At 38.2% G+C, this 122,241-nt stretch overlaps 4 protein-coding genes, 1 non-coding gene and 1 pseudogene across 6 annotated transcripts; 3 read left to right on the forward strand and 3 right to left on the reverse strand.

The window, feature by feature from the left end:
* Nucleotides 1–8,027: 8,027 nt before the first annotated feature.
* LOC145535675 (protein SYS1 homolog pseudogene) lies at nucleotides 8,028–8,893 on the reverse strand (annotated as a pseudogene).
* A 474-nt stretch (nucleotides 8,894–9,367) lies between these two features.
* LOC145535230 (fibronectin type III domain containing protein 3C1-like) lies at nucleotides 9,368–62,678 on the forward strand. Its single transcript, XM_081563548.1, has 27 exons — nucleotides 9,368–9,611; nucleotides 10,108–10,224; nucleotides 12,991–13,110; nucleotides 13,411–13,486; nucleotides 15,707–15,783; nucleotides 22,913–23,210; nucleotides 23,788–24,615; nucleotides 25,131–25,183; nucleotides 25,520–25,662; nucleotides 27,398–27,457; nucleotides 27,978–28,116; nucleotides 28,650–28,703; nucleotides 28,811–28,932; nucleotides 29,017–29,191; nucleotides 29,934–30,020; nucleotides 30,250–30,388; nucleotides 30,982–31,050; nucleotides 31,455–31,573; nucleotides 31,698–31,803; nucleotides 33,781–33,887; nucleotides 34,088–34,201; nucleotides 35,200–35,349; nucleotides 54,008–54,282; nucleotides 54,629–54,841; nucleotides 55,289–55,455; nucleotides 61,302–61,423; nucleotides 61,888–62,678. Exons 2-27 carry the CDS (start codon nucleotides 10,144–10,146, stop codon nucleotides 62,224–62,226), a joined length of 4,233 nt encoding a protein of 1,410 aa, XP_081419674.1. The 5' UTR covers nucleotides 9,368–9,611; nucleotides 10,108–10,143; the 3' UTR covers nucleotides 62,227–62,678.
* Nucleotides 62,679–69,907: 7,229 nt separating this feature from the next.
* TAF9B (TATA-box binding protein associated factor 9b) lies at nucleotides 69,908–80,534 on the forward strand. The gene is made up of 7 exons (XM_081563552.1): nucleotides 69,908–69,966; nucleotides 70,799–70,880; nucleotides 71,505–71,641; nucleotides 71,717–71,851; nucleotides 73,461–73,536; nucleotides 75,637–75,747; nucleotides 77,079–80,534. The coding sequence occupies exons 1-7, from the start codon at nucleotides 69,916–69,918 to the stop codon at nucleotides 77,240–77,242; spliced, it is 756 nt and encodes a 251-aa protein (XP_081419678.1). The 5' UTR covers nucleotides 69,908–69,915; the 3' UTR covers nucleotides 77,243–80,534.
* A 3,078-nt stretch (nucleotides 80,535–83,612) lies between these two features.
* PGK1 (phosphoglycerate kinase 1) lies at nucleotides 83,613–105,606 on the reverse strand. Its single transcript, XM_081563550.1, has 11 exons — nucleotides 105,478–105,606; nucleotides 99,122–99,172; nucleotides 96,405–96,560; nucleotides 96,150–96,294; nucleotides 92,935–93,038; nucleotides 92,173–92,292; nucleotides 86,628–86,742; nucleotides 86,200–86,379; nucleotides 84,854–85,031; nucleotides 84,483–84,581; nucleotides 83,613–84,098 (listed from the first exon to the last, which is right to left on the reverse strand). The coding sequence occupies exons 1-11, from the start codon at nucleotides 105,540–105,542 to the stop codon at nucleotides 84,058–84,060; spliced, it is 1,254 nt and encodes a 417-aa protein (XP_081419676.1). The 5' UTR covers nucleotides 105,543–105,606; the 3' UTR covers nucleotides 83,613–84,057.
* Nucleotides 105,607–110,303: 4,697 nt separating this feature from the next.
* On the forward strand, nucleotides 110,304–110,874 carry LOC145535234 (large ribosomal subunit protein P1-like). 2 transcript variants are annotated; one of them, XM_081563554.1, is made up of 3 exons: nucleotides 110,304–110,375; nucleotides 110,457–110,607; nucleotides 110,782–110,874. In XM_081563554.1, exons 1-3 carry the CDS (start codon nucleotides 110,304–110,306, stop codon nucleotides 110,826–110,828), a joined length of 270 nt encoding a protein of 89 aa, XP_081419680.1. In that variant the 3' UTR covers nucleotides 110,829–110,874. The 2 variants fall into 2 exon arrangements, with proteins under 2 accessions (XP_081419680.1, XP_081419679.1); XM_081563553.1 differs by having other exon boundaries at nucleotides 110,304–110,607.
* Nucleotides 110,875–120,848: 9,974 nt separating this feature from the next.
* On the reverse strand, nucleotides 120,849–120,920 carry TRNAC-GCA (transfer RNA cysteine (anticodon GCA)). Its single transcript has one exon. It is a non-coding gene; the product is annotated as a tRNA-Cys (tRNA).
* Nucleotides 120,921–122,241: the final 1,321 nt, after the last annotated feature.

A 122,241-nucleotide genomic window follows, 5' to 3' on the forward strand; every position in this document is an offset into this window, starting at 1 on the left:
AAAGATTTGAAAGAACTCAGCTGCAATTCCATCACCTCAACTAGCTTTGTCCATAGTATTGCTTCCTAAGGCCCACTTGACTTCACACTCCAAGGCGTCTGGCTCTAAGTGAGGGACCACAATATTGTGTTTTTTTGGTCATTAAGATCTTTTTTGTACAGTTCTGTGTATTCTTGCCACCTCTTTTCAATATCTTCTGCTTCTGTTAGGTCCATACAATTTCTGTCCTTTATTGTGTCCGTCTTTGCATGAAATGGTCCCTTGGTACCTCTAATCTTCTTGAAGAACTCTCTAGTCTTTCCCATTCTATTGTGTTCCTCTATTTCTTTGCATTGTTCACTTAAGAAGGCTTTCTTATCTCTGCTATTCTTTGGAACTCTGCATTCGGAGGAGTATATCTTTCCTTTTCTCCTTTGCCTTTTTCTTCGCTTCTTTTCTCAGTAGGCCTTTTTGTAAGGCCTCCTCAGACAACCATTTTGCCGTTTTGTATTTTTTTTTTTCCCCTTGGGGATGGTTTTACTAACCACCTGCTGTACAATGTTATGAACCTCCATCATAGTTCTCAAGCACTCTGTCTTCCAGATCTAATCCTTTTAATCTATTTATCACTTCCACTGTATAATCATAAGGGATTTGATTTAAGTCATATCTGAATGGCCTAGTGGTTTTCTCTATTTTCTTCAATTTAAGTCTGAATTTTGCAGTAAGGAGCTCATGAACTGAGCCAGTCAGCTTCTCAGCTGCAAAGAATATAATCATTCTGACTTCCATATTGCCCATCCGGTGATGTCCATGTGTAGAATCATTTCTTGTGTTATTAGAAGAGAGTGTTGGTATCACCAGTGTGTTCTCTTGGCAAAACTCTGTTAGTCTTTGCCCTGCTTCATTTTGTACTCTAAGGCCAAACTTGCCTGTTTCTCCAGGTATTTCTTGATTTCCTACTTTGCATTCCAGCCCCCTATGATGAAAAGGACATCTTTTTTGGTGTTAGTTCTAGAAGGTCTTGTGGGTCTTCACTGAACCATTCAACTTCAGCTTCTTTGGTGTTAGTGGTTGGGGCATAGACTTGGATTACTGTGATGTTGAATGGTTTGCCTAGGAAACAAACTGAGATCATTCTGTCATTTTTGAGATTGCACCCAAGTATTGCATTTGGGACTATTTCGTTAACTATGAGAACTACCCCATTTCTTCCAAAGTATTCTTGCCCACAGTAGTAGATACAATGGTCATCTGAATTAAATACACCCATTCCTGTCCATTTTAGTTCACTGATTCCTAAAATGTCGATGTTCACTCCCATCTCCTGTTCGACCACTTCAAATTTACCTTGATTCATGGACCTAACATCCAGGTTCCTACTCAGTATTGAGTATTTGGGAGTCTCCAGCAGAGGCATGGGTTGACAGTGGCCTGCCATGATGTCAGGGGCACTGGCAGCAGCAGGCCTGTGAGGTGCAGTGGGTAAGCATAAATCCTCTTGTAGGAGGTCACCTTTAGCCCTACCATAAAGTCTATAAAAACTGCAGACTCCAGGACTGGGCCACCTCAGGCCAAACTGCAGGGAAGGAGCACAGCTCCACCCATCAGTAGAAAATTGGATTAAAGATTTATTGATGGCCCTGCCCAGCAGAGCAAGATCCAGTTTTCCCCACAGTCAGCCCCTCCCATCAAGAAGCTTGCACAAGCCTCTTATCCTCATCCATCAGAGGGCAGATAGAATGAAAACCACAATCACAGAAAAGTAACCAAAATGACCACATGGATCACAGCCTTGTGTAACTCAATGAAACCATGAGCCATGCTGTGCAGGGCCACCCAAGATGGTCAGGTCATGATGGAGAGTTCTGACAAAATGTGGTCCACTGAAGAAAAGAATGGCAAACCACTTCAGCATTCTTGCCTTGAGAACCCCATGAACAGTATGAAAAGGCAAAAAGATATAACACTGAAAGATGAACCCCCCAAGTCAGTAGATATCCAATATGCTATTGGAGAAGAGCAGAGAAATCACTCCAGAAGGAATTAAGAAGCTGAGCCAAAGTTGAAATGACACCTGGTTGTGGATATGTCTGGTGGTAAAAGTAAAGTCTGATGCTGCAAAAGATTATAGTAGGGAACTTTATCTGAAGAATGATACTTTTAAGGAAAAATGTAGGAAGCACAAGCAGTTATGGGCCAACTCCATGCATTAAACTCTGAACCTAAATTTAATTCTGGAAGTAAGCATTGCTTCCTCATCAGGTTATATCTGAAGTGCTTTCCCACTTCTAAAAAAAGGTTGAAAATAGTGTCTAAAGTTAACATATTTCTTTCATAGCATAACATAGTAGAAAATCTACTTGAATGGGGTTCTGAGGAGTTACACTTTAATTGTAGCATATATACAGTTTAATATTAAAGTAATCCATTTTGAAATCATTTAAATTATTTTTTCAAAATAAAATAAATTCTAATATTAACATCTGACCAATAATTTGAATTAAATAAGTTATAAAAATTTGCCAAGCAGACTACATCCTTGTAGTTCTTGCCCTATTGATAACTTGCTTTTAATGTTACTTTTGTATAGTTAGATGGTTTAGCTTGGGATTTATGCAGTGAGGCACAAACCCTTTATTGCAACATGCATCAGCATTTTTTAACTGTAGCATTCTCTATGCATTTATGGAACTGTGAGGGTACTTAACTTTAGACTCAGCTTGAAATTAAAACTAAGAAGCATGGATATATCTATTGTAACATTTTCCGCCCCAGCTTATAAAGTTTTCCTGCTTCTGAGGAAACTAATGTTTGCTTGTTTGTTTGTTTGTTTTTCTGTGATCTGTAATTCCTTGTTTCAACCAGAATTAATGATTTGTATGCAGAGTTTATTAAGACGAATTTTTGAGGATTTGTGTTTCACTTGTAGTAATGTCATTCAACATTTTATACTTTTCCTCACATAGTGTTTTCTTTCATTAGACTGATTTGCTTTAAAGCACTATATTTATAGCCCAACTACAGAGTAAAGTAGGAGAATAATAATGGTAAATTTGTGAGGTGTACAGAACAGTAAAATGGAGACTTCTATAAGATTTTATCAAGAGATTTCAAGAGCCTGAACATCAAAATTATTAAAGCTGCCTTGGAAAAGGTACTTCACTTGAAAGAGTAGTTTATCGACCAGCTAATGAGATGGAAAATGGGTTTTGTTGGGGAGATGTATTTAATGAAGCAACCCTAGAAATGCTTTACACTGGATAAAATCCCTGGCAACCTAGCCTTTGTCAAATTGTCCTTCATTATATAATTATTTATCATAATTTAATTTAATGGATTAAAGCAACATTTGAAGCAGATGTGAAATTAATGAGATTCTACTGATAACAATATAACAATTATATATTGCTTCTAGCTTTTCTTGTACTATAAAAGTTACTAAGTTCTATAGTTTCTGCATTTTGACTATTTGATAATTGTTTGTTGTTTTAGTTGCTAAGTCGTGTCTGACACTTTTGCTACCCCATGGACTGTAGCCTACCAGGCTCCTCTGTCCGCAAGATTTCCCAGGCAAGATTACTGGAGTGTCGTATGGTAGCTTTATTCCTAGCTTTTTAAAGTAATCTCCATACTGTTCTCCATAGTGGCTGTACTAGTTTGCATTCCCACCAACAGTGTAAGAGGGTTCCCTTTTCTCCACACTCTCTGCGGCATTTATTGTTTGTAGACTTTTTGATGATAGCCATTCTGACCAGTGTGAGATGATACCTCATTGTGGTTTTGACTTTCATTTCTCTAGTAATGAGTGATGTTGAGCATCTTTTCATGTGTTTATTAGCCATCTGCATGTCTTCTTTGAAGAAATATCTGTTTAGGTCTTTTGCCCACTTTTTGATTGGGTTGTTTCTTCTGGTATTGAGCTTCATGAGCTGCTTGTATATTTGGGGGATTAATTCTTTGTCAGTTGCTTCATTTGCTATTATTTTCTCCCATTCTGAGGGCTGTCTTTTCACTTTGTTTATAGTTTCTTTCATTGTGCAAAATCTTTTAAGTTAAATTAGATCCCACTTTTATTTCCATTACTCTAGGAGGTAAGTCATAGAGGATCTTGCTGTGATATATATTAGAGAGTGTTCTATGTTTTTCTCTAAGAGTTTTATAGTTTCTGGTATTACATTTAGGTCTTTAATCAATTTAGAGTTTATTTTTGTGTATGATGTTAGAAAGTGTTCTGATTTCATTCTTTTATATGTAGTTGATCAGTTTCCCCAGCACTATTTGCTGAAGAGAATGTCTTTTCTCCATTGTATATTTTTGCGTTGTTTGTCAAAGGTGTCCATAGGCACATGAGTTTATCTATTTTGTTCCATTGATCTATATTTCTGTCTTTGTGCCAGGATCATAATGTCTTGATGACTGTAGCCGTGTAGTATAATCTGAAGTCGAGAAAGTTGATTCCTCTAGTTCCATTCTTCTTTCTCAGGATTGATTGCTTTGGCTGCTTAGGGTCTTTTATGTTTCCATACAAATTGTGAGATTATTTGTTCTAGTTCTGTGAAAAATACTATTGGTAGTTTGATAGAGATTGCACTAAATCTATAGATTGCTTTGGGAACTATGTTCTTTTTCATTATATTGATTCTTCCAATCCAAGAACATGGTGGATTTCTCCATCTATTCGTGTCCTCTTTGATTTCTTTCATCAGTGTTTTATAGTTTTCTGTGTACAGGTCTTCTGTCTCTTTAGGTAAATTTATTCATAAAAACTACTATATGACCCAGCAATCCCATTACTGGATATACCCCAAGGAAACCAGGAATGAAGAAGACACATGTACCCCAATGTTCATTGCAGCACTATTTACCATAGCTAGACTTCCCTGGTGGCTCAGATGGTAAAGCATCTGCCTACAATGTGGGAGACCCGGGTTCAATCCCTGGGTTGGGAAGATCTCCTGGAGAAGGAAATGGCAACCCACTCCAGTATTCTTGCCTGGAAAACCCCATGGACAGAGGAACCTGGTAGGCTACAGTCCATGGGGTCACAAAGAGTCAGACATGACTGAGCGACTTCACTCATTCACTCACTCAGGACATGGAAGCAACCCAGATGTCCATAGGCAGACAAATGAGTAAGAAAGTTGTGGTACATATACACAGTGGAATATTCAGTTCAGTTCAGTTCAGTCTCTCAGTAGTGTCCGACTTTTTGTGACCCCATGAATCACAGCACACCAGGCCTCCCTGTCCTTCACCAACTCCAAGAATCTACCCAAACCCATGTCCATCAAGTCGGTGATGCCATCCAGCCATCTCATCCTCTGTCGTCCCCTTCTCTTCCTGCCCCCAATCCTTCCCAGCATTAGGGTCTTTTCCAATGAGTCAACACTTCGCATGAGGTGGCCAAAATATTGGAGTTTCAGCTTCAACACCAGTCCTTCCAATGAACACCCAGGACTGATCTCCTTTAGGATGGACTCGTTGGATGTTCTTGCATTCCAAGGGACTCTCAAGAGTCTTCTCCAACACCACAGTTCAAAAGCATCAATTCTTCGGTGCTCAGCTTTCTTCACTGTCCAACTCTCACATCCATGATTCCTGGAAAAACCATAGCCTTGACTAGACAGACATTTGTTGGCAAAGTAATGTCTCTGCTTTTAAATATGCTATCTAGGTTGGTCATAACTTTCCTTCCAAGGAGTAAGCATCTTTTAATTTCATGGCTGCAATCACCATCTGCAGTGATTTTGGAGCCCCAAAAAATAAAGTCTGACACTGTTTCCACTGTTTCCCCATCTATTTCCCATAAACGTGAATGCATTTGAGTCAGTTCTAATCAGGTGGATGAACCTAGAGCTTATTATACAGAGTGAAGTACGTCAGAAAGAGAAAGACAAATATTGAAAGATGGTATGGATGATCCTACATACAGGGCAGCAGAGACACAGATGTAACAAACAGACTTTTGGATTCAGTGGAAAAAAAAGAGGGTGGGATGATTTGAGAGACTAGCATTGAAACATGTACATTACTATATGCAAAACAGATGACCAGTGGGAGTTCAATTCATCAAGCAGGGCACCCAAAGCTGGTGCTCTGGGACAACCTAGAGGGATAGAGTGGGGAAGGAGGTGGGATGAGGGTTCAGGATGTGGGGGACACATGTATACCTACGGCCGATTCATATTGATGTATCGCAAAAAGCATCACAATATTGTAATTATCCTCCAATTAAAATAAACAAATAATTTTAAAAAATACTGGAGTGGGTTTTCTTCTCCAGGGGCTCTTCCCTACCCAAGTATAAAGAATAAATGTTTCTTCATGAAAAACTGTTGTGACGCCATTCTTGTTCTTAAATTTTGGTTGTTCTTATGTAAATAATTAGTCATAATATTGCTAGAAATTGAAGATCTAAGCATGAATTTAGCATTTAACTTTAAAATGAATAGATAATGACCAAAACGTGAGGGGAAAGAACAATAAATTCTCCAAATGCTAAAAGTAAATGGATTCTTAATATACTAGAGATCATTTAACCTGTAAAACTGAAATACTTGAAACAATCTACCTAAATGGGGCATTCAATCATTCATAACATTGATTGTTAACCAATAAGGATATTTAAAACATATATACTTTAGGGAATCTAATTCCAATTAATTTTAGTTTCAAAGCAATTAAAACTCCCTTCTCAATTTTTACTGAAAGATAGTTATCTGTCTACTTAGAATATGTTGATGTATGGATGTCACCCAAGATTGACTCAATGATTAAATTAATCTTAGGTCTAAGTTGGTGCACAGCTATAGCAAAGATAAAGAGGTGAATAACAAACTCTATTAATTTGACATACCATGTGCACCAATAATTGGAAGTTCTGATGGAAATGAACAGTAAGGAATGGGAGGAGATATATATATATATATATATATATATATATATATACACACACACACACATACACACACACACACACACACATAGTTTGTTGCCAATCTCTTTTTTTTTTTTCCGTGGGAAATACTGTATTTATGCACACAGGAAGGGCAGCTGCAAGCCCCCTCACAGAGGACACTCCACCTCAAAGAAAAACCTTGGTAGCAAATTTCTATCTCCTTCAGTACAATCAAGTGCACCTCAAGCTGGAAGGCTGGGCTCCCTGGGTCTGGGGCGCTCACGGTACCCTCCCACTGTGGGATTTCAAATAAGGCAGGAAAACGGAACTACTGCCAGAACTGAGGTCCTGTGGGAGCTGGAGTGCCTGGTCATTCCTAGAGAACAGGCCGTGACTCCAGGTCAAACACAAGATGGGCAGCGATGCTGGGATTCTTCTCTGGGTCCTCCGGCCCACTATGTGGAAAGCTGGCAGCAGGGTGGGGACCCAGTAGAGAGAACCGGAAGACAGTTACTGGGTTCAGGGGTGTGTGCACACATGTGTGCAGCAGGACACAGGTTGTGCATTTTTGGAGGTGGTTTTTTTGTTTTTTTTTTTTCTGCTTGATGCCTCCACCTGCCATTCTCTGCCTGACAGCAGCCTGCTACTTACTGGGCACCTACATCTCTTTCTGTGGCTCTGGATCCAGAAACTAAGGGTTGTTCCAACTGAACAGCCGCAGTCAGGGCAACGTGGCAAAGGTATGTAACGGCTGTCCCAGGAGGTAAGACAGATGGCTAGAAGAGTGGTTCGCTCTGATCAGATACCTTTGATTTTTTTTTTTTTTCTTTTTAAAATAACAGGCTGGTGACAGGTATGGTGGCTCAAGAGTGACATGGTTCCAATTCTGCTATGACCCCGAAAGAGGTGGCCGCGCCGATCTCCCAGACACCAAGGCTTCCACTGACAGAGGTAGTTCTTGCAGCTCTGATCCTGCCCGCTTACCCACCTTCTTGATGGGGGCCTCACTCTCTCCCCCACACCAACCGAGACTTCACATTTCCCAGGTTCCTCTCAGGCCTGGGCTGGACCTCAGCTGGTGGTCCGAGCAGCCCAAGGGGTTGGAGGGGTGGTCAAGTGCCCAGCAGGGTGTCCAAAGGACCAGACTCTACACACTGGACTTCGGGGCTGAGTTGAGGGCGATCTCCTTGTGCTCCGACCGCATGCATAGGTACTCCCCGATGACAGCCATGAGCACAATGCACACGGCCTGGACCAGCCACCAGGTCAGCACCGAGGGGAAACAGGAGCTGTAGAGCCAGCAGCCCAGGAGGTGAAAGAAATGGACAGTGACCATGAAATCCAGACACTGCTTCCCTTCCCGGATGAAGTACAGCAAGCCTAGGGCACAGGTAAGGGCATTGAGGACGAAGGACATCGTGGAGAGCCAGCTTGGAGGGGTGGAAAAGCCCAGAATCTCGGGGTCTAACACATGGTCCAGCGAGGGGCTGCTGTGCACCAGCCCGTCCACCAGCGCCAGCCACAGGCCCAGCAGCCATAATAGACGGTCTACATGAGGACCATCTGTGACAGTATCAGCAACGGGTCCCACACGTAGCTGCGGAACTGGCCCGAGCACCTCCCGGGCCGGGTTAGAGCCGCTGCCGCGCTGTGGGCCCCAGGCCGACCCTGCACCGGTTATGGTCTTGAGGATCCGAAGTGTCCGAGCACTGCCCAGCTGCACCAACTGGCTACCGAAACGGTGCTGACAGTCAGGACCATGGAGGAGACGCCCTACTGGCCTAGAGAGGCCCAGTCTCTATTTTTTAAATGTCATTGTAGGTTGTTTTAAATCTTGATCAATCCCATCATTAAAATGGCCTAGAAAACAATTACTAGCCATGAATGAAACAAATTTTTGGCTATACATGTTGATGTATGGCAGAAACCAACACAGTATTGTAAAAACAATTACCCTTCAATTAAAAATTTAAAAATTGTTTTAAAAAGTCAAACCGATCCAGATTTTGACATGTTACATTAATACAGTGATATCATAGCTAAAATGGAAAAAAAAAAAAACCAATAAATTAGTCAAAGGTGCTTTTCACAGTTGAGTAGTGTTTGGCTCAGACGGTAAAGCGTCTGCCTACAATGCGGAAGACCCGGGTTTGATCCCTGGGTTGGGAAGATCTCCCGGAGAAGGAAATGGCAACCCACTCCAGTACTCTTGCCTGGAAAATCCCATGGGCAAAGGAGCCTGGTAGGCTACAGCCCATAGGGTCGCAAAGAGTCAAAAACGACTGGGCGACTTCTTCCTTTCTTTCTTTCTCTTATAATCCTAAACTAAGAGAATATATGTATTTTCCTGCTAGATGCATTCCATACTTCTTTAAATCTTTCATTTTTGAAAAGCTGTATTCACAAGTAAAAAGTCTCCAAAAACTGCATTAAAAAAAAAAAAAAGCTTGGTAAGGAAATGATGTAAGCAGTGACTAGAATTATGACATAGTGAAAATTCTTTTGCATCAGTAGTTACCAATGAGATGTAGAACCACAGCAATACACTTCATTTGGAGAACTTGCCTAGCTCCAAGAGGTTTCTTCTTGAGTATCCTCTTTCTCCATCTTCAAAAAAATCATATTTTTCTTTCTGATTATTATCCAGGTGTATATGGACCCAAGGATCTGGACTGTTACACCATATGTTATCACTTAGTTCCATCTACACTGCAGTATTTGAACCTGGAAAGTATTTTAAGTTTAAAGGTTTGGATTTAAAGCTTTGAGTTATGTTTAAGATATTTGATTTTAGTATCTGAAACAGTTAAGATAAGTATCTGTGGTCCTATCATTTTAAAAGGGATCTAGTTAATCTTTAAAGCCTTCTAAGCAATATGAAGTCTTATTTGGCAGTTATCATAGATTGGAAATTAAGTGAACTTGATCTGAGTGAATTAAATGACTAATAACTTGTTTAAACCATTCTTCACACTGAAAAATGCATCTAACTTTATTTAATGAGTGAAGAGTGAACAAGTCAAAACTTGACTCCAAACTTTCTATCTTTTCATTTATGAAGACAAATGATTATTTTGAAATGTTGCCATAAAACAATTTCAGTTAAGTAAACATTTCCTGAGAGAAAAATTATTTGATGCATTTCCCTAGGAATATTTCATCAGGTTTTGTCATTTAAAATCACTGTGATTTAATTTGATTAATCTAAGTTTTCACTCCCTTTTTAGAAACATCACTTTTTGTGAAAGCCAAACTTTTTAGACATGACTGAACATGGGTTTGCATCTACTCTTACTGAAATGCCTCTTATAACTACACTGATCGACAGAGATCCTATACATTGGGTAAGGGTAGTTTTGCTTTTGTTTTTTTTCATTAAAACTGGTCAAATTTTTATTGAATTTAGTATTAGCTTTTATTATGTGCCACTTTTAATGATTGGTCACTTACTTTGTAAGTTTTTAGCCTTTTTATCAACATCTACTTATCTTCTTAAAATTGTTCCAGTGATATTTAACTCTACATTAGGTCCCATATAACCTCCCTTTGGGTGGATTTAGATTCTTTTGCAGCCTCCCTTGGCAGGCTCAGAAGTCCTGGCAATGTGTCTTAAAGCTATACTACCTGAGTTTACTCTGTTGAATGATTTTAAATATGAATCTAAAGTAGATTCAAGTTCCTTCATACTCATTCATAGCTGTCAGTTCAACTTTCTAATATTTAAAAATATCATTTTGAGCAACAATAACTTCTACCCACAGACTTGGTCTCCAGAAAGAAAGAGGGTGTGATTCAGATTTAGCATTTACCCATTTAAGAAAATCTATTCAAGAAAAGTCTTATCTACATATGTAATGTAACTTCAGACTTAAATTTAAGAAAGTAGGGAAAACCACTACACCATTCAGTTATGACCTAAATCAGATCCCTTACGATTATACAGTGGAAGTGAGAAATAGATTTAAGGGACTAGATCTGATAGACAGAGTACCTGATGAACTATGGACAGAGGTTCGTGACATTGTACAGGAGACAGGGATCAAGACCATCCCCAAGAAGAAGAAATGCAAAAAAGCAAAATGGTTGTCTGAGGAGGCCTTCCAAAGAGCTGTGAAAAGAAAAGAAGTGAAAAGCAAAGGAGAAAAGGAAAGATATTCCCATTTGAATGCAGAGTTCCAAAGAATAGCAAGGAGAGATAAGAAAGCCTTCCTCGGTGATCAGTGCAAAGAAATAGAGGAAAACAACAGAATGGGAAAGACTAGAGATCTCTTCAAGAAAATTAGAGATACCAAGGGAAACATTTCATGCAAAGATAGGCTCAATAAAGAACAGAAATGGTATGGACTTATCAGAAGCAGAAGATATTAAGAACAGGTGGCAAGAATACACAGAAGAACTGTATAAAAAAGATCTTCACGACCCCGATAATCACGATGGTGTGATCACTCACCTAGAGCGAGACATCCTGGAATGTGAAGTCAAGTGGGCCTTAGGAAGCATCACTACGAACAAAGCTAGTAGAGGTGATGGAATTCCAGTTGACTTATTTCAAATCCTAAAAGATGATTCTGTGAAAGTGCTGCACTCAATATGCCAGCAAATTTGGAAAACTCATCAATGGCCACAGGACTGGAAAAGGTCAGTTTTCATTCGAATCCCAGAGAAACACAATGCCAAAGAATGCTCAAACTACCACACAATTGCACTCATCTCACATGCTAGCAAAGTAATGCTTAAAATTCTCCAAGCCAGGCTTCAGCAATGTGTGAACCGAGAACTTCCAGAAGTTCAAGCTGGTTTTAGAAGACCAGAGATCAAATTGCCAACATACACTGGATCATCAGAAAAGCAAGAGAGTTCCATAAAAACATCTATTTCTGCTTTATTGACTATGCCAACACCTTTGACTGTGTGGATCACAATAAACAGTGGAAAATTCTGAAAGAGATGCGATTACCAGACCACCTGACCTGCCTATTGAGAAATCTGTATGCAGGTCAGGAAGCAACAGTTAAAACTGGACATTGAACAGACTGGTTCCAAATAGGAAAAGGAGTATGTCAAGGCTGCATATTGTCACCCTGCTTATTTAACTTATATGCAGAGTACATCATGCAAAATGCCAGGCTGCATGAAGCACAAGCTGGAATCAAGATTGCTGGGAGAAATATCAATAACCTCAGGTATGCAGATGACACCACCTTTATGGCAGAAAGTGAAAAAGAACTAAAGAGCCTCTTGATGAAAGTGAAAGAGGAGAGTGAAAAAGTTGGCTTTAAGCTCAACATTCAGAAAACTAAGACCATGGCATCTGGTCCCATCAATTCATGGCAAATAGATGGGGAAACAGTGGAAACAGTGATTGACTTTATTTTTTCAGGCTCCAAAATCACTGCAGATGGTGACTGCAGCAATGAAATTAAAAGACGCTTACTCCTTGGAAGGAAGGTTATGACCAACCTAGACAGCATATTAAAAAGCAGAGACATTACTTTGTCAACAAAGGTCCATCTAGTCAAGGCTATGGTTTTTCCAGTGGTCATGTATGGATGTGAGAGTTGGACTAGAAAGAAAGATGAGCACTGAAGAATTGATGTTTTTGAACTGTGGTGTTGGGGAAGACTCTTGAGAGTCCCTTGGACTGCAAGGAATTCCAACCAGTCCATCCTAGAGGAGATCAGTCCTGGGTGTTCATTGGAAGGACTGATGTTGAAGCTGAAACTCCAATAGTTTGGTCACCTGATGCGAAGTAAGGACTCATTGGAAAAGACCCTGATGCTGGGAAAGATTGAAGGTGGGAGGAGAAAGAGACAACAGAGGATGAGCTGGTGGGATGGCATCACCGATTCAATGGATATGAGTTTGAGTAAACTCCGGGAGTTGGTGATGGACAGGGAGGCCTGGCGTGCTGCAATCCATGGGGTCGCAGAGTCGGACACGACTGAGTGACTGAACTGAACTGAACTGAATGTGAAAAGGTCTCTGTTTTTCTTCAGAGCTTAAAAAAAATGAGCAAATATTGTACTTATAGCTTATCATTTTGACATCACCATGTCAAAAGCAGCCAGTATAAAAATGACCTTATTAAAATTAAAATTACTTTTTACTAGATGGAGAGTTATCTGGATATCACTGTTGGAACACAGTGTACTACTAATCATTCAGAAGTGATGACTCATCCCAATAGATATACCAGATGGCCTTCTTGTCCTCAATACTGGGTACAACAAGTATGTCTGAATTTTACCTTCAGATAAGTTTAGTTTTCTGTTTTTCTTTTTTTGCAGATTTTTTTTTGGAGGGGTGGAATTTGGTTCCTCCCTCTCAATACACCTATTTCCTATGATCCTATTATACTAAGTTTTACTTGGGTGAGGGAGGACCTGCTCTTACTTAGTGCCTAGTTGTACTCAACTCCTTGGGCATTTTGAGACCCCAATTAGTGATTTTGAATATTTTTTCAAAAAGACAATGATGATTTTTTCATAGATTAATAGAAAATATGCCATTAAAGAATGGTTTGTTTCTAGATTATATTGGTGCACGTTAACCCTGGGGAGATCCTCACCATCAAGTCCAATGATGGGAGCATTCAAAATATTCAAGGTCAGTAAAAGTATGTATGCTGTTTGATATCAAATAGAGGTGAATTTAAATATTAGTGTGAGATGATTTTACTAGTAATCTAATCCCCTAATATCCTCTCCTGTTTGAGCTATATTGAGTGCTCTTAAGTTTATATACTACTCATGGGAGCATTATATCAACAGAACAACCAGGACTCATCTTGCTAGTGTTACTACAGATCTTCATGTAAAGTACTTATAAAAATTAACAATTAATTGAAGAATTCCATTTGAAAAAGTCCAGATTTTTGAACTATTCACAACCACTGATAGCTTTAGACTATACTCTGATAGGAGACTGGTGAGTGCTTCAGACAACTCATTCATTCATACATTCAACAAGTATTTCATTAACGCCTAGCCTATTCTAGCACTATGCTAAGTCGCTTCAGTCGTGTCCAACTCTTTGTGACCTTATGAATTGTAGCCCACCAAGCTCCTCTGTCCATGAGATTCTCCCGGCAAGAGTACTAGAGTGGGTTGCCATACCCTCTTCCAGGGGATCTTCCCTATCCAGGGATCTAACCTGCTTCTGCAACTCCTGTATTGCAGGCAGTGCTGAGCCACCTAGGAAGCCCATTCCAGCACTACAGTAAACATTTAAGATAGAACAATGTATAAGAAGGGGGAAATTATTTATATATAACTATTAAAAGTTTGATATCTATCTATATACATGTGTATATAGCAAATGTGAAGCATACAGAATTATTTCAGTAGTAGTACAAAATTAATAAATATTTACTTCATTTAAAATTTATTACTGGGGCTTCCCTGGTGGCTCAGTGGTAATGAGTCCACCTGCCAATGCAGGAGACAGGTTCGATCCCTGGTCCCAGAGGATCCTACATGCCACAGGGCAACTAAGCCCATGCACCACAACTACTGAGCCTGTGCTCTAGAGCTCGAGTGCTGCAACTACTGAAGTCTGCACGCCCTAGACCTTGTGCTCAAGAGAAGCGACCACAATGAGAAGCCCACACACCACAACTAGAGAGTAGTCCTTGCTTGCTGCAACTAGAGAAAAGCCCCTACAGTAACAAAGACCCAGCACAGCTAAAATAAATAAATAAATAATAAAAACTTTTAAAAAGATTTACTATTAATTATTTCAAGTGCGGTGATTGTTTCTGTTTTTATGCCAATTATTTTGCATCTGAAGGTGATTTTGAGCTATGTCTCAAAATGCTTTGAAACATCATTTAGCATTGGGTTCCATATGGCTGCTATATAGAGTTTACCATAAACTCATATTTATTATTTTCCCCCTTATTAACAGCAAATTACCATTCTAGGCTTTGAAAGCCACATATACTTTTACAACTAAGCACTAATTATAATAATTTCAGATAAACAAAAGAATTATGACATATAAATGTCTCTATTCTGTATTGTATTTTTATTTCCTATGCAATGTGTGTTTAAGATAGTAAGAATATCTAGTATAAAAATAAGGCATCACATGAGTAGCATTGGGTCATTTATGTTATGTTGTTATTCCCAAATTATTTCTCTTTGCTATTATTAGTTAAAAGCCTTCATGTGAAAATTGATTTAAGTTTTTTATAGAATATCACTATAAAATATATTTTATGATACAGAGTAAAACTTCTCTATATCATATTATTCTGCATGTATTATTCAACATACAACTATGATAGGTGAGTAAAATGGGTAAGTAAAAGACGATTATGTGTATTTGCTAAGTCACTTCAGTCATGTCCAACTCTTTGCAACCCTATGGACTGTAGCCCATCAGGCTCTACTGTCCATGGGTTTCTCCAGGCAAGAATACTGAAGTGGATTGCCATGCCCTCCTCCATGGGATCTTCCCGACCCAGGGATCAAACCCACGTCTCCTGTGTCTCTTACATTGGCAGGCAGATTCTTTACCACTGCCACCACCTGGAAAGCCCAAAAACAATTATACTGGAAGTAAATACACTAGCTGTGTATTTTGCCAAAACTTTTATGATATAAATTTCACCCAATCCCTGTTACGTGCCTTGGTTATTTTTCATCGTTTGGGATGAATTTGTATTGACTTATCTACATTCCTACCTAGTCTCCTATGTAAGCAAACAAAATACACTTTCAAAATGGGTGACTTGTTCAGCCTTGGAACTAGTTTTCACTGTGCAAAGTTAAATAGACTTTCGAAAACTTATTTAAAATTTTATTAATAATAATTCTCTTCTAGGACCTGCTGATGTACCTTTGATGTCACCAAGTGGTACTTTGCCACCAATATATCTTCCTCCTGGTTACATGTCTGAGGTATACTACTGTGGCTTTATTCGGTATTTAGCACTAAGCCATTATTTAACAGTTTTTTTTACATTACTGTATGATAAGAGAACTTCTAGAACACCATTCATTCATTCACTTTATTGTTATCATGAATGCTAAAAAGCAATTGCAGTGATGTTTAACAAAACCTCGCTAGTTAAGTTCAGTTCAGCCACTCACTCGTGTCCGACTCTTTGCGACCCCAAGAACTGCAGCACGCCAGACCTCCCTGTCCACACAAACTCCCAGAGTTTACCCAAACTCACGTCCATTGAGTCGGGGATGCCATCCAACCATCTCATGCTCTGTCGTCCCCTTCTCCTCCAGCCCTCAATCTTTCCCAGCATCAGGGTCTTTTCAAATGAGTCAGCACTTCACATCAGGTGGCCAAAGTATTAGAGTTTCAGCTTCAACATCAGTCCTTCCAATAAACACCCAGGACTAATGTCCTTTAGGATGGATCGGTTGGACCTCCTTGCAGTCCAAGGGACTCTCAAGAGTCTTCTCCAACACCACAGTTCAAAACCATTAATTCTTCGGCACTCAGCTTTTTTTCTAGTGCAACCTCACATCCATATATGACCACTGGAAAAACCACAGCCTTGACTAGACGGACCTTTGTTGGTAAAGAAATGTCTCTGCTTTTTAATATGCTGTCTAGGTTGGTCATAGCTTTCCTTCCAAGGAGTAAGCGTCTTTTAATTTCATGGCTTCACTCACCATCTGCAGTGATGTTGGAGCCCCCCAAAATAAAGTCAGCCACTGTTTCCACTTTTTCCCCATCTATTTGCCATGAAGTGATGGGACCAGATGCCATGATCTTAGTTTTCTGAATGAGCTTTAAGCCAACTTTTTCACTCTCCTCTTTCACTTTCATCAAGAGGCTCTTTAGTTCTTCTTCACATTCTGCCATAAAGGTGGTATCATCTGCATACCTGCGGTTATTGATATTTCTGCCAGAAATCTTGATTCCAGCTTGTGCTTCTTCCATCCCAGCGTTTCTCATGATGTACTCTGCATATAAGTTAAATAAGCATCCTGACAATATGCAGCCTTGACGTACTCTTTTTCCTATTTGGAACCAGTCTGTTGTTCCATGTCCAGTTCTAACTGTTCCTTCCTGACTTGCATACAGGTTTCTCAAGAGGCAGGTCAGATGGTCTGGTAATCACATCTCTTTCAGAATTTTCCACTGTTTAGCCAAAGAATGCTCAAACTACCACACAATTGCACTCATATCACATGCTAGTAAAGTAATGCTCAAAATTCTCCAAGCCAGGCTTCAGCAATATGTGAACCGTGAATTTCCAGATGTTCAAGCTGGCTTTAGAAAAGGCAGAGGAACGAGAGATCAAATTGCCAATATCCGCTGGATCATCGAAAAAGCAAGAGAGTTCCAGAAAAAACATCTATTTCTGCTTTATTGACTATGCCAAAGCCTTTGACTGTGTGGATCACAATGAACTGTGGAAAATTCTGAAAGAGATGGGAATACCAGACCATCTGACCTGTCTCTTGAGAAACCTGTATGCAGGTCAGGAAGCAACAGTTAGAACTGGACATGGAACAACAGACTGGTTCCAAATAGGAAAAAGAGTATGTCGAGGCTGTATATTGTCACCCTGCTTATTTAATTTATATGCAGAGTACATCATGAGAAATGCTGGGCTGGAAGAAACACAAATTGGAATCAAGATTGCTGGGAGAAATATCAATAACCTCAGATATGCAGATGACACCACCCTTATGGCAGAAAGTGAAGAAGAACTAAAGAGCCTCTTGATGAAAGTGAAAGAGGAGAGTAAAAAAGTTGGCTTACAGCTCAACGTTCAGAAAACTAAGATCATGGCATCTGGTCCCATCACTTTATGGGAAATAGATGGGGAAACAGTGAAAACAGTGTCAGACTTTATTTTGGGGGGCTCCAAAATCACTGCTGATGGTGATTGCAGCCATGAAATTAAAAGACGCTTACTCCTTGGAAGGAAGTTTATGGCCAACCTAGATAGTATATTTAAAAGCAGAGACATTACTTTGCCAACAAAAGTCTGTCTAGTCAAGGCTATGGTTTTTCCAGTGGTCATGTATGGATGTGAGAGTCGGATGGTGAAGAAAGCTGAGTGCCAAAGGATTGATGCTTTTGAACTGTGCTGTTGGAGAAGACTCTTGGGAGTCCCTTGGACTGCAAGGAGATCCAATCAATCCATCCTAAAGGAGATCAATCCTAGGTGTTCATTGGGAGGACTGATGTTGAAGCTGAAACTCCAATACTTTGGCCACCACATGCGAAGAATTGACTCATTGGAAATGACCCTAATGCTGGGCAGGATTGGGGGCAGGAGGAGAAGGGGACGACAGAGGATGAGATGGTTGGATGGCATCACTGACTCGATGGACATGGGTTTGGGTAGACTCCGGGAGTTGGTGATGGACAGAGAGGCCTGGCGTGCTGCAATTCATGGGGTCACAAAGAGTCGGACACGACTGAGCGACTGAACTGAACTGAACTGTGATCTACACAGTCAAAGGCTTTGGCATAGTCAATAAAGCAGAAATAGATGTTTTTATGGAACTCTCTTGCTTTTTCGATGATCCAGAGGATGTTAGCAATTTGATCTCTGGTTCCTCTGCATTTTCTAAAACCAGCTTGAACATCTGGAAGTTCTCGGTTCCCGTATTGCTGAAGCCTGGCTTGGAGAATTTTAAGCATTACTTTGCTAGCATGTGAGATGAGTGCAATTGTGAAGTAGTTTGAGCATTCTTTGGCATTCTCTTTCTTTGGGATTGGGATGAAAACTGACCTTTTCCAGTCCTGTGGCCATTGATGAGTTTTCCAAATTTGCTGGCATATTGAGTGCAGCACTTTCACAGCATCATCTTTTAGGATTTGAAATAAGTCAACTGGAATTCCATCACCTCTACTAGCTTTGTTCGTAGTGATGCTTCCTAAGGCCCACTTGACTTCACATTCCAGGATGTCTCGCTCTAGGTGAGTGATCACACCATCGTGATTATCGGGGTCGTGAAGATCTTTTTTATACAGTTCTTCTGTGTATTCTTGCCACCTGTTCTTAATATCTTCTGCTTCTGATAAGTCCATACCATTTCTGTTCTTTATTGAGCCTGTCTTTGCATGAAATGTTCCCTTTATATCTCTAATTTTCTTGAAGAGATCTCTAGTCTTTCCCATTCTGTTGTTTTCCTCTATTTCTTTGCACTGATCACCGAGGAAGGCTTTCTTATCTCTCCTTGCTATTCTTTGGAACTCTGCATTCAAATGGGAATATCTTTCCTTTTCTCCTTTGCTTTTCACTTCTTTTCTTTTCACAGCTCTTTGGAAGGCCTCCTCAGACAACCATTTTGCTTTTTTGCATTTCTTCTTCTTGGGGATGGTCTTGATCCCTGTCTCCTGTACAATGTCACGAACCTCTGTCCATAGTTCATCAGGCACTCTGTCTATCAGATCTAGTCCCTTAAATCTGTTTCTCACCTCCAGTGTACAATCGTAAGGGATTTGATTTAGGTCATAGCTGAATGGTCTAGTGGTTTTCCCACTTTCTTCAATTTAAGTCTGAAATTGGCAATAAGGAGTTCATCATCTGAGCCACAGTCCGCTCCCACTCTTGTTTTTGCTGACTGTATAGAGTGTCTCCATCTTTGGCTGCAAAGGATATAATCAATCTGATTTTGGTGTTGACCATCTGGTGATGTCCATGTGTAGAGTCTTCTCTTGTGTTGTTGGAAGAGGGTGTTTGCTATGACCAGTGTGTTCTCTTGGCCAAACTCTATTAGCCTTTGCCCTGCTTCATTCTGTACTCCAAAGCCAAATTTGCCTGTTTTCCAGGTGTTTCTTGACTTCCTACTTTTGCATTCCAATGCCCTATAATGATAAGGGCATATTTTTTGGGTGTTAGTTCTAAAAATTCTTGTAGGTCTTCATAGAACCGTTCAACTTCAGCTTCTTCAGTGTTACTGGTCGGGGCATAGACTTGGATTACTGTGATAATGAATGGTTTGCCTTGGAAATGAACAGAGATCATTCTGTCGTTTTTGAGATTGCATCCAAGTACTGCATTTCGGACTCTTTTGTTGACTATGATGGCTATTCCATTTCTTCTTAGGGATTCCTACCCACAGTAGTAGATACAATGGTCATCTGAGTTAAATTCACCCATTCCAGTCCATCTTAGTTTGCTGATTCATAGAATGTCGATGTTCACTCTTGCCATCTCCTGTTTGACCACTTCCAATTTGCCTTGATTCATGGACCTAACATTCCAGGTTCCTATGCAATATTGCTCTTTACAGCATCAGACCTTGCTTCTATCACCAGTCACATCCACAACTGGGTGTGGTTTTTGCTTTGGCTCCATCCCCTCATTCTTTCTGGAATTATTTCTCCACTGATCTCCAGTTGCATATTGGGCACCTATCAACTTGGGGAGTTCCTCTTTCAGTGTCCTATCTTTTTGCCTTTTCATACGTTCATGGGGTTCTCAAGGCGAGAATACTGAAGTTGTTTTCCATTCCCTTCTCCAGTGGACCACATTCTGTCAGACCTCTCCACCATGACCCGTCCATCTGGGTGGCCCAACACAACATGGCTTAGTTTCACTGAGTTAGACAAGGCTGTGTTCTGTGTGATCAGATTGGCTAGTTGTCTGTGATTGTGGTTTCAGTCTGTCTGCCCTCTGATGCCCTCTCTCAGAGCCTACCATCCTACTTGGGTTTCTCTTACCTTGGACCTGGGGTATCTTTTCACAGCTGCTCCAGCAAAGCACAGCTGCTGCTCCTTACCTTTTACGTGCGGTATCTCCTCATGGCCGCCACTCCTCACCTTGGATATGGGGTAGCTCCTCTCAGCCACCGCTCCTGACTACTCCCTAGGCTGTCTTGTAAATAATGCCTTATTCATCTAATGAATTTGTATCTCTTCATATTCATTAATACTTCATTTTTTTTGTTTGTTTATTTCTATATATTTTAACCAGTCTTACTTATCTAATACAATTGCTGCTGTAAAGGCTTCTTACAGTGTGTGGGCATTACACCCTAAAATTAGTATTTTCAGTTCAGTAGTATTTCATTGTCAGTTGTCAGACTACAATAGGCACTTTTTTAAAACTTCATTTATTTATTTTATTTGAAGGCTAATTACTTTACAGTATTGTGGTGGTTTTTGCCATACATCGACATGAATCAACCATGGGTGTACATGTGTCCCACCATCCTGATCCACCATCCCACCTCCCTCTCCACGCCATTCCTCTGTGTTGTCCAAGAGCACCAGCTTTGTGTGCTCTGCTTCATGCATCGAGTTTGCACTGGTCATCTATTTTACATATGGTAATATACGTTTCAATTCCATTCTCTCATATCGTCCCACCCTCGCCTTTTCCCACAGAGTCCAAAAGTCTGTTCTTTACATCTATGTTTCTTTTGCTGTCTTGCATATAGGGTCATCATTGCTGTCTGTCTAAATTCCACATATATGCATTAATATATTATATTGGTGTTTTTCTTTCTGACTTATTTCACTCTGCATAATAGGCTCCAGTTTCATCCACCTTATTAGAACTGACTCAAATGCATTCTTTTTTATAGCTGAGTAATAGTCCACTGTGTATATGTACCACAACTTCCTTATCCATTTGTCTGCCAATGAACATCTAAGTTGCTTCCATGCCCTAGCTATTGTAAACAGTACTGCAATGAATATTGGGGTACATGTGTCTCTTTCAGTTCTGGATTCCTTGGTGTGTATGCCCAGCAGTGGGATTGCTGGGTCGTATGGCAGTTCTATTTCCAGTTTTTTTAAGAAATCTCCACACTGTTCTCCATAGTGACTGTACTAGTTTTCATTCTCACCAATAGTGTAAGAAGGTTCCCTTTTCTCTACACCCTCTCCAGCATTTATTGTTTGTAGACTTTTTGATGGAAGCCTACAATGGGCACTTTTTAAAATTTCCTCAAATGTTTATCAGGTACCTAAAATGGGCAGAGAGCTTTGGCTCCTATAGAGATTAATAAGATATTACATGGCCTCAGAAATTTTATAATTGAGAATGTCTTTTTCTATTGCTTCGCTATGGAGATCAAGAACATAGTAAAGTCAATGTGTGTGTGTGTGCTTAGTCACTCAGTCGTGTCTGACTCTTTGCGACCCCATGGACTGTAGCTTTGCAGGCTCCTCTGTCCATGGGGATTTTCCAGGCAAGAATATTGGAGTGGGTTGCCATGCCCTCCTCCAGGGGTTCCTCCGAACCCAGGGATCAAACCCAGGTTTCCCACATTGCAGGTGGATTCTTTACCAGCTGAGCTACCAGGGAAGCCCAAAAGTCAATATAATATGGTTTAATTCTAAATGGAATTATCTATTTAGGCAATGTCTAACAAAAATATAAACGCAAGTATCCTTTCATCCAGCAGTTCTACATTTAGGAATTTATCCAAAGATGTATTTTTATAAATGTGGAATAATAAATGTACAAGAATTATTTGTCATAATATTGTTTGTAATCACAAAAGGCTGGAAACAACCCACAAGCCTGTCAATGGAGGACTGTTGAAGTATATCCATTTAATGAGATAATGGAGCACTAGGCAAATAAGCATCAATGCAAAAAAAGGGGGGGAGCCCTATGTATGATATAGAAAGATCTTCAAGATATATTTCTATGTGTAAAAAACAAACTAAAGAATGTGCAAATAATGCTACCTGTATGTAATTTAAAAGGAGGAAAAGCAAGAATCTGTATTCTTATTTGCTTGCAAGGCATAAAGAAATTCTGAAAGTTTTCAGAAGAAACCAAAAACAGTAATAATCTACTGGAGGGAAATAAGGAAATGAGGCTTAGGAAGTAAACTTTTCATGTATTTTTTATACATTATTGTTTTGAACCATGACAATATATTATCTATTGTCAAAAGTTACATTTTTTAAAAATGTATGGAAAAGGAAGAAATATCTTGCCTCCTGCTTGACATAGTTTTACTTCTTTATTGGTGTTTGATCCTTTATGGTTTTAGAGCACAGAATACAAATCTAAAACATAGTAGGAAAATGCTGATTTTTATGGATTCTAATATGTTTATATGATTCTGTTTTCCATCTTAGGTGGTGGAAGAATATGGGATTCGAAAAATTATCATTATGCCTCAGACAATCGACTACTACACGACCATGTCTGCTCCTATACAACAAGTATCACACTTCATAGCACCAACTTTTATGCATCCACAAACCCCTCAACTGATACATCCCACATCTCAAGGGGAATTTCTACCACCTTACATTCAAGAGCTTGTGCCACAGCAGCTGCCACCACCACCACTGCTGCCACCACCACCACCGTTGCCACCACCACCACCGTTGTCACCACCACCAGCACCATTTGTATATCATGAGCAGCATGGTAGTATATAATATTCTTCAACAGGAGATTTTTTAGTTTGTTAAAATTAACAGCTGTGGGCAACTATTAAAATTTTAAAAGTAGAGGACTAATATTTCAATAAATGGTTGCATTTCATGCATATATATTATGATGGATAATAAGAGGCATTGGTTTATGTCTTATGCAAAATGCCCATAAACAGAATTTTCTATAAATTTTTTGTACTTTGACATAGCATGTGATTTATGATATTTATTTTACTGACTGGATCTATAGAATCATATTGAAAAGTCATAAAGGAATGTTTTCATTATTAATGGCATACAGTGGTATTATAAAAGACACATTATAATCATCTTAAAACCTTAAAATTTGGAAGTAGAGTTACTCCCTAGGAAAACACTATCTGCATTTGCTCATGTTTTTCTTTCTGTATATTTCAGTATATAATAAATACACACATTAACCTAACATCTGTATTAAAGCAAAGTAGACTTTTTTTAAGTAAAGCACAGTTTATGAGCGCTTTTGGTGGTTTGAAAAAGATTTAAAAGATTTTGAGATATGTAACTATTGTAATTATTATTCCTTTTAGAAACCTATTCCTATGGAAGAGCAAATTATAACCAACTTGATGAATGGGCTGGTAAAATGGAAGAACATATGAAGAAAGAAATTCAAGAAAGCCAGATTGATGGACACAAAAATAGCTGTATGATTACCAACACCTCATTGTTTTTGAACCAAGCTAATGATTTTTCCAGTGTTCCTGGTATTCTGAGCACTTACAGTGTAGACTATGCTCCAAGCACCTGCACTGTTGACAGTACTTCAAGTACCTACACTGTGGACAATATTTCCAGCACTTACACTGTAGACAATGTTCCATGCACCTACACTACCAAAGACACTTTGAGTACCTGCACTGTGAACAATGCTCTGAACATTTACACTGCTGACAATACTCCTAGTACGCACACTGTTGACCACCTTCCAAGCACTTATATTACTGACAATACTCCCTGGAATTCTTCCATTGGCCATGCTTCTAATACTTCCACCACAGACACTGATCTGCACCCTTCCACCAGTGAAAATAGTGTTCAGAGCCCTTCCAGCACTAATTATGCCTCCAAGACTTCCACCTCTGACAGTACTTCCACACCATCACCTATTGACAACACTCCAAGCTCTTCCATTCCTTACAGTGCTCCCAACCCTCCCATCTCTGAAAGTGCTCCAAGTACTTCTGCCACCGATGTTGCTCTCAATACAGCCAATGTGACCAGCACTTCCAATGCTGCTAGTTCTCACGTTGAAACTAGTCATGGAAACAAATGCATCAACCCAGGAAGTGAAGACATCAAGCAGAAACCAGGTGGAAAACAAAGCACGAGTCCATCATCAAATACTGCAGAAAAAGGTAAGGTGAGGATTTTGGTTTTGTCGCCAATGAACAGACATCCTAATGTTAGGAGTATCAGTGCATTTTAAATATCTAGGTGCCATTTTCTGCTTCCATTTCCTGTTGCCTTTTTTGTACCCTTACTTCCCAATTCTTAATAAAACCACAATTAGGCTTCCTTTTTAAATTATGGAGAAATGACATCTTCATGCAAAACATGTCAGATATCTTATATACACATCACATAATTTTTTCTAGTTATCTGCCAGTAAAACATTGAAAATTACTCTACCATCCTAAAAAGTTCACATACTTTTATTTAAATTGAGGACCTTAGTTCATCTTTTGTTAGAGTTTATTTAATGGCATACATTTTAGACTGCTTTCTTATTTTAAAACTTTTAATGTAAGTTGCTAATAGGTGTTAGTAGATCTCTTGGTGATGATATATTTGTAGTTGGGTAATGGGCATTTACCTTTATCTTGTTTTTGCCAATGTAATATTTTGTTTTGGGCTGCTTTTCTACTTTTAGAATGCAGAACAGAACATGGAAAGTCTTGCTGTTTCAGCATTGAGAAACCTGTAGTAAGTAACTAAAGAGAATATTTAAGTATTTCTTTTCATTTGATTTGTCACTGTAAAACATGAAAATTCACTGATATTCTTCACTAGCACAATTTTAATTTGACGCCTTTACCTGGATAAAATTTCATAATCTTCTTTAGCTGTCAAATACATAAAGATCCAGTGTGGCATTGTTAAAGATAATATTAATGGCTCATTGTTTAGTCACAGTATTTAAGCACCTAACATGAAAAGATGATATACTTAGCATCAAACAAGGCCTAGGGAAAGATTACACCATAAATTACATATTATAATTTTTAAGTATCCTACTTGAATTCTTGTTATTTGTTTTAGGTTTCTGATATTCAGACAAGCTCTGCTGTTATTTCATGGAAGACACATGGTTCTGCGAAATGCAATCATACTAAATCTCCTGTAACATTTGAATTAGCAATATCTAACAGTGGTAAAAATGGAAAATATATAAATGTATATATGTAAGTCTCTTTTTAATCATCTCTCATTTCTCATAATTCAAATATACACTCTAAACCTTAGCTTATACCTAGGCTAAGTACTAAAGATTTTTCTGCAGTTTTTTTTTTCAAGCTTTGGGTGTAATTTTCTACAGAAATAGTTTTATAAGTGGTGGAAGGTTGCTGGTTGATTCACAAAATTCATTGAATCATAGGTATTTTGGAGCTTAAGGGAACCTTAGATATCAACTGCTCCATTCTCTTCAGTTTACAGATAGATGTCTTATATGACAAGTTTAGACTTGGGGAAGAAAAGATTTCCTCTAATTCTCCCTTCTCTTTTGTCACTTAAGCAAACAGGATGGCAGGCCTTTGTGTACACAAGGGAGGTATTTGCCTTGCAATGGAAATAAAAGACCCAGCCTTTCCCGGGAATTTCATTACAGGAGTTCATTATAATGTGGAACTGTGATAGCAGAAGGAGAAGGAAATGGCAACCCACTCCAGTCTTCTTGCCTGGGAAATCCCATGGACAGAGGAGCCTGGTGGGCTACAGTCCATGGGGTCGCAAAGAGTCAGATATGACTGAGCGACTGAGCACTCAGCACGTGATAGCAGGAGAATGAGTTTAGGAATGTGCTTAGAAGATAGAACCAGGACTAGAGAGAATACAGTGGAGGACACAGTAAGAGCATAACCAAACACTTCCAACATCTTCTCAACTGGATAGGGACATACAATCTGAAAGAGAACAAGCTGAGAGAGGCACAATGGAAAGGAAATCCTACACAGGAAAGAGAAGTTCTTTTGCCTACCAAACATCTAGGCAAGAAATAAGTCAGAGATCTCAAGCTGTCTTACAGCACTTTAAAAATCATAAACATCTTAAATTTTATTTGCTAGAATTTGTCACCTTTATTCAGAGACTCAAAGTGAAAATTTAAATGTAGTTGATTATGTAAAGTTTTATTTCTTTTATAATTAACAACTACAAATTTTAATTTAAAAATTATAATACACAATCTTCTATATTGAGTAAAGTGATGAAAATATGTAAAATGTGATGAAAAGCTATATATAAAATTAAGTTTTGCATGAATTTACATAATAGTCTTTTTCTGGTATTATGTATTCCACAAAAGTCATTGTTTTTTATAAAAATATACTTTTGTCTATTCCTCTTATCACCCTACAACCTTGAGAGACCTTCACTTAGAAGCATAGGTCTTTGCTTAGAAGTAACAATCTTTTAGCTCTTTTTAGAGGCTATTTCAGGGTTTAGAAGCTCAGGAAGCTCCTTGAAATGGTAGAGTATACCAAAGTACTTATGAGTATTTGCTCAGGAAGATGTAGGTATAGGAGCACAGCCACTCTAGCCACTGTAGCAGATAGGTGGCCACCCCCAAAAGACTGCTCTGTGTGAGCAAATAAATTGCATGATGCATGGTGTCTTTGAGGCTTTTCATATGAACACAATTTAAAATAAGCTAGTTAAAAACAAATCTGTATTATTACAGTGTGAAGAAGCTGTAGCAATAAAATAAAATTCCACTTCCTAGAGGTATATTAACTTGGCGTGCAAGTGAAGAATTTTTAATTATTAATATCACATATTTTGCATTCTTATATAATCTGTTAAATTTATCTAAACTTCAAGGAGAATTGTGCTTCTTTATCAGTTGAATATATAAGATTAAGATTGTTACTTACCTTTTAAATGTGTGTGAGATGTTATAATCAAAGGTTATCTCCACAGCGGTGATGAAGTTACATTTACTCTACTTGATCTACAGCCATCCATGGCCTATTTTGTAAGGTAAGTACTCCATCCTACACAACCTCCCTCCATCATATAACCAGCCTCACTTCTGAGTCTGTATCAATTTACTACCTATGATTCCTATAGTCAGCCTTGCTACTTGCTAACAGAGTGGTCTTTCATTCAAGTTTCAAAACAACCCCCTACAAATCCAGCATTAGTTCACTTTCTTTCTTTCTTTCTTTATTTGCAATTTATTTTTATTTATTTATTTATTTTTTTAGCTTTACAATATTGTATTTGTTTTGCCATACATTGACATGAATCCACCATGGGTGTTCATGTTTTCCCCTTCCAGATCCCCTCTTCCACCTCCCACCCCTCCGGGTCATCCCGGTGCACCAGCCCCGGTAAGAGGGTGGTTTGGGAGCCACTATTTGCAAGGATACAGCTTCGTTCAATTGGAAAAAATTTTATAATTAGCTCCTAAGAAATGTATCTGGAAACTCAAGTACGCAATTTAGTACATATGTTAGGATAAATATTTGAACGCTTACAATTGTCATTACATTTTTAGAATTACAACTGTAAGAGGCTCAGCACACAGAACTGTGTCTGAAGTGGTTAGCTTCACAACTCCAGGTTGCAAACCAAACCCTCCACTTGCACCCAAACTGATTAACCGATCGAAGAGCAGCCTGAATTTACGTTGGAAAGTAAGGATTTTACTGTCAAAAGTACCTCAAAATGTTTTTTAATTTAAAAACATTCTTTCTACTTTGTCTTGAATATTAAATATGAAATTTTGCATGCTTCATCTGACCTATTTCCCTAGCACTTTTCCATCTCCATAATCATCTTTCTCTTTCTGTCTATATAGAGCATCAATTAAATGATAAATGTCAATCAGAATTTCAATAACTAATGAAAGTTAAAATGTCAATTTCTATAACCTAAATACATTTGTAACTGTGATTAACAATAAGTTTACCTCTCAATTTACTTTAAGTACTAACTTTCTTCCTTGCATAAAATTTAGGAAGCAAAACAAAACATAAAATTTGGCATGTCCTATAGACTGTAAAAAGTACATTTTAACATTAATATCTGAATTACTTCAAAAATAAAATGCAAGCAGATTAATTTTACAGTGATTTCCTTCACTTTAGTCGTATATACGTGTGTGTAGGTGGGTGGGTATACTGTGTAAAAATAGCTCATCATAATTTTATCTTTCTGATATTTTTAGAGTTCCAATGGTAATGGTTCCAAAATAAACAGCTTCTTTTTGGAATGGGATGAGGTAAGCAATTTTATTTTTTTAAAGCACTTATTTGTGAATTATTAATATTAATGAATTTTTATTTGAAACATTTTATAATGTTCTAATATTTTATGTATATTATTAAGGGCAAAGGTGAAGACTTCAAAACTTGCTATATGGGTACCATGAAACAGCACAAGATCCTTAAACTGAATGCTTCTACAAAATATTCATTCAGATTAGCTGCCAAAAATAAGTTCGGCTTGAGGTACATTGAACTACTACAATATTTAAAAGTCTATACTTCAATAAGAACTTGAAACTAATTTTTCCATCTTCATTTATTTTTCAGTGATTTCAGTGAAATAGCAGTCTTCCATACATCAGGAACTATGCCTCCAACACCTTCACCCCCTAAACTGAAAGAAGCAGGAATCTGTAATTTGTCGCTAGAATGGTGTGCCCCAACTAACACAAATCCAAATGACAGTCTTACTTATGTACTAGAAATGGAGGAAGCAGGATTTGTAAGTTTTTCTTTCATATCGTTTAGTCTTCAACTTCACTCTTAGGTATATTTTATATGCATTTTACTCTGAAAAAAATAAGATTTTATTAACTTAATTAACTTACTTTGATCAAAGTACATGACTCCTGAGTCTCAGTGTTCTGGATGGGACCAGTGCAGAACCAACGTTAAGCAAGCCTAGAGGGAGATCTTAAGGTACCCAAGTCCCTACAAATAAGTTAGAAGCAGCAACAGCCATAACAACAGAACAGAGGCTCAGAGAAGTGTGTTAGTTCTTCAGCTTTGTGCCTATCCTGGACAAACTTGCATGCTCCCACAGATCTCCTACATACTTCACCAGGGCAAGCCATTTCCTCATCTCCCTGAATCTCTGATGTGGGTGGAGGGCAAATTGTTTCATTCCATTCCAAACTTTCAAGTCTATACTGAATAGACTAGTCAACTTAAAAAGCAACTGTAACTTTTATGTTATGTATATTTTACCACATTTTAAATAAAACAACTAATATTTAGATTTTTTGTGTAAGTAATATATTAAGTGCCTTCATATACATTATCTCATTACATCCTGAAAAAAGGAGCCCTTTAAAGTAGAAATTATCTCTATTTTTTTTATACAGAGAAACTGAATTTCAGAGTCTAAGGGGCTTTCTCAAGACCACCCAGATAGAAAATAAGTTGAAGTTGGAACTTGAACCCAGGCCTGTCTCATTCCTAAATTCATTGTCTTTCATTTTCAGGGATTGGGTTTTAAACCTCAATACAATGGAGAAGGTCTTTCATGCACTGTAAGAAATCTTCAGAGAAGTACTACATACAAGTTCAGGGTATGTGGCTATAATTCATAACTTGTATCATATTTTAATATAAAAGTATACACTTCACTAAAGATAAAAATGAGTGCCTTTTGGGGTTGAAATGAGACCTTTTTGTATTTAGTTCTCAGAAATTTTCAGTCAAATAACTTGCTTTACAGTGTTATTTGCAAACTGCACATTTTCAAATCACACGTTTATTCCCAACGGTTAACCAAAGTATTCTCTTTTACTCAAGCAGATCTTTGCCTGCAATACAGAAGGAAGAAGCAACCCCAGTAGAGAAGTAAAATATGCCACCTGTCCAGATAAGCCTGGATCCCCTAAAAAACCATATATAAAGGGAAAGATCCATGCACACAGAGTAAAAATTGGATGGGGTAAGTAATGTTTTTCTATTTAAAAACTTACTCTAAATATTAACTACTGAGAAAAAAATCTTCCTCTAATTGCCCTCAGCTTTACAAGGTATTCTCTTAATCATTTGTACATTAAATATTTTACCATATAAATGTTCCATTATAAACTATGTTCTTTTTTCTAGTTCTCTATTGCTATCTCATTAATTCACATATGAACAAATTACTGAACTTTATATGAGCCTTTAAAATTATGGTTATTACAAGTAAGATTATATCTAATATAGAGGCTGTAATTAGGACACATCGATGATAAATATCAACTTGACAAGATATTATACAAATTATTTTGCCTCTAAACAGGAAAAATCCACTTTAAGATACATACAATTGGCATTTCAGTCTCTTCCAAAGAACTGTTACTTAAGTAACAGTCTAATAATGTAATTTGATTATGTTCTTATGATCTTTATTAATATCTGAATATTAATATCCTGTTAAGTTTCATGTTTGCATTTTTCTTCCATGAAAAATCTTAATTTATGAGATAACATTGCAATGAAAGACTTTTAAGTTTACTCAAGAATAATTTTAATTTTATTTCTCTTTTTCAGAACCACCCGAAGATAATGGTGGGACAAACATTTCAAGTTACAGTTTAGAAGTTAGGGAGAATTTGGATGGTAAGGCATCATGATTTTTTAAGGTTTCATTCTGAAATAATTTTAGACTTGCCTAGAAGCTGCAAAAAATAGTATAGAGAATTCCCATGTGCAAACTTCACTTAGCTTCTCCTAATATTAATATCTTAGTGCAATATCATAGAGCAATTATCAAAGCCAGAAAATTGCCAATGGTATAATACTATTAACTAAACCCCAGAACTTACTTGGATTTCTCCAGTTTTTGATAACGAATCATATTTACTAACTGATCTAGTATGATTTTATGGTTAATTCTGTGGGAATATAATTAATTACCGTAAATAGGTGATTGGACGGTAGTTAACTTCCAAAATGGTATATACATGAGATAAGATTTATAAGTTACCTATAAAAATTGGACAAATTTGCTTCTATCCCTTTAGTGAATTTCTGGAACATAATCTACAATGGAACCACAAGGGAATTTCTATACAATCACCTGCAACCTGGTACTACATATAAATTAAGAGTCTTTTGCACTTCACCTATAGGCCATAGCCAGGTGAGAAAAGAGAGAAAGAAAAGTTTTTAAATTGAGGATTGAAATGAACTGTATAATATTACTAAATGTTTTACAAAACTAAACTTGAATTCAGTAGCCATAAGATACTTTGTATTTTTCTTAGCCTTCAGATATATTGATTGTTCAGACACCTAATCTTTCTCCTGCATCTTGCCGTCCTCCACCCTTGAATGGTAAAGTGCAGTCCAAAGAAACCAACATCCAATGCAGTAAGGCTTCTTCTGTGATTTGAATTACTGACCTAAATTCCCTGTTTTGTAACTTCTGATTTTTATATTGATATATTCAGTTGGCCAAAAAGTTTCTTTGGTTTTAAGTAAAAATTAAAGACACATTTTTCATTTTTACCAAGAACTTGATTGAACATGTTCACCATTTTGTTCCACTGCTTTCTGCCATTTTTCAGGCAACCTCATAATTCCATCTTCCCAAAACTTTCTTTTTGAGCAAAAGACTGTTCCAGGTGCCTTTTACAATATTCCAGGGAATTGAAATTTTTTCCATTAGGAGAATTTTATAAACACTGAAATAAATGGAAATCTGAAGGTGAAATGTCTGGTAAATATAGCAGATGAATTAGGACTTCCCAGATAAGCTGTTAACTGTTTTTGCCTGGTCATCAAAGAAACGTGCAGTCTTGTGTTATACTGATGGAAGATTATATGTTTTCTGTTGATTAATTCTGATCTTTTCATCAAGTGTTGCTTTCAGTTGGTGTAATTGGGAGCAGTACTTATTGGAATTAATCGTTTGGCTTTCCAGAAGGAGCTCATAATACAGGACTCCCTTCCAGTCCCACCATGTACACAACATCACCTTCTTTCGATGAAGACTGGCCTTTGGTGTGGTTAGTGGTGGTTCATTTCACTTACCTCATGATCTCTTCTATTCCACATTATTGTACAGTATCCACTTTTCATCACCCATCACAATCTGTTTTTAAAATGGAATGTTTTCATTATGTTTAAATACAGAATCACATGAGGAATTATGATCAAAAAGGTTTTTTTCCGCTTAACTTTTGTGGACCCCAAACATCAAAGCAATTAACATAACCAAGCTGGTGTGAATGATTTTCAACACTTGATTTGGATATTTGGAGTATGTCAGCTATCTCCTACATGGTATAACATTGATTGTTCACAATTAATGTTTCAATTTGATCCCTATCAACTTCACCTGGTCTACCAACTGTTGAGCATCATCCAGGAAGAAATCTCAAGCAAGAAACTTCACAAACCACTTTTGATATGTTCAATCAGCCACAGCATCTTCTCCATATACTGCACAAATCTTTTTTTGGTGTTTTTACCTTTTTTGAAATAATAAATCATAATATGCTGAAATGTTGCTTTTTATTCTATCTTCAAAATTAAAATAGCTACAAAAACTCACCAATTTCATTAAGTCTTTTTAAACGCATGCTGATATGATAGCTGTTACAATACAAGCTTACAAAATTGTTTTCAATGATGTTAAAGGCAACTAGAGCCATCTTACAGAAAATAAATGAACATTTTGGCCAACCCAATATTAAATCTATTAAAACAGAATAAATGGTTTTCTTCTAGTGCAAAATCAAATAATGTCTAGAAAGTTGTTTCTTGGTAATTAAAATTAGAAAAAATTAAATCTCTGGGAATTAAAAAGTTAACTAACACAAATTGGTATAATTTGAGCTTTTTGTTACTTTAGCATAAAGTAACTGTTATATGTTTAACATATCTTCTTAAATTATATTGTGTTTTTAAGTACCATCCTTAAAATTGGCAATTGTTAAGTTAATTTTGTATATTTTTCAGATAGTAGGAAGTTGCTGAATAACACAGGGAGCCCAGTCTGGCACTCTGTGATGACCCAGAGAGATGGGACGAGGGGAAAGTAGGGAGGGGAGAGAGCGGGAAGGTATATATATATATATATATATATATATATATATATATATATATATATATGTATGTATGTATATACATATACACATACATATATACATATATGTACATGTATAATTATGCTGAAGCCTGGCATGCTGCAGTCCATGGGGTTGGGAGGAGTTGGATATGACTTGGCAACTGAAAAACATAATTATGACTGATCTGCATTGTTATATGGCAGAAATCAACACAAAATTGTAATTTTTCATCAATTTAAAAAGAAAAATAAAAAAAAATTGTATATTTTTACAGACAATTCTCCTACAAAAGAAAACTCTGAAGCACTTACAAATGTCAAAAAGGCAAACAGTAACCAAGATGATGCACAAGGGCACTCTAGCTCAGAAGTGAGATGCACAGTGAGTAAATTCATTCCTAGAAAATTTAGTTTCTGGTTAAAAGCAACAAATAAAGCTGGGGAAACTAAATTGTTCAGCTGACCATTTGTAGTTCATTTCACTTTGGATGAATACATGCTTCTACTTCTTATCAAGGTGGGGAGTGAACATGCCTGCACAGTCATTTGTATGTCTGCTTATTTGTTTGTGTTTATTTGTAGTCTGGATCTCATTCAGTGACATGTGAAACTGCTCCAGTCCCAAGCCCTCCTACTCAATGTGGTATACCTGTGCTAACCTGCAAGAGTCCAACCTGTGTTGTTGTTAGTTGGGAAGTACGTTATCAGTTTATTGATTTTGGTGATATAAAAGCACAGTAATTGGTTTAGAAATTGCTTTTAAAGTCTAGAACTCCCTAAGGAGTCAAGAGTCTAGATTAGGGTTCCATAAATCTTGGACCATGGTTTTAGGACACACCTAAGACCTGTTCCTAGTGCTATTAGAAAGGCTAAGGCTATAGTAATCCTGCTTTCCAAATCTTATATTTTTGAAGGGTAAAAAATTTAGAAAACAAAAGAGACAATCAATATGCAACCAATTGAATTTTTAAAACTAAAGTAAGAGACGATAAAATTAAATCAATTTATAGTTTTTTTAAAGTTTCATTGGGAAACCTCTGGTAGTTTGTTTGCATATAACCACAGTATGACACACAAGAAATGTGACTGTGAAGTAATGAATATTTTTTTTAATTTACATCCATTTGAATATCTTCCCCTTGAAACTAATCAAACTCAAAAAGAATTGGCCTAGTTATTACGCCCCCTAGGTATCTTTGATTTTTTTCTTCCCTTTTCCCCAAATTCTACCAGAGAATTTTTAGCATTAACAAAAAACCTTTAGTCTGATAATAATAAATGATTACCTATAATGAAAGAGAATGTAAAAATATATAGAGAGAGATATGAATCACTTTACTGTATACCTGAAGTGAACACATTATAAATCAACTATATTCCAATAAAAAATTTTAAAAATAATAATAAGTGATCTGTTCACACCACTGTATAACAGCCAGAGAGTACTGGGGTTTGTGTTTGATCCCACTAGTATGTTGGATTATCCAATCCTTTCTCTTAATTTTATTTGAGCCATTTAATATTAATTATAGTGTTCAACATTATGTTTATTTCTGTACTTGATTATATTTCATTCCATTTAATAGATTATAGGCTTTGACACTGAAAGGATCATATTGTTACTTTCCATAGTATCGAGTATAGTGACTCCTTATAGAAAGAACTAAATTTTTTGTTTTTGTTGCATTTTTCAGATTCCTGTATGCAATGCTGCTGAAATCACTAATTACAGACTAGAGTGGGGACAAACTGAAGATTCGATGCACTTGATTTACACTGGCCCTTGTCTGAGCTATGAAGTTAAAGGTCTCATTCCTGCCACTATGTATTTTTGCAGAGTTCAGGTAATCCTAACAGTTCTTCCAATGTAAGCAAAGTATTAAGCTTTGTTATTCACATTCCTAATATACCATTTCTACTGTAAAGACCAGAAGGGAGTCACAGACTTCCAAATCTTAAATATTCATCATATCCAGCAACAACATTCTGGGTTCCTTTACCTTGCTTTTAAAGCCTCACATAATCTGGCACCTACTTTCTCCTTTTAAATTTATTTATTTTTTAATTGAAGGATAATTGCTTCACAGAATTTTGTTTTCTTTCAAACATCAACATGATGGCACCTACTTTCTATTCCAACTTGATCTGACATTATTTTCTCCTCAGTTCTATATTTCCCAAATTTCCCTGAACTAACACTCACTTGAAATGCTTTTATAAAACACTGAATTCTGAACCTCCACTCAGACCTACTGAATCAAATTTTCTAATCCAGAGATCTACTAATCTGTATATTATAAAAGCACCAAAAGTGATAATTATTGTTAATTAGGAAAAACTGCATAAACCATACCAAACAAACAAGCCTACTGCCACCCCAGTATGTTTTGTACATTTGTTCACACTGGTTGTCTGCCTATCTTGTTCCATAAAGCCAAGCTTCTGCATGAATGCTTCCCTGAATAGCTTAGGTGGAAGTGATCCCTTCATTTTCTACTAGAATTAGAAAATTTATACCTTTAAGGTTTGGGGAAACAGCCTACATTTAGAATTACCTGATATGTTGTCCATATAGTGTTAAGCCATCAAATCCTAGGAACCCTAATACTGGCACCTGAGCTGCAAGTTCCAGATTGCCTTTCATAACTGGAAGTTGGGGGGGTTAAGTATTTTTTTAGAAAAGAATCCTTTGTAATATTTTTGGATACCTCTATTTTTGTATTAGAAAAATGCTCTCACAATATATATTTATTAGACAGCCACCACAATAGTTCAAAGAATAGGGGAGTTTATGAACATTAAGGTTGCTGTAGTGGGTCAGACATTAATGGTGAGACATTAATTAATTTAAAATATATTAGAAAGGTAAAAATCAATGGACTAGATTCTAGCCAAGACAGAGTACCCCCATAATTCCCAGGCCTTCCCTCTTACAACCAAAAAATCCTGAGCATAATACAAGCAAACATAGGAAAACTCTGAATGGTAGAAAGAAAGAAAAATGTGGAAGGAAAAAAATCCTGGGGAACTCACAACTTGAATAACACAATGGTGAGCCCCTGGACTTCCTTATCATCTCCCGTATAGCCCAAAAAGGGTGTGACCCAAATTTTCCAAAATTTTCCAACTCAAAATTTCCAAAAGGGACAGACAGAACAAAAACTCCAAGAAAAGCCTGTTCCACCCCAGCCCCAGCAAAATGACTGGCAATAGGGTAGCCTAACAAAAGAAAATATTGTTGGCAATATCCACTTGACTCCACCCAAACATCAACAGAAAAATTACACATATCCCTGTCCTTCCCCACCCCTGAAATTTCAACAGGCCAAGTAGGAAGCTGATTATCCAATTTACCCCAGAAGCAAGCAACATGCTCTACTTTCCCTAGCCAGAGGTATCAGTTTTGGCAGGGCCAAGCAGGTAATTAATCTTCCATCCTCTGCCTGGAAGAAGCAAGCAGGACTCTGCTTCCATTCTCTTGCTAACTGGTGTCAGTATGGCCAAGCAGAGAACTTACAGTCTTCCATACCTCTCTCATGGAAGCAGGCACCAGCTCTCTAATCTCTCTGTAAGGGTAGGGTTGGCAAGCTCAGCCTCCACCCCTACCCAACAGCATCATACTAAACAAAGTGGTATGATTCAAGCTAGTTAGCTCTCTACTTTCCTCCTGCTCCTGTGTCAGTGAGACCGAGAATGAAGCTCAACTTACATGTCCACCTACCAGCACTGAGACTGAAAGACAATATGGGAAGCAGAGTTAGTCAGCATTCAGGCCCACCCCCCTTCACCTGCTGTCAGTAGGGTCCAGTGGAGAGCTCAGTCTCCATATCTTCTCAGCCATTAGAGAGGGATCTAGGTGTTGAGAAAGCTATGTTACTTGGTGCCTCAGTCTCCCCATTCTCTTCCCTTGGTGTCACTAAGACCCAGCTGGGAGCTGAGTTTACACTTCCATCCTGAATAAATAGAGCTGTTAGTCTTGCACTTCCTTTCTCCAAGGTATTGGCACAACCCAGTGAGGAGTTGAGCTTATACCCATACTCAGAGACAGTGATTCAGTATAAATAGTTGCCCTACTTTTGCTGGAAAGAAATCAAAGGGGCCTAGACAAGAGCTGAACTTCCACACTACCCCACTTTTGCACTATACCTCTGGAGGGATACAGTCTACTACATTCAGTTCAATTCAGTCGCTCAGTCATGCCTGACTCTTTGCAACCCCATGGACTGCAGCACGCCAGGCTTCCCTGTCCATCACCAACTCCCAGAGCCTACTCAAACTCATGTTCATTGCGTTGGTGATGCCTTCCAACCATCTCATCCTCTGTTGTCCTCTTCTCCTCCCGCCTTCATTCTTTCCAAGCATCAGGGTCTTTTCCAATGAGTCAGTTCTTCGCATCAGGTGGCCAAAGTATTGGAGTTCCAGCTTCAGCATCAGTCCTTCCAATGAATATTCAGGACTGATTTCCTTTAGGATTGACTGGTTTGATTTTCTTGTAGTCCAAGGGACTCTCAAGAGTCTTCTCCAACACCACAGTTCAAAAGCATCAATTCTTCAGCGCTCAGCTTTCTTTCTAGTCCAACTCTCACATCCATACATGACTACTAGAAAAACGATAGCTTTTGACTAGACGGACCTTTGTTGGTCATGTCTCTGCTTTTTAATATGCTGTCTATGTTGGTCATAGCTTTTCTTCTTTTAATTTCATGGCTGCAGTTACCATCTGTTTTTTGTTGTTTTTTTTAAACAGTCTACTAAAATATGATTAAATAAGACACAAGTCTCATAGTATAATATTCAAAATGTACAGAATAAATAATCATTTGTCATAACAAGAACCAGGAAAATCACAACTTCAATGACAAAAAGCAACAGACTCTGTGAAGTAAGTCAGAGGTTTGAGTTATCTGAAAAGGGCTTAAGCAGCCATCAAAAAAAATATTCTGACCAGTAATTGTGAGTTATCCTGAAACAAATGAAAAAATATTAAAAATCTAAACAAAGAAATAGAAGTTGTAGAAGAAAACCAAATGGAAATTACAGAACTTAACAATACAATAACAAAATAAAGTGGAGATGACAAAAGATATAGTCAGTGAACTTGAGGACAGATAATAGAATTTACACACTCTGAACACCAGGAAGGATTTAGAAAAAAAGAAAAAATGAATGATTTCAGAGATATATGAAATAAAATACCTAATTTTCATATCATTAAACCCCAGCAGGAGAGAAGAGAAAGAGTAGGAATGAAAAATTATTCAAAAAACAATAAAAAAGCATCCCAATTTGGGGGCAAACATAAGCCAAAAGATTTTAAAAGCTGGACAAATCCAAAATAATATAAACCTCAATAAACCCACACAACTATCTTAGCTAAACTCTGGAAACAAAAGAGAAAGAAAAATATCTTAAAAGTACTCAGAGAGAAATGGTACACTACTTATAGGTGAACATCAATCAGATGATGAAAGACACCTCATCTGAAACCATGGAGACCAGCAAGAAGTGGCACAACATTTTTCAAGTAGATTGGCAACTGCAAACTATATCCAGTAAAAAATATTCTTCAGGAATGAAAAGGAAATAAAGACATTCTCAGATGAAGGAAAACTAAGAATTTGTTGCCAGCAAAACTACCCTAAAAAATATCTACAGAAAGTACTCTAAATAAAAAGGAAAAGATAACAGAAGAAGGCTTAGAACTTCAGGAAATAAATAACATTGGGATTTTGACTCAAGATGGTGACGTATGAGTCCTGAGCTCACCTCCTCCCACAGGGACACCAAAATTATAGCTATACAGTAACAACCCCCTCTGAAAGAAGTCCAGGAATATTCTACCTAGCAAAGTTGTCCTTCAGAACTGAAGGCAAGATCAAGAGTTTTCCATGGGGGAAAAAAAAAAAAAAAACAACTCACAGAATGGGAGAAAATATTTGTAAATCAAGGGACTGACAAGGGATTAATCTCAAAAATATACAAACAGCTCATGCAGCTCAATATCAAAAAAGCAAATGACACAATCAAAAAAATGGGCAGAAGATCTCAATAGACATTTCTCCAAAGAAGACATACAGATGGCCAACAAGCCCTTGAAAAGGTGCTCAATGTAGCTCATTCTTAGAGAAATGCAAACCAAAACCACAATGAGGTATCAGCTCACACTGGTCAGAATGGCTATTGTCAAAAAGTCTACAAACAATAAATGCTGGAGAGGGTGTGAGGAAGAGGGAATCCCCCTACGCTGCTGGTGGGAATGCAAACTGGTACAACCACTATGGAGAACAGTATGGAGGTTCCTTTAAAAACTAAAAACAGAGCTACCATATGATCCAGCAATCCCATTTCTGGACATATATCCAGAGAAAACCATAGTTCAAAAGGATACATGGATACCAATGTTTACTGCAATAGCCAAGACATGGAAGCAACCTAAATGTCTGTCAACAGATGAACAGATAAACAAGATGTGGTAGATAGATAGATATCAGTTCAGTTCAGTCACTCAGTCATGTCCAACTCTTTGCGACCCCATGAACCGCAGCATGCCAGGCATCCCTGTCCATCACCAACTCCCGGAGTTTACCCAAACTTATGTCCATCGAGTCAGTGATGCGATCCAGCCATCTCATCCTCTGTCGTCCCCCTCTCCTCCTGCCCCCAATCTTTCCCAGCATCAGGGTCTTTTCCAATGAGTCGACTCTTCACATGAGGTGGCCAAAGTATTGGAGTTTCGGCTTCAACATCAGTCCTTCCAATGAACACCCAGGACTGATCTCCTTTAGGATGGACTGGTTGGATCTCCTTGCAGTCCAAGGGACTCTCAAGAGTCTTCTCCAACACCACAGTTCAAAAGCATCATTCTTCGGTGGTCAGCTTTCTTCACAGTCCAACTCTCACATCCATACATGACCACTGGAAAAACCATAGCCTTGACTAGACGGACCTTTGTTGGCAAAGTAATGTCTCTGCTTTTTAATATGCTATCTAGGTTGGTCATAACTTTCCTTCCAAAGAGTAAGCGTCTTTTAATTTCATGGCTGCAATCACTGTCTGCGGTGATTTGGGGGCCCCAAAAATAAAGTCTGACACTGTTTCCACTGTTTCCCCATCTATTTCCCATGAAGTGATGGGACCAGATGCCATGATCTTAGTTTTCTGAATGTTGAGCTTTAAGCCAACTTTTTCACTCTCCTCTCTCACTTTCATCAAGAGGCTTTTTAGTTACTCTTCACTTTCTGCCATAAGGGTGGTGTTAGATATAGACAAAATGGAGTATTATTAACACTGAGTCATCAAAACAAATGAAGCAATGACATTTGTACAACATGGATGGACCTAGAAGTTATCATAGAGTAAAGTAAGTCAGACAAAGACAAATATCATATGATAACAGCTACATGTGTCATCTAAAAAAATGATATACATGACCTTATTTACAAAACAGAAACAGACAGACTCACAAATTCTGAAAACAAACCTATGTGTACCAAAAGCGAAAGGAAGCAAAGAAGGACAAATTAGGAGGTTGGGATTAACATATACATACTACTATATTTAAAATAGATAACCAATAAGTACCTACTATATAGCATAGGGAACTCTACTTAATATTCTGTAATAACCTATATGGATAAAGAATCTGAAAAACAATGAATATAAGTATATGCATAATTGAATCACTCTGCTGTACACCTGAAACTAACACACAACATTATAAATCAGTTATACTCCAATAATTTATTTTGTTTTTATTTTATTTTTATTCAGAGGATAATTGCTTTATGGTGTTATGTTGGTTTCTGCCACACAACAACATGAATCAGTCATAAGTATATATATATAAGTATACATATCTCCCTCTAGAACTTCCCTCCCAACCCCTCATCCCACCTCTCTAGGTATCAAAGTTCACCTGACTGAGCTTCCTGTGTTACACAGCAACTTCCCACTACTTATCTATTTTATGCATGATAACATATATGTTTCAATGATACTCTCAATTCATCCCACTCTCCCCCTTCCCCACAGTGTCCACAAGTCCACTCTCTACATCTGTGTCTCTATTTCTGCCCTGCAAATATGTTCATCAGTACCACTTTCTGGACTCCATATACATGTGTTAATATACAATATTTGTTTTTCTCTTTCTGACTTACTTCACTCTGTATAACAGTATCTAGGTTCAGAAGCCTCAGTTCAACTGACTCAAATTCATTCCTTTTATGGCTAATATTTCATTCTATATATGTACCACATCTTCATCTGTTCATCTGTCAATAGACATATGGGTTGCTTCCATGTCCTGGCTATTGTAAATAGTGCTGCAGTGAACATTGGTGTCCATGTGTCTTTTTGAATTACGGTTTTCTCACGGTATATGCTGAGGAATGGGATTGCTAGGTCATATGATAGCTTTATTGCTAGTTATTTAAGGAATCTCTATACTGTTCTCCATAGTGACTATATCAATTTATATACCTACCAACAGTGCAAGAGGGTTCCCTTTGCTCCAAATCCTCTCCAGCATTTACTGTTTGTAGATTTTTTGATGATGGCCATTCTGACTGGTGTGAGGTGACACTTCATTGTAATTTTGATTTGTGTTTCTCTAAAGCTCAACATTCAGAAAACTAAGATCATAGCATCCGGTCCCAACACTTCATGGCAAATAGATGCGGAAAAGGTGGAAACAGTGGCTGACTTTATTTTGGGGGGCTCCAAAATCACTGCAGATGGTGACTGCAGACATGAAATTAAAAGACACTTACTCCTTGGAAGGAAAGTTATGACCAACCTACACAGCATATTAAAAAGCAGAGACATTACTTTGCCAACAAAGGTCCATCTAGTTGAGGCTATGGTTTTTCCAGTAGTCATATATAGATGTGAGAGTTGGACTAGAAAGAAAGCTGAACACAGAAGAATTGATGCTTTTGAACTGTGGTGTTGGAGAAGACTCTTGAGAGCCCCTTGGACTGCAAGGAGATCCAACCAGTCCATCCTAAAGGAGATCAGTCCTGTGTGTTCATTGAAAGGATTGATGCTGAAGCTGAAACTCCAATATTTTGGCCAACTGATGCAGAAAGCTGACTCATTTGAAAAGACCCTGATGTTGGGAAAGATTGAAGGCAGGAGGAGAAGGGGATGACAGAGGATGAGATGGTTGGATGGCATCACCGACTCAATGGACATGGGTTTGGGTAAACTCCGGGAGCTGGTGATGGACAGGGATGCCTAGTGTGCTGCAGTTCATGGACACAACTGAGTGAATGAACTGAACTGAACTGAATAATGAGTGATGTTGAGCATCTTTTCACGCATTTATTGGCCATTGGTATGTCTTCTCTGGAGAAATATCTGTTTAGGTCTTCTGCCCACTTTTTGATTACATTGTTTTTCTGGTATTGAGCTGCATAAGCTGCTTGTATATTTTGGAGTTTAATCCTTTGTTGGTTGTTTCATTTGCTATTAATTTCTCCCACTTGAGCATTGCCTTTTTACCTTGTTTATAGTTTCCTTCACTGTGCAAAATCTTTTAAGTTTAATTAGCTCTCATTTCTTTATTTTTGTTTTTATTTCCATTACTCTAGGAAGTGGGTCAAAGAAGGTCTTGCTGCAATTTATGTCAAAGAGTGTTCTGCTTGTTTTCCACTAAGAGTTTTAATGGCCTTACATTTAGGTCTTTAAATCACATTAAGTTTATTTTTGTGTACAGAGTTAGGAAGTGTTCTAATTTCATTCTTTTACACATAGTTTTCCAGTTTTCCAACACCACTTATTGAAGAAGCTGTCTTTTCTTATTGTATATTCTTGCCTCCTTTGTCAAAGATAAGGTGCTCAGAGGTGTATGGGTTTATCTCTGGGCTTTCTATATTGTTCCATTGATCTATATTTCTCTTTTTGTGCCAGTACCATACTCTCTTGATTACCGTAGCTTTCTGGTATAGTCTGAAGTCAGGGAGCTTTTCCAGACAAGTAAAGGCTAAATGCATTTATCATCATAAGTTCAGCCTTATAATAATAAATGTTAGATCTCTTTAAGCTGAATGAAAAGACACTAATAAGTAACATGAAAACATATAAAAGTATAAATCTCACTGTTAAAAGTAAATAAACAGTTACATTAAGAATACTCTAATGTTGTAATAGTGGTGAGTCAGTCAACTATATCAAGAAACCCATATATCTAATATGAATATTAAAAAACAAAAGTACTAAAAATAAGTATAACTGTAATAATTTGTTTTCAGATACATAAGATTAAAAGATGTAAAATGGGACATCAAAAACATAAAATAGGGAACAGATTAAAAATACATACCTTTGAGTATGTGCAAAAACTTAAGTTGCTATTAGCCTAAAATAGACTGTTATAAGAAGTTTTACATAAGCCTTAAGGTAATCACAAAGCAAAAACATGTAATTGTCATCTAACTGCTAAATTGTGTCCAACATCTTGGCAACCCCATGGACTGTAGCCTATCAGGCTCCTCTGTTTATGGAATTTCCCAGGCAAGAATACTGGAGTGAGTTGCCATTTCCTTTTCCAGGTGATCTTCCTGACCCAGGGATCAAACTTGAGTTTCCTGCATTGGCAGGTGGATACTTTACCACCATAGAAGCCCCTAAAAATGGTTAATAGATTTACAAAATAAGCAGAGGAAGGAATCTAAGTATACTACTACAGAAAGTCATAAAATCACAAAGAAAAAAAACAAGAGAATCTGGAATGTTAGGTCTGTGAGTCAAGGTAAATTGTATATGGTCAAGCAGGAGATGATAAGAGTGAAAGCTGACATCTTAGGAATCAGTGAACTAAAATGGACAGGAATGGGTGAACTTAATTCAGATGACCATTATATCTACAACTGTGGGCAAGAATCCCTTAGAAGAAATGGAGTAGCCTTCATAGTCAACAAAAGAGCCCAAAATGCAGTACTTGGGTGCAATCTCAAAAACAACAGAATGATCTTGGTTCATTTCCAAGGCAAACCATTCAACATCACAGTAATCCAAGTCTATGCCCCAACCATTGATGCTGAAGAAGCTGAAGTTGACCAGTTCTATGAAGATCTACAACACCTTCTAGAACTAACATAAAAAAAGACGCCCTTTTCGTCATACGGATTGGTAGGCAAAAGTAGGAATTCAAGAGATACCTGGAGTAACAGGCCAAATGTCTGGCCTTGGAGTACAAAATGAAGTAGGGCAAAGGCTAACAGAGTTTTGTCAAGAGAATGCACTAGTCATAGCAAAAACCCTCTTCCAACAACACAAGAGATGACTCTGCACGGACATCACCAGACGATCAATACCAAAATCAGATTGATTATATTTTTGCACCTAAGGATGGAGAAGCTCTATATAGTCAGCAAAAACAAGATCTGGAGCTGACTGTGGCTCAGATCATGAACTCCTTACTGCAAGTTTAGGCTTAAATTATAGAAAGTAGGGAAAACCACTAAGCCATTCAGGTATGACCTAAATCAAATCCCTTATGATTATACAGTGGAAATGACAAATAGATTTAAGGGATTAGAACTAGCAGACAGCGTGCCTGAAGAACTATGGATGGATGTTTGTAACATTGTATAGGAGGTGGTGACCAAAACCATCCCAGAGAAAAAGAAATGCAAGATGGCAAAGTGGTTATCTGAGGAGGCTTTACAAATAGCTGAGAAAAGAAGAGGAGTAAAAGGCAAAGGAGAAAGGGAAAGATATACCCAACTGAGTGCAGAGTTCCAGGGAATGTAAAAAGATTGAAATACCAAGAATCTTCTCTAACTAGGAAGCGATTACAAGAAGAAAATGGGAAAAACTCACAAATATGTGGAGGTTTAACAACATACTACTGAACAGCCAATGGGTCAAAGAAGAAATCAAAAGAGAAACCTAAAAATATCTTGAGACAAATGAAAAAGGAAATACAACATACTAAACTTATGAGATGGGGCTTCCCAGGTAGTGCTAGTGGTAAAGAACCCGTCTGCCAATGCAGGAGACATAAGAGATGTGAGTTTGATCCCTGGGTCAGGAAGATCCCCTGGAGGTGGGCATGTCAACCCACTCCGGTATTCTTGCCTGGAGAATCCCATGGACAGAGGAGCTTGGCAGGCTACAGTTCATAGGGTCGCAAAGAGTCAGACACTACTGAAGCAACTGAGCATGCACGCAAACATATAAGATGCAACAAAAGCAGTTTGAAGAGGAAAGTTCGTAGTGATAATAAGGAAACAAGAAAATAGATTAATATTAACAAGCAGATGAAGGAAATTGCAAAGATCAAAGTGAAAATAAATGAATTAAAGACTAAAAAGTCAATAGAAGACATCAGTTACTAAGAACTGATTTTTGAAAAGATAAACAAAATAGACAAACCCTTACCTAGACTTATGAAGAAAATAAGAATGAGAACAAAAATAAATAAAATTAGAAATGAAAGAGTAGACAACCGATACCACAGAAACACAAACCCTTATAAGAGATTAATGTGAACAATTGTACACTAAGTTAAACAACATAGAAATAATGGATACAGTCTTAAAAACATACAACCTACTCAGAATGAATCATGACGATATAGAAAATTTGAACGACCAATGATGAATAATAATTGGATCAATAGTCGAATACCTCTCAACAAAGAAAGGTCCAGCACATGATGGCTTCACTGGTGAATTCTACCAAACATTTAAAGAAGAATCAATACCAAAATTTCTTGAACTCTTCCAAAAAATAGAAGAGGAGGGACACTTCCAAAATCATTTTATGAGGCCATCATTCCCATGATACCAAAACCAGAGAAGAAGAAAAAATTACAGGTCAGTATACTTGAGGAACATAGATGCAAAAATTATTAACAAAATATTAGAAAACTGAATTCAACAATATGTTAAACAAGTCATACACTATAATCAATTAGGATGTGTTCCAGGAATGCAAGGATGGTTCAATGTCAGCAAATCATTCAGTGTGATAGGCCACCTTAACAAAATGAAGGATAAAAATTGTATGATTCTCTCAATAGATGTAGAAAAACCATTTGACAAAATTCAACATTCATGCATGGTTAAAAAATTAATTCTCAGCAACTGAGGTAGAGAGGAAATATACCTCAACATAATAAAGGTCAAATATGGCAAGCCCACAGTTAACATCATATTCAGCAGTGAAAAGCTGAAAGTTTTTCCTCTAAGATCAGGAACAAGATAAAGGTGACCACTCTTGCCACTTCTGGTCAACATAGGATTGGAAGTCCTAGCCTGAGGAATTAGGCAAAAAAAAGAAATGGCATCCAAATCATAATGGAGGAAATAAAACTGTCTCTACTTGCAGATGACATGACAATATATAAGAACACCCTAAAGACTCCAGCAAAAAAGAAAAAAATTATTAGAATTAAAAATTGAACTCAGTGAAGTTGCAACATACAAGATAAATGCACAAAAATTAGTTGCATTTCTGTACACTAATAACAATGTGTCAGAAAGGGAAACTAAGAAAACAATCTCATGAACTACTGCATCAAAAAGAATAAAATACTTAGGAATAAATTTAACAGAGGTGAAAGATCTGTACACTGAAACTACAAGACATTGATGAAAGAAACTGAGGAAGACACAAGTAAGTAGAAAGATATCCCATGCTCATAGATTGGAAGAATTAATATTAAGATGTCCATTACCCAAAGTAAATGACTGATTCAATGCAATCCTTATTAAAACTCCATGTCATTTTTCATAAAAATACAACAAACAAATCTAAACTTTCTATGGAACCATAAAAGACTCCAAACAGCCAAAGCAATCTTGACAAAGAAAAAAACTGGAGGCATACTTCGTGATTTCAAACTATATTACAAAGCTATAATCATCAAAACAGTATCATATTACAAACTTCAGCTGTAATATTAATAAGATCTGAGTAATGTAAAAGACAGTTAGAACTGGACATGGAACAACAGACTGGTTCCAAATAGGAAGAGCAGTACGTCAAGGCTGTATATTGTCACCCTGCTTATTTAAGTTATATGCAGAGTACATCATCAGAAATGCTGGGCTGGATGAATCACAAGCTGGAATCAAGATTGCTGGGAGAAGTATCAAGAACCTCAGATATGCAGATGACACCACCCTTATGGCAGAAAGTGAAGAAGAACTAAAGAGCCTCTTGATGAGAGTGAAAAAGTTGGCTTAAAGCTCAACATTCAGAAAACTAAGATCATGGCATCCAGTCCCATCACTTCATGGCAGATAGATGGGGAAACAGTGGAAACTGTGACTGACTTTATTTTGGGGGGGCTCCAAAATCACTGCAGATGGTGATTGCAGACATGAAATTAAAAGATGCTTGCACCTTGGAAGGAAAGTTATGACCAACCTAGGCAGCATATTGAAAATCAGAGACATTACTTTGTCAACAAAGGTCCATCTAGTTGAGGCTATGGTTTTTCCAGTAGGCATATATGGATGTGAGAGTTGGACTATAAAGAAAGCTGAGCACAGAAGAATTGATGCTTTTGAACTGTGGTGTTGGAGAAGACTCTTGAGAGCCCCTTGGACTGCAAGGAGATCCAACCAGTCCATCCTAAAGGAAATCAGTCCTGGGTGTTCATTGGAAGGACTGATGTTGAAGCTGAAACTCCAATACTTTGGCCACCTCATGAGAAGAGCTGACTCATTTGAAAAGACCCTGATGTTGGGAAAGATTGAAGGCAGGAGGAGAAGGGGATGACAGAGGATGAGATGGTTAGATGGCATCACCAACTCAATGGACATGAGTTTGGGTAAACTCTCTGAGTTGGTGATGGGCAGGGAGGCCTGGCAGGCTGCAGTTCATGAGGTCGCAAAGAGTCAGACATCACTGAGCGACTGAACTGAACTGAACTGAACTGAATGTAAAAGAAAATTACTATATTTGATAACACTATCATATAATTGAAATTCACCAAGAGAGTATAATTTAAATGTCCTCTCCAGAAAAGAAGAAAAAAGTGTGAGGTGGTAGGTGTAGGAATTCTCTCATAATGTATATTTATATCAAATCACCACAACATACCATCTAAATACTGCAATAATTTTATTTGTCATTTATAGCTCAATAAACCTGAAGAGCATAATTGTAATGGGTTAAAAATAGGGATAAATATAGTAGAATACCCTTCCTCTCACAGGTTCTTAAAATATATTTGATGTTTGAAGCATAAATTATAACACCATCTGTTGTGGTGCTCAATAAACAAGGAGGAAATACTTAAGAAAATTATATTTTTTAAATGAGGAGGGTAAAGGTACCTAAGTTGAAGTAATGCTTCTGGGATTCACTCAAAGTGGTAAAACATTAATACCAACAGACTTTAATAATTTACATATGTATATTTTAATACCTGGGAAACTACTAAGAGAACTTTATAGAGTAATATACTCAAAAATAGTGTAAATAAGTGAAATCAAATTAGTTTTCCAAAAAGTATTCAAGTTATCCCATAGAAAGGTAAGAAATTAGCCAAGGAACTTGTGATTTGAACTCCAGAAATGTTCAGGCAAGAGGGAAGTCGTCTGTTGATCAGGCTTCAGTTTCACAGGTCCCTATCCCCATTACAAAATCTGCTGAGGCCAGAGACACAGTGAGCTGAAATACCCCGAGCCTAGGGGGAGGTGTCACTTGAGGAATTAGGTCACCACCTGCCAAGTAAAAAATAGAGGAAAGAGAAACAGAAGTAACAAACAGGAAAATTAAAGGCAGACTTAAGCTCTAGCATACTAATTATTAACTTAAATGTAAAACAGCCTAATTATACTTATTAAAAGCAGAAATGGCATAATGACAAAAAAATCACAGACCAATATTCTGTCTACAAGAAACTTACTTCAAATACAATAACATAAGAAAGTTGGAAGTAAAAGGGAAAAAGATATATCATGTAAACAATAAGAGAAAAAAGCAGGAGTGATTACATGTATATAGATAATGAAGACTTCAAAACAAAGGAATTACTGGAGACAAAAAGAGACATTAGATAATGCTAAAAGGATCAACGCACCAAAACACATAAGCATCCTAAATGTGTATGTACCAAGCAACAGAGCCTTAAAATATATGAAGCACAAAATGATAAACAGAAAGGAGAAATCAGGCAAATACACACTTACAGTAGAGAACTTCAACACTCCTCTCAGCAACTGATAAAACTACCAAGTAGAAAATGATCAAGGATAGTGAACAACTGAACAACACAATCAACCAACAGGACATATTTAGCACACCACCCAACATCAGATTACATACTCTTTTTAAGTATCCATAGCACATTCCCCAAAATAGGCCATATCCTGAGCCATAACAATGTAAAATAATTGAACTCATACAAAGTGTGTTTTCTGACCATAATGAAATCAAACTAAAACTCAGCAACAGAAAAACAACAGGAATGTCACTGAAAACAGGCAGAAGTTAAACAATACACTTCTAAATAATCCATTTGCCAAAGAGAAAATATCAGAAGAAAAAATTTAATACATAGAATTGAATGAAAGTGAAAATACAGCATACCAAAATAGGTGGGATGCACCTAAAGCAGTGCCAACAGAGAAATTTATAGCATTATACACTTATCTTGCAAAAGAAAAAAGACTCAAATCAATAATCTAAATTCCTACCTTAATTAGTAGACAGAAGAGTAAAATGAACCAAAAGCAAGCAGAGGGAAGGAAATGAGCAGAAATCAATGAAATAAAAAACAGGAGAACATTAGAGAAAAGTCAGTGAAACAAAAAGTTGGTTTTTGAAAAAAATCAATAAAATTGATAAACCACTTGCAAGACAAAGATAAAAAGAGCAGATACAAATCACTAAAAGAACAAAACATCAGATATCACTACAGATTTGTCAGTCATTAAAAGCATAATTAGGGATGACTGAGCAACTTTACACTCATAAGTGCAACAATATAGAAGAAATGGACCAATTTCTTGAAAACCACAATCTGCTAAAACTGAGCCAAGATGAAATGGACCATGTGAATACCCCTATAGGTTGTCATCAAAGAAACATTCATAAATAAAGAGGCCCTGGAAAAGAAATCTCCAGGCCCAGATGGTTCCACTGGAGAATTCCACAAAGCATTTAAAGAAAAATTAATATTAATTTTAAATCTCTTACAGAAAATGGAAAATGAGAGAGCTCCCGCTTCATTTTATGAGGACAGTATTACCCCAAAACCAAAATCAAAGATAATACAAAAAAAGAAATCTGCAGACAAATAGATTATTAATCGATTGTTAATTTAGAAACACATTTAAAAAAAAACCCTTAACAAAATGTTGGCATTTCAAATCTGACGTTGTATAAAAAGAATTATATACCTTGACCAAGTGGAATTTATTCCAGGTATGCAAGCCTGGTTCAAAATTGGTAAATCAACCAACATGATGTACTATACAAACAAGTTGAAGAAGAAAAAAATCATGTGATCACATCAATTGACCAAAAATATGTTTGACAAAATCTAACAACCATTCATGCTTTTTTTAAATCTCAAAATTAGGAATGGATGGGGGCTTCCTCAACTTGATAAAGACCATCTACAAAAAACCTATAGCTAACATCATATTTAATGGTGAAAGGTGATTCCCCCAAGATTAAGAACAAAACAAAGATGTTCTCACCACTCTTAACCAACATAAAACCAGAAATGTTCAGACACTGAAATAAGGTGAGTAAAGAAATAAAAGGCATACATGCTATAAAGGAATAAATAAAACCATCACATTCTGCAGATAACATGTTTATCTACACAGACCATACCAAGGAATGTACCAAAAAAATCTCATAGAACTAATATGTGAAGTAAGCAAGGTCTTCATGACACAAGATCAACACCCCCAAATCAATCACATTTCTATATACTAACAACAAATATGTAAAAACAGAAATTTAAAACACAATAACGTTTACAATAACTCTAGAGAAAGCGAAACATGTAGGTATAATTCCAACAAAATATGTACTGTACATATGTGCTGAGCTTTACAAAATGCTGATTAATCAAAGACCCAAATAACTAGAGAGACATATTGTGTTAAAAAATTGGAATACATGACATTGTAAAGATGTTTAATTTCCCCAAAATGATTTATAGGTTTAATACAAATCCTATCAAAATCTAAGCAGAATTACTGATAGATACATACAATCTCATTCTAAAATTTATGTGGAAATTCACAGCATCTAAAATAGATCGATCAATCTTGAAAAACAAAACTAAGGTGGAAGAAACCACTCTATCTAATGTTAAAAACTTACTGTATGGATATAGTAATAAAGACAGTGTAGTATTAGTGAAGGGACAGACACATAAGTCAGTGGAACAGAATAGAGAACCGAGAAATCAACCTACACAAATATGCCCAACTGATTTTTGACAAGATGCAAATAAGTTAAGGATGCCCTTTTCAACAAATTATGCTGGAGAAATTGTATATATAGCCAAAAAAACATAAATCTCTCACCTTATATTTATAAAAACTAACTCAAAATGGAGCATAGAAAACTGAAAATTAAAACACAAAACTTTTAGAAAAAATTACAGGAGGAGGAAATCTTCAGGATTTCCTGAAGCTAGGAAAAGAGTTCTCAAACTTGATATCAAAAGCACAAGCCATAAAATGAAAATTTGATAAATTTGAGCTCCTTAAACTTAAAAACTTACTCTGCATAATATCCTGTGGAGAGGATAATAAAGCTATGCTACAGGCTGGGAGAGAATCTTTACAAAACACATATCTGGCAAAGGAGCAATATCTAGAATATATAAAGAACTCTCAAACCTCAACAGTTTTAAACCCAAACAACCTAGTTAGAAAATACAATTCACAGAAAAGAATACGCAGATGGTAAATAAGCACATGAAAAGATTTTCAACATCATTAGCCATTAGGGAAATGCATGATGAGATATCATGACCCACCTATCAGAATGGCTAAAATAAAAAACAGTAAAATTAATTAATTAATTAATTAAAATAGTGATAACACTAAATGCTGGCAAAGATATGGAGAAATTGGATTACTCATACATTTCTGATGGGAATTTCATCCACTCTGTAAAAGAGTAAGGCAGTTTCTTACAAAACTAAACATACACTTAACTATATTTCAACATTCTTGGGCACTTAGACAAATAAAAACATATATCCACAATAAAAACCTGTACATGGATGTTCATAGCACTTTTATTTGTAAGGACCAAAAATTAGAAACAGGTCAGATGTCCTTCAACAGGTAAATGATTAAAGTAACTGTACTACATCCATACCATGGCATTTGAAAATAAAAGGAATCAAACTATTGATGCACACAACAGCTTTTATGGATCACAGAATTATGCTGACTAAAAAATACCTATCTGAAAAGTTCACATACTGTTTTATTCTATTTACATTTTTGTAAATAATATTTTTGAAAAAACATAATTATAGTTATAAAGAACAAATTACTAGTTGTCAGGGATTAGAAAAAAGGGGGAGGGAGAAAAGATCACTGAGGCTATAAAAGGGTAAATTGTGATGGAGGTTCTATCTTAACTGGGTTGATGATTACATGAAGCTACACATGTGATAAAATGTCATAAAAATAAATATACACACAAATGAGCGCATGTAAAATTGGTGAAATCTGAGTAACATCGATGGAATGTATTAATGTTAATTTCCAGATTATTATATTGTACTATAGTTATACAAAATATTACCTTTGGGGAAAGTGGGTAAAGGATACACTAGAATCTACAATGATCTCAAAATAAAAAATTTTACAAAGTTGGTAAAATTTGATGAATAGATGTGAATTTTTGGCTACCACCAACAGAGATAGAAACTAAAAGTTGAAGAAAAGGAAGAAAGTTTGATGGGATAAATGAGTTCGGTTTGGGTATATTTTTCCTAAACTGTCCATATTAGCACTCTTCATTTACCTTCCCGGGTTTAGACTCTTCACCTTCTTAAATATGCAACCTACAGATTTCTGTGTATATGTCAACATCTTAGAACCACATTATTTCATATTGCAATATATAAATGTATCAAATCAATGTTATACATCTTAAACTTACACAATGTTATATGTCAATTATATCTAAAATTTTTATTCCATATTGTTAGACTTGGAGTTTAAGAAAGTTTATTTTGTGAATTTGTATATACAAAGAAAGGAGAAAACTAATCACCTGTGACTCCCATTCCCGTTCTCTATGCTTCCTCTTAAGAGAGATCCATGAAAATTGTAAAGAAGGGCAAGATGGCGTGCATTCTTGCAAATGTGATGCCACTTAGGCAAGGCCTGGTTTCTTGGGTATGAGAAGATCTCACATGTGAAAATAAAGCCACAAGCAAAATCCAAACCACATACACACATAAAAAAGAAAATTTGTTTCTATGCAACAAAATGGTTTATGTACAAAAATAAGGTAATAATGAATCTCTAACAGAATATACTTTTTCAGGCTGTAAACATAGCTGGAGTTGGAATGTTTGGAGAAACTGGCATAGTGACCACACCAGCAACTGTACCAGCAGTAGTAACAGTGTTAAAAGAATTTGAAAACAAAGTTCCTGCCAAATTGGCATCATCTTGCATCGCTATTCAATGGGAGGAACCAGATTGCCATGGTTCTGCAATCACCGGCTATAACATTGAATATGGAGACAGAAAAATTTTGACTGTTAATAGAATAACAGAATGTCTTCTGAAAAATCTACAGCCTGATACTACATACAAGTAAGTCGCTTATATCTTACTTAAGTAGATGGAAAGCTTTTTGAGACTTTTGAGCAGTTCTACATTTGTAGGTTTATACAAGCTATATAGCATTTTCTTTGAAACAGATTTCTATTGTTTTAGAAAAATTGGGCATTACTAAGAGTCAGTTTCTCCTCCTCATTAAGAATTGTCAATAGTGACCATGCAAATTCAAGACTTTTGTCTCAGAAATTTTCTCTAATAATTAGTATAATATGATAGTTAATATCCTACATAGAGTTACTAGGGAGTTAACTTAAATGTAGAAATGTATTTTCTTTTCTAAATCTAAATTAATACAGTTTATTTTTTTTCTCACCACCAGAATCAGAATTCAAGCTATCAATCGTTATGGACTAAGCCCTTTTAGCCAATCAATAAGAACCAAAACAAAGCCACTGCCACCTGAGCCTCCACGACTTGACTGTGTGGTCTATGGGCACAAGAGCCTCAAACTGAAATGGGGTAACTCTTCAAGCAAAAGATTACTTTCTAAACTTACAAGCTATAATTTATTAATGGGAGATCGATCTGACAGGTAACTATTTTTTTACTATTTAGCATGTATTATAATAAAAATATTTAAAATTTTCCTATTGTAATTCATAATCCAAAGTGGTTTCAATGAACTAATAGATGTTAAAGCAGCCCATTAACATGCTATCAATACTTTCTTAAATTCTTACTGATAATTCAGCTCTCTATTTTTGCCTCTTTCAAAACATTTCTTGCCTTATACAACAGATATTAATACTATGGAATATAGAGTTACCAAAGAAATATGAAAGCCTGCACCTTCACATTGTGATATTTACAATTTGATATTTTTTTTGTTTTGTGTTTTACCTTTATGGCTTCAAGTTTATTTATTTAGGGCTTATTGTAGTTTTAAAAACAGTTTTAAGTCAGTTATATAGAGTTATTTGTACCTATAGGACAGTTGATTAATAATATTGCTTCCTTCCATCTCGATTCCCACTTGCAGATTTTCTATTATTTATCATGGACCTTGTCAGAGTCACAAGGTACAAAGATTGAGTGAACATACGCAATATAAATTTAAAATCCAAGCATGTAATGAAGCTGGTGAGGGGCCACTGTCTGGTATCTATACTTTCACTACAACCAAAACTCCACCAGCCACACTTAAAGGTAAGTATTATAAGCCATGATAATGAAGACTGTGTTAATTTGAGTTCCAGTAGCTCATATATAAAATTCCACAGTAAAGTTTATTTTAAATATTCAAAAATAGAACACCAAAATTACTTAATTATGGATTAAAAGAGCAAGATAAAATTTAATGATGTCCCAGAATCATGATTTTTTATATTTTAATTTTATTAGAGTATAGTTGATTTTTAAAAGTTGTATTAGTTTCAGGTGTAAAGCAAAGTGATTCAGCTATACTTTTTTTAGATATGTCCACTCTTTTTTTAGATTCTTTTCTCATATAGCTTATCCCAGAAAACTGAGTTCCCATGCTATTCAGCAGATCCTCATTGGGTATCTATCTTATATTTAGTAGTGTGTGTGTATTCATCTCAAGTTCCTGACTTATCCCTTCCCCCCATGTTTTCCCTTTGGTAGACATAAGCTTGCTTTCCATATCTGTAAGTCTGTTTCTGTTTTTGAAATAAATTCATTTGTGTCTTTTATAGATTAAATTGCACATATGAGTGATATCATAGAATATTTGTCTTTCTCTTTCTGACTTAATTTCACTTAGCATGACAATCTCTAGGTCCATCTATGTTGCTGCAAATGGCATTATTTTATTCTTTGTATGACTGAATGAGCTTCCTTGGTGGCTCAGTGTCAAAGAACCCACCTGCCAGTGCAGGAGATGCAGGTTCAATCCCTGGGTCAGGGATATCCCCTGGAGAAGGAAGAGAAGGAAATGGCAACCCACTCCAGTATTCTTGCCTGGGAAATTCCATGGACAGAGAAGCCTGCCAGGCCACACTCCATGGGGTCACAAAAGAGTTGGACACAACTCTTAGTGACTAAACAACAACAAACAATACTTCATTGTATATATGTACTACATCTTTATCCATTCCTCTGTCAATGGGTTTTTACATTGCTTCCATGCCCTGCCTACTGTAAATAGCACTGATATGAACATTGGGGTGCATGTATCTTTTCAAATTATGGTTTCCTCCAGATATATGCCCAGGAGTGGGATGCTGGAACATATGGTAGCTGTATTTTTAGTTTTTAAAGGAACCTCCATACTGTTCTCCATAGTGTATGTACCAATTTACATCCTCACCAACAGTGTAGGAGGGTTCCCTTTTCTCCACACTCTCTCCAACATTTGTTTGTACACTTTTTGATGATGGCCATTCTGACTGGTGTGAGATGATACCTCATTGTAATTTTGATTTGCATTTCTCTAATAAATAGTGATGTTGAGCATCTTTTCATGTGTTTTTTGATCATCTGTATGCCTTCTTTAGAGAAATGTGTATTTAGATATTCTGCCCATTTTTTTATTGGGTTGTTTGTTTTTTTGGAAATTGAGCTGCATGAACTGCTTATATATTTGGGAGATTAATTCTTTGCTGGATGCTTTGTTTGCAAATATTTTCTTCCATTCTGTGGGTAGTCTTTTCGTATTGTTTATGGTTTCCTTTGCTGTGCAAAATCTTTTGAGTTTATTGAGGTCCAATTTGCTTATTTTTGTTTTTATTTTCATTATTATAGGAGGTGGATTGAAAAAGATATCGCTGCCATTTGCATCCAAGAGGTTCTACCTGTATTTTCCTCTAAGAGTTTTATAATATCTAGTCATATATTTAGATCTTTAATACATTTGGAGTTTATTTTTGTGTATAGTATTAGAGAATTTCTAATTTCATTCTTTTACATGCAACTGTTCAGTTTTCCCAACACCACTTATTGAAGAGACTGTCTTTTCTCCATTATATATTCCTATCTCCTTTGACATAGATTAGGTGACCACAGGAGTATGGGTTTATCTCTGGACTTTCTATCCTGTTCCATTGATCTATATTTGTTTTTGTGCCTGTACCATACTATTTTGATTACTGTTGCTTTGCAGCATAATCTGAAGTCAGGGAGCCTGATTCTTCCAGCTCTCTTTGTCTTTCTCAAGCTTGTTTTGGCTATTCAGAGTCTTTTGTATTTCCATACAAATTGTAATTTTTTTCTTCTAATTCTGTGGAAAATGCTATTTTAATTTGATCAAGGCTGCATTGAATCTGTAAATTACTTTGGGTAGTATAGTCATTTTCATAACACTGATTCTTCAAATCCAAGAATGTGGTATATTTATCCATCTGTTTGTGTCATCTTTGATTTTTTTCAAATCAAAATTTGATTTTTTGATTTTATAGTTTTCAGAGTACAGGTTTTTTGTCTCCTTAAGTAGGTATTTTATTCTTTTTGTTGCAAGAGTGAATGGGATTGCTTCCTTAATTTCTCTTTCTGATCTTTCATTGTTAGTGTATAGAAATACAAGAGATTTCTGTGTATTAATTTTGTATCCTACAACTTTACTGAGTACATTGATGAGCTCTAGTAGTTTTCCAGGAGCATTTTTATGTATAGTATCATGTCATTTGCAAACAGTGACAGTTTTACTTCTTCAGAATCATATTTATTAAATATTTTGAGATAAACTAATCCAGCCAATCACACTATAACCACAGCCATTTTGAGAGGAAGAAGCTGAGTCCCCAAAATGGTAACTTAGCCAAAGAACATTATGAACCAGTGGCAGAGCCAAGATTAGTGCTGTAGGCTCCTGATTCCCATCATAGTTTCCTTTTCATTTTATCTATATTTTCTCAAATGGATTAGTACACAAAGTTCATCAACTAATAGGCATGATTATACTGATTAAAGCTGAGAAAAGCCCACATAAATTTAGTATTAGGTACGTATTTGTACATATTTAGTACAAATTTTTAGCTTCATATTTGGTAATTAGTACATATTTGATAGGGCTTCCTTGGTGGATCAGTGGCAAAGAATCTGCCTGCCACTGTAGGAGACCTGAGTTTGATCCCTGGATCAGGAGGATCCCCTGGAGAAAGAAATCGCAACTGACTCTAGTATTCTTGCCTGGAGAATCCCATGGACAGAAAAGTCTGGCGTTCTACAATCCTCGGGGTTGCAAAAGAGTCAGACACAACTTAATGACTAAACAAACACAACAACATAACAACAACATATTTGATAATTTCTCAAACTCTGAATTTAGTTCTCCTTATAGGAGTAAAACAGAAAGTGTTGTCGGTAATACATAACGAGGCCAAGTACAGGAATGAAAGCTCAAGCTTTGAGGATTTTTTCCTTTCCAGTTGTGAAGTTCAGTTGCTTTAATCCATCCACACTTGAGTCCAAGCACTGTTATGAAATGGTTTTCAGTGTAAAACTAATTGGAACTTATTGCAATTAAACCTGATTTAGATCGCAATACCTTGATCTCTTCCTATATATATAAGCCCCATTTTCCTCAAACATAGAAAGATTAAGAACATGAAATAAAGATGCTACTTTCCTACTCAGTTTCTGTCTTTCTTCCCTCAGTCAGTTTCTACCCTACTTTCCTCACGCAGTTTCTGTGATCTTAAAATAAAATTATTAATGACTGTGAGGATTCTTCCTAATGTATGATACATCATACAAATACAATGCAAGAGGTTATATCAGTAGGGATTGAACCAGAGTAATAAAAGTTGTAAAGTTCAGTTCAGTTGCTCAGTCATGTCCAACTCTTTGCGACCCCATGGACTGCAGCACCCCAGGCTTCCCTGTCCATCACCAACTCCCAGAGCTTACTCAAATTCATGTCCACTGAGTCGGTGATGCCATCCAACCATCTCATCCTATTTCATCCCCTTCTCCTCCTGCCTTCAATGTTTCCCAGCATCAAGGTCTTTTCCAAAGAGTCAGTTATTCACATCAGGTGGTCAAACTATTGGAGCTTCAGCTTCAGAATGAGTCCTTCCAATGAACACTCAGGACTGATTTCTTTAGGATTGACTGGCTGGATCTCCTTGCAGTCTAAGGGACTCTCAAGAGTCTTTGCCAACACCACAGTTCAAAAGCATCAATACTTCAGCGCTCAGCTTTCTTTATAGTTCAACTCTCACATTCATACACTATTGGGAAAACCATATCTTTGACTAGATGGGCTTTTGTTGGCAAAGTAATGTCTCTGCTTTTTAATATGCTGTCTAGGTTGGTCATAACTTTTCTTCCAAGACTCAAGCGTCTTTTAATTTTATGGCTGAAGTCACCATCGGGAGTGATTTTGGAACCCCAAAAATAAAGTCTGTCACTGTCTCCATTGTTTCCCCATCTATTTGCCATGAAGTGATGGGACCAGATGCCATGATCTTAGTTTTCTGAAAGCTGAGTTTTAAGCCAACTTTTTCACTCTCCTCTTTCACTTTCATCAAGAGGCTCTTTAGTTCTTCTTCACTTTCTGCCATAAAGGTGGTGTCATCTGCATATCTGAGGTTATTGATATTTCTCCCAGCAATCTTGATTCCAGCTTGTGCTTCTTCCAGCCCAGCATTTCTCATGATGTATTCTGCATATAAGTTAAATAAGCAGGGTGACAATATACAGCCTTGACATACTCCTTTCCCAATTTGGAACCAGTCTGTTGTTCCATGTCCAGTTCTAACTGTTGCTTCTTGACCTGCATATGGATTTCTCTGGAGACAGGTCAGGTAGTCTGGTATTCCCATCTCTTTAAGAATTTTCCACAGTTTGTTGTGATCCACACAGTCAAAGGCTTTGGCACAGTCAATAAAGCATAAGTAGATGTTTTTCTGGAGTTCTCTTGCTTTTACGATGATCCAACGGATGTTGGCAATTTGATCTCTGGTTCCTCTGCCTTCTCTAAATCTGGCTTGAACATTTGGAAGTTCATGGTTCACGTACTGTTGAAGCCTGGCTTGGAGAATTTTGAGCATTACTTTGCTAGCGTGTGAGATGAGCGCACTTGTGTGGTAGTTTGAATATTTCTTTGGCATTGCCTTTCTTTGGGATTGGAATGATAACTGATCTTTTTCCAATCCTGTGTCTACTGCTGAGTTTTCAAAATTTGCTGACATATTGAGTGCAGCACTTTCACAGCATCATCTTTTAGGATTTGAAATAACTCAACTGGAATTCCATCACCTCCACTAGCTTTGTTTGTAGTGATGCTTCCTAAGGCCCACTTGACTTCGCATTCCAGGATGTCTGGCTCTAGGTGAGTGATCACACCATCGTGGTTATCTGGGTCATGAAGATCTTTTTTGTATAGTTCTTCAGTGTGTTGTTGCTACCTCTTCTTAATATCTTCTGCTCCTGTTAGGTCCATACCATTTCTGTCTTTTATCAAGCCCATCTTTGCATGAAATACTTCCTTGGTATCTCTAATTTTCTTGAACAGATCTCTAGTCTTTCCCATTCTATTGTTTTCCTCTATTTCTTGAATTGATCACTGAGGAAGGCTTTCTTATCTCTCCTTGCTATTCTTTGGAACTCTGCATTCAAATAGGTGTATCTTTCCTTTTCGCCTACCTTTAGCTTCTTATTTTCTCAGCTATTTGTAAGGCCTCCTAAGATAACCTTTTTGCCTTTTTGCATCTTTTTCTTGGGGATGGTCTTGATCACTTCCTCCTGTGCAATGTTACAAAATTCCGTTCATAGTTCTTCAAGGCCCTCTGTCTATCAGATCTAATCCCTTAAATCTGTTTGTCACTTCCAAAGTTGTAAAAGATATTACTAGAAAATAAAATATTTTTATTAATTGACAATTTTAAGTGCTTAAAGATTTTATTACAAGCATTAAGATGCTGGTGGTACAGCAAAAGTCTTTACAATAAGAACTATAAATATACATCATTTAAACTAAGCTTACATAGGTTGTCTTTTAGTGACCATATAAAACTGTATGAGAGACTTCAATGTTTTCAAGACCACCTAGGAATAGTGGAACCATCTAAGCTGAAATTCTCTTTTTCTAGCACCTAAATTGCACCAGTTGAATAACAATACTTGTGAGGTCAAATGGGAATCTTTGGAGCCAATAAACGGAGATTCCATAGTTTACAGTCTTCAGCTCATCAGTGAAAAAGGAATTGACCTGGTAAATTCTTTTAAATTTTGTCTTTATAATTTATAGTTTTACATCCTGCTGGGGACTGAGCTCTTGCCAAAGAGTATGATATTCTTTTATGATGTTGAAAGTAACTAAATCTTATCCAAAAATCCTATCTGGTCCTAAATATTTGTGTACATAATACTTACTTGGGAATACTTTATGTATTTAACTTGATATTATTGGATGTAGTTATTTTTAGATTGCACTGACCATATGCCCAAGCCATTCCAAACCAAACGGAATTTAAAGTTTAACAGTTACAAGTCTTTGTTATTTCTTACATTGAAGAAAATTACACCTAAATAGTACTGGGTTCTCAAGATATTAGAGACTGTAACAGTAAACTCTTATTTTTGTTGTGAACATATTCATGCAATGTTTCCTGTTGTCAAAAACCATATTTTTTTGGTAACAAAATGTAATTTTAATTTTGACTCTTTTTCATTTAGATTTACAAAGGACCGAACACATCGTTCTCCTTTTCCAACTTTCTCACAAATTCACATTACCGCTTCAAAGTCTGCGCTGGACGTCAATATCAGAATTCTGCTGGGATACAAGAGCTCTGGGGACATTGTAGCCAGAGTGCTCTTTTCTCAACCTATAAGCAACAGCCAGGGCCTGGCAAAGATGTTAGAGGAAAGAGGGAAAGCAGCCCTAGTGAAGGGAAACATGAAAAACCCAAGATAGAGATGAGTGATGATACCTTTGTTCTGATCCTTGTGATAGGATTTTCACTAATTGCCATTCAATGTGCTTCTATGATTCAGTACTTCTTTATCAACTAATCTATTTTTACACATTTTCAACTTCTTTAGGAAGTTCTAAAACAAATTACATCAAATATAGAAATTGCTAGATGCATCTCAGTTCTTAAAAGTAAATCTTATTGGGTAGAAATCCTTATGAACTTTTATCTGACATCAAAAGAACTGCCTTCAAGAAATTCATTGTTAATTAAAAAAAAATTCATTGTGACAGTAGAAGAGATTTTCTTAGAAAATAGGTATATTTTAAATTTGAGAATTTTAGCAACACTCCACTATTATGTAAAATGACCTAAAACCTCTCTTGAAAACTATTCCCTGCCTTAATTTTTCAAATGAATATTTTACAAAGTTTTAAGAGTTATGAGAGGATAAAAGCATTTCAGAATTTTATACAGAACAAAGTGGTAAAAATCAATTCTACATGTCAACTTACATTCATATGAAATAATAAAAAGTATCTACCAACTTTATCTACTGTACTGTAATTTTTTCAAGGTAACATACTCAGCTGTTTGGCTTGTGCTCTGATAATTACTTTGATAGTGGGAAAGTAGTAATTTACAGCACTTTGGGAGTAGAAGTAGGGAAGTAGGAAGTCATTTTATACCATTCTAAGATCTTTCAAATACACCCACTGTTGATTATTCTGTAACTGCAACAATTAAACATGATACATATGATTATTTATATTTTACATGGATTATTTAAATGATTTATTCTCAAAATTGATGCAATCATATTTATTTCTAGTTACAAATGAAGCATCTCTCTCTATTCTCACAATCTTTCAGGAGCTGTTTTGGCCATCTTGCAAAGGAGATGTCACCCTCTCCAAAGAACATTTCTTACCTTTATTGAAAATGTTTAAATATTATCTCTATTTCAGTTTGCTCTTTGTGTTTCAAAAATGAAAATCATAAATTGGCCCATTTTCACATGGGCTAATTTTGGCATACCCAATGATATTATATTTCATCGGGTATTGCACTGGTATGTGGTATGTTACAGAAAATTTAGGTGGTTGCTGTTCAATTTAGAGCTTGATGTATTGTTTATATATGAAAAACATAAAACAGTTTTCTTCAAAAGTAAATTGTGATACAATATTAATCCACATTCTAAAAGAATATTACCTTCATATTTTAACTTTAGAGAATACTAAAAATGAAAATTTTAATGTAATACCTTGTTATATATACCACAGAAATAATATTTTAAAGCCTATTTTTAAAATATATCTTATCAGTCTTTCTTTGCCTACAAGCAAACATTTCATTAAAATTTTACCTAGTGGAAAACATTTTAAAGGTGTATTTAAAATCTTACCTATATAGTAATTTGCTTTTAATGGAAAATGGAAAATTCCCTCAATTTAGAATACCTTGTGAGATTGATAATTAAACTGAATATACTTTAATCTGCTAAAAGTAAATGTTTTGCAGCTTGTATATTTCATACACCTACATTCATCAAACTAATGTAGAACCTAAAATTTACACTTATTAAAGAATTACTATCATAGGAATCATTTTAAATACCAATAAAAAATAACAAAATTATTCCCCTGCTATTTTTGAAATGGGACTTGCACAAGTTTGTTTATTTGGAATAATTATCCCCTTGATATTACATATTTATCTCCTCCCAAAGAAACTAGAAAAATTAAAACCAATTCAAGATGTCTTTTAATTGAAGGATAATTGCTTTACAATATTCTGTTGGTTTCTGCCATATATCAACATGTATCAGCCATAGGTATACATATGTCCCCACCCTCATGAACCTCCCTCCCACCTCCCACCCCATCCAACCCCTCAAGGTTGTCACAGAGCACCCGACTTGGGCTCCCTGCATCATACACCAAAATCCCACTGGATATCTAATTTTACATGTGGTAATGTATATTTTTCAATGCTACTCTCTCAAGTCTTCCCACCCTCTCCTTCCCACCTTATATCCACAACTCTATCCTCTTTGTCTGCATCTCCATTGCTGCCCTTCAGATAGGTTCATCAGTACCATCTTTCTAGATTCCATATAGATCAAGATGTCTTTAACTGGCTGTTACAACATTGTTTTATAAATCTTGTTTCTGACTTCTTTCTAATTCTAGGGCATTGTATATTCTGAATATCAGAAGAATAAGGTTCTAGTCTCATCTCTGCTACTAACAAATTGTGTGACCTCAAGAAAACCCACAAAAATAAACTCAAATGGATTAAAGACTTAAATGTAAGGCCAGAAACTATAAAACTCTCAGAGGAAAACATAGGCAGAACACTGTTTAACATAAATTGCAGCAAGATCCTCTTTAACCTACCTCCTAGAGTAATGGAAATAAAAACAAAAATAAACAGAACTAATTAAATTTAAAAGCTTTTGCACAGCAAAGGAAACTATAAACAAGGTGAAAAGACAACATTCAGAATAGGATAAAATGATTGGAAATAAAGCAACTGACAAAGGATTAATCTGCAAAATACACAAGTAGCTCATGCAGCTTAATATAAAAAAAGAACAACTCAATAAAAAAGGGGGCAGAAGACCTAAACAGACATTTCTCTAAAGAAGACATGCTGATGGCTAATAAACACATACAAAGATGCTCAGCATCACTCATTATTCAGTTCAGTTCAGTCGCTCAGTCGTGTCTGACTCTTTGCGACCCCATGAACCGCAGCACGCCAGGCCTCCCTGTCCATCACCAACTCCCAGAGTCCATCCAAACCCATGTCCATTGAGTCGGTGAGGCCATCCAGCCATCTCATCTTCTGTCATCCCCGTCTCCTCCTGCCCTCAATCTTTCGCAGCATCAGGGTCTTTTCAAATGAGTCAGCTCTTCGCATGAGGTGGCCAAAGTATTGGAGTTTCAGCTTCAACATCAGTCCTTCCAGCAAACACCCAGTACTGATCTCCTTTAGGATGGACTGGTTGGATCTCCTTCCAGTCCAAGGGACTCTCAAGAGTCTTCTCTAACACCACAGTTCAAAAGCATCAATTCTTTGGCGCTCAGCTTTCTTTAGAGAAACACACATAAAAACTACAATGAGGTATCACCTCACACAGGTCAGAATAGCCATCATCAAAATATCTACAAACAATAAATGCTGGAGAGGATGTGGAGAAAAGGGAATCCTCTTACATTGTTGGTGGGAATGTAAATTGATAAAACCACTATGGAGATTCCTTTAAAAACTAGGAATATTGATGTATGGCAGAAACCAACACAATATTGTAAAGCAATTGTCCTCCAATTAAAAAAAAATTTTAATAGGACTAAAGCTACCATATGACCAGCAATCCCACTCCTTGGCATATACCCTGAGAAAACCGTAATTCAAAAAGACACATACATCCCAATGTGTCTTTTTGACACACTCCAATACTTTGGCCACCTGAGGTGAAGAACTGACTCCTTGGAAAAGACCCTGATGCTGGGAAAGATTGAAGGTAGGAGGAGAAGGGGACAACAGAGGATGAGATGGCTGGATGGCATCACCAAGTAGATGGACATGAGTCTAAGCAAGCTCTGGGAGTTGGTGATGGACAGAGGAGCCTGGTGTGCTGCAGTCCATGGGGTCACAAAGAGTCAGACACGACTGAGCGACTGAACTGAGCTGATCCCAATGTTCACTGCATCACTATTTACCAGGACATGGAAGCAACCTATATGTCCATCATCAGATGAATGGATAAAGAAGTTATGGTACATATATACAATGGAATATTACTCAGCCATAAAAAGGAATGAATTTCAGTCAGTTAAACTGACATGGATGAACCTAGAGCCTGTTATAGAGTGAAGTAAGACAGAAAGAGAAAACCAAATATTGCATATTAATGCATATATATGGAGTCAAGAATAATGGTACTGATGAACTTATTTGCATGGCAGAAATAGAATCACAGACACAGAGAATGGACTTGTGGATACAGTGTGGGAAAGAGGCTGGGATAAATTGAGAGAGTAGCACTGACATATATACACTACCATGTGTAAAATAGATAACTAGCAGGAAGATTCTGTATAACACGGGGCGCTCAGCTTGGTACTCTGTGATGACCTAGAGGGGTGGGATGGGGAATTGGGAGGAAGGCTCAAGAGGGAGGGGATATATGTATACTTATAGCTGATTTGCATTGTTGTATAGCAAAAACCAATATAACATTGTAAAGCAATTATCCTCCAATTAAATTTTTTTAAACAATGGAATAACAACAAGGTCCTACTGTATAGCACAGGGAACTATATCCAATATCCTCTGATAAACCAAAATGGAAAAGAATATGAAAAAGAATGCAAATGTATGTGTATAACTGAGTCACTTTGATGTACAGTGGTAATTAACACAACAATGTAATTCAACTATGAATGCATGCTAAGTCACTTCAATCATGTCCAACTCTTTGTGATCCAGTGGAACTACAATTGAATTTTTTTTTAAGTTTTTTGATGTGGCCCATTTTTAAAGTCTTTATTGAATTTGTTACAACACTGCTTCTGTTTTATGTTTTGGTGTTTTCGCCACAAGGCATGGGGTATCTTAGCTCCCTAACCAGGGATCGAACCTGCACCCCCTGCATTGGAAGGCAAAGTCTTAACCACTGGACCACCAGGGAAGTCCCTATAATTGAATTTTAAAAAGGGAAAAAAGAAAATCCTCTCCCCTCTATAGGCATCAATTGTATAAAATATTAATAAATAAAACTTACAGGTAGATGATCTTTAAAGTTCTTTTCACACCTAAGAGTGTATCCTGATACATCAACTATAATGCTGGTATACTAAATTCAGGCAGATTAAGACAAAAATTCCACATAGAGGTAGACAAATAGCAATTAGGCAGAGTCATGAAGAACAGTAGACACCTAATAGGTACCATCTTGGGTCTAATTCACTGGAGTCCCTATTCTTTAGGGGACCCCAGATTTGCCTTGCCTATTTTTTTCTTCTTTCTTCTATACCACCGAAAAACCAAAAATCTCCATAACATTTCAGCTACTTTCTTACCCATGCAGCAAGCCTATAACTGCTTCTTGATTGTCTAAGAACTGTTTACTGCTCACTACCTGAGAAAATAGAAGTGTGAAGAGATTCCATCAGTGAATGGCTTTCTTCTTAAAGCACGTAATCACCCAAGATGTGAGCAAAGAAAAGCTCATGAAAAGCAGTTCTTGGTAGAAATCAAATGATGTCAACAATCAACTCAAGCATATGTTCATGCCCCTTGGGGGTTCCCATATTGACACACATTTGTCCCACAGATATGCACTGCTTCCCCTTTAATACACGTGCCAGATTTAGATTAAAACCCCCTTTCTGGGTTAACTATAAACAGGCACAATAGATCTTACTAGGGTGATGGAACTGTTACAAAATTGTATTAAGGTGATAACTGTATAACTTGGTAAGTTTATTAAAAATTACTGAATTGGATGGGGTAGGGATGGATTGAGAGTTTGAGATTAGCTGATGCAAAGTTATATATATAGAATGGATAAGCAACAAGGTCTTACTGTATAGCACAGGGAACTAGATTCAATATCCTGTGGAAAATCATAATGGAAAAGAATATGAAAAAGAGTATATATATATGTATAACTGAATCACTTTGATGTACATCAGAAACTAACACAACATTGTAAATCAGCTATACTTCAATAAAATAAACTTTAAAAAACACTGAACTGTATGCTTAAAATGAGTTAATATTACGTTATGTAAATTACACCTCAAAATGTTATTTACAAACAACCCTACTATATCACTGGGCTTCCCTGGTAGCTCAGACAGTAAAGAATCTGCCTGCAGTGCAGGTGACATAATCCTCTACATAGAAAACTCTAAAGATACCACCAGAAAATTACTAGAGCTAATCAATGACTATAGTAAAGTTGCAGGATATAAAATTAATACACAGAAATTTGTTGCATTTCTATATGGCAAAACCACTACAATATTGTAAAGTAATTAGCCTCCAATTAAAATAAATAAATTAAAAATAAATTAATTAAAAAATTTTAAAAAAGCTTTCGCACAACAAAGGAAACTATAAGCAAGGTGAAAAGACAGCCTTCAGAATGGGAGAAAATAATAGCAAATGAAGCAACTGACAAAGAATTAATCTCAAAAGTATGCAAGCAGCTCATGCAGCTCAATTCCAGAAAAATAAATGACCCAATCAAAAAATGGGCCAAAGAACTAAACAGACATTTCTCCAAAGAAGACATACAGATGGCTAACAAACACATGAAAAGATGCTCAACATCACTCATTATCAGAGAAATGCAAATCAAAACCACAATGAGATACCATCTCACTCCAGTCAGAATGGCTGCTATCAAAAAGTCTACAAACAATAAATGCTAGAGAGGGTGCAGAGAAAAAGGAACCCTCTTACACTGAATGCAAACTAGTACAGCCACTATGGAGAACAGTGTGGAGATTCCTTAAAAAACTGGAAATAGAACTGCCATACGACCCAGCAATCCCACTGCTGGACATACACACTGAGGAAACCAGAACTGAAAGACACACGTGTACCCCAGTGTTGATCACAGTAGTGTTTACAACAGCCAGGACATGTAAGCAACGTAGATGTCCATCGGCAGACGAATGGATAAGAAAGCTGTGGTACATACACACAATGGAATATTATTCAACCATTAAAAAGAATGCATTTGAGTCAGTTCTAATGAGGTGGATGAAACTGGAGCCTATTATACAGAGCGAAGTAAGTCAGAAAGAAAAACACCAATACAGTATATTAACGAATATATGTGGAATTTAGAAAGATGGCAACGATGACCCTATATGCGAGACAGCAAAAGAAACACAGCTGTAAAGAACAGACTTTTGAACTCTGTGGCAAAAGGCGAGGGTGTGATGATTTAAAAGAATAGCACTGAAACATGTATATTACCATATGTAAAAGAGATGACCAGTGCAAGTTCAATGCCTGAAGCAGGGCACTCAAAACTGGTGCTCTGGGACAACACAGAGATTGGGTGGGGAGGAAGGTTCAGGATGGGGGGACACGTGCACCCATGGTTGATTCATGTCGATGTATGGCAAAAACCACCACAATATTGTAATTAGCCAATTAAAATAAATTAATTTTAAAAATAAATAAATGACAGGGCTTTGAGTGCGAGAACAGCTGACCAAATGCCTGCTGGGTGGAGAGCAGGCTATAGGTTAGAGTTGCCAGATTTAGCAAATAAAAATAGGGGACGCTAAAAATGTGTTCGTCGTTGATTCAAATTTAACTGGGTTTTCTGCATTTGACCAAGCAGCCCTACCACAGAGGCAGGTGGAGGCAGGGCGTCTGCAGACATTTCAGGGAGACATAAGGGGCCAGGGTGGCGGCAGGGGAGTTAAGGAGGGGCCTCAGAAAAGTCAAGGGTGGCCATATTGTGCACTTTTCCGGGGAATAGCTCTGGGAAAGCGAACTTATCGGTTCTTCCAAGCGTTGGCCAAGGGCTCTTCGGGGAAGGCTTCCCCGTCTCTTTAATCCTCCTGCGCCGTGGACTCCCCGCAAGCCCAGCCGCCCTCGGCCGCCGCGGGAGGGGAGGAGGCGAGGGAACGGCCGCCCGCGGAGCAAGGGCCAGCGCGGTAACCCCGCCTTCCGTGCCCGCAGGGGCGGGGCCTGAGCGAGGAACCCGAGAGCAGCTTTCTCTCCCCCGGATGACGAGCTGCAGGATAACATGGAGTCGGGCAAGATGGCGCCTCCCAAGAACGCTCCGAGAGATGCCCTGGTGAGTGCGAAGGATGCGCGGCGGGGTGCGAGGCTCCGCGCGGCCATATCCGGGGCCCGAGATGTGGGCCCGGGCGGAGAACCTGGTGATGGGCTTGCAGGCCGAGTTCAGTCCTGCCAGGGCCGCCAGGAGTAGTAGGCTGGCGTGCCCTGGACCCCGGGGCTCTCTCCCGCCACCCTGGCGGCCCGGCTGGAGGGAGGCTAGCGCCCTCCGAATGCGCCGGCCGGCCGCCCAGCTTTATCTCCTGAACCTTGGGCCCCGGCCGCCTAGCCATCCCTCCCCGTCTGCGAATCCTGACTCGTACGTCCAGGGTTTTGATGCTAAGTTTCCCCGGTAGCCACATCTGAAAATGACAACCAGCTGTAGCCACCCCTACCTAGGGAGGGAAAGCCAACCCGGGACTTTTTCTTCTCTTTGCCCCCGCCCTCACCAAAAAAAAAAGTTTTCAGCAAAGAGGACTCTGAGGGCATTTGGTGTGATCTTTGTGGGGCTTCACAGGTGGCGCTAGTGGTAAAGAACCCTCTTGCCAATGCATGAGACGTAAGAGACAGGAGTTAAGAGATCACTGGAGGAGGGCATGGCAAACCACTCCCGTATTCTTGCCTGGAGAATCCCGCGGACCGAGGAGCCTGGCGGGCTACAGTCCATGGGGTCGCAAAGACCGAAGCGACTTAGCATGCATGCATGACACTTGCTTGAGAGGAAAAGGATGAGTACAAGTTTGGAACCCAGAGAAGGGAGACCTTGTATCACAAATATAATTATTATTTTCGGTCCAGTCTTGATTTCTACACCTCGGTTAAGCATCTGACATTTTTATTTGAATCCACAGGTGATGGCACAGATTCTGAAGGATATGGGAATTACGGAGTACGAACCAAGGGTTATAAATCAAATGTTGGAATTTGCTTTCCGTAAGTTAACATCAAAAATTTGCCTAACTTGTGAATTTGAAAAATCGTTCATTGTAAGAACATTTTCAACAAAATTACTTTTAACAATTAATGTCATAACATGTCATTATATGCACTTATCCAAACCCACAGAATGTCGAGTTCCAAGAGAGAACCATAATGTAAACTATTGATTAAGAGTCGGACATGACTTGGCTACTAAACAACAACAGACAAGTGATTATGATAGGTCAGTGTAGGTCTATCAGTTGTAACAGACGTGCCACTCTGCAGGGAACATTGATAACAGGGGATACTATGCATGTATGGCTGCAGGGAGTATATGGGAAATCTCTATAGTATCTTAAATTTTGCTGTGAACCTAAAACTACTCAACAAAAATTAAGTTTTAAAGTATGTGAAAAAAAATGTCATAAAATTCAGAAAGCAATAAAAAGGAGCTCAGGCTAGGAAACAGTATCTTGTGATCATCTGTTTAAAGTTGATCATATAGATAGGACAATTAGACATTAAAATCAAAATTCATAAACTTTCTGGAAATTAGTGAAACTTTTTATTAAGAAAAGTGGCCATAAATGTTAAGCTATTTTTATATGTTTAAAAAATAATGTTTTGTTGTTAAAGGATACGTGACTTCAATTCTGGATGATGCAAAAATTTATTCAAGCCATGCTAAGAAACCTAATGTTGATGCAGATGATGTGAGACTGGCAATCCAGTGTCGGGCTGACCAATCTTTTACCTCCCCTCCCCCGAGAGATGTGAGCAAACTTTTATTTGAAGTTCATTTTACTTATAATTTTTAATTGTTGTTCTAATAGGCATTTTTTTTTTAGTTCTTACTGGATATTGCAAGGCAGAAAAATCAAACCCCTTTACCACTGATTAAGCCATATGCAGGACCCAGACTGCCGCCTGACAGATACTGCTTGACAGCTCCAAACTATAGGCTAAAGTCCTTAATTAAAAAGGTAAGAATTTTTAGTCATCTTAGCTTTTTAAAAGGGTAAGATGTGTTAGGGGACTTTGTAGAGAGCAAATTTTTGTAAATAGTGCAGGAAATTAAAGGCTAAGATAAGTTAAATACTAAATCTATAATCTAGAGTGAGGGAGCTGCTGAAAACCGTTATTAAAGGTGGAAGTTTTAAATTTTTTTTAAAAAGTAAAATTAGTTTTCTAAAGCGTAAGACCTAAGCATATACGCTGTTCAGTTTTAAAGCCTAAACTTCATGCTTACTTAAATGTTAACAATTTCCTTATGTTTCCGGACAAGGAAACATTCACCTGCTGTGAATTTTCCTGACATAATCCATCACCAAACTCTTTGTGCCACTCCTCAATACATGGGAAAACTTGCCCAGAGATGGAGGTATGTTAGGCTTTTGTTAGATGCATGTTGATTTAGCTTCATGGGCATAATAGACACCTTCTTATACCCAACAAATGACAGAGATTAAAGTGCCATATAAGGTAATTAATAGAAAACTTGGGTCATCACTGGGATGACCCTGAGGGATGGGATGGGGAGGGAGGTGGGAGGGGGGTTCAGGATGGGGAGCACATGTATACCCATGGCTAATTGATGTCAATGTATGACAAAACCACTACAATATTGTAAAGTAATTAGCCTCTAATTAAAATAAATTTTAAAAATAAATAAAAATTAAAAAAGAAAACTTGGGCCTTTAATTCTGCAGTTTATTTAAATGTTCAACTTCACAAATTCTTGTAGCTAAAATTCAGTGCCAAATGCTGTGTGAAGAGTTTTACATGGATTATTCAAGTCTCACAAATATCCTATGAAATAAGTAGTATTATCCCCATTTGACAGATAAGAAAACTGAGGCACAAACAGGTTAAATAACTTGCCCAGGGTCACTCAGTGATAAAGCCTGGATTCAAACTCAAGCAGGTAGGCTCCAGAGCCTACAGTCTTTACCACTATACTATCCTGAATTTTTAGCATCTAAACTATTGAACTTGTAAACATTTTTGAAGTTACTTTGTGCTTATTCCCAGGTCTCATAACTCCCAGTCTTTACACTACACCGTAACAGAGTAAATGATAAACCATCAGGCGTTGGACTTGCTTTCTAAAATATGACCTAAGGCTTTCCCACCACTGAGAAAGTTCTCCCCACATTGGGCTACATTTGTACCTCTGAAATTCCACTATAAGGAGTGTCTTTCTTTTGGGGTTAAGATATTAACTAGTTAAGATTCAAAAATCATAGGGAAGTTAGCTGTTATACCCAAATAAGACTCTACTTTAAACTTTAAAACTATATAGAATTATATAGTTTATATATATATTCATATCCATGTTGATATAGATATGTATTGTTTCCATTACTTGTGTTTATATGTGAGTGTGCGGGGGTGTGTGTGTGTGTGTGTGTGTGTGTATGTATTTGCAAAACCTCTAGTTTAAATGTTGCATTAGAACACTGAACAAAAAGGCATTCTTGCCATCAGTTATCCATTGATAATTCACATCAAAAATCATAATTTCATTTCCTGGTAAGTTTAGGTGTCAAGTCTAAACAACATTAAAACTAATTTGATTTTTAAATCCCCTAGGGACCTAGCCAAGGACGACTAGTTCCACGGTTAAGTGTTGGAGCTGTTAGTAGCAGACCTACCACTCCTAGCATAGGTAAGTGAGAGACAGAAATGGCTTTTCTGGCTGGTAAAGAAGAAGTACCCCAGCACTTGATTTTGAACTATAATCCAAGTCAAAAATGGAGTCAGAAATTCCCGTATGTGTTGCCATTCATACATTTACTCATCCTCTAGTATAGCGGTAAACATATATTTTATCAGATTTCAAAATGAGACAGCCCCAAGGAATATCTGATCCCAAATGAGCATAGCATTGGATGTTACTCAACATTATTGTATGTACTAACTGTGGTACCAAAAACAAAAGTTTAAGCTGTGTTCTTTATGGCTTTTATACAAATGAAGTTGCCAAACTCACTCATGGTAGTAGCCTACCTATTATCAGAAATTAAATTTCTGAGTAAATTGGCAAGAGATGCAATCAAAAGAAGTTTAAAATACACAGAAAGCTCAGTCATGTCCGACTCTTTGCAACCCCATGGACTATAAAGCCCATAGAATTCTCCAGGCCAGAATACTGGAGTGGGTAGCCTTTCCCTTCTCCAGGGGATCTTCCCAACCCAGGGATCGAACCCAGCTCTCCCGCATTACAGTCTGATTCTTTACCAGCTGAGCCACAGGGAAGCCCTAAGAATATCAAAGAATATCATTTTTAATGTAACCTTTCCAAAAGTAGTACTATTATCCTGTACTGATCAGTGAGCACCCCTTCAAACTGTCTTCTATGTCATTTTTAACAGGTCTCCATCGTTCTTTGAGCATTTCTTGCTTTCTGGCACAAGATGTTCCAAGCTCATCTTATATTTTCTTTACCCCAGTCCCAGAATTATCCTTTCTCCAAAGAACCCTCATTCCTTTTAGTAGAGAATGGTATTTAGAAACCATAATGTCATTGCTATTTAGATAAGAAACACATAAATAATGGATCTAGATTTCCTGTTTTTTTGTTCTATATTCCTGCTGGATTTCTTTCATAGTCAAAGTCTTTTCAGAAAAAAAAATCCCCTTCTCTTTGACCAGTAGTGATTTCTTGGTTTTTATTTCTTATAACTTGAATCTATAGATACATAGCTCTAGGGTAAGCAGCATTTGATTTTTGAGACGTGTAGACAATCTTTCATATTTTCAAGGTGTGAATTCACATTTTGGCATTTAAAACCACCCTGGTACAGTATAAATTGTGTACTTCTAATTATATGCATGTCCTTTATAGGCAGGAGTTTGCATATATAATTTCTGTAACTTTTTGATCATATACTGTTTATCTGTTGGTTCATATTACTAAAGTGAATATCAACTTTTTAAAAACTCTAGGCTGTGGTAATCAGTTACATGTGTTGGCAAGTTAACCAGTTTTAGTTATCAGTTGTGATTTTTATTCCTAGACATTTATTGTACATGTTTTAGAGATTTTATAATCTATAACGGACAAAGAAACATTCACCTGCCATGAATTTTCCTGACAAAATGAAATATTGCTTCATTATCCATCACCAAACTCTTTGTGCTACTCCTCAATACATGGGAAAACTTGCCTAGAGGTGGAGGTATGTTAGGCTTTTGTTGGATGCATGTTGATTTAGCTTCATGGGCATAATAGACACCTTCTTACACCCAACAAATGACAGAGATTAAAGTGCCATATAAGGTAATTAATAGAAAACTTGGGCCTTTAATTCTGCAGTTTATTTAAATGTTCAACTTCACAAATTCTTGTAGCTAAAATTCAGTGCCAAATGCTGTGTGAAGAGTTTTACATGGATTATTTAAGTCTCACAAGAATCCTATGAAATAAGTATTGTTATCCCCATTTGACAGATAAGAAAACTGAGGCACAAACAGATTAAATAACTTGCCCAGGGTCACTCAGTGATAAAGCCTGGATTCAAACTCAAGCAGGTAGGCTCCAGAGCCTACATTCTTTACCGCTATACTATCCTGAATTTTTAGCATCTAAACTACTGAACTTGTAAGCATTTTTGAAGTTACTTTGTGCTTATTTCCAATGATTTTTTCTCACCTTTTATTAACTCCATGTGTTTTGAAGGTAGTTTCTAGTAGGCTAAAGGAAAGCAGAAATTGAACCTATATAATAAGTCATCTAACTAACATGATCTGTTAATTACAACTATAGCAACCCCACAAACAGCATCTGTCCCAAATAAAGTTGCACCCCCAGTGTCAGTGACAAGCCAAAGATTCACGGTGCAGATTCCACCTTCTCAGTCCACACCTGTCAAACCAGGTAACATAATGGGTGGGGCATGGGGGGTTGAAAGTTGTTCTTTTAAATTTTTCTGAATTTTAAAATTTGTGAGTGATTGTCATTATTGAACAGTTTGTATTCCCATAGCAATAATTGAATTGTTTTACTATCATAACAGGAAGACTGAATCAGGGTTCATCAGAGGAGGTCTATAACCCCATTACATTGTATGAAATTTTACATATATAACATTTGGGGGGGGGAGGGAGAGAATTCAACATGATCATCAGATTCTCAAAGAACATAGTGTTAAATCTCAAGAAGATAATACAACTTAGTGTATATCAAATGAAAACTGTATGTTTATTCAATTCATGGAAGTATAGATAGGAAGTTTGAATATAAGTAGAATTCTAACATAGTTTATTCTTGAATATGTTTAGATTTCACATCTTCTGAAACTAACCGTGTACCATAAACTACTTATATAAAATATTGGTCTGTAAGGGAAGGATGATTCCTGACCTTGAACATATGTCTTTAGTATGTTGCACGATGAATCCAGTCTACTGCTTCCCATGACTAAGTACTGATTGAAATTTTAGGTAAATTAAAAAAAAAAAACCTAACAGAACTTCTTTAACCTTATACTAGATATTAAGTACTTTGAAACATTAAAAAATGTAGTTTAACTCTTAATGCAGTATACCACCTCAGTTTCTTCTATGATATAGTTTTACTTCATGCTTTTAAAATTATTATTAGAATTACATTCAGCTTTGTGGAATACTTGTTACTCTTAGAAGCATTATACTTTGTGTACTCTGTTGCTCTGGGTCTCATTTTTTAATTGAACATTAAGGGAATGTAGTATTTTAGTCATAACTCTGCCAATATCTTTATCTAGAGGCCTGTTGCCATTTTTATCTTTTGTGAAATTTTTGTCACCAAGAAAAGCAGGATTACACTTTTTCCTTCCAGATTGAGTTGGTGTAGTATATTCTTGGTTATCAAAATACTCATAGCTTTTGGACGCTGAAATGGTAAATATTCATGATATGTGAAGAAACATATACATAACTATAGTATCTTAATTACATAAAAGTGGATGCTTAATTTTGTAGATACACAAACGAGACCTAGGACACAAACAGTAAACCACTTATGATTATGGATGACTTTGGTTTTTTGTCTTGTGTTTTTTAATTTTCTTTTATGCACGTTAACTTTTAAGAAATGTTATTTTTAAAACCTTTTTTAAAAAAGAAATTGTTATGAGAATTACATTCAACTTTGTTGAATACTTTTTACCGTATGTTTCTGATTCTATGTAGTTCATAGTTTGGATGTGTTTTCTCCTCTGTTTACAGTTCCTGCAACAACTGCAGTTCAAAATGTTCTGCTTAATCCTTCAATGATTGGGCCTAAAAATATTCTTATTACCACCAACATGGTTTCATCACAGAACACGGCCAACGAATCAAACCCACTGAAGAGAAAACATGAAGATGATGATGACAATGATACTATGTAAGAAATACAATGTAGTCTCTATGCATTTCAAACTTGTAGTTGGTTCTGAACCCATATACCGAACTAGAACATTCTTGATCTCAAGTTTTATCTTAGAAAACTTAAATGTAGCTGCAGTATTTTTCACGTTAGTTTAAACTGTTAGATTTCTTAAGGGTACCAATGTTTTTTCACTAGGCTTCAAGTATAAAAAGCTAAGTGCTTGTTTTTTAACAGTTTCATTAATGTTGACTCCTGCTACAGTAGTTCTATTTTTGGAAACAGCTTTCTGCAGTGTATCTGACGTAGTGCTTAAGTTTCAGTTTCTAAGCCTGATCAATGGACTAATCTTTAACAGCCTAATTTCTAATCTATATTTAAATACTTCTTTTGAAAGATAAAATAGTCACTTCTATCGTCACCAGCTTTTTTGACCAAATCTCTTAATTAAGCAAACATTTCTTGGAGGGGATAGATTTAGAGCAATTCTGAATTCATTTTGAATATATTTAAACTGTAACCTCCCACCTCCTCAGCCCCATTTCTACATCCCATTCATTTTCTGCACTACCTCCTCTCCACAGGCTTAGGTTTCTCCCTATTGCTCTTAAATTTAAAAGGCTAAAACTGGACTGTTAGGAATATAATTCCTGATAATGTAGTTGTGTCATTTTTATTTTTTTTTATTTTCAAGCTGTTACTTTTTGTCTTTAAATTAGTTTATTTTCTATTTTTTAACTTTACAATACTGTATTTGTTTTGCCATATATTGACATAAATCCACCATGGGTGTACATGTGTTCCCCTTCCCCCTTCCAGAACCCCCTTTCCACCTCCCTCCCCATCCCATCCCTCCAGGTCATCCCGGTGCACCAGCCCCGAGCACCCTGTATCATGCATCAAACCTGGACTGGCGATTCGTTTCACATATGATAATTTACATGCTTCAATGCCATTCTCCCGTATCATCCTGCCCTCGCCCTCTCCCATAGAGTCCATAATACTGTTCTATTTATCTGTGTCTCTTTTGATGTCACGCATACAGGGTTATCTTTACCGATTGACTAAATACCATATATCAGTTCAGTTCAGTTCAGTTCAGTCGCTCAGTCGTGTCTGACTCTTTGCGACCCCATGAATCACAGCACGCCAGGCCTCCCTGTCGATCACCAACTCCCGGAGTTTACGCAAACCCATGTCCATCGAGTCAGTGATGCCATCCAGCCATCTCATCCTCTGTTGTCCCCTTCTCCTCCTGCCCCCAATCCTTCCCAGCATTAGGGTCTTTTCCAATGAGTCAGCTCTTTGCATGAGGTGGCCAAAGTATTGGAGTTTCAGCTTCAACATCAGTCCTTCCAATGAACACCCAGGACTGATCTTCTTAAGGATGGACTGGTTGGATCTCCTTGCAGTCCAAGGGACTCTCAATAGTCTTCTCCAACACCACAGTTCAGAAGCATCAATTCTTCGGCACTCAGCTTTCTTCACCGTCCAACTCTCACATCCATACATGACTACTGGAAAAACCATAGCCTTGACTAGACGGACCTTTGTTGACAAAGTAATGTCTCTGCTTTTTAATATGCTATCTAGGTTGGTCATAACCTTCCTTCCAAGGAGTAAGCATCTTTTAATTTCATGGCTGCAGTCACCATCAGCAGTGATTTTGGAGCCCAAAAAAATAAAGTCTGACACTGTTTCCCCATCTATTTCCCATGAAGTGATGGGACCAGATGTCATGATCTTAGTTTTCTGAACGTTGAGCTTTAAGCCAACTTTTTCACTCTCCTCTTTCACTTTCTTCAAGAGGCTCTTTAGTTCTTCTTTGCTTTCTGCCATAAGGGTGGTGTCATCTGCATATCTGAGGTTATTGATATTTCTCCCGGCAATATATGTGTTAGTGTACTGTATTGGTGTTTTTCTTTCTGGCTTACTTCACTCTGTATAATAGGCTCCAGTTTCATCCACCTCATTAGAACTGATTTGAATGTATTCTTTTTAATGGCTGAGTGATATTCCATTGTGTATATGTACCACAGCTTCCTTATCCATTCATCTGCTGATGGGCATCCAGGCTGCTTCCATGTCCTGGCTATTATAAACAGTGCTGCGATGAACATTGGGGTACACGTGTCTCTTTCAACTTTTTAAAACCTGCTTCACATGCCTAATGGTCTGTGGTTTACTTTAACTGGAAGGTTTACATTTGCTGTTTTTCTCTCCATACCAGAGTTGTTTTATCCCTTGCCTTTTATGCCCATTGAGCATTCCTCTGCTTTTGACACGTAGTTTCTGGGTCAGTTATATTCAGTTTCAATCTTATATTCCAAGTTGATAACTCCACCATATTTCACATTTCAAAATTTAACACAGAAGATGGTATAGCTTAAAATCTGCCTTGATAAGTATATTTACACTGGACCTAGGCAAAACCACTGAAGAGCAAGTGTTTTCTTCCTTTTTACCACCCGCATATATGTTTTGATTACTACTGCTTGAACCCTGCTATTGGTATAGTGCAGATCAATTTTCAGCTTGTTTCTGAGAATGTCACACATAAGGATGGGATCACACCTGAAAGTTTTCTAATTTTCCTTCCTATAGAAGGCCAAAGCAAACAAATTAGTGTGATGTGACTTGTATTTAAGTGTACTCTGTATAGGCTTCCCAATAATATTGCTAAACAACTTTCCCTATTTTCCATTTGTATACATCTAAACACCTTATTGGGAAAAACTACAAAGCTTTCAAAAACATAAACAGGCTTATGTTGTTTTTGTTAAGTAAGTTGACATATTCAACATAGGAATACTTTTGTAAAACTTCTAAAATAAATTTTCATTATCACTATTTAGAACTTATAGCCAAAGATCCTCAAAACTTAAGACGCAGGTTAAGTTTCATCTTAGGATGGTGCTTGATACATCAAAGAAAAATAGTCCAGTAACATGGAAGAAATGTCTCATCAAAACTGTGATTGTTTTTGGATAATAGGAAAAGGCAATATCATAGGACAAATGTTCATTATGTAGCATAGGATGTCATTACTTGAATGTTCTCAGGGAGGTAGCATGTCAAAGGCCTAGGTTCTAGTCCTGGCTCCATCACTAACCAACTGTGTGACCTTATTTCACCCATGAGCCTTGTTCTCACTAGTAATAGGAAACTGACACCAACCCTGCCTACCTCACAGGGATGTTGTGAGGGTTTAATTGGTATATGTGAAAGTTCTTTCAAAATTGTAAAAATGCTATATAACTCTGAGGAATTGTTAACATATTTGTTCTAAGATTATTAATAAAAAATTGAACTTATTCTCATGTTTTATTTAAGGGATTCAAAGAGGATGAACAAGGCCTATTAATTCTGAAATCCAAAAGACAAGATTTGCTTAATGGATGAGTTAATTATAAATCAAGGAATAGCTTGCTTTTATTTGGAATCAGCTTGTGACTCATCATAATGAAAGGAAAATAAATATGAAAGAAAATACGCGTTTAAATCTGTTAATAACATAACATGCTCTTTTTACTTGTATTGGAATATAGTTGCTTTACAATGTTGTTAGTTTCTGCTGCACAGCAATGAATCAGATATATATATATATATATATACCCTTTTTAAAATTTCCTTCCCATTTACACATGCTGTCTTTAGTGGGAATCTATACATTTAACTGAGCCAGCCAGTGGATGGTTTGCTCTTTCATATAAAGACTGCTTTATCTTGCAGATCTCCCTTTCCTAATTGCATCCGCCCATTCCAGCATCAAGAATGACATCAGGCAGCAGCACTTCTAGGTGAAATTTTTTAAAAGATGTACTATAATAAATTAGGTAACTGTCATTCTAAGTTCTTCCTTCTACAAGTGGGAAACAAGTGTCTTTAATTGGAATAAGAATATAGGGATACAGTCAGAATTCGGGGAAGGGAACATGTGGCCTAAGGAGTCCAGAGTGAAGAGAAGTACTCAAGAGGTAAGGAAAAAAAACTAGTCAGGAGAGGTGCAAAGCAGTGTGTGTAACATACCACCATACATAACCCACACACACACACACACACATCCCTGTTGTATATGCATTAACTAGCTCTAGACTGAAGGAAACCAGTCTTAACAGTGATTGATTGCTTCTAAGAAGGGAAACTGGCAGCTAGGGAACTAGGGTAGGAAGGGGTCTTCTCATTGTGTACCCTTTTGACTTTTGTATCATGTACTAGAGGGAAGTTTTACACATAAAAAGGAAAATAAAGGAAGCTGGAAACATTGAACTAAAGAGACTGAACTCATTTATGACATGATTATAATTTTTTTCTATATACCGGAATACATGTTTTCTGGAGGTTAAAAGTGAATTTGCTACACTTAAACCTAAACCTTTGCAGTGTTTTATCAATAATTCCTAACTCTATATTAAACCAGGAAGCACATCTTTGTTCAATTCTACCTTATGTACTCATAAGTTGTTACGTACTGCCTTCCTTAACTCGGTTGTAAATTCCTTTAGGACATAAGTGTTATATTGCCTCCATTATGTCCTAAGCATATACCAGGTACTCAAATATTTGGCTATTGGCATTTCCCCATTCATTTTCTGGATTAATGACTGAAATAAATGGGGAAAGATCCTGGAAACAGAGTCTAGTAGAAAGTACTCGTACAGTCGGGTTGATGGATGGATGAATTGGCAGTTGTAGAGTCTTAGGTTTATGGGCATTTACAATTCTTTCAGTTCCTCTGTACATTGAAATAAAATATTGGGGGAAAGGTAATCAGCAGGGGGAAAAAGTCATCAGTAGGCTGAAGTTCTGGCCCTGCTATTCACTGGATCAACAGGTAGTGTCACTGGGCCTCACCAACAAAAAGATTGTACTAGAATTCCTGCTTTTCAAATAAGGTTATAGCATACTATTAGAGGTATATAGAAACATGGTGTTTTTTAAGATTAACTACAGCTATGAGGACAGTATTAATTAAAATACAAATGAACTTTTAGGAAAAAAATTCAAGCCATCAAAATTTGTTTAAAGCGGCCACCAAAATGTTCTTTTGCTGCTCTCTCCAGAGTTAAGCAAAAGGTAGAATAAATAATATTTATTAATAAAATAGTCTACAATAATCATCTCAGAGAGAGGCACGATGAAAAATCACCAGCCTTTGGAGTCAGACAAACCTGGATTTTAATCCCTGCTGTTACTTACTGGCTCTGTGATTGTGGCCAATAGTTTAACTATCTCTTTATCCATAAAGGTGAAATATATACTCTAGTATGTAAAACGCCCAGTAGAAAAATTCTGGTTAAACACGACCTTTTGAAAATACATGTTTACCTCTGCTCCTTCCTGAAACTCCATTAAAGTGACAGGAACGAGAAAGGAGGGACAATTACAAGGACAGTAAAAGAATCATGTCATTGGAATTACTTTGATCTTTTGGTACAGTGTCATTAGATTTTCGGCAATGACAATGAATCAAAGCCTCTAATTCTGAGAAACTGCTGTGTAGGCTGAAATTCTACATATAATCAAATAGGCAAATATAAGAGTTAGATAAAGATATCTTCAGACATATAAAAATCTTGCCTCCTAGGCACTCAATTTCTCATAAAGCTAGTGGAGTCTTGTGTTCCACAAAAGGAAGAGTAAAAGAAGAAAGGGTTGGGAGGGGAAGAGATCCAGGAAAGGGAAGGCCCAACACGGAGGGGTTTAAAGGAATCCCGAAGCATTACCCCAGAGAGATTTCCTCTGGAAAGAAGAAACCCCAGGGCAACAGCTGTACAGCCAATCTAGGGGGCATCCAGGACAAACTGGAACAGGAACACAAAGGACTCCAGAAGGGACATTTCTAATAAAAATGAACCAACTGGGACTTACCCCAGTGGTCCAGCAGTTAAGACTCCATGCTTCTGGCTGCAGGGGGCCCAGGTTTGATCCCTGCTTAGGAAGTTCCACATGCTACACAGTGCAGCCAAAAGAAAAAAAGAACCAACTGGTACATTTGAGTATGTTGGGAATGAATCAGTGATAGATACACAGAAAAAGACACCAATTTTTAAAACTATTTTTTAACTCCAAAGAAAAAAGGTATATAAGGAAATATAATCATGGCATAGTTCAGCTGTGAACTGTAGTTATAATCACAATGTAGGCTCTATTAATTAAATCTCAAATTATGACAAAACTATACTGGGAGAATCAAATAGGGGAAGTATATATGGAACAGAGGCTATAAGGGAGCTAAATCTCCCGATGTATGAAATTAACAGATACCTTGTTTAGGAAATCAAGATGTTAACAGTTTAAGCATGTTACTTAGAAACATGGACATAGATGACCTGATCCCTTCCCCAAGATTCTGTTCTCATCCTAAATAACAAAATATGACAGGAAAAAAATCCAGTTTCAATGGATCTTTTTATTTATTTAATAGATCACCAACTTCATCTCCCTCCGTACCAATAATTGGAATTTCATCTTGTTTCCATGCTGAGTAGTGAAACAATGACAAAGCTAATCAGAATAAGCTACTTCAGAAAGAGAACTAAGCTAACACAGCCCACTTTCTTTTAACAGGCATATATAAATATACATACTCTAGAATGCACAATGGTTTAGTCTCTAAGAAATTCAAATGGGATCTTGAAGAATGTAGGCAATTCACGGGTACAGCAAAGATGAGCTGAGATGTTCTGCAACTGTTTGAGGGTTCCTGGCACTACATCTCTTGGCCACTAGCTGATTCTTGACAAGGGGGAAGACATTAGCTAATGCCAAGTGGAGATGCAGACAGTGCTATGTTGACTTAGGGGCTATGCACAGGAACCAGAAGGCAGAAAAGTACTAAACATTGCTGAGAGCATCCACTCCAGGAAGGACTTTACCTGTTTTTGAGAGAACACACACACACACACACACACACGGTCAGCATTACTGTAAGATCCACTAAGCCAGATCTGTTCCCTCCTATCTTCCCAATAACACAGCAGTTCTTCTCTAGGATATATGGCCAGGAGTTGAGTAACTTCTACATTTTGGGCCCCAGGTGTACTAGAGTGTAACCTCTTTGAGAATAAAGGTCTTCCCATCTGGCCCTCCCCACATCAAATGGAACCTGGAGCTTTACTTGAAGTTCCTCCATTTGTACTGCACATGACTTCTAATGACAACACTACCACCTACTGTCTCCACTCCATTCTACTTAAAACTCTTACTGCATAAACCCTGTCATTTCCCCCAAAAAAGCCAAAAACGTTAAAGATCCTCACCTTCCAGGAGCTCTAAACTGGCACCACCCCCAGTGCTCACATGACTGACTTTATCCTCCGTGTTCCATTTGGCACAGCAAGTAGCAGTGTCTCCACCACCTGTTGAACGAAAACCAAATAAAAAGGGGAAAGGAGAGAAGAAAAAAAAGACTGGCACCAAAATTATAAGGCACTGTGCTCTCAAGCCCAAAAGGTAGCTGATAACCCCCAACTTCATCTCATTTAGACGTTTCTCCATGAATCATATACCCACTTAGCTCTCAAGATCCACCCGACACCAAGGAACCTAGGAAAAGTTAACTATTTCCCCTCTACTTTCCTCTGATCTTCTGCCAACTCACATGGCATTAGCTTTGTACAGGACCCCTTACCTATGATGGTGATACAGCCCCTGGAAGTGGCTTTCACCACCTCATCCATAAGGGCTTTGGTTCCTCGGGCAAAAGCTTCCCATTCAAATACACCCACAGGTCCATTCCACACAATCTGCTTAGCCCGAGCAACAGCCTCAGCATACTTCTTACTGCTCTCAGGACCACAGTCCAAGCCCTAAGGGGCAGAGGTAAAAAGAGAGGATGAGCTACCAAGAAAAGCTACTTAGAGGAGCAAATACCACACCTCCACCAAGACCAGAACTCAAGGCTGAATACCAGAGTGCCTTCTAGAACTAAAAGATACAAGATACATTTCATTCTTTAAAATTACAAACTTGTTCATATCCTTTATGGAAGATCAAGTCTAAGGGAAAACCTCAAAAGTTATTTGACAAAAACATTTTTAGCCACATTATTTTATGATTGTAACTAGGTCAGTGGTTTTCAACTAGGGTCAATTCCACCCCTCCCTAGGGAACATATGGTAGTATCTCAACATTTTTGGCTGTCATGATTTAGAAGTGGTAGGGGGTTACTACTTGGTATCTAGTGGGCAAAGATTCCTTAAACATCCACCAATGCAACAACAGCCCTCCATACCTAAAACTACCTGAGATGTCAATAGTGCCGAGGTTGAAAAACACTAAACTAGGTCAGTGGTTCTAGTGCACTGATCTTGTGGTGCATCAGAATCACCAGGATGGCTTGTTTAAGCACAAATTTCTGGGCCCTACTCCCAGAGTTTCTGCTTCAGCAGGTTGGGAGAGGGGGCAGGAATTTGCAGTTTTTAACAAGCTTCAAAATGATGCTGCTGTTCTTGGAACCACACTTAAAGCCGCATACCTAACAAAAGGACAGGGACTAAGCAAAGCAGGATGTCAACATTAACAATTTTGTATAGATGGAGAGTACTACAATCAACTATTTAAATAAGTCCTTAATATACACATAGATTTTTCCCTGCTTGTAATAATTGTACTACCTTAATGTTTTCATATACAAAAAATTTCTTATACAGGTTTCTAGGCAGAAATAATAATATTTAATCCAACATAATCCAACAGAACAGACCAAACTATGAAAGTACATAGCATCATGCACAGCAATCGGTTAAGTACTTAATAAACATTAAATAGATGAAGAAACAAAAAACAGTTTGCCCTCACTTTTCAAATGAAAAGTCTTAGCAGCAATCTGATACCACTGCTTTTGCACCATGGATTCTCCCTGAAGGAAGGGCTCACTGCAATATTTGGAGCACTTCTTTTAATTTTTTATTGGTTGAATGAATGATACCAAAATGTATTTGTTCACTCATACTACCAACCACCCAAATGACTCACCATCCAGCCAGCAGGTATGCCAGAGGCCACAGTGGCTTGACCAGTCTTGGCATTCTCATCAAACTTATCAGCAGTGACAAAGTCAACAGGCAAAGTAATCTTCACGCCATTCTTGTCAGCTTTGGACATCAGGTCTTTGACAATCTTGGATCCCTCTTCATCAAACAGAGAAGTGCCAATCTATATAGGGAAGTCAAGATAATGATCAGCCTATTTACTAAGAATGTGGTTACCTCACAAAGCAGACAGTATGAAATACAACACAATATAAAGGAATAATTCTAAGACAAAAGAAAAACAACTTGCAAAATAAATAAAAATGGGAGTTTTTAGGGCTCATGCCATAAGCTAATTTCCTTTTTAAATTTACATAACCCGCTATTTCTCACGGAGAGCTATTTCACATCTGCTTGGTATCAGTTTCCTACCTCCATGTTGTTGAGCACCTTAAGGAAGGTAAAGGCCATTCCACCACCAATAATCATTTCATTGACTTTGTCCAGCATATTATTGATCAGCTGGATCTTGTCTGCAACTTTAGCTCTGGAAGGGAAAGCAAGAATCATCACCAAAAGAACAAAGGACTAAGGAACTGATATTACACAAAGCCTGAGGTTTTATATCAAGGGACAGGAACAGAGAAATGTCCCACAAAGTGACAAAAGTACTGGCTCTCAGCCTGGTGCTCTGTGAAGACCTATAGGGGTGGGATGGGGGGGGTGGGAGGAAGTCTCAAGAGGGAGGGGATATGTGTATACTTATGGCTGATTCATGTTGTTGTACAGCAGAAACCAATACTTGTTAAGCAATTATCCTCCAATTAAACATTAAAAAAATATTTTTAAAAAAGTAGTGGCTAGCTTTGCCCTATGTTTCTCCAACACCAAAAAGCCAATCCACTACTAAGAAATATTTTTAAGGTGTGGCTCTTCACCAAGAAGGGCTTAGAAGACTTGCAATCATCTAAAGAAATCACAAGTTCCAAACAGATCTGTTTTGTCCCTTTTATTCCCCCAAAATCAAAGGTCAAGATTGGTAATTATACTTGAGAAAGGCTGCTAATTGTGGGATCCCTAAGCTCACTGAGAACTGTCCTAACCCTAAAGCAGGTATCAAATTACATACCAAACAAATATATACTGAGCAAAAATAGACAAGATATTCACACTCTTAGTTGAATGTTTAGTTGCTGGAACATTTGCTTTATGGCATTCATTATTCTGTTGGACCACATGATTCAACATTGGTTGTGGGACTTCCCCGGTAGTCCAGTGCCTAAGACTTTGCCTTCCAATGCAGGCGGTGTGGGTTTGATCCCCGGTCAGGGATCTAATATCCCACATGCCTCATCACCAAAAAAACAGAATGTAAAATGGAAGCAATGTTGTAATAAATTCAATAAAGACTTTAAAAATGGTCCACATCAAAAAAAATCTTAAAAAACGCTGAGTACTTACTCTGTGCCAAGCACTGTTCTAGGTCTTTAAGAAACATAAATATCACTGGGCAAGAGCAAAGATCCCTACCCCCTTGGAGCTTATATTCTAGAAGGAAATAAGATAATAAATACAGATGTACCTCTCACCTCTGTGAGAGAAAAATATATACATATCTAAACGGAAGAAAAACAAATTCACTTGAAGCACAACCTTTAAAATCCTTGACATAAGTAATGGCTTGCCTTCCACAAATATTCCTATATATCTAAATCCCACTTAAATAAGCAAATCACCTTGGGCTTATTTGCCTCTTCAATAAACAAGATGATATATATACTCTGTAAGAGGCCTTATGCTAGGATTTGTGAAATGGAGGTTCAAAACCATAGTGATGTGGGAGAATGGATGGCAAGAGACTATTGATCTCTCACTTGTAAAGACTGATCACCACCAAGGGTAAGAATGGATTAACTGCTTTATACAAAAACATACACATACACACGCAGAAAGAGAGCGAGAGGGAAAGAGAAAGGGTGAAAAGTGATTCAACATCTAAAAAACATGGGGTGTTCTATATATCAAATGCCCTGCTTCTTTATAAATCAATAGAATGAAAATAAGAGAGAACTATTATAAAATAAAATATACCTAACAACCAAATACAATGCATAAACTTCATTTGGATCCTTATTCAAACAAACTGACTGTAAAAGGCATTTCTGAAATGATGGAGAATTGCTTGCTGAATACAGACTGGGTATTAGATGACAGTATTAATAATAAGACTATTAAATTTTGTTAGGTATAACAGATGGTTATTTAAAAGAAATCTCAAGTTATGAGATGTATACGTAAGTATCAGAAATGAAATTATATGATATCTAAGACTTGCTTTCAAATACTTCTGACAAAAAAAGGATTAGAGGACAGATGAAACTGGATTGGCAAGAATGCCAGGGTAATAGGTACCTGTGAGTTTATTATACTATTTTTTCAACTTCTATAATGTTTGAGTGTTTCCACAACAATGTTTTGGGTTTTTTTTTCTTTTTTTGGCCACACTGCACAGCTTGTGGAATCTTAGTTCCCTTATCAGGGGTAGAATCTGGGCAGTGAAAGCGAGGAGTCCTAACCACTGGACCACCAGGGAATTCCCAACAGAATAATTTTTTCAATGAAATGTAAAATCTTCCCCTACATTGTTCATGTTCTCAGGGACACTACATTGCAAGAAAGGTGGCAAAAAAAAACCCTCCATGTAAACTTCCCCCAAATAGCAATTTTAGGCACAGTCCAAAACCTAATCATAAGCACTAGGTGGCACTCACTCCCATATTGCAGAGCTAGGGAAGGACTGAGAACAAAACTCAAGTCCTAGTCTCCAGAGAAGCAAAGATCAGTGGCTGACCTTTATAATCCAGTTCACAAGAGGGGCAATGCTTCCAGGACACAGATACCAATACCTACCTTAACTATTTTTAGGACCCTGAAACTGGGCTCACGAAGCCTGGAGAGCAACTATGCTACCTGAAATTGACACCCAACTCCAGAGTCAGCTTTCATAGGGAAATGCTGAGTGTGTTCAGTCCCATGGGGAAAAAAAAACCCTGCTCATAAAAGGGTCAGGAGCATCCAGCCATAAAGAGGCTGCTATCTAGATAGTCATGCCAAGTGACAAGATCTTATCCAAGAAGTCCCAGGTCTCTGTCCCTACTTTATCACCTAAAATGTATCCTCCTAGTCTCTTGACCTGCACTTCTGAAATTTCTACTTTTAAATAAGACAGTAGCATACCACTATTCAGAGTACTTTTCCCCATAGGAGAAAATATAAAAAGGTATGGAATCTGGAAAAATGAGTTCCAAATGATATATTCAACACATATAAGGAGGTTTTCATATCTGAAAGGCTCAAGTGCTTCAAAAATTGTTAGATGAGCAATAGTGGGCAATAGTGGATCTTTCCAATTCTTCCCCCCAGAACCATTTTCTATCCTTTCTAGCCCTGTTCTCTGTCCCAGGAGGCTGACCTGCATAGACTGCATCAAGGAGGTCCTAAGCCCTCTGACATCCAACTGGGTTGCAGCCCATTGTGGGTAAGAGGGGATACATCAATAGGACATTAAAATGAGATCAGAGTATCTATTTCCCTGGCTCCTTCCCTGCTAGATGACTATCCTCCATTTGACCAAAGGCTATACAGGCCTGGGAGGACCCATTCTGTCCTCCAGGGGATCTTCCTGAACCAGGGATTGAACCCACGTCTCCTGCAGATCCTGCACTGCAGACAGATTCTTTACCACTGAGCCATCAAGGAAGCCCAAGTTATGGCCTACTACCAGGTAGGCTCAGATCATGAACTCCTTATCACCAAATTCAGACTTAAATTGAAGAAACTGGGGAAAACCACCAGACCATTCAGATATGACCTAAATCAAATCCTATATGAATATACAGTGGAAGTGAGAAATAGATTTAAAGGACCAGATTTGATAGACAATGCCTGATGAACTATGGATGGAGGTTCATGTCACTGTACAGGAGACAGAGAGCAAGACCATCCCCAAGAAAAAGAAATGCAAAAAAGCAAAATGGCTGTCTGAGGAGGCCTTACAAATAGCTGTGAAAAGAAGAGAAGCCAAAAGCAAAGGAGAAAAGGAAAGATATACCCATTTGAATGCAGAGTTCCAAAGAATAGCAAGAAGAGATAAGAAAGCCTTCCTCAGTGATCAGTGCAAAGAAACAGAGGAAAATAATTGAATGGGAAAGACTAGAGATCTCTTCAAGCAAATTAGAGATACCAAGGGAACATTTCATGCAAAGATGGGCTCAATAAAGGACAGAAATGGTATGGACCTAACAGAAGCAGAAGATATTAAGAAGAGGTGGCAAGAATACACAGAAGAACTGTACAAAAAAGATCTTCACGACCCAGATAATCACGATGGTGTGATCACTCACCTAGAGCCAGACATCCTGGAATGCGAAGTCAAGTGGGCCTTAGGAAGCATCACTACAAACAAAGCTAGTGTAAGTGATGGAATTCCAGTTGAGCTATTTCAAATCCTAAAAGATGATGCTGTGAAAGTGCTGCACTCAATAGGCCAGGAAATTTGGAAAACTCAGCAGTGGCCACAGGACTGGAAAAGGTCAGTTTTCATTCCAATCCCAAAGAAAAACAATGCTAAAGAATGCTCAAACTACCGCACAATTGCACTCATCTCACATGCTAGCAAAGTAATGCTCAAAATCCTCCAAGCCAGGCTTCAACAGTACGTGAACCGTGAAATTCCAGATGTCAAGCTGGTTTTAGAAAAGGCAGAGGAACCAGAGATCAAATTGCCAACATCTGCTGGATCATTGAAAAAGCAAGAGAGTTCCAGAAAAACATCTATTTTTGCTTTATTGACTATGCCAAAGCCTCTGACTGTGTGGATCACAACAAACTGTGGAATATTCTGAAAGAGATGGGAATATCAGACTATCTGACCTGTCTCTTGAGAAACCTGTATGCAGGTCAGGAAGCAACAGTTAGAACTGGACATGGAACAACAGATTGGTTCCAAATAGGAAAAGGAGTATGTCAAGGCTGTATACTGTCACCCTGCTTATTTGACTTATATGCAGAGTACATCATCAAAAACGCTGGGCTGGATGAATCACAAGCTGGAATCGAGATTTCCGGGAGAAATATCAATAACCTCAGATATGCAGATGACACCACCCTTATGGCAGAAAGTGAAGAAGAACTAAAGAGCCTCTTGATGAAAGTGAAACAGGAGAGTGAAAAAGTTGGCTTAAAGCTCAACATTCAGAAAACTAAGATCATGGCATCTGGTCCCATCACTTCATGGCAAACAGATAGGGAAACAGTGGCTGCCTTTACTTTTTTGGGCTCCAAAATCACTGCAGATGGTGATTTCAGACATGAAATTAAAAGACACTTGCTCCTGCGAAGGAAAGTTATGAGCAACCTAGGTAACATATTAAAAAGCAGAGACATTACTTTGCCAACTAAGGTCCATCTAGTCAAAGCTATGGTTTTTCCAGTAGTCATGTATGGTTGTGAGTGTTGGACTGTAAAGAAAGCTGAGCGCCGAAGAATTGATGCTTTTGAACTGTGGTGTTGGAGAAGACTCTTGAGAGTCCCTTGGACTGCAAGGAGATCCAACCAGTCCATCCTAAAGGAGATCAGTCCTGGGTGTTCATTGGAAGGACTGATGTTGAAGCTGAAACTCCAATACTTTGGCCACCTCATGCGAAGAGCTGACTCATTGGAAAAGACCCTGATGCTGGGAAAAACTGAGGGCAGGCGGAGAAGGGGACGACAGAGGATGAGATGGTTGGATGGCATCACCAACTCAATGGACATGAGTTTGGGTAGACTCCGGGGAGTTGGTGATGGACAGGGAGGCTTGGCGTGCTGCAGTCCATGGGGTTGCAAAGAGTCAGACACGACTGAGCAACTAAACTGAACTGAACTGAACCAGGTAAAAAACACTACTTAAAGCATGATCTTGAAGAGTTCTCTGTACCCGCCCAGGATGGCCAGGAAGGGTCGCTCGGGGCTCTCCAAGGCCTTGGCAAAGTAGTTCAGCTCCTTCTTCATCAAAAAACCTCCAGCCTTCTTTGGCAGATTTACTCCTACCATGGAGCTAGAAAGGAACAGAGACATTCAAATTTTAGTCAATCCTTAGCAATTCTCCCAATTCTAGAGGCCATCTCCTTATCACTGAAATACTTTCACTTTTGAGACACCAGGACACCATGGTTTTCATCCCCAAACTGCAACAAAACACTTGGGTACAAGACAAGGTTTTTGGCTAATAATGCAGGATAAAGGAGAGCAAGTGAAAAGCAACTACCTTAAGTAGAATTTAAGATACCCAATTAACAGTCTTCAGGCCAAGGGTTTAACCACAATAAATTATCAGCCAGGTGATGACAACAGGGAAGGATTCCTCTATTTCCTTCCTATTGATAGCCTAAGACTCTGCTCCCACAGCAATCACAAAGGGAGAGCTCTCCATGAAATATCTGAAGTAAGACAGAGCAACATCTTCCTAAAGCTCAACAGAAAGTTCCACAATCCTCAACATTTTTTAGTTTTATTTCATCTTTAGATCAGGGATGCTCAACAAGAACCACAGTTTTATTTGTAGCTCCAATTAGAGATAGAATCCAAAAAGATCACAACACAACACAGAAATTTCCAAAACCATTCCAGAGCTTTGGCTGCTTAAGTAAACAGAGAAATAATGCTCCCAGTTTGACAATGAACAAAAAACTTTTAGTACCTGTGGGCTCGGTGAGCAGTGCCAAAAGCATCGTTGACATAAACATCCCCTAGCTTGGAAAGTGAAGCTCGGAAGGCTTCTATTTTGGTTGGCTCAGCTTTAACCTACAGAGAAAAACAAAAAAGGGGTGGGGAGGAGAACATAGGAGATACTGATGACTCCAAAGACACAACTGTAAAAGCATTTCTTACCAAGAGTAAGATCCTGAGTTGGCAGGATAGCAATTTTTAAAACTAGCAACAGAATCTGTTCTTTCTTCCAAATATTCCAGATCTTTTGCTCATTTCTGCATGTTTCTGCTCTCCTTTGCCTTCCCTCAAATTGCAAGCCTAAGATTCCTGTATCACAGCTTAACCTCTAATCACATCCCACTGGTCTCTCTCTAGCTCCTAGGACAAAATACAAATTATCCTTCTCTCTCCTTAACTCATTGCTTCATTTTAACATATTCTCCTTGTAAAATTTAGGATTATACTGGAATCAAGCTGCTAGCTGCCAAGACCTTTCTGCAAATGGAAAAAAGCTCTCATACATATTTCTCATGAAAGCAACAAGGGCAAGCTGGGACAGAGAAGGCAGATGGAAACCTGACAACAGAAAAGCACCTCAGAAACATTGTATATATCAGAAAGAAGTAATTCATATAGCTTTCCCTGGAAGTTAGGCACCTGAGAAAACAATACACTTCTACAAAAAAGATAGAGGGACAAAAAGTTGATATAAAACATGGCTTTGAATGTCAGCTCACTATCCAGGGATACCACCCTTCTCATAGGGGAAAGAAAGCAGGACAGCAGGATAAACAAAGAGTCTCCAGTAGGAAACAAAGCAAAGATGTATAGAAAGCCAGATGAGGGGGATATGGCAGAGAAGTTTCAAAGCAGATGTTTACTCTCTGTCCACCCCCATTCTCCTATATATTAAAGTGAAAGAGGCTGTCACAAAGAACAGGGGCTTTCCTCTAGTGGCCCAAAGAATACAGGGGCACTAATGCTAAAACTAAAGTATAGAGCCCCCATAATCTCTTTAGAATGGAATATTATCTGCCACTCGTGACTGCAAGATGTGTAGTCATGAAAACACTGCCCAAATGGCAGGAGACCTGGGTTCTACGCCCACATCTGACATTAATTTACTGTGTAACCTTTGTCAAGTTTTTCTCTATCCTTCCCCATCTATTAAAAGGGAAGGTAACTTCTCTATTTAAGAACTGTTCAAGGGAAAATGACACAAATTAAAAGCTATCTATGAAAAAGGTACTATAAAATTAATAATAATCAGAACCTATTTCTCATTTTTTATCTGCCAGGAACCAGAAGGAAGAGAATGCTCCTAAAAGATAATGCAGGTACCCTGCATAAATGAAAAATTTCATGCCTCACTTCATTTTTTATTCACTTTGAACTTATGGCTGGCTCCAAAAGTTTCAAGCATGAAAAGCCACTGGACACTAAATATAAATTAAACTACCCACAAAGACATAGACTAGCACAGTTGGTTCATCACTTACTGTATATAAGGTTTTGCCTCAACTTGCCTCCTGCCATTTCTAAGCCCAAGAGTTGAGCAGCTTGAGTTTCAGTTTAAAAGGGCACCAAATTTTAGGTCAGCATTTAACTCCTACTACTGTAGCAAGACCATGCCAAAGGCAAGATAAGGCAAGACCTGAGCCTGCAGTGCTAAGAAAAGAAACTGCTTGAAAGTAGGCACTCTGATGACCTTAAGAAATGTCAGAAGCACAACAGGAGATTGAGATGCTAGCCTCAGAGCATCTTGTTCCCCAAGATACTAAAGACATTAAGAGTGGAAAGTATAAAGGGTGCTTTCTGATTCCCTTCTGCATGCATGCCCAGTTGTATCCAATTCTTTGTGGCCCTATGGACTGTAGCCCACCAGGCGCCTCCGTTCATGGGATTTCCCAGGCAAGAATACTGGAGTAGGTTGCCATGCCCTCCTCCAGGGGATCTTCCCCACACAGGGATCGAACCCGAGGCTCCTGCATTGGCAGGTGGGTTCTTTACCACTGAGCCACGTGAAAAGCCCAGCTTCCTTTCTACGAATAGGCAAATTCGAAATCATCCTCAAAAGAGCCAACTGTATCATTTAATATTTAAACCCTGCTTGTCAGGTCATGGTAATCTATTTTGTGGGTATCTATGGTTGCCTTTTAATTTTTTTTTTGGTTTTTTTCCCCTATGGTTGCTTTTGTACAACAATGGCAGAGTTGAGTAGTTCCAACAGAGACCATATAAGGTTGTGACTGACCGTCTGACCCACAAAGCCTAAAATATTTATTGTCTGACCCTTTACAGAAAGTTTGCTTACTGATGGACTGAGCTATATATAAAGCCCAGCAACAGTACTACTACCTCTAACTTTAGTCAAATAACTGCCTTTCTGAGACCTAGGTTTAAAAAAAAAAAAAATGATGATACCTGTCATTCCTTATCTTAAAAAATTCAAAGAAATCTCCTTTACACTTAAGAAAAATGCCTTAAACCCGAGGTAATATCATCATGACCATCATCTACCTAACTCAATCAAATGTTCCAAATAGTCCCTTTCCACTTGACTTAGGAAAGTACTTTTTCTGGTCGCATGATTCTTTTATAAGAAAACCCCAATGATATCAAATTTAATTTACTGTCTTCAAAGTACCAAGCTCAAGCTTTAAGTTAATTCCTCCTCGAAATAAGAATACATATTATTCTTTCATAATACACTAGGGCCTGCTGCTTATAAAAACTGTTCTGGCTTTGACAAAAAAATCTAAAACTGGCTCTGCTGGAGGAACACCTGGTATATCATGGATACTCACTCCCCACAACCACCTGTGAATGTCTGCTCTCAGCCCTTGGGAATGACAGCCTACACTCTGGTAGGATATTATCACATACTATTAGAAACATACATCTTCATATATCAAAGGCCAGGTGTGTAACAAAGGGACAACCAAGATATTTCAAAAACCACTTGAGCATGATGAGGAGGGCTTCCAGGGCTGGCAATATCTTATTCTCTGACCTCGGTGGTGGTTACACAGGTGTGCTTACTTTGTGATAATTCATCAATCTGTGCATTTGTGCATTTCTATATGTATGCTATATTTCAATAGAAAGGTGTCAAAATAAACATGAGCTTCTTCTATTCTTCAATCACAGTCTCATATACTCAGCCCTCCTCACCCCTACTAATGTCAAAATCACAGGTCCAACCTTGTTCCCAGAAGCATCTTTTCCCTTCCCTTCTTCCTCCACATGAAAACGAAGGTTCTCCAGCAGGATGACAGACCCAGCAGCTGGGTCAGTACAAGCCTTCTCCACTTCTGGGCCCACACAGTCCTTCAAGAACAAAACATCCCTGGAGAGAGTATGACACAGAAACACTTGAACAGTCTGAAAGTTAAGAATCAGCAACAACATACTTGACAACATCTCCTGTCACAGAGTTGACCAGAGCCTCAAACATACTTGCCGAGCAGAGATTTGAGTTCTACAGCAACTGGCTGCAAGGAGTACTTATCAGGCATGGGGACACCATCAGGCCTGCCCAGGTGGCTCATAAGAACAACTGACTTGGCTCCATTGTCCAAGCAGTATTTGATGCTTGGAACAGCGGCCTTGATCCTGCAACCAAGAAGAGACAGCAAGTAGAACAAGGCTACTCCTAAGAATTAGTGAGAACTATTTTATTCATGGCCTCATAAAACATAGAGCCTCCTTTCTTCTCCAAATTCCTTCAAATCTACTGTCAGCAACTCAGTGATGGTCCTCAGGTTCATGTGCAGGGGAAGAAGTTAATTAGGATGTCAACCCTCCACCTAGGGTTATACAATCTCATCATGTTTTGCACCTTGTGTAGAAAAAATTTAATACAGCAGGACTGAAACTGCTGTCTTCAGAAGGACCTGCTTGCAAGGTTGGCCCTTGGCTCGTGTCTGGGAACTTGGCTTTTGAGGTGGTCCTTCAGTTCTCTGACAAAGGCTGTTCACAGTTCCTAGACCGTCTGTACAAATAGATTTATATTCAACACCTGCTTCCCTCTAGTAGTAAGGAATTTTGGTAGCTGCTGGGCAGAGGGTACCTATGTGATCAGCTCCCAGTAAAAATCTTGGGAGTTGAGTCTCTGAAGGGCTTTTCTGGGAAGAGATATCACACACAATTACTGCATTTTCACTGCTGGAGAAAGGAGCATACTTGATGTCATGAGAGGGAGAGAGCATGGAAACCTAAGCATGGATTTCTCCAGATTCTGCCTGTCTTTTCCGCTTGCTGATCCTGTCATGCATCCTTTCACTTTAAAAACTTTAGCAGTGAATCCTAAACACGTGGGTGGTTTTAGGGACCCCCGAAACACCCTAAGTGTTTGACTTTGGAAGAAATATAAAATTCCCAAATCTTGAAACCATTAAAAGAAATTTTGGGAAAACTGAAAAAATGTAACTTTTCAGTACCCATTACAAAATCCTAAGTCACTTTTTTATGTAGGAGAAAATAAATACATTATGTAGAATATGGTTGGCATAACACATTGTGTTTACTAAATTATAGTTTAACCAAAAATGTATTGAACTTCTTTAAACACTTCAAATTTTTGTTACAAACCCAATACTAACTTTCCATTCTTGGCAGTATTTAAGAAATTAAACCTGATAACAAAGAAAATCATTTATTTATACAACAAATATTTATTGAATGCTACTTTTGTAGCAGCTACTATATTAGATTCTGAGAATACAACAGTAAATAAAATAATTTCTGCTCTCACAGAAGTGATAAGAACTATGGAGAAAATAAAGCAAGGTACAGGGACAAGAATGACTGGAGAATAGTGGTGGAGGGGATTTTAGAGGCGGTAGCCAGGGAAGGTCTCTCTAATAAGATGACATTTCAGCAAAGAATGGAATAATAAAAAGCCAAATTATGTTTCTAACTATCTTATGCTATTTGGCAGATATGAAAACTCAATTATACCAAATAAACAAGAAATCTTCATCAGGAACATCTGCCCAATGAAACCAAATTAATCTTCGGCGCTTTCCCTTAACAGCCAAGTTCTATTATTTCTAATGCTTCATTTTATTTATCAACTCCAGGGATTTTTGAAAATGAAGATCTACTCAGACTTGTTTCTCTGCTTTCTACTCATAAAATACCTTGATAGGCATATTTCTAATCTTTTATGTATGCTGCAGAAAATAACAAAAAAGCCAAGAAGGGTCAGAGATGCCTTGTACAAAGACCTTCCACTATGGTGCAGGAGGGATGTGCTTGACAGAATGCCGGGCTCTATTCTGGGGCCAATATCTGAAAATGTTCTAGGTCTATACCTGCACTGTCCAACATGGTAGCCATTAGCCACAGGGACCTCCTGAATACTGGAAATGTGGTTAGCCAGACTGATATGTTATCTAAGAGTAAAATACGTATTGGATCTCAAATACTTAATACCAAAAAAGTTAAATGTTCCTTTCATTAATTTGTAATTGATTACATATTAAAATGATTATTTGGGGCTTACTGGATTAAACAAAATATATTAAAATTAAGTTAATCTGTTTGCTTACTTTTTAATGTGGCAACTAGAAAATCTTAAATTACATGTGGCTTTTATTATATTTTTATTAGACAGCACAGGCCTAGATCATTAGAACATACCTTTCCAGCTCAAACCCTTCATTTAAAATAAAAATCTTTTAGAATCTAATCAAAAGCAATAATAATACTAACACTTAAAATTTCTGCTTCTGAATCTAGGAGCCAAGACATGTGGAGCAGCCTAAACTGACTGGAAGTATTATTTCTGAAGTCTTCCCTTAAATCAAAATTCTGAAAAACTGATTTTATGGGGGCCAGCTAGAACAGGGGCTTGTAAAACTACATCCACAGTTCTTAATTTTGCAGGAAAGCCAAGTAACCTTAAATCTTGATATTCTTTAAAAATGTATAACCCCAAATTCTTCAAATTAAAAAAAAGAGGAGGAAAAAAATCACCTTCTTAAAATGATTTTTTTTTTCAATTTCTAAATTCTCATAAGAAAGCAAACCAGATGGTGGGTTGGTTGAAAGCCAAGATCATGCAGCTTATGTTGCCATAGTTCTAAAATAAGAATGGAAAACCATTTCATTCCATATACTCAGACCCAGGTACATCTTAAACCTAGCTCAGGATGTAGCAGGGACATTACCTCTGGTTGTTTGTTATCTGGTTGTTCTTCATAGGAACATTGAAGTCTACTCTGAAAAAGAAACAAAGTGTCAAGTTCAGAGCCACGATCAAATTATCATTCCCTCAAAGATTATGAGAGGCACTTTTAGTGAACCAGTTAAATAAGTGGAAGTTCAAAAGTCACCTTAAAAATAATCAGCAGTATTACAAGATAGTGATTAGTCATGCGGAGGAGTGTGGGAGTAGTGACTTAGACAGGACACCAGAGGGAGCTTCAGGGGTTCTGATATTGTTCTCTTTCTTGATGTTGGTGACAAATGTGCTCTTTATGTGATAATTCTTTGAGCTTTTGATTTAGGTATGTATCTCACACTTTTTAAGAGAGAAATTTTAAAAAATAAAAAATCACAGGAACAAGCCCTGAAGACCTGGGAAGCTGAAACTAGTTCCATCTAAAGATTTCTATGTGGGACCAGCATGCTACTATCTAATAATGGTGGCAGCCTGAAGGGTAAGGTTATAAAGAATACATTTGGATTCTGATTTCTCTGGTATTATTTCTAGGTCCTAATGAAGCAAACATTACTCAAAAAAAAAAACTGGAAAAATAAAATACATCAAGAGATTATCATTCTTTTTGGAGAAAGTCTGGGACCTCAGGACCAGAAAGAAACCCAGTGTCCAAGACCAAGTTCACACAGCATCCTTAAAGCAAAACACAGTCAATAACCATAAGATAGCTTCTTTCTAAAAGCCTGATAGGACATTTTGCTGTACACCTGTACACAATATTGTAAATCAACTATACTTCAATTTAAAAAATTTTTAATTAAAAATAAAAACCTGAGAGGAGAGGATGGAACATGTGACCCTGCCCACCTAACCAAACAGGCAATCAGAAGAGAAGCAATCAAGACAGCACAGGCAGGGAATTCCCTGGAAGTCCAGTGGTTAAGACTCAGCACTTCCACTGCCAGGGGCTCAGGTTCAATCCCTGGTTGGGGAACTAAGATCCCAAAAGCCACAGGGCATGGCCAGGGCAGGGGAAAAAAGACAGCAATTTACTGCAGTATCCTTTCTTATGCAACTTCTTACTGCTTGATCATTTTTAAGAACTTATCATTCCTTCCCCCTTCTTCCAGACAGATTGGAACCTCAATCCCATAGAAAGCAATGATGTGTGGTGGCTAGCTATCTGTAAGGTTTCACCCGCCAAGATCCTTTTTAAGTTGATTTCTTTCTCATCTATAGAATGGGGATGATAGTATCTACTGCACAGTTATTGTGAGAATTAAATGAGTTAGCGATCTGCAAAGTGCTTAGGAGATTAACTGATAAACAGTGCCATAAAAGTGGTAACTATTATTATTCATGTGATGACTTCTCCAAAACATGATTCTGTGATCTAAAAGGCACATCAACCATTACTAAAGACAACAATGAAGGTATGACTGATTCAAAAAGACTGTTGCTGTGTCTGACCATAAAGCTCCATCACTAGTCCTTCCTCCCTTGGGCTGAGGCTTGGCAGACAATTACAAAATCCTAAACCAAATAAGAAGACCACCAATTTCCTATGTCCCCTAGGCCTGTACTCTACTTCACTTAAGAATAACCTTTCCAAAGATGAGTTGAAGGACTAATTCTATATTCAAATATTTTATTTAAAATCTTAAAAAATAAAAGCAGTATGCCTCTGAAGAAAGAAACAGTCTACTTCATTTCAGGCTACTTGATTCTGATTCTAAGCATCTTCTTTAAATATCCTGAGCAAGGCTCAGAGCATTCAAAGAGGAGAGAGTATCTCATTACCATGGATCATTTTCCCCCACACTCTGCAGCCTCCAAGAAGGCGCATATTCAAAAGGGTTAAGAGCAAGGGCCCGAGCACAAGCCATCCCTTCAGTGCTGCTCCCTATCCCAGAGCCATGACACAGAGGAAATTCTCTAGAAACACTCAAGAATCTCTCTCATCTATTCATGCTGCCATGGCACAGCTTACTGATGAGAAAAGGACTTGTACTTTCTTCTCATTGCTTGTGGATTACCTTCCCCCATCATCTCCTAGACTGTTAACAACAGCTCTGCTTTTAGCTTCTGAGGAATCCCCCACAGAAACTGCTCTGGCCTATACATTTCACTTACCCTGTGTAAAATCTGCACCCCTTCCTTTTCTATTTCTCTTAATCCTGAGCTCAGCCTCAGGAACAAAGTCAGGTATCACTACACACCACTCATAATGGATGAAATAAAAAATGACATCAAGCGTTAGTGAGGATGCAGAGAAATTGATCACTAATACGCCCATAGGAATATAAAATGATGCAGCTGCTTTGGAAAACTGTCTGGAAATTCCTCAAAAGGTTAAGCATGTGTGCTAAGTCTCTTCAGTCATGTCTGACTCTTTGCGACCCACTGGACTGCAGCCTGCCAGGCTCCTCTGTCCATGGGATTCTCCAGGCAAGAACACCGGAGTGGGTTGCCATGCCCTCCTCCAGGGGATCTTCCCAACCCAGGGACTGAACCCAGGTCTCTGGCATGGCAGGCGGATTCTTTACTGTGTGAGCTACCAGGGAAGCCCAAGAATACTGGAGTGGGTAGCCTATCCCTTCTCCAGGGGACCTTCCCAGGAATCGACCCGGGGTCTCTTGCATTGCAGGCAGATTCTTGACCAGCTCAGCAACCCAGGAAGCCCATGCCATAGACTACTATTGAGCAATCCAAGGAATAAACTACTGATACATACAACAATATGGATAAATCTCGAGGGCATTATGCTGGGTGAAAAAATGCCATGTGTGATCCCACTTATATAACATATTGAAATAAAATTTTGGAAATGCAGGACAGATTAGTAGTTACCAGGGGTTTAGGAATGGAGGGAGAGGGGCCAAGATGCTAAAGGATGACACATAGGGAGATCTTAGTGCTGCTCAAAGAAAATTAGTTTTGTATCTTGGATAGTGGTGGGAGTTACACAAATCTACACATGTGATAAAATAGCAAAGAACTATATGCTTTATTCTAATGTCAACTTCCCTCCTACTCTTGATATTGTACTGTAATTATGTAAGATGTATCCAGTGAAAGAAACTGGGTGAACACAGGGCCTCTCTATACTATCTTTGCAACATTCTGTGAACATATAACTATTTCAGAATGAATCTTAAAAATATTAATTTAGTTGTAATAAGGATATCAAGTCTCTATCACCGGAAATCTCAGAAGTCCAGGCCCACTTCCATTAAAGCTCTCCAAGAAATCATTCCCACCCTTACTTCACTGTCCCTGATCAGGAAATAGGGGTATTATGGCTCTCTTAGAGGGCTTCCCTGGTGGCTCAGATAGTAAAGAATCAGCCTGCAATGCAGGAGACACAGGTTCAATCCCTGGGTCAGGAAGATCCCCAGGAGCAAGAAATGGCAACCCACTCCAGTATTCTTGCCTGGAGAATTCCATGGACAGAGGAGCCTGGCGGGAGGCCACAGGGTCGCAGAGTCGGACACGACTGAGCGATTTATAACTAACTGGCTCTCTCAGAGACTTTTTTTCTTCTCTGCTGTTTTTCCTCCCTGTTTCTTCTTCCACTACACCAACTTGTAGCTGTTGCTTAACAAGTTACAACAGGTTAGAGAAAAACAGTGAGGTTTCTAAAAAATGGAGGAGGGGGAGCAAGCAAAAGGGAAGGAAGTGCTTCACAAGTCGGCAGAGCAGTATGACTGGCAACCTACGAGAGGAAGAAAGGAAATGACATGGCAAAATTAAACAGGAAATTTACTCAAGGTCTATAAAGTCAAATGGAATCCTAAAAAGCTGAGGTACAACCTGGTAATTATCCCGTCAGAGATTTCTGGCTATCAGGAAGTTCCCTCAACAGATCAATTTCCCTTGGCAGTTCAAAGCAGGGGCCGCAAACATCATAGCTCCCTTTTGCAAGACAAAGAAAGGAGGCACGTGAAGCAGCCACTACTCTGGAGGCTCCACTTCCGGAACACTGCCAGCAACCACTACATAAAGGCAGTTAAAACAAAAAGAAATTTGAGCTGATGATGCAAGGCTACCTAGACTCTTGCAAAAAGCAGTCCTACAATATGACTCTCTGTTTAAGAGCTACATTAATAATCTGGGAAAAAAGCAACTTCCTGTCCTCAAATCAGATAAGTAGAATTTATTCAGATTACAGGGGGAAATTATTGACTGCAACCTTCAGCCGACAAAGGTCTATTTTAACCTGTCCTCATTCACTATATCCAAGAATTTAGAGGATCTGGTTGGTAGCCAAGGAGACCCAAATTCTAGTTCTGGTTCTGCCACCAACTTGCTAGTTCAGTGACCTCGGATAGGTCATTTTCCACCAGCAAAACAGGACTAACCAATCATCTCAAGGCTTACGGTTAATCTGCGTTAAATGAAACTTTGAGCCCTGGAGCAGAAACATATTTCAAATTAGGTCCGGAGGGAGAAAAGATAAGCACCTCCTCCAGTCTCACTCTCAGCCAGCTCAGATAATTCCTCAAGCCTGGGAAGAGAGCAGATAAAGCCCTAGACTGCAATTGTAGGAAGGTAGCCAAGATCTAGCTGCACGCCACTGTCCACTTGTCCTGTTTTTCATAAGGTCTATCCATCTTTCTTAAAAGCATCTGAGGGGTAGACAGGGCCATTATCTAATACTAGGATGGCTGTGATTCCTACTCTGTTCAGATTGCAAAGGACTAGGTGATTCAGCAAAAGGGGATACCAGGTGTTTTTCGTAGCCATAAGCCATTGGGTTCTTCTGATTATTGCCATAGCAGGGCAGAGAAGGCCACTTGTAAACTAATAGTGGCCATAACGAAATTAGAGGGAAGGGGAGAGCTACATTAACTTTTAGGGCATCCACTGCTACTGCTGCTGCTGCTGCTGCTGCTGCTGCTGCTGCTAAGTCACTTCAGTCGTGTCTGACTCTGTGCGACCCCGTAGACGGCAGCCCACCAGGCTCCCTCGTCCCTGGGATTCTCCAGGCAAGAACACTGGAGTGGGTTGCCATTTCCTTCTCCAATGCATGAAAGTGAAAAGTGAAAGTGAAGTCGCTCAGTCGTATCGGACCCTTAGCGACCCCATGGACTGCAGCCTACCAGGCTCCTCCGTCCATGGGATTTTCTAGGCATGAGTACTGGAGTGGGGTGCCATTGCCTTCTCCGTAGGGCATCCACAGAGTACACCAATTCACAGCACCTACCTAGTTTAAGCCTTAAATAAAGAGAGATCGCCTACTGCTTTCTGAATCCGTTAATACAGAAAAGTTGCCCTCTCTTGAACCAGCCCAAATTGGGAAAGGAGCTGGATCACATCATTCACATGTCTGCCCATCAATCAACCACTTCCCTAAAAGGACAAGACTACCCAATGCTGTCAAGCACTTATGCTGGCAAAAGCATCACCCTTGGATCCTATCAAGGTCAAGTTAGTTACATACCTAACTGAATTCCTGCAATTAGCTCCTGGCATGCACGAATGTACACATGTTACAAAAAGGAGAAATGTAAAAACTCCATACATCATACTAGTAATTTTGGCAAACAAGGGAGAAACCATGTGGCCAGGGATCCACATGTTTGGAGAAAGAGACCCCAAGGCAGGTGTCGAGCCTTCCCCACTTCTAAGATCCTGCCTCTCTAGCCACCTCTGGGAGTGAGGTTAGAGAACATCAAGAACGAGCAGCCACACCCTGCTCCACCATTACCCAGTATGTGTCACAATCCTGATGCAAAACCCAAGGCCTGTAGTCCAAAGACACTACAGGGCGGCAGAGGCCTGTTACATAAGCTCTGCAGGGCCTCCTTCGGTGCGCCCCACCCTACCTCACCCTCCTATCCTCAACGCTTCAGTGGATTCTACTCCTGAACAACGAAATCAACATCCTCTGGGAAAGATGTTCCTTTGGGCAGGGACCTTATAAAAGTGGGCCGTTTCTCATTTGTCTGGGGTGGTCTAGGGTGGTGGGGGAAGGAAAACTATCCAAATGACCTTTCAACGTCCCTTCCCTGGAGGCCTAGGGATCTGCAGGCTAAGCATTAGGTCCCACCTCGCCAACTGAGAACTGGAGGCGACGGAACTGCCCTTCAGAAATAAGAAAAGAGGGCAAAATGGATCCCCGCAATCTGACCCTCCCTGGGAGGATCCAACCCTGCAAAGGGCAACTTCGGCTCCGTTTCTGGGCTGGGGAAAATGAGGTCAGAAACCGTTAAACCCAGGCAAAACCTCAGCCACAGTGGTGGCCAGCCTCGCCCTGCTGGGCTAGAGCCCATGGGGCCGAGAGTACGGCTAAAGGTCACCTGAGGCAGGAGGAAAAGTCGGCCCCGGCCGGAGAGGCTGCGGGAGAACCCCAAGGATTACCTCATGACGACCCGCTTCCCCTTCACATCCAGCTTGTCCAGAGTCAGCTTGTTAGAAAGCGACATCTTGGCAATTCAGCTGCAGCGAGAGGCCAGGGGAAGAGACAGCGGCAGAGACTGAGACCGACTCAGGGTCTGAACGCGTGGAAAACGCCTAGCACCTCGCGGGCCCGTTCGCCACGCCTCCCGCCCCGCCCCTTTCCGGCCGCTTCGCCCGGCTCTCGGCGCCCAGTGGCCGCTCTGGAATGCGGCCCGAAGGCACCCGCTGGCTGCCATTGCACCGAGGCCCTGTCAGTCAGCGAGGCGCTTGTGGGACGTGCAGCTGCCGCCAGTCACGTCCAGCACGCAGCAAGCGGCCGGGAACTTTCGTGACCAGAGGCGGGAGGCGGTGCCGCCGGGCCAGCGGATGTAGGGATCCGGAGCAGGTTGGCGCCGAGGGGCGGAAGCGGAGACAGCCTGAAGCCCCAGGCCGCGGCCCGGGTTCCTGCGGCCGCAACCAGGGCAGCTGCAGAGCCCCGCAAACCCACGGCACCCTGGGGGAAAACGTCACCCCACACCCCATGGAATTCCCGGCAACCCTATTCAGGATAGATGCAAATGGCACCTCCTTGTGGAAAATTTCAGTTTTCCTGGCTCCCCCAAAAGGAATTCTCCGTAAGACTGCTAAGTGCCTTTAAGAATTGAGACCTTTCAGAAATTGGAAAAGGCCCTGGTTCTCCCTTTCTCCCCCGCTTACCTTTTATTTTTTTGTAATAAGTGCAATGATTTGATTACAACGCAAAGCTAATGGCAAACACATAGAACGTTTTTCACGTATTAACTCACATTGCTCGCAAACTCGCAATACTCATTTTACAGATGAATGAACTGATGCACAAAGAGGTTGCTTAGAGTTTCAGGTCTTGTAAATGGTGGATTCAAACCTAGACATTAAGATGTAGAGTTCATACACCTAACTATAGTATAGTACAGATACCACTGCTCAGGACCAGGCACTCGGGTCCAACATACTTACAGAGTTGGCTGGAATGAAATAATTTGAGTCAGAAACATAAAAATTTTCCATATGGCACTCAAGATCCGGGTAAGATGTAGGAAATATTAATTCATAGTGCACTGGTACTGAGACACAAGTTCGAAGTTATAAGTATTTGTTCCTTTCAATCCTGTCAATGCATATTTGGGAAATCTCCATGGAATTATTTCCAACTGACTCTGAATTTGAGACCCAGATGGGCCTGCTGGCCTCCTGCATCAGCTCTGCATACGTTTAGCACTCATTTCACTCCACCTGGGTTGCTGTAGTAGTCAGAAGCAATTCCTTTTGCATAAGATAGAATAGCAACCAAGGGTATCAGCAAAGAAACTAAAACAACCATATAATCTGACAGACTGAATTTAATAACAGTTCCCAATTATTGAGAGCTTGCTGTATGCCAGACACTGTGCTAAGGATTGAACATACCTGACCCATTTACTCCTCACAATAGCTTTCTGAAGTAGGTACTGTTATTATCTCTGTCTTACAGATGAGAACATGGAAGCTCAAAAAAGATAGGGAAGCTTTTTCCACTACGGATTTGAAGGAACATTAGAGATGCAAAGATCCTAAAATGGGAAAGAGCATGAGACAACATACAAAGTCCAACGTTGCTGGAAAACAGAGTTGAAGGAAGAGAGGTCTAAAGTTATACTGATGAGGCAAGGCAAGGGGAGACCAGATCCTGTGGACTTAACAAACATGATAAAGATGTGATTTTTATCCTAAAGAGCTACGAGAAGCTATTTGTTGCAATCACTGTTACCTTGAATTCATAATATATAAAGAACTCTCAAAACTCAATATTAAGAAAACAAACAATTTTTTTTAACTGTCAAAGGATTTAGTGTGTGCATGCTCAATTGCTCAGTCTGTCCAACTCTTTACAACTCCATGAAGTGTAGCCCACCAGGCTCCTCTGTTCATGGACACTTCCCTAAATACAATATACAGATAACAAATTAGCACATAAGAAAATGTTTAATATCATTTGCTATTAGGGAAATGCAAATTAAAACCACAATGAGATGCAACTTTGTATCTATTAAGGTGGCTAAAATAATAATACCAAGTGTTGACAAGGATGGAGGGCCACTGGAACTCTCCTACATTGTTGGTAGAAATGCAAAATGGTAAAGACACTCTAGAAAACAGCTTGGCAGTTTCTTATAAAATTAAACCTGTACTTAGCATATGACCCAGCAATCCCACTCCCAGGTATTCACCCTAGAGAAATGAAGATTCACGTTCACACACACAAAAATAAAACCTGTACACACATGTTTATAGTAGCTCTAGTCATAATTGCTCAGAATTGAAAACAACTCAGAAGTCCTTGGATGGATAAGCAAGCAGAAGTATGTTCATACAATGAAATACTGCCCAGCAATACAAAGGAATGGACTATTGATGCAAGTAACAACTTGCATGAACCTCAAGGGTATTATGCTGAATGAAATAAGGCACACTCACCAGTTACCTGGTGTGTAAGGTTCCAAATGTATGACAGTCGGAAAAAAGGCAAAACTAGAGACATGGAGATCAGATCATTGGTTGCCAAGGACTAGGAGCCACTGGAATATGCGATTACAAAGGAGATGCATGAGGAAGATTTTCGTGTCAACTGAATACACTGTATTCTGAGTGTGGTAGGGGTTGCATGAATCTATACCTGTATTAAAACTCTTAGCACTGTCCCTCAAATAAAGTACGTGGAGAAAAAGAAAAGACTCTACAGGCCAGTGTTGCATAACTCAAACAGAACGTCTACCAGCTGGATTCAGCCCATGAGCTATAAGGTTTTAACCTCTGCTCTTTCGTTTGCAGTGCTCATATTAAAATAGAGGACCTCAAAATAATCTATGGTGTTAGAAGTTAGGATAGTTATTTCCTTTAGGGAAGAGGGGTAGGTAGTGACTGACAATCCATATGAGGGCTTCTAGGGTGCTGATAATGTTCTGTTTTTTAATCTGAGTGAATTAGGGTAACCAACCACATAGTTTGTTCAGAACAGAGGGGTTTCTCAAGATACAAATCTTTCAGTGCTGAAACCAGGACACTTTTAGGGAAATTGGAACATTTGGTCACTACAGTGGGTACGTCCACTTTGTGAAAATTCATTGAGCTGTGTATTTGTGATTCATGCATTTTTCTATATGTGTGCTATAAAATACTTTGAACTGAGCACAGAAGAGATCTGGTTAACACAGGATACACTAGAACTTTCATTTACAGTAGCATAGACTTAACTCAGCTTAAAGGTTACATTATCATTTTTCTCAGTCATGTCAGAGATAAAACTGCGGTAAATTAAACTTAGATATTTTTTCACATGAACTGCTTTTTGCACATAGCAACACTTTTCTTCATATATACAAATAATTTCTAAACTTAGACAGGACTTTAGATTTTCCCCCTTATTAAAGTTCATCCTGCTTCTGCTCTTATTCTATTCTAGTTTACTGATATGTATCTTTGGATTTGGAAATTTAATATCTTAGCCTGGACCTGCGTATTTTGCATGCTATTAAAATATATGAGGACTTCCCTGGTGGTCCAGTAGTAAAGAAACTGCCTGCCAATGCAGGGGACATGGGTTCCATCCCCAGTCTGGGAAGATTCCACATGCTGAGAGGCAACTAAGCCAGTGCACCATGCCTACTGAGCCTTCCAGTCACAACCACTGAAACCCACGTGCCCTAGAACCCACACTCCACAACAAAGAGTAGCCCTCAAAATAAGCCCGTGCCCTGCAGAGAAGAGTAGCTCCTGCTTGCCCCAACTAGGGAAACCCCTCTCGCAGCCAAAAATAAATAAATACACCCCAGGTTTAAAAATGAATGTGAGAGTTGGACCATAAAGAAACCTGAGTGCCAAAGAATTGATGCTTTTGAACTGTGATGTTGAGGAAGACTCTTGAGAGTCCCTTGGACTGCAAGGAGATCAAATCAGTCAATCCTAAAGGAAATCAGTCCTGCATATTCACTGGAAGGACTGATGCTAAAGCTGAAGCTCCAATACTTTGGCCACCTGATGGGAAGAACTGACTTATTGGAAAAGACCCTGATGCTGGGAAAGATTGAAGGCAGGAGGAGGAGGGGGCGACAGAGGATGAGATGATTGAATGGCATCACCAACTTGATGGACATGAGTTTGAGCAAGCTCCAGGAGTTGCTGATGGACAGGGAAGCCTGCCATGCTGCAGTCCATGGGGTTGCAAAGAGTTCGACATGACTGAGTGACTGAACTGAACTGAGATTTAAAAAATAAAATATGTGAAAGAGCTCTCATCCACCAAACTCTATCCCCTTCACCCACCCTTGACATCATATATCAAAACCATCACTTTTTTCTGAGTAGCCCCTCCCTTGTTGACCCAACTACCAATAGAGTTCCGAAGCCTTAGAATACTTCTGTTGTTATAAATTCAATTAAATCTTATTCAGAGCACTTGGGAAATATACATACCGATTAAGGAGATTTTATGGTTAAACAAGTGTACTGACCATGTGACGTGTCACTTAGAACTACCACCACCCCCATCCCTCACCCCCTCAGCCCCCCACTTTAGAAATGAAACACTTATTCCTAGCTGCTGGAAATATTGGTTGCTGACCACTCACGACTGAGTACTTCCTCAGAAATTGTCCTGTGTTGCCCTTTCCTCCGCTGCTGCTTAGGTGCTTGGTCCTTCTGAGGAAGCTAAGGCCATTTTGTGGTGAGACCCTCACTTCATCCGGGTGACTAGCACCGCTCCAGGCAGCCCCCATCTAGCACTTGCCTGCGCTATGGCCTCCACCTTGGAGCTCACCTGCATCTACTTGGTCCTCATCCTGCACGGCGATGAGGTGAGGTTCAAGGTCACTGAGGATAAGATCAATGCCCTCATTAAAACAGCTGATGTAAATGTTGAACCTTTCTGGCCATGGTTGTTTGCAAAGGCTTTGGCCAATGTCAACATTGGCAGCCTCATTTGCAACATGGGGGCTGGTAGACTTGATGCCAGTAGCTGGTGCTGCATCCATAGGAGTCCCTGCCCAATCCACACTGCTGCCCCAGCTGAGGACAAGAAAGTAGAAGCACCAGCCCCGAGCGCCCTGTATCATGCATCAAACCTGGACTGGCAATTCGTTTCACATATGATAATTTACATGCTTCAATGCCATTGTGGATTCATGTCAATGTATGGCAAAACAAATACAATATTGTAAAGTTAAAAAATAGATAAACTAATTTAAAAAAAAAATAAAGTAGAAGCAAAGAAAGAATTTGAAGAGTCTGATGATGACATGGGCTTTGGTCTTTTTGACTAAACTTCTTTAGTAACACATTCAATAAAAACCTGAGCTCTTTGCTGCTAAAAAAGAAAGAAAGAAAGAAATTGTCCTGTGTTGAACCTGCCTTGCCTAAGGTTATGCCCCCTTCTCAGGGGCAGCCCAGATGCAGTGATTGCTCAGTGAAGGTCACAAAGGTCTAGTTCCTTTGCTTCATTTCAGAACACTTCTGAAGGACTATCTCACTCTGTGAGATTGCAACCTCGAATTGCAACTTCTTCCTCTCTATCCAATCTTTTTTTATATATAAAAATTAAAAAAAATTATTGGCGTATAGTTGATTTACAATGTTACGTAAGTTTCAGTAGTACAGTAAAGTAAGTCAGTTACACATATATACACATCCACTCTATTTTAGATTCTTTTCCCATATAGGTCATTACTCCTCACTCCTTTACAATTGTTGTTCCCAAAAGCAGTCCCCAGTAATACACCTATCCACAAATCTCAAACTCAGAGTGTTTCCCAGGGAAACTTGGGAGGAATTCTAAGATGGCTCTCATGATCTTCCCCCTCTGGAATTCACATCTCTGTATAACCCTATACCTTTGAGTGAGTAGGGCCTGCAACTTGTTTCTCACCAATGTAATATGCCAAAGTTGATGGGTTGTCACTCCTATAATTAGATTACAAGGTAAATATGAGTGCTTCTTGCAGACATACACTAGAGAGATTCTTTTGCTGGCTTTGAAGTAACTGCCATGTTGTGAAAGGGACTGTGGAAAGGGCCACATAGCAAGGGTCTACAGGTGGCCTCTAGGAGCTGAGAGCAGCTCTTGGTAAATAGCTAGCAAGAAAACAAGAATCTCAGTGCTACAATTGTAAGGAAATGAAGTCTGCCAACATTCTGAGAAAAGTGAATCTTTCCCTAGATGAACCTCTGGTGAGACTGGCCAACACCTAGATGGTAGACTAATGAGACTTTGAGCAGATTATCCAACCAAGATGAGCCCATTCTCCTGACTCACAGAAACTATAAGATAATAAATGGATGTTGCTTTAAACTGTTAAATTTGTTACACAGCAACAGAAAACTAATACATACACCTTGTAGAAAGGAAGATATGGAGACTGACAATCAGTCAAGGAAGACTGGAGACTGACAATCCTTCATGGCGTACAACATTTGATTTTGAAACTATATAACTCTTCTTATAGATATCTCAACTTGCAGGGAAAATCTTTTGTTGAGGATTCTTTTTTTGTAGGAGTGTGTACATATAGACTTCAAATTCCCTAACTATCCCTTCCCCCTACCCTCCCCTCAATAACCATAAGTTTGTTCTCTAAGTCTGAGAGTCTGTTTATGTTTTGTAATTAAGTTCATTTGTATAATTTCTTTTTAGATTTTGCATAAAAAGGAGGATTGTATTTTTAATTAGGTAAATGGATATCTGCTCCAGAATGGAATGAAATTGAGACATTCTAAAATTTTTCAGTATCTAAATTTGTCAAAACAGTCAAGGGAATTAAAAGTAGAGATAACTTATTGGACAAGATTTTGTCTTATAAAAACATTAGTCAAGGAAAGGTACTCTGAATGGAAGCAAAAAGACAGAACCTGTGAATATATTTGAGTTGAAGTATATATCCATTTCTAATAAAAATATTAGTATTGAGAATGTCTTCCACTTAGTAGAATTGTTTTTTCTTCTGTGGAGGATGTTTTCTCAGTTAAAAACATTGTGATGAGAAGAGTCAATTGAAGATACTTGCCATTTCAAATTTATAAAAATTTGCAACTATGAGACAAACTGCAGGCAATTTTATGAAAAATGCAACTGTGAAACAAATTGCAGACAATTTTATAAAAAAATTAAAATATCACAACCATATGGAAAAATACATTTTCAGAGAAATATTGACAGTGTGATATTAGAGACAGGTGTGGCTAAGAAACCAATTAAAGTATGTGGATATATACCAAAAATTCTTCTGCTTGTGTTACTTTTTAGTGTTCAAATAATTAATACAAATAAGCGTTTTTTGCTTTAATATGAAGTGACATATGTTCTTATTTTTAGAAAGAATTTTAATTTTGAAATTAGTTTTTAACAGTACTGTTTTATAGTCTATCAATATAATAAAGCCAATTTGTTGATAAATAGGTAAATATAGTGCCTCCTTTCACTCTCTAAAGTATCCCAGTCTAGTTAATATGGTCTCTAAGGCTTTAAGATCTTTCCTTTTTGTTTTCATCCCTATCCTTTAGCATAGCAGTTTCTATAACCCAGATCTCATGTCATATGCAAATTTCACCTTTTGCAAGTAGAAAAGCATCACTTATTTGGGTCACTTAAGCTACTCATTCTTTATCACATCCAAGTGGGATAACAAGGAAAGAGATGTGGAAAGTTTAGAGGTATAAACAGGTTCTTGTTTTTGTTTTCTGGGAGGCCGCTTTTTGCCAATTAATTCATTAAGAAGTCCCACGAGTTGCCTCAGAAAAAAATTGTTATCTCCAAGGACATGTGAATAAAGCAATAAGAAAAGAACTAGCAAAAGAAAAAAGCCTACACACATATGAGAACACAGAGAGAGAGAAAGAGAGAGAGAGAAAGAGATAGCAGCCCTAGCAAATAGTAAATGATTCTGATGGGGAAAAAAAGCACCAATGTTGTGAGGGCAGGAAAGTAAAGCCTATAGGAACCCTAAACACCTTTGCACTGGTCCCTAGGATGGAAGAATTTATGCCATTCTTCAGGTTACAGTGCCTCAATACCTTCAATGTCCTTAGCATTAGGTCACCATTGTAGAAGAAACCATTTCCCCCTATTTACTAATAGAACTCCTAAATTTTAGGAGCCAGCTAGATGGTTATCCAGCAAGAGACTACATTTCCTCATCTCCCCTGCCACTTGGAGTGGCCAAGTGACCAAGTTCTGAAAAATCAGTGTGAGCCATTCCACATATGACACTAAAATGGAAAGTTCATGTTCTCTTTTGGCCCTTTCCCCCATCCTGCTGGCTAGGAGATAACAAAAGATGAAGCAGCCACCTTGGACTCAGACATGGCAGAGCTTCTTTACCAACCCTGGACCACTTACCTCTACACTGTTAACATAAGAGAGAAACCAACTTCTATCTTGTTAAACTACCTGTGTTCAGTCTTGGGTCTCTTTGTTACAGTACCTGCACCCTCCTTAATAAAACCATGCTGAGTTGAACTTGCAAAATTTAAAAAGTACACACTGAGTCACTACAATATGAGTAGACAGACCACTGGGACAAAAAAGAAAGTCCAGCATAGAACCAAACACGTAGAGAAAATTATTACAAAGTCAAATCAGTGCAGTAAGCATGGACTTTATTTTTTGAATGAATGGTGTTGATACCACCAGGTAGCTGTACTACAGAAAAAGATAAAGTTCACTCTCTTCCTCACACTATAGGGTGGGTTGAAACTCTAAGTGGAACAAAGATTTAATGGATTTACCCTTTGAGCCAACAGTTTTATTTATGCAAATTTATTCACAATAAGGACATTTCTGTACTTTATGGATAATGTATGCACATTTTCTCATTGTTTATAATAGCAAAAGACAGGAAAAAACTTAAATGTCTATCAATAGAGGATTAAATTTTAAAAAACTATAGACTACAATAGAATGCTATACTATATATGAAGTTCTAAGAAAGAATGGGAAAGCTCTGTAAACACTGATATATCTTCAGGATGTACTTAGGTGAAGAAAGCAAGATGCAGAATAGTATATAGTAATAAGGTACCTTTTGTATACGTTAGGGGAGAAATTAAAATATATATTTATTTTTGCTTATGTCCGAATGAGAGTGAAAGTGAAAGGAAACGTCACTCAGTTGTGTCCAACTCTTTGCAACTCCATGGACTGTAGCCTGCCAGGCTCCTCTGTCCATGGAATTCTCCAGGCCAGAATACTGGAGTGGGTAGCCGTTCCCTTCTCCAGGGGATCTTCCCAACCCAGGGATAGAACCCAGGTCGTATGCATTGCAGGTGGATTCTTTACCCTCTTAGCCACTAAAAAACACTAAAAGGACATATCAGAAACTAATAAAATGGTTAGCTATGAGAGTGGAAAGAGTGGGGTAGATGGGAACAGGAGTGGTTATGTGAGCTCTAAATTTAAGTATTATGTAAGTAATAATTCATCTCACACACTAGCAAAGTAATGCTCAAAATTCTCCAAGCCAGGCTTCAACAGTACGTGAACTGTGAACTTCCAGATGTTCCAGCTGGATTTACAAAAGGCAGAGGAACTAGAGATCAAATTGCCAACATCCGTTGGATCATTGAAAAAGCAAGAGAGTTCCACAAAAATATCTGCTTTATTGACTATGCCAAAGCCTGTGACTGTGTGGATCACAACAAACTGTGGGAAATTCTTAAAGAGATGGGAATACCAGACCACTTGACCTGCCTCCTGAGAAATTTGTATGCAGGTCAAGAGGAAACAGTTAGAACTAGACATGGAACAACAGACTGGTTCCAAATAGGAAAAGGAGTATGTCAAGGCTGTATATTGTCACCCTGCTTATTTAACTTATATGCAGAGTACTTCATGAGAAATGCTGGGCTGGATGAAGCACAACCTGGAGTCAAGATTGCTGGGAGAAATATCAATAACTTCAGATATGCAGATGACACCATCCTTATGGCAGAAACGAAGAACTAAAGAGCCTCTTGATGAAAGTGAAAGAGGACAGTGAAAAAGTTGGCTTAAAGCTCAACGTTCAGAAAACTAAGATTATGGCATCTGGTCCCATCACTTCATGGGAAATAGATGGGGAAACAGTGGAAACAGTGTCAGACTTAATTTTTTTGGGCTCCAAAATCACTGCTGATGGTGATTGCAGCCATGAAATTAAAAGACACTTACTCCTTGGAAGGAAGGTTATGACCAACCTAGATAGCATATTGAAAAGCAGAGACACTACTTTGCCAACAAAAGTCCGTCTAGTCAAGGCTATGGTTTTTCCAGTGGTCACGTATGGATGTGAGACTTGGATGGTGAAGAAAGCTGAGTGCCTGTGTCTCTTATTCTGTCTCACAGGTGAGGGTGGGACGTTCTGAGAGAATAGCATTGAAACATATTTATTATCATATGTGAAACAGAACCATTCCAGGTTTGATGCATGAGACAAATGCTCAGGGCTTGGGATGGGGAGGGAGGTGGGAGAGGGGTTCAGGATGGGGAACACGTGTAAACCCATGGCTGATTCATGTCAATGTATGGCAAAAACCACTACAATATTGTAAAGTAATTAGCCCCCAACTAAAATAAATTAAAAAAAATAAATAAAATAAAATAAAAAAGAAAGCTGAGTGCCGCAGAATTGATGCGTTTGAACTGTGGTGTTGGAGAAGACTCTTGAGAGTCCCTTGGACTGCAAGGAGATCCAACCAGTCTATCCTAAAGGAAATCAGTTCTGAATATTCATTGGAAGGACTGATGCTGAAGCTGAAACTCCAATACTTTGACCACCTGATGTGAACAGCTGACTCATTTGAGAAGACCCTGATGCTGGGAAAGATTGAAGGCAGCAGGAGAAGGGGACAACAAACGATGAGATGGTTGAATGGTATCACCGACTCAACGACCATGAGTTGGAGTAAACTCCAGGATTCGGTGATGGACAGGGAGGCCTGGCATGCTGCAGTCCATGGAGTCACAAAGAGTCAGACATGACTGAGCAACTGAACTGAACTGAACTGAAGTAATAGTTATTACTGTTATCAAGTATTAATAAGTATTATTTTATAAGTAAGTAATGTATTATTTGCATTTTGAACTATGTTGATATATTACTTATTCTAAACAAATAAATATAAATTTCAAAGAAAAAAAATAAGGGTGAGGAAAACAAAGTCATCCATCAACTGCATCATGAAAGCCCAAGGTTTTCATTTACTCAGATGCCAAAGCCATCACTAAATCCTGCTACATACACATTCAGTGAACACCAGCATGCTACTAGTATGCCTATAGAAGACAATATCAAGAAAACTGGTGTGTCTTTGGGCTGCAAATTGGCTGGAGAATCCAAATACCATGAAACTACAGTAGAAGTCACAGAAAAGGTGATGTGTGCAGAATTCTCTATGGCAGTTAGACTTCTTCCTGTCCCTCTTCTAGTCATTACATATGGTTTCAAGAGCAGTCGCTTTAGGTCACATAGGAAAATGGCAGAGAGGATCAGCAACAATGAGATCATAGCATGAAAGGAATTTTTATTGAATCATTTAGCCATTTGGTCATGTACAAAGATAGCTGTATGAATAGAGAGAATTGATAAGGGTCTTCTAACGGCTTCAACTGGCCACCTTGCTTAGATTTCCTGGTACATTGAAACTACCAAGTACTTAAACCATTTAAGGCAATGTCGGGTAAAATTTGGAAAACCTTGTCTAACTAGGGAGTTAGAAAGTTGTATTAGGTGATTACCTAATATTGTGCAGAGGAGAAAGAATCATCAGAGAGGGAAGGGGAGAAGATTCAAAGCAAGAGTGGTGATTGGTGGAAAGAGATTTGTAAGAGAATAGGAAAGTGGAGAAGGAAATGGCAACCCACTCCAGTATTCTTGCCTAGAGAATTACATGGACAGAGGAGCCTGGTGGGCTACAGTCCATGGGGTCAAAAAGAATCAGACACAACTAACACACACATGCTATTTTTCAATATCTGGATTATTTCCACTCTGTGATAATATAAACCACACTGTAACTAATATCTTGTGGTGTAAATCTTTGTCTGCATTTTTTTCCCATTGGATAAAATGACTGGATCTCATGATAGGGCTATTTTTATGCATTTTGAGTTATGTGGAAATAGCATTAAAATTTTTTGACAACTTTTAATAACAGCTACATTTACTTTGAATACTTCAAGCATATTTTCTCATACCTCACTTTTGGTAGGTGTTAACATTATACATCCCTTAAAACAGTTGGAGATTTCAGATAATACAGTCAAGGTCACATAGCTAGTTTATGCTAGAACCAGATTTTAAGCATAGTTTTGTGTTGTTTTTTTTTTTTTTTTTCTGATTATAAGGATATATAGTCTGAATTGGTTTGTTTGGCTGCCATAACAAAATACCATAGACTAGGTGGCTTGAACAACAGAAGTGTATTGTCTCACAGTTCTGGAGGCTGGAAGCTCAAGATCAAAGTTTGGTGTCTTTCAAGGTCTCTCTCCTTGGCATGCAGAAGGGTGCCTTTTCACTGTATCCTTATGGTCTTTCCTCTGTGCATGCTTGTCTGTGTTCTAATATCTTTTTCTTTCAATGACACCAGTCGTATTGGATTCGGGCCTGCCCAATCAAACTTCATTTTGCCTTAATTTCCTCTTTAAAGGCCCTATTTCCAAACACAGTCATATTCTGAAGTACTTGGTGTTAGGAATTCAACATATGAATTTTAGAGGGACACTTTTTAGCACATAACATCATCCTTTATAATAAATAACATTTTCCTAAAGGAATAGTCTACCTTACACTCAATTGTGAAATGTTGTTTCTTTTACAATGTGGAATAAAAGAAAATATTTTTTAATTAAAAAAAAAGAGAGAATAGGAAGGGATGGGAGATGAAGCTGGCCAGGAATTCTTGGAAAAATTGAGGTATAGCACTGAGAACTTTATTGAAGCAGGAGGCTAGAAAGTTTTGGGGTGTTATCAGATCAAAATGTCGTGAGTCAAGAATATGAAAAAATACTGGTTGAAGTAATGGACTGTAGGGCCCAGGCCAGTTAGGAAAGAAAATTAGTCTGGAGGAGAGACTGATAAATTGGGAGAAAACAGGAGACCAAAGATTAGGAGTAGTAAGAATGAGGAAATACAACCCCTTAAATGGGAAAAAAGTAGCCAGAGAGCTGCAAATACAAATTTAAGGTATTAGAAGTGGAACAGTAATGAGTGATTTAAAAGACCCTGGATGTGGCCATGAGTGTGGACAACTGCAGTGCAGGGAAAGTCTCTGAAGTTGCGCCAAGTGGTACTGTATGATTTATCTTCATGGATGTTAAAGTCTCTCCATGATAGTACAAAGCCTTGCATCAAATATTCAATCTACATTTGGGAGAAACCAGGAAGTAGGCAGATGCCAGTGATGAGACTCACTGGTGGGAGAAAGCTAGTGTTTCAATTGTCATTTACCTACCCTTTGACTATACCTTTGTCCAGATAGTCAAAGCCATGGTTTTTCCAGTAGTCATGTATGGATGTAAGAGTTGGACTTTTGAACTGTGGTGTTAGAGGAGACTCTTGAGAGTCACTTGGACTGCAAGGAGATCCACCCAGTCCATCCTAAAGGGAATCAGTTCTGAATATTCATTGGAAGGACTGATGCTGAAGCTGAAGCTCCAATACTTTGCCCACCTGATGTGAAGATCTGATTCACTGGAAAAGATCTTGATGCTGGGAAACTGAAGGCAGAAGGAGAAGGGGATGACAGAGGATGAGATGGTTGGATGGCATCACTGACTCAATGGAGTGTGAGCAAGCTCCAGGAATTGGTGATGAACAGGGAAGCCTGGTGTGCTGCAGTCTATGGAGTTGCAAAGAGTCGGACACGACTGAGTGACTGAACTTAACTTAATAATACCTTATTAAGAATTAGACAGTCATCTAGAGTTCTGAAAAATGAGAACAAGAAATTATTATTTTCATTCTGAAAAGAAAGCTAAAAGGAATGATGCAATCAACACTGCCAGAAGAGGGCAGGCTTGGGTGAGCCACAATAATAGGGATTGTGAGGAAAAGATGAAACATGAGAGCTTAGAAAATGGAGTTAGACAGGGAAATGGACGGGCCAGGACAAAATTCAGTCTAGTTCCACACAAATGTCTGAGCCCCACTAAGATATACTGGATTATATGGTAGATGAAACTCCATATGATACCAAAATGTAATAAAAATTGAAAGAGGAGCTATAAAATTTTATCAAGTACCCCAGGTGAATCTAATGCACAACAAAATTTGAGAATTGCAGTTTTCTGGAATCTGTTCATCATGGTAGTTGTATTTGTCATTGTGAATAATTAAATTTGGTTTGAGGGGAGGGCTGGACAATTCTACAAGAATTCAACCCTAGGACACGCCTAAGGCCTCAGTGACTTTAGGGGACTCTAATAGTTCATGATCAAAGACTGGAATTAAAGCAAGTGAAAAAAAGAGAGGGAAAAGAAACACTTTAAGAAAAGTTTGAAGCAAGGCAAATTTGAGCAGACACTGGCTTCATCGTAAGATGAAGCAACAAACCCACAAATTCCAACAGATTCTACGAAAGAGGAAACAGAACAGGCTTTATCTTGAAAGCAGGACTCCATCTTGGGCCGGATTGTGGACTTTGGCTATATGACCAGTATCTATGGAAACGACATACCAACTGGAAAACCAGGTCCCCGGAAGGAAGAGCCCCAGAGCTCTAATACCTTAATTATCTGTGTAACCAAATAGAATTCTATTTTATTCTATTCATTCTATTATGCTTGTTGGAGTATGACCACAGTCCTATTGATAACTGTTCACTGCTAACTACCTAGGCTTAAGGCATATGAATCATGGGTTAACTTTGATTGTCAGGGAATTTGGGGAGGTGGGTTGGTGCACATGCACTTAGGGTATATACGGTTTTCACAAAAACTGTTCGGGGTCCTTGGCTAAGATGAGACTCTGCCTTGGGCCGCCGGTGTAATAAACTGCACTCCACTATCTTCATTGTCTTTCTGAGTGAGTTTGTTTCCTGGAACGCATGGCTACAACACTACTAGTATAGTTACAAACTGAAGGATACTGTTCACGTATGCATAGTACTAAAATAATGACTGGTCACGCAATGAATCATCAACCACATTTCTCTCACTATTAGCCATATTATCATGAAATATAAAGAGAACCTATCACTCAGTCGTGTCTGACTCTTTGCGACCCCATGGACTGTAGCCTACCAGGCTCCTCTGTCCATGGGATTTTCTAGGCAAGTGTACTGGAGTGGGGTGCCATTTCCTTCTCCAGGGGATCTTCCCCACCCAGGGATCGAACCTGGGTCTCCTGCATTGCAGGCAAACGCTTTACCGTCTGAGCCACCAAGGAAACCCTGAAATATAAAGAACGATACATTATATATATTCAGAGATAATTTAGTTACTTTCACTAATGAAGGTAAACAGTATCATGGATAATTCAAGCTTTCACATAATTAAAGCTCACCACTCTGTGCCTCAGACAGTGAAGAGTCTGCCTGCAATGCAGAAGACCTTGGTTCGTTCTGTCAGGCGAGTGTATGCTCCTCGGTTCTGTCTCGTCACAACAAAGATTTGGAGCGACGGATATTAAAGCCCTAGGCACGTCACAGCTCTCAGGTCTTGGAGAGACCATGTTATAGCTCTTAGACAAATCAGTGTTACAGCTCTATTTTATTTAGAAGATAGCAGGAGAATCCATCCTTGAAGCATGAGGGCATGCCGACCCAAAGACTAAAAAAGGCTCCAAAAAAAGAGAGTAGGGTAGAGAGTGGGAAAAAGAGAGCACTAGAGAGAGAGCGAGGGAGAGCGAGAGCGAGAGCAAGAGCCTAACAGTTCCCTGGGTTCAGAAGATCCCCCTTGGAGAAGGAAATGGCAACCCACTCCAGTTTTCTTGCCTGGGAAATCCCATGAATAGAGGAGCCTGGCAGGCTACAATCCATGGAGTCACATAGTTGGACACAACTGAGAGACTAATAACACACACCAGCTTGGCTGTAGAATATATTTTTTAAATGTGCTCAAAAGCAAATATGTATCAAAGTTCATATGATAACAGATAACAAATGAGTGCCTGTATTTAAAAAGTTATTTGCTTTATAGCAAGTATGGTCAGAGTATGATTCTCTTTACAATAATTCAACTTATAGGCAGCACTTTAAATCTGTTGTTAAATTTGTTTTAATTATTTGGGGGGCAAAAGGTAAGTCGGAGAAGGCAATGGCACCCCACTCCAGTACTCTTGCCTGGAAAATCCCATGGACGGAGGCTGGTAGGCTGCCGTCTATGCGGTCGCTCAGAGTCAGACACGACTGAGCGACTTCACTTTCACGCATTGGAGAAGGAAATGGCAACCCACTCCAGTATTCTTGCCTGGAGAATCCCAGGGACGGGGGAGCCTGCTAGGCTGCAGTCCATGGGGTCGCACAGAGTCGGACACGACTGAAGTGACTTAGCAAAAGGTAAGTAGTGACTAAAGAGGGGCTAACAGTGTTTTCTTTGCTAGTTGGCTGCTCATTACTTGAGTGTGTTTATGAAATTTCATCAGGCTTATGTACTTTATGTATACTTCAATTGAAAGGTTAAAAAATAAAAAGATGAGGGAAAGTATGACAGGAAAACAAACAAAATACACAATGAGAAATAAACAATGCTAGAGCAGATACTGTCAT

Source organism: Giraffa tippelskirchi, chromosome X, assembly GCF_054371585.1.
Source record: "Giraffa tippelskirchi isolate mGirTip1 chromosome X, T2T-mGirTip1v1.2.pri, whole genome shotgun sequence".
NCBI classification, from domain to species: Eukaryota; Metazoa; Chordata; class Mammalia; order Artiodactyla; family Giraffidae; genus Giraffa; species Giraffa tippelskirchi.

Excerpts from the sequence above, each read along its gene's own strand:
- LOC145535230 (XM_081563548.1), top strand. The coding sequence starts at position 10,144 with ATGACTGAACATGGGTTTGCATCTACTCTTACTGAAATGCCTCTTATA. Across the intron at positions 10,225-12,990 it reads ACAGAGATCCTATACATTGG|ATGGAGAGTTATCTGGATAT; the intron begins GTAAGGGTAGTT and ends ACTTTTTACTAG. Across the intron at positions 54,283-54,628 it reads CAGCCTGATACTACATACAA|AATCAGAATTCAAGCTATCA; the intron begins GTAAGTCGCTTA and ends TCTCACCACCAG.
- TAF9B (XM_081563552.1), top strand. The coding sequence starts at position 69,916 with ATGGAGTCGGGCAAGATGGCGCCTCCCAAGAACGCTCCGAGAGATGCC. Across the intron at positions 71,642-71,716 it reads CCTCCCCTCCCCCGAGAGAT|TTCTTACTGGATATTGCAAG; the intron begins GTGAGCAAACTT and ends TTTTTTTTTTAG. Across the intron at positions 73,537-75,636 it reads ACCTACCACTCCTAGCATAG|CAACCCCACAAACAGCATCT; the intron begins GTAAGTGAGAGA and ends TTACAACTATAG.
- PGK1 (XM_081563550.1), bottom strand. The coding sequence starts at position 105,542 with ATGTCGCTTTCTAACAAGCTGACTCTGGACAAGCTGGATGTGAAGGGG. Across the intron at positions 86,743-92,172 it reads TTCCTGGCCATCCTGGGCGG|AGCTAAAGTTGCAGACAAGA; the intron begins GTACAGAGAACT and ends TTTCCCTTCCAG. Across the intron at positions 86,380-86,627 it reads AGGTGCTCAACAACATGGAG|ATTGGCACTTCTCTGTTTGA; the intron begins GTAGGAAACTGA and ends TTCCCTATATAG.
- LOC145535234 (XM_081563553.1), top strand. The coding sequence starts at position 110,304 with ATGGCCTCCACCTTGGAGCTCACCTGCATCTACTTGGTCCTCATCCTG. Across the intron at positions 110,608-110,781 it reads AGTAGAAGCACCAGCCCCGA|AATTTGAAGAGTCTGATGAT; the intron begins GCGCCCTGTATC and ends AAGCAAAGAAAG.